Source organism: Tachypleus tridentatus, chromosome 13, assembly GCF_004210375.1.
Source record: "Tachypleus tridentatus isolate NWPU-2018 chromosome 13, ASM421037v1, whole genome shotgun sequence".
Lineage (NCBI taxonomy): Eukaryota > Metazoa > Arthropoda > Merostomata > Xiphosura > Limulidae > Tachypleus > Tachypleus tridentatus.
In genome coordinates, this window is record NC_134837.1 from 160,809,353 (window position 1) to 160,953,531 (window position 144,179).

Genomic DNA, 144,179 nt, shown 5'->3' on the forward strand with positions numbered 1-144,179 from the left:
TTCTATTAAAATTCTATTATATTTTTTCATTATCATGTAAAACGAGCAGAAAAGGTTAATCTTTGTACAAATAGCTTCATTAGATGGACTATGTCATTCCAATAAAAATTATTATAGGACATTTTATCATCATCACTATGACACTTCTTTAAATTATTGCCTATGAATTTTCTATTTTTAAAAATAAAATTTTTATATTGCAGATTTTTATTAACTGTTTTTATCTTGCTAATTTCAGTTCAACTACTGGTGTCTTTATTTCAGTAAACTATTTGGGTAAACGAGTCAACTGTTTAGTTCCTAGACTTTTTAAATTGTGGTAAAATATGAAGCGTATCAAAGTTCATAATTTATTATTATCTTGTTTGTTTTTAATTAAACACAATACTACACAATAGGCTATTTGTGTTCTACCCACCACGAGTATCGAAACTCGGATTTTAAAGTCATAAGTCTGCGGACATATAGTTGTGCAAATGGGGCGTTGATTATTATCTGAAACCTAGAAGTCATTTCTCTATATATTTAGATGTACGTTTTTATTATGAAATCTGTAGAATTTTTATAATATATACCATATTCAGAAAATATTTTTGATGATGAATTGTGTTGTTGTATCTAATTTTTGGATTTTTTTAAAATAGTAACCTGTAATAAAACTAGTTCTGAAACAGCCTTATTTTAGTTTAGTAATTAATGGGTTAAACCAAACAACGGACATGCAGGCATTAAACAACTGAAACTAAATGACATCATTTTCAATTGAAATTTAGCAACAATTTGATACCTAATAAGTAACACAAGCTGGTATTATTTTTAATTGTTGGTGGTAATAGAACGTCAGTGAATTTTATGTTCATTTTAAAGTTTTTCGTCAATTCTTATCACATAGTTAAATATTGTTATATTTAAATTCAATTTAATCTACATATATTGCACAATGATTTAGTCTCTGGTATCAGCTTAAACTTTATGGTACCGTAAAATGGTCAACAATAACAATAGAACTGTTTTATACGAAAACTAATTTGCTGAAATGGTTGGAGCAGTCTTTACACAACTCTAGAAGTAGTCAAGTTTCGTCTACAGCAAGTTTCTAATAATATGATTATCATCAGCATATACATAAATATCTTATTTAGATATAACTAAGTTGTTGTTACATATTTTCACGCATCTGTTATACATGAAAATAGCTTCTTCCCGGTAAAAGAGATTGAAGACGGTCATATAGGTGTGGTATTCTAATCACACCTGAAAGGTAGTAACCGCAATTTGTAAGAGAATCGACCATGAAATAGCAACAGTACCTCATAAGCTGATTTATATCAGTGCCTGTGTCTACTCTTTGGAGTTGGGTAAACCTGTTTGAAGCGATGATACAGATGCTTAGGAAAACTTCTATGAGTTAAAAAGCTCTCTTTTCCTTGAATATATTTCTTGGTGTCGTTCGCAGAAGTACGTTATATAATTGTATGATATTGTACTAGAATATAAAAACCAGGTGTTATAATAAAGGGAGTTAATAATAGAACAGTTATTACTCAAGAATCGCTGCTATAACCTCCTAAATATGGCCTTTAGTTTACATGTTTAATTATAAGACATTAGGCTAAGCAATTGAAAAATTATATGTTGCTTTGAGTGTGGTTAAGGAGCAATAGGAAAAATAATTTTGTAGTATTGAGGTGAAAATCACTGACAATGTCACTTTTGAATAACAAAGTATCCTGTTTTGGCTCAATACTTCCACCGTTGTTTATAAATATCTTACTTTATGTTATTTGTCTTCCTACGGCTGTTTATGCTAACTCTAAAACTCTGAATAATACTTACTGGGACCTGCATTTCTGCAGATCCGTGACTTCTTTCTTGTAGATACCTTCGTACTTGAAAAACACAATTATAATATACGGTTTAAATAACTATTCATCACTACATTGGTTTATTCAGTTGGTTTAAAGTTTCCTGTAACTCAGTGGTAGACTTAACAGTTTATAAATATAAGTTCGAGGTTGTATATCTGTGGTGGACATAGTGCTTATAAATCAATATGAAGCTTTGAGTCTAAAAACATCGACTTTTGATTTAAATGTTTAATCAGCTTCATGAAACGTTTTTGTCAATATTTTGTGAATGTACGAATTTACCATACTTGAGTTTTATTGTGAAAGTGTTTTCAAGCAGTCTAGCATATAAAAGGAATGTGACTGACAAATATCCGTACTGTGAAAAACAAACAAACAAAACTCATGACTACTTCTTGTGTTGTAAAAAAGATAAAATACCGAAAAAAACAGAATACTTGAGAAAATAACATCTCGTACAAAACTAAGTTTCCAGAATCTTATATGCGAATTAGTCACATATCATTTGACGTTACAAAATCAAATCTCATAACATTATTATTTCCTGATAGTTAAACACCTTGATAAAATATACTGATAGAAAATATTTTTTCTTTCTTTCCTAAACACGAAGCTACACGATAGGCTATCTGTGCTCTAGATGGTCAACAACTGTGTTCAAAACAGAATATTTGAGCAAAACAAATATATCGTAGTTGAAAAAAATAAACCACGCTTATAATAAGACAAACTAACTCTACAACATACACTTAGTTTCTTCAAATGTGAAACGCAAGCCTAACCCTTCGTTGGGACAGAAGTAAATCCAGGCACTTACAACGCTAAAATCAGAAGTTAGATTTTCTTCGGTGAACACAGCAGATAACTCAAAGATGCTTTGTTATGAAGAAAAAACAAAACACGAGCACTAGGCTGAACTTTTGTGATGAAAGCTTTGATTTTTTTTCTATATGCTATTCTCAATTTTTACACTTTCTAATTTGAAATCCGGAATGTGCAAATAAAGTGGAATATTAAAAAAAATATTTAATCTTATCCCAAATGTTAGACCCTTTGGTTTCCAATACTTCGCCAGTTTTAAAGATATAAACTGCAACATTGCGTTGAATATTGTTTTAAAATAAATCATTAAAGAAGTTGGAAAGAAACAAAGAGCCTCCTTTTAGCTTAGCGGTAAACTTGGAAACTAATAATGCTAAAGCTCGGAATTAAATATCCGCGGTGGGCAAAACACAGATAGACCATTATGTAGCTTTGTGGTTAAAAACCAACAAGCTTTTTTTGAGCCAGTCATGTATAATATTTAACGTTAGGAAAGCCATTGTAAACAGATCTTTCCAATATTGCAGATTGACACTTTATATTATTGGCGCAAACAACATAAAGCTACCAAATGCCCACGCTAATGATGATTGAACGCTAAGACATTTAGATTCAAACACTCTGGGCACAAATGCTTAAACTCATTCAGTATTAGCAACACACTCCAGTTTCTGAGCTTTAACTCTAACTATTGTATTTTCATTCATGTGTTTTACCTAATTCACTAATTCAGTCAACCACTATATGCTCATTCAAAAGATGAAGTAACTCTACACAAACACGAATCATTACACATTAGATTCTAACGCCGGCAATAGTTCAATTCATAGATTATTATTTAGATATTACGACCAATTATTTTTAATTATTGCAAATTATTGTAAATATTATTTAGAATATTCTAGTAAGCTGTTACATAAGTAAAGCTTCAAGTTACTTATACGTAACAAGCCAAAGGTAACTATTATGTTGAGGCGTGATTCTTAGACATCTCAGATTAAGTTGCATTGCTCTTTTGGCGTAACACAAACAATATGTCATAATTTAGCGCACAGTTTAATCCTTATTTTTTCGAGAATGTGCATTTATAATAATGTGAAACTAAGTTTTAATAGTGCGTGTTTTTGATGCATAACTAGAACAGACATTGTGTAGAACCATAAAGAGAAAGCTTCACTAACAACCGTGAAAGGTATGTGCTAGACATTTTCAAGTTGAACAGAACTTTATGCAACACATGGCAGAAGTAGATAGATCAGAGACCAATAAAGTTAAAATACAGCTATTCCTAATTATATAGTCATCTTTAACAGACACGTTAGAAATCAATATTTTTCAGATATAACCACACATAATTATATGTACATTTCTAGTAGAGATCAATAACGTTCAGACACAGCCACCTCAAATTATAGACATCTGTAATAGACAGGTCAGTGATTAATAAGTTTCACATATATCCATCCTTAATTATATAAACATGCCTAATAAACAAGGCAGAGGTCAATAAAATTTAGATACAATCATCTCCAATAAGCAGGTCAGATATCAATAAGGTTTAAATATTGCCGTCTAAAGTAGGCAGGTCAGATATCAATAAGGTTTAGATATTGTCATCTTCAATAGGCAGCTCAAATATCAATAAGGTTTAGATATTGTCATCTCCAATAAGAAGGTCAGATATCAATAAGGTTTAGATATTGTCATCTTCAATAGGCAGGTCAGATATTAATAAGGTTTAGATATAGTCATCTCTAATAAGCAGGTCAGATATCAAGAAGATTTAGATATTGTCATCTCCAATAGACAAGTCAGATATCAACAAGGTTTAGATATTGCCGTCTCTAATTTAGATGGGGAAAACAATCGATCAGCAGTACCTGTTGCCTGTGTGGTTGATCTAAATTTAATAACAGGAGCTACTGTTATAGCTACAACACCTCAAAAGCTGAACGTGTAGAACATGTTGTATCATGCAACTGGTCGTATTTTGGACTTCCCGACCCACAACTTGGCATGCTAAACCTGGTCACGCCCGGCCACAACCCAACATTCAGTGTTTTTTAGTTATTTAATAACTTAATTTTTTCCATGCTAATTAAACATTGACAACATTTTCGTGATGAATATTTTTTAAATTAAAAAGGGATCATAAAAGACGTTAGTTTACGTTTTGCTTATGTTAAATTTATTTAACACTGGTTCTTAGACGTATAAGATAAAACTATTTCATTAAAATGTATTCAAACTTATAGGTCTAACAATTAATTAACCAAGGAAACATTTTATACCAAATGAATTACGATGTCTGGTAGAGGTACTTGTCTTTTGAACGCCATTATTGGTTAAAATAATAAAAAACGAAAATAAAATCTATGATGTACCAGTACACAAAAAATGAAATGCTAACGAACGAAATCAAAAAAATTTAAAAATAAAAAACAAATAATTTTAAAGTAATAAGATTCGTGATGATATATAACTTAGTTACCATCAGATCTTCCTAACATGTATGAAGATTAAAGCCTATAAAAATATGAAGACTTATGCGGAAAACTGTATATTTCTCAAAAACAGTACATCTTTATTTTCTGAATACACGTGATAATTAAAACAAAAAAAAAGGTTAAGGTTGAGTTTGCTCTGCCAATATTAAATACGTTTATTTGATCTTGCTTATGATTTCACTTTACTGCCAATATTAAATATGTTTATTTGTTCTTGCTTATGATTTCACACTGCTGCCAATATTAAATACGTTTATTTGATCTTGTTTATGATTTCACACTGCTGCCAATATTAAATATGTTTATTTGATCTTGCTTATGATTTCACACTACTGCCAATATTAAATATGTTTATTTGATCTTGCTTATGATTTCACTTTACTGCCAATATTAAATATGTTTATTTGATCTTGCTTATGATTTTACACTGCTGCCAATATTAAATATGTTTATTTGATCTTGCTTATGATTTCACACTGCTGCCAATATTAAATATGTTTATTTGATCTTGCTTATGATTTCACACTGCTTCCAATATTAAATATGTTTATTTGATCTTGCTTATGATTTCACATTACTGCCAATATTAAATATGTTTATTTGTTCTTGCTTATGATTTCACACTGCTGCCAATATTAAATATGTTTATTTGATCTTCCTTATGATTTCACACTGCTGCCAATATTAAATATGTTTATTTGATCTTGCTTATGATTTCACACTGCTTCCAATATTAAATATGTTTATTTGATCTTGCTTATGATTTCACATTACTGCCAATATTAAATATGTTTATTTGATCTTACTTATGATTTCACACTACTGCCAATATTAAATATGTTTATTTGATCTTGCTTATGATTTCACACTACTGCCAATATTAAATATGTTTATTTGATCTTGCTTATGATTTCACTTTACTGCCAATATTAGATATGTTTATTTGATCTTGCTTATGATTTCACTTTACTGCCAATATTAAATATGTTTATTTGATCTTGCTTATGACTTCACACTGCTGCCAATATTAAATATGTTTATTTGATCTTGCTTATGATTTTACACTGCTTCCAATATTAAATATGTTTATTTGATCTTGCTTATAATTTCACACTGCTGCCAATATTAAATATGTTTATTTGATCTTGCTTATGATTTCACACTGCTGCCAATATTAAATATGTTTATTTGATCTTGCTTATGATTTTACACTGCTGCCAATATTAAATATGTTTATTTGATCTTGCTTATGATTTCACACTGCTTCCAATATTAAATATGTTTATTTGATCTTGCTTATAATTTCACACTGCTGCCAATATTAAATATGTTTATTTGATCTTGCTTATGATTTCACACTGCTGCCAATATTAAATATGTTTATTTGATCTTGCTTATGATTTCACACTGCTGCCAATATTAAATATGTTCATTTGATCTTGCTTATGATTTCACACTGCCTTTTCATGCACTTCTTTCCCCTTCCTAGCTCAGCGATAAGACTAAAAGCTTTTTATGCAAAACATCAGATTTTAATATTAGCTGTGGGTAGAGCACAGATAAACCAATCTTTAGTTTTGTATTTAAACAATAAACGAAAAATTTCTTAAATACTGTGTTTTAATAACTGTTTATCAGAGTAACAATAGTGACCATTAACACCTAATTTTGACCTCTCCAGATACTTAATTATGCCTCGAATATAGAATTAAACCAAGTCTCATTTTCTCACAACCGCGAAGTTGTAAACACAAATTCTAACTTTATCAAATTTAAGAAGTACTTTCTGATAGACATAAAGATCTGATGGAGTTAAGGTATATGAATGGACATATATATTCTACTTAAGCGGCGTTTATATTTACAAAAAACTTTCCTGGGTCTACGTTTATCGCCTGTAAACTTATCGTACCTAGAACGATATTCAAATATTATTTTAAAACTATTTTTTTAATCCAGTATAGATTGTAGTATGCTTGTAGTTAAGCACACGGATATACATATGGTCTATCTGCGCTCTGTCTACCATGGTGTCGAAAACCAGTTTCTAACAGTGTAAGTTTGAAGACATACCGCTGTGCCACTGGAGGGTTTCAGGATAAATAATTGACTGTAGTGTTATTTACTTTCTCGTCACTGTTTATACGTCAGCCTCTTATATTAACGCACCTGCTTAACACAAATAAGTAGAAACTTCACTGGAACTAGTGACGTAAGAAATAATAGATAAAGCCGTGGTTTTGCATCCAATGACAAAAAAAAAAAAAAAACAGTCTTCCTAAACAATTAAAAATTACTTGAGAATAATTTGCAATCTGTAAATTAAGATATCAAAATAATAGTAATAGAAAAGACAATACCAAAACAACTTCTTTATCAAAAATTAATAGTTTTTGCAATTTAATAATATTTGCAGGTGATCAGTTTAGATGGCTCTCAACCTGAGAGTGTTTCAAGTTAAAATTAAATAGCTTACAGTATAAAACAAAGTAAGGTAAGTGCAAAGCAATTTAACACCTTGACACCAACTTTCTGAAAACACACACAGAAAGCTCCTGCCCATTCTGAAAATGATGCATGTTTTCTATTGCAGACTCAATAGGTGGTTGTTTATGTAAAATGGCGATAACTGAATGCTATATAAAAGCTATTTGAAATAAAATAACAGATCTAACGCTGTGAGACAGGTTTAGGTGTAAATAACAAGTAATAATAATGTTTATAATGAGTTGGACAAATTATTAGTTATGGAATACATCTTGTTAGTTTCGTTCAGTGCTAAGTTTATATATATATATATATATATATAAAGAGATTGCGCTATCTCCTGTTACACAGTTTCCTTCAAATATTTCATTTTACTTAACGGTACCAAATGATAGCAGTTATATGGGGGTTACCAGCGATGGACTGACATTCCTTTTAGATCACCGTATGTGTTTTACGGGTATTGGATGGATTTGGCTTACGAAGCTCCTACCACAGAGTAAGTTTACTCTTAAGCTTCAAAATATTGTAAATACCACATTGATAATATCGTAAAGCTACAAGAACAACATACAGTAGTACAAACATCACATTTTTAATTTTGTTTATGATATTGAACAGTTAGAAGAACAGTTTAAAGTAGTAGAAATATTACAATGATACTTTTGTTTTTGATATTGGAAAGATACAACAATAACTTAAAATAATACAAATATTACATCGATCTATATGTTTGTTACAACTGTCAGTAATAACAACAGTTTTCAGTAGTTTCGCGAACTTATCCTCAAAAAGAATGAAAGGCTTGTGATGTTTAGCTGTTTTAAATGAAGATGAATATTTGTTATTAAAAACACGTACAGTTTATATAATATTCTATAGAAAAATATTTACTTGAACTTTAGGTGTGCACCCTTTGTGGCACAATACAAACACCATTTCTTTTTACCATAACTCATGTTATCCTTTCACCAGATAATAACATCAACTTCTAAAACTGTAGCTTAAATTTATTCAAGCCTGGTGTGGCGAAGTGGGTAAAGGGGCGCAACTCCTAATCTGAGGGTCGCGAGTTCGAATCCCCGTCACACTAAATATGCTCGCTCTTTCAGCCATGGGGGCGTTATAATTTGTTGGTAAAAGAGTAGCCCAAGAGTTGGCGGTGGGTGGTGATGACTAGATATCTTCTCTCCAGTCTTACATTGCTAAAAGTTGGGAGGGCTAGTGAAAGTAACTTTCGTGCAGCTTTGTGCGAAATTTAGAAACAAATAAATTTATTTAATTCCTGCCATCTATCGAACATTTAATGCATTATTATAATTACAAAGCTGTTCTCAATTGGATCAGTTTGTTTTGAATTTAGCGCAGAAGCTATTGTTCTGCGCTAGCCGCTTCTAATTTAGTAGTGTAAAACTAGAGGGAAGGCAACTAGTTATCTTCAACGAACCGTTCTAATCACCTGGCCATGCCCGGCCATCTGAGTCGAAGGATGAGCAACTGTTAGAGATAAATGCTTTCTGAAGAATTCTTTAACAATCTACATGTACAGAAACGGGCATGGTATTTGTTCATATATCGCAATTAACGTATTTTAAGAAAAACTTAATATCTTAAAATGTGGTTTTAATATTTTATATTCTATTTTCACGTTAGGAGATAAAGTACAACTTAAAGACGTGATCATAAACATGACTTATGAAATAATAAATTAAAGAAATATTTTTAAGATCTGAGTTAGCTTTCATTATAATATCCTCATTATGGGCTTTAAAATATTTACTTATTTTAGTTTTTTAATTGAATAACAGAATATACGCTGGTAAGTAAGTTTATCAACTAAAGTCTGTTGTTTATGTTGAATACCTGCTGTATCTGATGATAATATAAAATTTAATATTAACCTGTTTAATGTAGTTGATGTTTAATTCGCCAGATGACAGCACAATACCTGAAAAATCGATATTGATCAATTGTTAGTGTAAATGTTACATTTATATTGTAAGTGTAACTGCAAATGAGGGCAGTTTCAAAACACAGATTTAAGCATGATAAATGTGAGTAAAGTATACAGAGTTTTTGCAGAAGTTTTGTAAACGTAAACAAGAATGAAAGCAAATTGCAGAAGGTTTTGTAACAAAGTCTCTTATGTTATTACCAAAATAATTTGAATACCATTTTCAAGGATATAATAATACTGTTTTACTCTAATTTGAAAGTTACTTGCTCTAGAGTCCAATAGACTATATTGTTTATGGGAATAAATTATTGGTATATTGTAAAGATATTTTGGTTCTATTCTACTACATCAGTGTTAGGCTTAAGCTTCGAAGCTCAGTGAAAACAAATATACCTCAAATGAAATCAAATGAGAGCAATTATGCTGTCCAGTGCAGTATGATACTTGTCAAGTATGTGAAAAAATGCATTCGTGTAGATATTTTTATGGTAACTATTATATTATAGACATGTAACTATTATTATTCTTTTCTTTTTTTGTATTAATCCCCCAGTACGTCAAACCAATGAATTAAGCCTACCAGGTTAAACTATTTTCAGCTAGTGTTCGTAAAATATTTTATGTTTCATCAAAAATAGTCTCAACCAACTTAAAAGGTCGTACAGTGTGTAAAAAGAGAACTAAATAAAACGTTTTATATTTCCAGCTCAATATTATATCATATCTTATGATGATCGGCGGTTTTCACTGCATTGTTCATTGTGTTGTTAAGATCATTCAAGGATATGAACTAAATTATAATCTGAAATTAAGCGCTCTGTTCTTTTACAAATTTGTTAATTTTTTATATGTTTACTCTCCAAACTGGAAAATACTTTGAAGTAAGGCAGAAAAACAAAATACTGGTATAAACTTTGAGTAATTGGTTGTTAGCAATCCCATGTGATGTTCTTCATGATATAGTGATGCAAAGTGAAGCCACAATATAACATTTTATGTAAAATTCTGTTCAGATATAACAAAATCTGTTATGATGGATTCACGCAATAAGAGTTATGTTGTTATGACTTTTTCTTCGTCTGTATAACATTTACTTGAGTGACGACAAAATATTCAGTAAAGTAAAACAGAAACAACGATAAACTTGAATCTGGATCAATATTATAATAGTTTTCTGTTTATCTTATCTATAGTTTCAAGATCTTGAAACGTACAAAGAAGTATTTGAATAATATTTGTACTACTCTCAGATCGATTTGCAGAAAAAAACATATGGCAATAAATGAAAAATTACTTGTTGTGAATACTCTGTGTTGTGTGTGTAAAATAATAATGAGAGTAACAACTCAATACTATTTATTATACATCTGAAGTAATGGCAACATTTATCAAATATTTCGAATAAATGTATAAACCTGAAAAAAAACATGTTCATTCATATAATAACTAAGTCTTCTCTAATGCAGAAGTTTTCTTGTCCATAAAGTTTTTAAATACAAATATCACAATAGGAGTTTGAAACAAATATTTTCATTACATTATATAGCCCGTTTCTTGATGAGTAGGTGGCTAGAGTGTATATAGACCATTTTGTAACTTCGTGTTTAAATCAACATCAGGTTACATATTGTGAGACCATCTTTAAAGCACTTTAAGGTGTTATACATGTGAATGTCTAACAAATCTAAGATTAATTTTGTTTTTCGTGTTAAGGAAACAATGTTCTTATTGATAGCATTTGTTGAATATAATTATACAATTCAGCTGCTACATCTCAATGAGTGTATTATAAACTCGAGAAATAAAACAAAACATGTGGAAACTATCTGTAGAAACATTTCTAACATTAGTCGAGTCCGACAGGGTAGACTTCAAAATTAGTTCTTTAATTGACAGTATGGTCAGGTGGTTAAGGCATTCGACTCGTAATATGAGGGTTGCGGTTTCGAATCTCCGTCACACCAAACATGTTCGTCCTTTCAGCCGTGGGTCCGTTATAAGGTGATGATTAATCCCACTATTAATTGGTAAAGGAGTAGCCCAAGAGTTGGCTGTGGGTGGTGGTGACTAACTGCTTTCCCTCTAGACTTACACTACAAAATTTGGGACGGCTCGTGTAGCTTTGCACGAAATTCAAACCAAACAAAACCAATTGACCACATAACTTGCGCATTTACTTTACACTTTAAACCTTACTACCATAAATTTATTAAGCTAGTACAGGCCTACATTAGTCAAAAACAATTCCTACAATTACTTGTAAGCAGCTGACAATTTACAATTGAGATGTAAACATCTAGTGATAAAATGAGGTTATGAATAAGAAAGTTTCCAGTACGAAGAATTCAAACTTACTCTTGTAAGGATGTTCTATGTTAAAATAAATTTTCTGTTTGAAACTTTGTAGAATGGACTACAACTGCCTGTTGTGGAGACACAAGTGTGAAGGACGACGTTTTGAAAGTTTTCCACCTTTCGTCTTCAGGTCATAGTTGCCGTCCGTTTTACAAAGTTTCATCATAAATACTCTGCCTAAACAATCTATCAAAGAATGTCTTTTGTTTATCAATGCTCTATGGCAAAGACGAAATTCAATATGAAACTTTTTCAGATTTGATCCACTATTACATACAGAGAGAAAAATTAGAAATTATTGGAGTTATCTTGTAATTTTTCGTATGAAGGATGTAATGCACAGCAAAAACCAAAAGTTTGTTTGTTTTAAATTTCGCGCAAAGTTGTACTAGAGCTATCTGAGCTGGCCGTCCCTGATTTAGCAGTATAAGACTAGAGGTTTGTTTGTTTTGTTTTTGAATTTCGCACAAAGCTACTCGAGGGCTATCTGTACTAGCCGTCCCTAATTTAGCAGTGTAAGACTAGAGGAAAGGCAGCTAATAATCATCACCTACCACCATTTCTTGGGGTACTCTTTTACCAACGAATAGCGGGACTGACCGTCACATTGTAACGCGTCCACGGCTGAAAGGGTATGTTTGGTGAGACGGGTATTCGAACCCGTATCCCTCAGATTACGAGTCCAGTGCCTTAACCATCTGGCCATGCCAGTGCATAAACATATAGAACCGATGTTTTGAATAAAAGGTGAATTTTCAAATTATTAGATTATCGGTTCGTCTTTCCTTAAAATAACAGCAAAATATCGAAAATTGTAAGACATATACATTAGTGTGCAAAGCTTTTTTTGTGTTATTTATTTAAACTGTTCAGTAGAGAGGACTTTTGAGAATGTGTCGTTTCACATCTGGTTTATTGCAATTGGAAGAAAAAGTTTAAGTACTAAGAAAAGTCAAATGTTCTGTTGACTCAGAGAGGAGTAACATTTCGTGTTGAGGACAATACTTTCGATTAACGTGGAAATATTTCGCATAAGGAATACTTCAATATGATTAACCAATGTTTTCTTTTTTCGTGATATCTCTGGGCCTCTTTACTAGATTAGACGTTGGGATATCAATGTGATAAATATCAAACGTGGTGACCTTAAAACCGACTAGTCTAAAATATTGAACATTATTTATTTCATGTAGCTCAGCTTCAATGTCTTGAAATTAGTTGAAAAATGACAAGGGCTTGTAAATAATCACGAAAATATTGTTTTTTTTTCAGTAATTCTTGCTTTTCATGAAATAATAAGTTTAATTTACTAGCTAAAATATACATATACACACGTGTATATATATTTATATATAATCATAATTTTACAAATATACAAGTTTTGTGGACCGTCTGAAATATTTTGTTAGTGTTTACCGTAATATTTTCCATGATTTGTAATTTATATCATGGTAGAATAATATTGGTTTCATTATTTTATGAAATTAATCTTACCCCGGCGGGGCAACAATAAGCCTTCGGATTTACAACGTTAAAATTAGTGATTCGATTCCCCTCGGTTCTATACGATGCTATACTGTTCTGAACAACTGTTTTTTTTTAGTCGTTATTAAACTTACCAACTTCATACGATGCAAGTTATTTCTAGCATAGCTTTCACAGATTCTTCGAACCGTATATGAAGTTCATACATAATTTATTAGTGAAGAGCACGAAATGCCAGGGTTTCCTTATATTATATTTTCCAATTTAAGGAAATGGTTAAAGTTCATTATGTTTCCACGAACATTGTCTGGCATCATAAATGTCTCAATGTTTTTATAAGTTGTTGGCTGATGAGTTGTTTCAACACGTCTTAGCTTCTTTCTCTCAGGCCTGTCTCAGCCGCGTAGTTAGAGCACTCGCCTCGTAATCTAAGGTTCGCGGGTTCGAATCTTTCAGTCTTTGGGTGTTAACAAGTGTTGTGCTACCCCACTCGCTATTGGCGGTGGGTGGTGATGACTAGCGGCCATCCATCTAGCTTTACATTGCTAGATTAGGGACGGTTAGCATAAATAGCCCTCGTGTAGTTTTGAGCAAAATTCACAACAAAGCAAGACATTCCTATCCTATGTCAAGCAATATATTTTTTACCTAACTGATAATTGGTGTCGTACAACTAAGAAGATCGACTTGAAAGAAAAGAATGTGTTTTATGAAATGGACATTGTGACTGTTAATGGATATTTTATGTGTTTAAAGGTGATTTCTCATCTAAATTTACTCAACATAAACCGACGGCTACTGGTAATCCTAAGAAGCGAGAATTTTTTAAATATTTTATTGATTATTTAAGAAATCATTGAAACAGAAACTGAAGACGCGATTCTTGGAATATGGTAGTGTTAAGTATTCTTCATCATTCCCTTGCCCTGAAGGGCGAAGGTTTTAATAATTGATTTACAAACCAGTCTTTTTGTCTCCAAGTCTAATCCTTAACGAAGACAATGGAGAAAAAAAAAGTATTGGCATTGCTTGTAAACGAGCTGTAAAAATAAATAAATTTTAAGTGTTTCAATGCATCTGATTGTTGTAATACTCATGTGTTTTATCATATCTGAGAAAACTACTTTTATAATAAGACATATGATTATATTACCATGTTATATACTTATTAGATTCTATATTTATCGACTATTAAAGTCAAAACATCATCCTCATTCTTGTGAAAGCGACTGTTAGGTAGTTGTTTTATCAGTATTTGAAAGGAGAATGGAAACATTAAAGCGCATTACAATACAAACACACACACAGGCACAGAAATATACATATATACAAGAAAAATAGTCAATCTTTCCTCTAAACAGTTATATTTTCGAATTGTTAAAACATGCATTACTTGCTTTCCGTAATGACCATGATAACAACTTTAGGTTTTTTCATTAACTCTTCTGCAATACTTTCTTTAATTTAGCTTGAGTTTTCATTATCAAAACTAGCATCTAATGACATGGAATGAAGTTTTACTTAAAAAAAAAGTTCATAATTTCTTCCGATCAAATGCTAGTATTTATCATGATAAATAAAGTTTTCTAAACCTGATAAAAAATGGCTACTTTATGTCAACACAGCTTGGCCATTCATATAGTTAACAGTCTACCTCAGCTGAACAAAGCCAGTGAACACTTTAAAAACCATCTAACAGTGTAACGCAATAATTTCCTTCCACTACCCCTCACCGAACTTTCTAACTAGTAGAATTAGCAGTGAATTTCTAACACACATAACATTCTGTGCTCTCTTGTTTAGCCATTATCTCGTCTTAAGTACTGTAAGACAAACACTGTAAATATAGTAAATCAGTTCACAGAATACTATGTTCGTTACTAATTAAGAAAAAAACTTTGACTATTTTTAGGACATAAACTAAACCAGTATATTAAGATTACAGACTAACACGGACATAATAGTTTTGCCTGATAAATGGACACGAAAAATCCAGGTCATATTCATAAATATTAATATAATTAAATAACACATAAACGAAATAATATTTATTAAACATGTTTTAGGTTTTAGGTTTAATAAAGGTTTAGTGACGACTAGCGCAGATAGCCCTCTTGTAGCTTTACACGAAATTCGAAACAAACCAAATCTACCACGTAAGGATATTTTGTAAATGGTAAGAAAAATGAAACTGCTACTTAGATGAACTTTACAAACCATTTGTCACCATTGTAGCAGAATGCGTTTGGGTCATTTAGAGAACCACTTGTTATTATAGCGATGAATGAATAACATTCAGTACAAAAAAAACATTATGTCAAAGTGCATACACAAACAAGTAAAAAAATGTCACTAGATTTCAATAAAATTAATTTACGTATGTAAAAGTACATATAACGATTTGTGAAAAATCTATACGTGATGAAGAAAAATAGATATAATTTTCGTATTCAGCTTACAGGAATTACTCTAGAACATGTAAACATTTCAAGAAAATAAAACTATCGCAAGCCTGTGTGGTTGTTTTAAAACAAAAGTTATATAAATAATTTTTATTAAAATTATTTCTATAAATATCTCATTTTAAATAACTTAAATAAAATTAGTTATGATTACAATTCACTTGCTTATTCTGTTTCACACCATAACTGTTATTATTTTAAAAAATGTTAAATATATATTTGTTTGTTTGAAGGAAAGCACAAAGTAATACAATAGGCTATCTGTGTTCTGTCCACAAGTGGTATCAAATTCCGGATTCTAGCGTTATAAATCCACAGACATTCTGCTGTGCCACTGGGATAGGGGCGGAAGTATATTTATATAGATACGTGTGTGCGTGTGTGTGTGCATCACCTACAGTAACATTATGTCTGTAGTATCCAGCCAACTTGACGAACCCCACTATTGGAGGAGCAGTCTCGTCGGTACTAGATATGGCTGATATATTATGACATATTCTCCTTTGCGTGAACTCAATTAAATAATTCAAATTATATTCACCACGCAAACCCAACATTGACAATTTTGACATCGGATAAATCATGAAAAACTCACAAAAAATTTAAAAAATGTCTATGTCACTGCTTGTAACCTGTATGAAGGCATCTTTGTACCAAATCCCATGTGTGTTAGTTGATATATATATGAATAGTTGACGAAAATCACAAATCGCACTTTTATTTGTCAGGGTAAAAAAATATTATGCTCTGTGTAGCATATATCTCAAAGGGATTTGATCAACACGTGAGTACAATATTTGAAATACCAAATGCACTCTATTTTTCTTCTTTCTACCAGTGACATTAGAAACGTGCAGCTAATCACCTTTCATTTTGTTGCGACACTAGAAAGTTATGGCTGCAAAGACTTCCCGCCAGACCATCACAGGAGATTCAGTTGCTAGGATACGGCCTCATGGATCGCCAAGATTTTCTTCGCGCATGCGTTACCAGCCTTGAGACGAACCAAGCAGGTACTGTAATTGTATACTGAATTGAACTCTAGACTGACGATTGTAAGTCGCAGCTTCAAAGTTTATCGAAAAATTTTGAAATGATAAACAAATATTACGAAGATTAGGTCAATAATTGATCATTAAACCTGAAATTCGACGTATCCAAAATATTCAAGACATTAGAATAATGCGTTATCCCATAGAAGCTGTTCTGTACTGGTTTCCTCTGTTATAAGTTTTGCAGCCACTCCCAAGCAACTGATTCTGAGATAAATACCGAAAATTAAGGAGTTAAAATAATACAAAGCTTCAGGTAGGAAGTTTACTTCTGATCTTTTGTAAAAGTCTCAGTTATTAGTTGCTGACATGCAACTTGTTTCATGACTTAAAATCATATTTAACAGTTACACAAACTTATGAATATGTGCCAAACTAATTTATCAGAAAAAAATTATTTTGAAACTCTCGCTCTGAAGCTACTGTTCTATTTCATTAATTTACTAAAAATACGGTATATTAGAATTATGTACAGGTATACTTAATTATATTTATGTTTAAAAATACACGTTTGACTTATCCGTTTTCATTGTACGTATTTTTATGCTCGTATGCCACGTGTGATAAAACATTATTAATATGCTTCAAGGTGATGGAAATGGAGTAGAACTGTGGCTCCTCTAAAGTCGATCTTAAACTCTTCTCTAACAAAAATAATTGCTTATTTTTAATCATTGTTTGGCAGCTGCTGTTTTTATAGTTAGTTGTATTAGAATAATATAAATATTATTTTAATGGAATTCAATTTAGTTAAGCTACATAATAATGTCCCTTAAATTAGTGTTTTTATGTCAAAATTATGAAGTCCCTCGCCCCTCTAAAGTTAAAGACAAATCCCGAAATTATATCAAGAATACTTCAGATATTTTGACGATTTATATCTTTTACACACGTGTTTATTTCTAATTCGTTATTTTAACTAAATAATTTAATGTTTAATTATCATTTAATAATTTTATCTGTCTCGTCTCATTAGATTTTACAAATGATTGCTGAAACATTTAAAGTACGAGATATAATTTTATTATCTGATAACGGAGATCCTATAAATTTTAAATTATGTTGTGCGCTTATAATGAAGAGAGTGTTCTGTACACGACATACCCTACTCTATGTTGGTATTTTATGACAGGAAGGATGTACTCGAGAAGTTCTGGTGTTCGAAAGGAAGGTTTTAGTTTCGATATTCTCTTCTTTATATTTTAGTTGCATCACAAAAAAGATGTTTTTGTATGATATGTTCGGGTCTCGATGATGTTAAAAGACAAAAACAATTAACTGTTTACGGTAAACATTAGTTTATCTTGTCGTTTTGTGACACTAAGGATGCATTATACGTGAAATAACATAACTATTGTTACTCGGAAAACACGTCATGTAGAGCTTATTCGCTATTGGAAACCTTGCTTAGAACCTGTATTTATCGATTATTTTCCCTTACGCTCGGAAATCTTGCTTTCCAGGTCTACTTTCACTAATGAAACGTAGCAAACATTACGAACTTCTATCACTAAAATAGTTAAACCTCCTTGAGGCTCTGAGTTGAAGGTTGTATCAAGTGTTGTACTGATTATTATCTTTATCCCCTTTACTTGTGGAGGGATAGCTCAGATTATTCAACTAAATGATATCTTTACTATCATAAAATGTCATCAGAACTTTACAGTATTATACAGTGTTTCCTTCTATAAAAACATCTTTCTGTAATGACTGAGTCATAAGTTGTGGAAATGTCTGTAAAGATCATAACATAAAGTGTACATTTCTTGTTCTTCTGTCTTCTCCTCCATTCTGTTACATAATAACTCAAACATCATAACAATGGTGTCAACCAGTTTCAGTGAGATGTTATAGTTTCAAACGGAGTATAAATAATATTAATTTGTAGTAATTGTTTTAAAAAATCATAATTATAGTGTAAACGATGTTGTTACCACCCCTTATAGTTAGCTTGCTTACAAACATTTGTTGTTTCCTATAAAGACTTGTGTACAGGATGAAACAAGAATTACCGGCCAGTAGTAGATAAATAAAAAAATATTGTAATTGTAACCTTATTGTATTTATAACTTGGTTTAAGTACAACCTTCACTACGTTTATTAAAACACTGCATCATAAAATAAGCAAAGAAAAACTTTACAGAAAAAGATAAATAAATAAGGTATCACTGATATCAATCTTTCAAAAATAATGCAAACAAGATAGGAAGTATAGCATTTGTTATAATCGATAATTAATAGCACAAACAAGACTTAATATACACATAACCATTCAATGTTCAAACACAATTGAGCTTAATTTATTCCAATTTTGTCTGTTAACATTTTACTACACTGTGTGCCTGTGTTGTTATTTCGGAGTGATGTAAAAGCCATCCTTACTATTTTCCTTGCAAGTTTTTGAAGGAATGATATTAGTCATCTCTGCATTTACTTCCTTTTATGAAAAGCTGTTCTTTACTTGTACAGTAGAAGCAATATGGAACAACAAACAGCTAGATATAAGGTAACAACATATTTGACTCATACTGTTATAAGCTATAGGAATGGTTTACGCAATATCGTTAAATGGTATTAATATGGTTCATCATTTGTTTCTGAGACAATTGTTCTGTTTATTAAGCAGAATTATCGAAAACGACAGAATAGTTTTAAAACAAAAACATTTAAAAATTGATTTCAAAAATCTTATGGAATGAAGAAGTTGTTCTATCGAACAAATTCAAAGTAAAACTTATATTACTGCATTGTCGGTCAGTTTGTAATTTTAAAATGTATACAGCATTGATAAAATATATATATATATTAGTTCAAACGTTTAACCAAAACAAAGTATATAACCATAATATTAGATATTGAAAACTACTAATGAACTTAAATAACTCAGCAAGCTTATAAGGTTACAAATTGTTTCGATGCGTTCAATGACAAGAAAACAAATACATTGTGTGGATTTGCACTTAACAGTAAAAACAAATAAACAATACCTCTGTCATTAACTTCAGAAACTGTCCATCCTAATATATTTCTCTACCATTATAACTCCGAAAGAGATATATCTTCTTTTATCTTTAATTTCAATACAGATTCACTTTGCTACACCCCCAATCATATTATAAGACTCACCATCTATTATTCCAACACTCCATTTCCTTCAAACTGCTCCTATCTAGAGTTTCCGTGACGATGTCTTAAATACTCTCTACAAGAATATTGCGACAAACGTGTATGAAAGAAAAAAATCAAAGTTTATCAATTCCATAACTGTTTTTTAACATGTTAGAAACATATTTAGTTAACGTTTGTCATGGAAACTAATCATCATAAATTAATTACAAGCATTATTTGCATAACTAATCAAACTTTCAGAAATCAATGATGAATCAAAGATATGCTGGAAAATAAATCTAAAAATAATATAGTTTAAAGTATTAGCCGCTTTATCACTACTTGTGATACAAACTACTTGGTTTTTTTTTTCTTTTCTGGACTTTACCGAATTATAGAAACTTGGAGTACATTGTGTGCATGTACTAATACATTAATTCATTCCATTGCTGCACATAGAGCATTAAAGTACTTTTGTAAAACAAAATAATTTTAAGCAATTCGGCAAAAATCGATTAGCGTCTCATATAAAACAGTCAATTAAAACTGTACAATTTACAGCACGTGTGGTAAGATTCCTTCTGTTAAGAAAGGTAGGTACCTGCAGTGAAAGAACAACAGAATAGTGAAGTTACTTTGTGTAACTAATTTAACCGATATCTGGAGGCATGTTAGTAATTAATTATTTAAAATTAGTAAAAGATATAACTGTTTAATCACACATAATCTCACTTCTAAAATTACCGTTTATCTTCTGTGGGGAGTTTTGAGAAAGCAAAAAAGAAAACCAGGATACTTGAAGTACCAACTAAAACCAGAGTACTTGAAGTACCAAGTAAAATCAGGATACTTGAAGTACCAACTAAAACCAGGATACTTGAAGTACCAAGTAAAATGTACCTTGACCAGAGTTGACACTCTCTTTCTTTCATTTTAATGGAGTGTTTGGAGTTTATTTTCTTTCTGTAGAGTGTTGGATTGAGACCTAATAGAGATAAAATAAACTTCAAAAACTCATGTTAATTATAAAGTATCTACAGATATTTTAATTCCAGTTTGTTTGATTTTATAATGGTCACATACAAGCCATCACCAAAAACGCTCACCCTTACAGCTATGCTGGCATTATAATGTGAGGTTTAATCTCGCTATACGATGATAAAGAGTAAATAGTCCAATGGATAGGTGGTGTTGACTAACTAACTACCTTTCTTTTTGTCTATCGCTTCTCAGTTATCGATGGTCGGCGCTGTTAGCCTTCGAGTAGCTTTGAGCGAAATTCAATAAACAAACAACCAACATACGTGAGGGAAAAACACAATGTCATTAATGTATAGATCAATAAACAGATAAGACTATTAAAAACACCTGATTGTACCCTCTAAATTACAATAATGTAATACATCGTCTAACTTTAAAACAATTAAGTAAAGCACTTACGTTTCATTCTTCGAGGAGCGAACATGGTCTTGTGACAAGCATCCATAGAATATATGTAAATCTGAGGATTATATATTGAAGAGTTAGTGGAATTTGTTCAATTATTAGCGTTATTTCTAACATGTAATTTTAAGTAAAGAGGATAAAACTGAACTATTACTCCTTTGTTTAAGCTTATCGTGAACGAATTGTAAAGACACTTAACTGGACAGTTAGACGGTATTTCTTATTGAATTTCTTACGAAGCTACTTGTTTATTATATTGAAGTAATAAACTAAAGAAAATGCAGCTAGTCATTATCCTCCATCACTAACTCTTGGGCTACTCTTTTACCAAAGAATAGTGGGAGTGACCGTCCCATTTTAACGCTCCCATGGCTGAAAGGGCGAGCATGTTTGGTGTAGCGGGAATTCGAACCCGCGATCCTCGGGTTACGAGTCGAATGCCCTACCCACCTGGCCATGATAGGATAGTAAATGAAAGAACTGCATGTTCTTTTTCTATATGTGAATAGGATTTTGATGTATGAATGATTATATGAATTTTCCTAAAACAAAATCAAAATTAAAAATCACTTGAAAATTGATTTAAAATCGTAGTTTGAATTGTTTATAATTAGATACAACACTGCTTGTGAAAATGTAAAAAATCTTGATAAACACTGAAATGAGAACGTACTTCGTATTTTAATTGACTAAAGAATCTTTAACATTCATGAACTTTGCTTAGCTCTAGTTATTTTTATGGGATGTATCACTGTGTGGAATGTTTATACAGCTTTGAGAAATAAAATGTTTTTTAATCGATATTAGTCGAACTATAGTGATAGGATAAACACATTTCTCGCTTGAATCATGCACTCTTGAACCCAAGTGTTAAGGAAATGAAGATTATTGATTCTGCAGCTGTTACAAAAATCAGAATGTACATGTTTAAAAAATAAATTCCAAGCAAAGGAACTAACTAGTGTTGCTCAACGGTGAATCAAATGAGTCTATCCATCTAAAACAATCAATCTTTTATTATAATTGTATTTAAATTGTTTGAAGTTTTCCAATAATATAAGGTTATATTGAAATAATTAATTCTTCATTCCAGGCTATTTAACGGAAACTATACGATTGTTAATTTATTTTGAAATTAATTAGAAATATTTGTGGACTTGATTTTATCGATTGCAGTGAAAGTTTCCATTTGATATACATTAAAACAAAATTATCAACCGTCATCAGCGCAAAATTATCAGCCGTACGAAACATAATTTACTCTTTACTGTTCAGAACAAAACAAAATAGCTACATAATTTCATAACACTGATAACTCAACTCCAGTTCCCCGCTGGTACAAGTATTAGTCTACGGATACACAACGCTAAAATCAGGGATTCGATTCTCCTCTGTGGATTCAGCAGATAGCCCAATGTGGCTTTGCTAAAGGAAAACATACACACACAAACTCGACACTATTTAGAAACGAGCGATAAGTAAGAAAAATAATGGTTGTTGCACCTACTATGCTGAAAAAGTATCGAAAAGGTTTTTTTTACGTAATTAGTTAGACATCAAAAATAAAATTTATAGTGAATTTACAAACTAAAATCGGACCACAATGTCATAGATGCCTCCAGGTGAACTTAATCCTAGGACAATGAAGAAAATTGAAAGAAATCAACACATACACATCTACGTTTCGCATACAACAAGTCACTAAAATGTTGATAGAAACTGTAAGAAAAGTTTAGTTAATATTAGGACAAAATAATGAGCTGACAAAGATTGTCTGAATTATAGTCAGAGTTACATAAAGTAAAATCATAACTGTAAATTCAGTTGATTTTGTTATACTGGTTATCGTTTAGTTGTTTTTGTAGTACTGGTTGTCTGTGTAGTAATGGTTGTAGTTTAATTGTCTGTGTACTACTGCTTATGGATTAGTTGTCTGTGTGATAATGGTTACGGTTTTAATTGTTTGCGTTGTACTAGTTAAGGTTTGTTGTCTTTGTAGCACTAGTTATTCTTTTGTCTGTGTAGTACTGATTATCGTTTAGCGTGTTTGGTTTATGACAAAACAATTATTTCTGTTTGACTCCCTATATTTGAACTGACAACCAGGGGCTACTGGTACTATTACAAACAGATGATGAGGTTAAATGTGGCTCGAATGACACTTTCAGAGCTGAAGTAAAGACATTTTTTGTGGCACCGGCTATCTATCCTGGGTTTATGTTTTTAGTTCTGATTTTCAAAGTAATGTTAGAGGTTTTATATAATTTATGACAACAATAGTCTCTTTTCAATCTCACTAATACATACGTGAGAGTAAGGGTGATGAATTATTGTTTGTAAAAAAAGAATACTACATTTATTGTTAACTTCACACGATATATACAATACATACATCTGAATGAATAGAATGAAAATGCGTCATTGACAACTGTATGATATTTGGGATAAGTTTCAAGTGATTTGATCCAAATTATCACAAACTTTACATAATGAGTTATACGCAATATAATATTTTATATCATATCAAATTATTAAAATTCATGAAAAGAATCTAAAACTTATTAAACGAAATTAATAATTAAATGAATAAGCATTTCAGTTATTTCAGAAATTAGCTTTTGATTAATCTGGACTTAATTTTAAATTATCAAATACATTACATAAGTAATTAATTACAAAATAATAAATTGCATCATTTATAGACCATCCTATGTGCTAATGTTATTAATATGTGTACGTAATTACCATCATAATAAATATTATGTGGTTTGCTTGTTTTTTTTTTTAATTTCGCGCAGATCTACACGAGGGCTATCTGCGCTAGCCGTCCCTAATTTAGCAGCGTAAAACTAGAGGGAAGGCAGCTTGCCATCACCACCCACCGCCAACACTTGGGTAACTCTTTTACCAACGAATAGTGGGATTGATCGTCACATTATATTGCCTCTACGCCTAAAAGGGCGAGCATGTTTGATGTGATGGGGATTCAAGCCGGCGACCCTCGGATTACGAGTCGAGCGCCTTAACTATCTGGTCATGCCGGACCAATTATCTGGTAATAACGTTTTTAAAAAATGCCATTATTAATTTTTGTTTGTTTTGAATTTCGCGCTAAGCTGCACGAGGGATATCAACGATAGCTGTCCATAATTTAGTAGTGTAAGACTAGTGGAGAGGCAACTAGTCAACACCACTCACCGCCAACTCTTGGGCTTCTCCTTTACCAAAGACTAGAGGGATTGACAGTCACATTATAGCGCCCCTACGTTTTGGTGTGAAGGGAATTCGAACCCGTGACCCTCAAATTACGAGTCGAATGCTTTAACCACTTGGTCATGCCGGGCATATTAATATTTTATAAATTGTAAGTAAATATTCGTTATTTCACTTTAACATATGTTAATATAAATTTTAGTTATATTTGCTCGAAACTTTAGTGTATTGAATTGTACATGTACGATACAGTTTATTTGCTCAGAGTCACACTAATTTGAATTACTTGAATAAGGAAGCACGTTGTGCTAATATTATAACAGTTATGCATACTGTTTCTAGCCAATGTTCTCTTGAAACTTATAGTTTATTCCATCATCAATAAAGCTATTTCTTATGCTTATAGATCATTGTTTTCCTACACACCAAGGTAAGTGATGTTGATACCAAGATAAGTGATGTATTACTTTGACCTATATTTGATAAGTCATTAAATATCTTACTATAACAATAACAGATGATCATTGAGTTATGTAAAAATGTGTTTTTGTACATTCTTTTGAGAACAGTAAGAATTTAGGCACACCTTTTATTTTTTCAGAAAATCATTTATTATTCCATTTGAACCTCCTCACTACAGCTGACGGCAACTCATTTTCAAATCAATAACAAACTGTTTTAACTTGGAATATTTTCCAGAATTTAACATTTAACCTGTTGTCACTTTCATCCCAGAATGAGTGTTGTAATGTAACTGTTAAAAATTGACGAAACATCAAAGAACATTATTAACATATAGAAACGTTCATGAGTTTAACAATTTCAAATAACTTTAAATTAAAATAGCTGTATATTAACCATATACATCGTGTCTATTTGATACATAGCTTTTCGAAAAACAAATTAAAATTCATTTGATAGAGAAAGTAAAAATGATTGAATATTTGAAAATTGTATGTTATCAATAAATCAATAACTGTATTAGTATCTTTAGAATAAAATCTGAAAATTATGTTTCTAAGGTGTTTTTTTATGTTTAAAAGTGTCGTTTGTTTGTCTCTTTGTGTTTAAGTAGAATGTTACACGATGGGCTGTTCGTGTTGTTCCCATCACGAGTTTCGAAACACGATTTTAACCGTTGAAAGTTCTCATACTTGCCTCTGAGATGTTTGAAGGCAGAGGTGTAGTTACAAATCATTTAACGATTAATTAATTAGTTGAAAAACTATTAAAATATTGAAAGTTAAGGTGTCCATAACAATATATCTTTATTAAAATTATACTATTGTAATTGCAAATTTACGGAAGACATATTCAGAGATTAAAATACGATACGATTATAGGCTACAGAAATACATGTAGTTAGCCCACTAGCACCTTTTAACGAAGTAGATGCCTCTTCAAACAGCGTGCGAGTAATTGTATGTAAAGCATAGTAACAGGTTTTTCAAGGGTGTAACTTACTTTAATTACACGTTTATTGTGATTTTTTTAAAAATCTAGACGTAATAAATCAGTGGCGGGTATTATTTAGGATATCAAATGTATTCGTATATCCTGAAATTACATGTAACAGAGGTTATTGTTGTTGTTTTTGAATTAAGCACAAAGTTACATAATTGGCTATCTGTGCTCTGCCCACCACGGATATCAAAACTCGGTTTTAACGTTGTAAGTCCGCAGACATACCGCTGAACCACTGGGAGGCTTGCAATAGAGAAACGGATGTTTGTAATACATGTCATCACACCCGATGGGGTTTGTAAAGTAAGATGTTGTACAGCTGCTGCTGACGTCCTATTGTTTCCGTTTTGTTTCTCCAGATGAATCTTTACAATAGGTTCATTTTACACTAAAATGAACTTTGTTAAATTTCTTCTTCACACTTCTTCAAAGATAAACGTGAACCATCTATTTATGTTTAATTGAGAAGAATGTGATATATGTTACAGTTCGTTACAGGATATTTCATGTTTAATATTCACAAAAGACTCCATAAGAAATATTTACAGGAAAGTATATTAAATAATATATTGAACTCCCCATTTATAGAAACCGCATCTATTGGTTAAGATAACCATTATATTCCAGTATCAGAACTGAATAAAATAAAATAATTAGATAGATTTACTTATTGTATCAACAAGAGATGCTACTTTCGGACTGCGTGTTCTATTCAAAAGAAGAAGAGTGAAATAGGTAGATATATTAACCAAACATCTATGATTTTGTTCTACTATTAAAGACGATCTAAATGGACAACTGATGTTGCTAAATGGATCTCCCTTTGTAACAGTACTCCTTCATTTAAAGGGAATTAATGAACGGTGAAGGAAATGCGTGATGTATCTGAACACCTCTCGCTACTTTCACTGATTCCAGTTACATGAAAGCTATGTGCGTTAGTTGCTTATTAACAGAGACATTTAAAATTAGACAAAGTATATGTAACTCTCCTTTCATGTTACATTTAAGTGTGTTTTCTTACAGCAAAGCCACATGGAGTTATCTGCTGTGTCTACCAAGGGGAATCAAACCCCCTGATTTTAGCATTGTAAATCTGAAGACTTACCGCTGTCCCGGCTATATTTTCCTATATACACTTTTCAGAGACAACAATGAGAGTAATTATGTAAAACTAGAATAGAAATATTTCACTCTTAACCTTATTTATGTACAAAATCTAGCTTTCCATTAATGTACAAAGTGTTTTTCTTCTATCTATGCCTTAAAAGAGCAGAACTTTGAAGGGATGCCGTCATTTAAAAGTTTTGAAATAATTACACTGACTGTTAGGTTAAACACTTACCTATTAGTGACTCCCACAGTAAGATAAAATTTTGCACTACGTTTTCAGACTTCCTGAAGAGAAGACATTTATACATATATACTAAGAATAGAGTAACAGTTAAATCTGTTCTATAGAACTTAATTCTTGTATACTGCCTTTTCATAACCTCTATAGATACAAAACAGATTATGCTGGTATTCTAAACCACCTTAAATAGAAAATATGAATACCAGACTGAAGTTACACTGATACTTGTTTCAATGGAAAAACGCCTTATGCGATTTTCTGTATCTGTCTGTTTTCGAACGTATTTATAAAGCTTTTAAAGAGTTATCCACATTGACTGTTCCAAATTTTGAACTGATATACCAGTAGGAAAGCAGTTAGTAAACAGCAAAAACCCGGAACTCTTGGGCTACTATCGTCTGTTAGAATAGCGGAATTTTACGTTTACCTTGTAAAGCACTAATGGCCTCAAACTACAAAGTGCAAATGCTTTTGTTTTTGACCACGGAAATGGGACGCAAACGTTGATTTCGTGGATCCACATTCCCACACGCTAAGTATTCAGCGACGGTCGGCTTTAAACATATAAAGGAATGGAATCACTTCAAAGAGTAAAAATCCGTGTACATACTTCTGTCGCTGTTTGTTGTTCAGAGTAAAGTTACGAAATGGTTTATCTATTGTGTCCACCGTGGAGAATCGATCCCTGGATTTTAAAATTATATGTTCTCAAACTTACCAGTTGGTTTGTTTTGTTTGTTTTTGAATCTCACAAAAAGTTACATGAGGGCTATCTGCGCTAGCCGTCCCTAATTTTCCAGTGTGAAACTAAAGAGAAGGAAGCTAGTCATTAACACACACCGCCAACTCTTGGGCTACTCTTTTACCAACGAATAGTGGAATTGACCGTCACTTTATAACGCCTCCACGGATGAAATGGCGAGTATTTTTAGTGCGACGGAGATTCGAACCCGCGACCCTCGGATTACGAGTCGAACGCCTTAACCCACCTGGCTATGCAGGGCCTTACTAGTTGGGGAGAACTGTGTTTTCTAACAGTCTTAATCAGAAAATAATAAATGTTGAGGTTTTTTCATGATATAAGCTTTTATAAATCCGTTGAAATAACGGAAAGAGGAAGCGACTGATTTGATATTCATCTGGTAAGTGTAATATGCAACTACAAAAGAAAGTTTTTGGTGAGTTAGATAATGATGAATTGGATAGAATTTTAAACAATAATTGATTTATATAATTTAAAATTCCAACTCTACAAACAAACAAGATTAAGTTTCCAAATAGTTTGTTTGTTTTTGAATTTCGCACAAATCTACTCGAGGGCTATCTGTGCTAGCCGTCCCTAATTTAGCAGTGTAAGACTAGAGGGAAGGCAGCTAGTCATCACCACCCACCGCCAATTCTTAGGCTACTCTTTTACCAACGAATACTCTGATTGACCGTCACATTATAACTCTCCCACAGCTTAAAGAGCAAGAATGTTTGGCGCGATGGGGATACGAACCCGCGACCCTCAATTTACGAGTCGCACGCCTCAACACGCTTGGTCACGCCGGGCCATTCCAAATAGCACGGGTGAATAAGCTGTTTTAATATGACCATATTAACAAATTAATTATGAAAGTGTTTTGAGTAATTTATTCTTAACCTTAACTCTAGGTTATCTGTTATTCCTTTAAGTGCTGAAAGTTACAAATTATGCTAGTTCTCAAGTCGGCAAAATTGTTAAGTCGCTAGAAAATTAGCTTTCTGTGCAATACTAGTCGTTCTTTCACGAATCAATCTTCTTTGTCGTCTTTGGAATTGAAATGTTGGAGCTTTTATTCTTATACAAAACTAAAGAATTCTGTGAAAAGAGAAGAAAATGGAATGACCTATTAACTTGCCGAAATTAAATATAACATTTATTTCTCTTTGTACATCAAAGATCAACTAGATATTTATAATATTTATGTGAAATAATTTAACATTTACTAGATAATCAACGAAATGGATACTTAATTATATGGTACTTGGTGTAATCAGCGCTTGTTTAATGAATACTTAAGTAACTTGCCTAACTGACGGATTGTTTGACTTTTAAAACAAGAATAATTTTAATTGTACATTATACTGACCAAAAATTCTATACGAAACGAACCTTCGCTGATAAAAGAATATTCCACATGAATTATAATGCAATCAAATTTCTTTTCAAATGTGCATATTTTGAATCTGTTTATTTCTTTATTTGTCGTAATTTGTAATGCATACGTCGTGGCTTTAGAAATTTTAGTAATAAAGTAAAGAAAAGGATTTTATTCTGTGAGGAATAATAAAAAATAGTTTTATTTCTGCCAACTTTTCAATGTCGCAGCTTCATCACGGTTAAACATTGGCATAAATAAAATTTATTTATTGCATTATTATCTGGAGTCTTTTTTTTGTAATTTTATTGTCAAAATGTTTTTAATCTGTTATTCAGCAGACGACTTACAGTATAAACTTGTAAAATATATCTACGTATTGACTACACCTTTCTAATATTTTATCCTGCCGTCATGTTTATCAACCAAACATGTTTAATACTGACCCAAGATTTTGCAGTTACAACTTATTATTTAACATTCGTAATTATTACAGAATAACTTCACAATTACACGTAAGACTGCTAATATTGTAATTATTTATAACGGATAATTTAATACAAATTGGTTGTTTGTTTGACGTTAAGAACAAAGTTACAATGGTATATTGCTCTGCCCGCCAATGGTATACAAATCTGGTTTCTAGGGTTGTAAATCGGCAGACCGATGTGCCACTGATTAGCTTTAATACTAGTACTATAAGTACCTCTTTAAATAAGTTACATTAATTGATGATTCAATTAAAAGAAATAATTTAAACTTAGAACACATAATGATTCGAAAGAATAGCAAATTGTCTTATTAACTGAAAACAAATTATAATAAGGTATTAGAAAAACTATCAATGTGGAAATTGATAAAACAAAGTTGTAATAAAATGTTTTAACATCTTCATTTAACAACAGGGATAACAATGATCATCTTTTTGTTTCAAAGTCTACTTATTAAAATATAATAAACAATTTAATTCAAATATATACATACTTTTATAATAATCTTCAGTAGGATAGTTTTAAATGTGTAACATATTAAAACAACCAGATATTTGGGTTAAATGCTCCTCACAAAATTATTGTCACAATAAGAACTCTAAATCTCTTTACGTCTAGCATCTTCTAAATTCTGTGTAAGGTTTTAAAATTTTAATAAAAAAAACGAAGTCTGAACATGTTTTCATGATAGGTGAATGTAACATATTACAAAACTGAAGAGCCTGAGAAAATGTTTTTATCATTTCGGCCTTAGTGATTATTTCTAACGTGTTATTTATGCAGCTTATATTAAATAAAGGAAATATTAACTCACTTTTTACAAAGTTTTTCAAATACTTTTTTTTTCAGTTTTGAGCTAATTACTTGCAGATAATTTACAACTAATTTGCGCTTTGCAAGATATCAGAAAATAACATAACAAAAACCACATCATTTAAAACCATTATGAGGAATTTAAATTAATTCCAAAAAAATCTTACACTAAAATATATTTGTTTTATAATGTCATTAAAACAGTTTTGAATCTAAATTCGTTCAGATATAATGATATACAATACTAAATACTCTACGTGTTGTCAAACTTGCTTAATATAAGACTATAACGCTTCTAGTCATTAGCTTTCATTAGAAGTTCTCCGATGGCTTGGGGAAGGGAATTTTGCATAAAAAAATAAAATATAAAGCACTACTGAATTAGGACTATTACTAGTACAGTGGTAAGTCTACGGATTTACAATGCTAAAATTAGGGGTCCGATTCCTCTCTGTGGGCTTAGTAAATAGAGCGATGTGGCTTTGCTATAAGAAAACACAAACACACACACACTGTTATGATTAAAACAAACAAGACCGCAGTGGTGCTGCCATTGTAGTTTAAGTAAAGTTTATAAATTAACGACATAAAGTAAAGTCACTGAAATCAACGAACATTTCTTTGTAAACGTCTTTCTAAGTTAACAAAATAATTTAGTTATTTGTTTTGTGGTCTTACAACATATAGATCTGAAACGTTCATCCTCACGCTTAGAAGAAGGATTGAGAAAGTAATCATGACAAGAATGCTATTGAAGGTATCTAGTAAACATATCATGTTAGTCCATTCTCTTTCCCTAAAACACAAGTTTAATGAAACGTTTGATTCAGTTACATGTAAGACAAAGCTGTTGATCAAAGGTTTCTTGGTTTATCTTTGGTATTCGAACCAAGCTACATGAAGACCTCAAACATAGAGCGCAGAGGACAAACTAGTCAACAGTACCTACTGCTAACTTTGAGCCGCTGTGATCGTATTGTGAGATACGACCATTAATCTTAGAACGCATCTATGGCCCTAAATAGTATAGCGCGATTTTGCAACAACGGGACGCGAGCCACAAACTTTTGGGTTGACGCTAACTACTTGACATCTGACTCAGTCAATAATATATGTTGTTTGGTAACATGCAGATATAAGATGTTACCGGAATTGTATTATACATAAATATTTAAGGTAAAATATGTATCTGCTCACATGTTTTGAACATTTTATGCTATATGTAATTGAAACACTAGATCCGTTTGAAAACAGATATGGTTAATTATGTAATAATACCTTTGACTTATTACATTTCAAAAGTAAAATATTTCCAGTAAAATATAATTATATCATTTTGCCTCATTGATGAGTCATTTTAACTACACCCTTATGTACGCATATCGGTAAGATATTGTATTATTTCAGGGTGATCAATGAAAACTACCATGTAATTCTAACAATATATATGTAGCTACGTGAAAGAGATTGATTTGTCTGGAAGTTCACGCAAAGCTAGACAAGAGCATTGTTAGCCTTCTCTTTAAAGTAAGTCATCACCCCCACTGCCAACTCTTGGATTACTGTTTTACCAACAAATAGTAGTATTGACCGTCACAAGGGCGATCATGTGAGGTTCGATAGGGATTCAAATCCGAGACCCTCAGATTGCAACTTGAGTGTCCTAACTTCTTGCCCATACTTGAAGTAAATAAAAAAGGACTGGTTTAAAAGTGAAATGGATTTTTCATCAACGTATAATATAAAATATTGTTTCAAAACATCTCATTTGTAAAATGTTTGGGTTTCTCCATAAACATGGTATTTTTTTACTGTGTAGCGTAACATTTTTCTTTGTTATTTGTTTATAGAACCAATAAGTCAGGATATGTTTCACTGAATTGAATACTTTGTCATATCTTAGTCAAAATTGACGGTAGTGTTATAATATCCATATGCTTTGGGCCTCTAATTTGATATAATATTCTTCTAAGATAACAGTTAATACTATTTGTAATGTAAAACATTTTACAAATACTCTGAAAAATCAATTTATTTTATAATAAAATACAATAACCTTCCTCAGATAATGGGTTATTCTTGTGTGTTTTTTTATAGCAAAGTAACATCGCGCTATTTGCTGAGCCCACCAAGTGGAATCGAAACCCTGATTTTAGCATTATAAATGCGTAGACTTATTGCTTTAACAGTTAGGGACAGGCTAATTTTAAAGGTAAAGATAATCATTACCTTACACTAATAATATCATATTTCACTAGTTCAAATACAGCCATTAGACGATTATTAATATGGCACTTTTTAAATTACATATTAAATGAAATTATAAACATATAATTCAGTAAAAAATAATCAGAATTTGATATTTTTAACTAATTATAAACAACCATAGAAGAATATTAATAAATTTTTAACAAGTTTTCTATATCTTAGATTAAAAGAAAATTATTATCCCTGTAAATAGGTTGGGAATGCTTTAATGGTTAGTGTGCTAGGATTTGTGGCCTGTTGCTGGATAAACCTTTTTTTAATTTGGTGTCTGGTGTGCGGTATTTGATCAAACAAGAATAGTCCAAGAGTGTGCAGTAGGTATTGAGTGGCTTCCTTCCCTCTCGTCGGCCCGGCACTCGAATCGTTATCTAAGGATCGCGAGTTAAAATCCCCGTCACATCAAACATGCTAGTCCTTTCACCCATGGGGGCGTTATAATGTGTTGGTCAATCCCATTATTCGTTGGTAAAAGAGTAGCCCAAGAGTTGGCAGTGGGTGGTGATGACTAGTTGCCTTCCCTCTATTCTTACACTGCTAAATTATGGACGGCTGGAACAAAATGTCCTCGAGTGGCTTTGGTCGAAATTCAAAACAAACCAAACTCTCTAGTCTATTTGTTTTTTATACCATAGCTATTCTACAAAAGCAAAATGTAGCTGTAAAAAAGTTACGTAAACATAAATTTATTTATTATTGCATTGTCAGCGTAAATAATTTTTATGATTCTCACACATACCACACAGTAGTTAAAAAAACACAAACACTTGAAAAACCAGTATTCTTATATTTTCTCATTTATTTTATATATATCAGTTAGTGCCATTCATTAAGAATGCCGTAAATGTATATAGAGAAAAACTGTCCTTTATTATCAATTGAATTTTGAAGACTCCTAGCCATATCGATCGTATTTTCGGTATTGATTTCTTGCACAAAGCAAGAGAAATTGGCCAACAGAGAGAGCGAGCCTGCTTTCTTCAATCATGACAAAACTTTGAAGAATTAGTGGAAAGGATTGTTGGTCTCGTTTCATCTGGAATTTCGCTTACAAACATTCTTAGACAGTAAATATGATGCCGCATTCTTGTAACTATTACAAACTTTATTTGGCAGTAAACCTTTAAGCTGCATTTTTGTAACAATCTGAAAGTTTCACAGAAAATATCCTTAAGTTTCGATTTTCTTTTACGCTTACAAATTTTCTTAAGTAGAAACTTTTAAGCTACACTATTTTAATAATTACAAAATGTCTCATCCTTGTAACAATTAGAAATTTCACATCCTGATTCTTTTAATCAAAAACGTGTTCTTTAAACATAAAGGAATAATGCTTTTCAAGTGCTTTAAAATTATATTTTTATTCAAAATGATGGAAAAACATTTGAGTAACTAGTAAAGTCAAATACGACACTCACAAGCAGGAATTTTCAATACCGTATTATAACATTCTTCTTCGGTAAATACCATATTTACTGAAATGCATTTAGGAAAATGAAGCTTTCTGATATGAAGTAACGTTTAGTGTGAAAACGTGGTTTATTTTCTTCTCTTTAATGATTTTTTCTTATTAAATATAACACCGTGTTTGTCACCAAATAAAATATTTTCAGTTAACTGACTTTCACTTGCTGGTAAGTCCCATTATAATATTGATTATTCTGTAAGAAATATGGGCAGCTATACATCTGAGCCTGATAGCCCAACGCACATGGTATTTTATCAAATACGTATTCAAGCTCTCTCTCTCTCTCGTTTTAAAAACAACTTAGTTCGTTATTGTAATGCCTATCTTAAATATTCAAAACAACAATTTTTTTTTCAAAAAGCTTTATTGAATGAACTCAAAGATACTCAGCCAGTTCTTAGATATTTTCATTATAATTAGTACCCCTTTGGTACAGCGGTAAGTCTTTGGATTTACAATGCTAAAATCATGGGTTCGATTCTCCTCGGTAGACACAGCAGATACCTCAATGTGGCTTTGCTATAAGGAAACATACATTATAATTAACCCTGGTGGTGAGTTAAAATTCTATGATAGATATTACATTCTTATTTGAAGTACTGATGTAAGGTAAAAGCCATTTCTGTATGTATCTGAAGATCATTCTTGTCCAACAACTTCTAGAGCGTTATATAAAGGAACACGAAAAAGTAAGTGTTGTTATGAAGGCATAGAAAGTTATAGGTTATTTAAACAGATGTTTTCTGGCCTAATTGAGGATTAAGAACTAACAAGGAATGGTTGTATGTTTGTATAAAATGTGTTTATATGCAAAAGTGTAAAACATAACATACGAGTATCGTTAATTCAAAGTTTGTTTGTTTTGGAATTTCGCACAAAGCAACTCGAGGGCTATCTCTGCTAGCCGTCCCTAGTTTAGCAGCGTAAGACTAGAGGGAAGGCAGCTAGTCATCACCACCCACCGCCAACTCTTGGGCTACTCTTTTACCAACGAATAGTGGGATTGACCGTCACATTATAACGCCCACACGGCTGGGAGGGTGAGCATGTTTGGCGCGACTCGGGCGCGAACCCGCGACCCTCAGATTACAAAGCGCACGCCTTAACGCGTTAGGCCATGCCAGACCGTAATTCAAAGTAAATAAGATACTTTAAAACATGAATTTAATATACCATACAATGGGTTTGATAATAGGTTAAATAGTTTTGAAAATATACTCTCAATGGTGATACATGAAATAAATTGTGAATATTGAGTCGATTGAATTTCCTTTTCCCTGCAACATAACAACTATTGGTCCACATACCGGGTAAACATACTTAAGGGTTTGTGAATTTATGAAATAAAACTTTTGTTATAGCAGTGATATCGTAGTGTAAATGTGTAACATTTGTGTAAAACCTAATTTTGGCTACAAAGAATATCCGGCGATCTTTCAGCATGAGAACTTAAATTCCTGGAAATATCTAATTAAAATTCTAATTTGAATCATGTATTAAATTTGCGTATTTTATAGAAACAAGGACTGAGACAATTAAGATTATACACGTGTTGTTCACTTTTGTTGTATTTTTTATTTTGTTTCAGGATAATATTATTTATTATCAGAATTTTAATATATTCAGATTTATATATATATATATGTGTGTGGAAGTGTGATTTGTTTTATTGGTATAAAATAATCATTAATGTAAATATCTATTTTATCTTATTATTTTCCTAAGCGAGTAGTCTTATTATGAAGTTTTTATAAAATGATTTACTTATTGGTTTTTGTATTTATTTCAAATCACACAAACTTATATGAAATAAAAAACCTGTTATGAATTTCACAGAGTATGAAACTAAAGTAAATATCCCCCTTTAAATGTTACAAGTTATAAAAAAAACTCTTGGTAAATATTTTAAGCCATGAAAATAGCTTTATTTCAATGTATACTAAATGAGTTTATTAAATTATGAAAAATAACTTTCTTATTGTGTGAAACTGTTCATAAAGAAAGTACGATATGATAATTGTAGCAGGTAATAAAATTAAAAGACAAAACAATTAATCTTCTAAGCTAACTAACAATAAGTGTGTATTGCGTGTTTTCTTATAGCAAAGCTACATGGGGCTATCTGTTGAGCACACCGAGGGGAATCGAACCCCCGATTTTAGCGTTGTAAATCCGTAGACATACCGCTCTACTAGTGTGGGGTTACTAACAATAAAAATGCAATGTTCATCACAAGGTACAGCAAAGCTCTGGTTTTATATACCATTTTAATTTATACTTTTGCTCTTCTTATAAGAATAAGACTAGTTCTTGACTTACTGATTGGTTATATTATAGGTTTATTAGCCCCATATGAATTTTCTATGAATAGTTTTACACATTATGTTCTTTCAAAATATTTCAACACCTGTCACACTAACCAGCCCATCAGTCTGATGTGAATAAAAAGAAATGAGTCATTCCGGAAAGGTTTGTGTTGTTTTGACTGGACAAAAAGAAGATGTTTGACACTGCCATAACCTGACCCTATACCATGAGACACAACACGGAATAGTTAACTTTTAAAGTAACACGATGTACCTATAAAACATGGTTGAACTGATATAGATGTGGTTCTCAATGTGATGGTTTAATTGTATCGATTAAGAAAAATCGTAGGTTCAGGAGAGATGATGGAAGAACTTATTTGAAGATATCTCAATCGATTTGATATGCCAGCTAAATCGGAGAATCGTCGACAATTCATTGCAATGACAACGAGAAAACAAAAAACAGAAAAAAAAAACTAGACAGTGTAATATCGTTATCTTCCAAAGGGAAATTAAAATAATTTAGTGAAACACACAACATAGTGAAGCTCAAAGATTCAGTATTTAAGTTGAAAAAGATGCGCGATCTATTACAAGGTAATTTCCCCAACGATTCTCAAGTTACAAATATTATTTCTTCAATAACCAGTAAATAAAAGAAAGTTGGTATAATGCTCAGTATGGTACTACCATAGTGTAAGCTACATAGATTTTATCTTGTCATATTTTTATTAATATACTTGTTTTTACCTGCTGATTGAGTGTGTGTGTGTTTTTCTTATAGCAAAGCCACATCGGGTTATCTCCTGAGCCCACCGAAAGGAATCAAACGCCTGATTTTAGCGATGTAAATCCGTAGACTTACTGCTGTACTAGCGGGGTGCAACTACTGATTGAACAAAAAAGTGAACGCTTTCATTACACAGGCCTGGGAACTTAAACTTCATAAAAATTGTTTTAGTTTTAAGCACTGATTTTCCACAATTCAGCTACGCATATTTCTAAAATAGTATTAATTAAGGAGTTCTTACAAACTAGATAAAAAATTCTTACATAAATCAAAATTTATCACGATATAACATAATTTGTTTGGGTCATTTACACAATCTCTTGTTGGTGTAGCGACGAATAAACAGTATTGAGAATAAAAAAACATCATGCTAAAGTGCACGTACAAAAAAAATACTGTTGCAAAATTACACGTTAGGCGGCCTGTTAATCGTTTATATTCTAGCGGTGTGTTTCTCGTTGGTACTATAAAGATCGATAAGACTCGCACGTGCGCGATTTTTCTAGAAAAAAATTGTAGCCAGTGATTGTAGCCATTTTAAGCATAGACTGGATTTCAATTAAAATGATTCACTTATGTAAAAGTATATATGACGGTTTGTGAAAAATCTGCACATAATGGGAAAAAAAATGAATATTATGTTCGAATTCAGCGTACAAGAATTACTATAGAACATCAAAACATTTAAAACCAATGAAACCATTGTAGGCCTATATTATTTACGCACAGTGAAGAATAAATAAAATATCAAACATTAAATGAATACAATTAAGATCTTTAACTGACTGTATCAAATGAAAGATATTCGCTGAAACATAAGCCTATGATGTAGAAGTGGCTGTTTTTATTCAAAATTTACTAATTTAATTATAGGTTATTAAAGCCTAATTCATACTGTCACCCATGAGTACTACGCTATCCAGCTTTTTGTTGTTTTTCTTTTATATTCAAGGGAAATTATACAGCACTTAGGCCTAAAATTTTAAATCAGAACAACTTTATAATTTTCATTCTATTTCAAATCAATTAGGATATAAAATTGAGAAAAACGAGGACAATTGTTCATTTCACAAATATTTTATTTTATATACTATATGTTTTCGCCAGTAAAGGCAACATTATATTCATAGTTGTAATAAACGAAATATCTTTAAAGCGTACAATTGTTTTTGTTTTTCTTATTTTTGAAATTGTGGAGTTTCGCCAAATTCCGACGGATTCAAGTATTCAATATTTAACCAGAATAAGATTTATATGCAGACACTATAGTGTCATCTATTGATATTGTTATTAGATTCTGACTGAAAACTAGCCAATAAGTAAAAGAAAACCTTTCTAAACTGAGCTCAAAACGCAAATTAACTTGGGTTTCCGTGTTGTATGCACACATGCCTATAGATATATATATATTTATAGTGTGCATATGTGTGTAAAGAAATAATAAATACTATACAGCTTTTGTTTGTTTTTTGTTTTTGAATTTTGCGCAAAGCTACAAGAGGGCTATCTCCGCCACCCGTCCCTCATTTAACAGCGTAAGACTAGAGGGAAGGCAGCTAGTCATCACCAACCAGAGCCATCTCTTGGGCTACTCTTTTACCAGCTAATAGTAGGATTGATGGTCACATTATAACTCCCCCACGGCTGAAAGGGCGAGCATGTTTGGTGCGACGGGGATTCATGTTGGTAAATTTATTATTTGTATTAATAATTTCCTGAAATATGTTTCGAAACCAATTATGTACTTATTAATATTTCTTTCTATTTTTTATGTAAATTCTATTGGTTTTGTAGATCGGAAGGACATAAAAATTACTTCTGTCAATACTTTTATTTATGTAAGCCATTTTTTCACTCTTAATTATTTCTTTATAAAAATGACACCTACATTTTGTAAAACAGTAAAACTATTTAGTGATGTCTAGAAAACCCACTTTTAGATATATATGCAAAAACGGCTTGTTTGGGTTGAGAAAATATTTTACATAGAAGAGCAAACAACATTTCGATTTTTTATGCAAAATATTTTCTCAACCCAAACGAGCCGTTTGTGCATATATAGTAAAACTATTTGTAGATAAAATCTGACGTAGAATTGTTTTTTTCAGATAGCAGCGTTTTCCATGTTATATTGACAAGACAAGTTTGCAGAAAAACGAATTTCTTAATGTATTTACAATAAATGAATTCTGAACTCTCTGACTACCTTAGCTTGTTAGAAATGAATAAACATGAAATACAAATATAAACTTACAAATAACAATATCAATTAACCCAAACGTAGTGAAAGTGTACTTTACTTAAATAGTCAACTTCACTGAAGAGTTAGTTCTTAGGTTAAATCATTCTCTCTTGAGTTGTCTCAAGGCTATGTGTAGTGAATACATCTCACGTTACTTATTTAACATGTTAATATCAGATTTACCTAGAATGACTAGCACTATTCACGCGACTGGTTATTCAAAGTTGAACTATACGAGGCCACCTGTTTAAAAACGACTACTTTTCAATTTCACACACTGCAAAGGATCTCGCAGCTATCTTTGCTGTGGGAAGATAAAAGTTATTCATCTAGGTAAATTACATACAACAACAGATAGTTACAGTAAAAGTAATTTATCAGCCTACTTGAACAGTATGTTTTGTGGAAATTGTTCAAGTCTGCACACATAACAAATTATAAAAAAACATATTCTATATAAATACAAGGAGTTAGAAAAGATATGACTTGCTTGTATTCCATACTTTTCTTCTCATTTTTATTTCAGTCTTGTTCTTAAGTTAACTTTAAATCTCGTGAAAGTTAGAAACAAATAACTTTATTTTACTCTTGCAAAATACTTATACTTAACACAAACAACCCAACGCTTAGATGATTATAATGCTAGAACAACATGCACGAAACAAATAAGGCCTAATAATAAAAGCTATATAACAATGTAGTAACGTGTAATAAAAGTAAAATGCTTACACACATATAATTAATTTGAACTCACTTAGACGAAAACAGTGTCAAAATCAGTAAGAAAAATATTTAATGACAGAACACACCAGACAACACCCTTCATAAACACACATTAAACACAAAACCAAACCAAGTTAAATATAGATACATTAGCATAATAAAAAAGGAAATTCTACAAAATAACATGTTAAATATGTATGACAGTATTCAATGTTATACACATAGGAAAACGCAGTACAGATTACAAGTCAGATATTTTCAAGATCAACATCTATATACAACACAAATAAAAGTAACCTTAGAAACATGAACTGAGAAACAGGAAATCACAAGTAAATGGTAAAAAGAAATAAAATAATGAATTACATGTATTTACAATTTTCTCTTTGGTAACCTAAGGTAAGAGCTTTTATTTTACCTCAGACCCAACAGTACATCATCAAGTACTTCTATAGATCATCTGCTTGGGTATATTGTCTGCTGGATGTTCTTCTTGAAGTTTCTCAATGTCTGGATTAACTCAGCATGTAGATTTCACATCTCATCTTCTAACTATCCAAACATCTCCTCAACTGGGAATTCTGTTGGAATGGGGAAGGGCAAAACCTCTGTTTCCGTTAAGTGGTTTGTTTCTGGCAATGCCTTTTTATCAAAGGGGATATAGTTTAGTATTGTTGGGGCAATGGTGGTCTTAGATAAGGTAGTGGTGAACTGTAAACATGTATCTGCAACAAACCACACAGGGCTGTTTTAGTGGTTGTGTGCCTTGTATGTAGAGGAACCCACTTTTACTGTTGAGACCCTAGCCAATAGTATCGTAATTGTTGCTGGCTGTTAAATCACTAGTTCCAATTCTTAATCAACCTCTGGAATACTTTAGCTCCAGAAAGGTCTTTTACTTGTTTTAGATATGAAGTAGTTCCCTTAAATGATGTTTGGTAGTAGTGCACCTTTTAACAACACACTTTATAGGATGGACCTGACATCCTTTTAGTGGATTAGCCATCTCATCCTTCACCTGTGCTGGAATTATCTATGGATTGTAGAGTGGAGGCTAAACTGGTTGAAGATTTATCTGCGGCAGTGGGGTCTACCTACTCTCAGTGACATTAACGTGGTGACATCAGGTGTGGTTGTTAGAAGCTACCCGACATCAGGATATATGATAGTCAATGAATCGCTTTCATCCATGAACTTTGTTGATTCAAGAATTAGGCTGGCCCTGGACATCTTGGGAATAGCTGCAAGTTTCATGTCACTTAGAAGTGTACACGTTATATCATTATTCTACTTTATGGTGCACTAACTAAGATATCAAATGGTCGTTTATACCGCATATTGCTGATTTAACTTCAACTAGCATAAGAATAGAGAAAATAAGAGACAAAATATAAAGTTTTATTAAAACCGTTTAATATTAATTTTATTTGGACTAAATTAGTAAATACTATATAAAATCTTAAAAACGCCTTCAGTAAAAATATTTTAGTAAACAAATTCTGGTTTCGAAAATATAGAACGAACTTTAAATGTTTATGAAATGCTTGCCAAATTTAATGAAGATAAACTTGTTACATTTAGAGCTGTAATACGTACAACTTCATGGCTGTACTATGGTTATGAAGCAATTCAAAAAACCAAACCTGATTTCAGAAAGCTAAATAGTCAAAGTCAGGATTAGTCAAAAATCAGCAAGGGGTGTAGATTGTAAAATTTTGTATAAATCCAGTCATAAGTTTCAGATAGAGTCTAATATAATATAATCATCATCTTTGTTAAGTGACATTTCTATAGGCTTTGGATGTTCTTATGTCTTATGTTACCTGCCGAATGTGTATTTCTATCACCAGTGAATGGTTTGGTCCGTCAACAATTAAGAGAAATTAGAGTTGAAACTTCGGAAGCTGGTTCCTAAACACATGAGTTGATCCAGATGAGTGGACTCTAATCCATAACTTCTGAACGTGAGAATCTGTAAACACATAATCTTTCTCTTGGGACTTCATCCAAATTCAAGTTTAGTACCAATCAAGCAAAACAACAAGTTTCATTGCCTAAGTGTTGTTTTGTTGTTTTCTGCCTTCAGTAGTAGAGTCACAGATTATATTTTTATGAATTTTTAACTGCATCTTGTATTGAAAAAATATTTTAAAAATAGGTAATAAAACTGTGTGTCTATAAAATATTTCAATATGCATCATTGAAAATATTCCATCATAACAAAATAGAAATATGAATACGTCAAGTTTGCATTTGATATGATATTCAAGTAAATTCTTGTGAATTTCATCTACTTGTCGTAATTTTCACCATGATGAATATTCGAATTCAATCCAATCAAAATATGTTGCTCTACTCTTACAAAACTGTTTTTTTTTTCTCACTTTTTGACATGAATTTCCTTGTCACTCTTATTTTTTCACAAAAATATTTCCACCTGCCTAACATTTTGGTGTCAAAACTGAAACATCATCTCATTGGTATGCAAGGAAATAAAACGTGTGCTGTGTCCTCCAGTAATACCCTCCAGGTCAGTAATCATAGTTAACAAAATATCACAAAGTCTCAACATTCAGATTAAAGTATATTTCCATTCACGTGTCGTTTCACCGTAATGTTCCTTGTCTAAATTATCCATTTTTGTTATAGAATACCCAATAATAACTTTTTGTAACGTTCATATACGAGAATAAAACTCACGTATTTATTTATACATGTAAGTTGCTAATATATTACCTTCACACATTATCACATGCACTAGCAGCTTATAACAGACGGTCCCTAGCTCCCAAGCATATTACTTTAATAGTCATTTTGGTTTTCAGTCACATAAAATAATCATTAGCAGAATTTAAATAAACTGAGGCTTTTCGTTTTCAATTCTCATGGAGTAGAATTACAATTTATGCTGTTACTACAGAGGTTAACATACTTTCAGAGGAAACATGTTATGTGAAGAAGTTAAATACGTATTTAACTATGCGAAGGATAATCTAGCAAGAATCTTTTGGTAGGCTACATAGAATTGTTACTATTCAACTTCATCAGAGTGGTGATTTTTCTTAAAACAATGGATAATGTTTTGACTCAGTAACTCACTGAGTAGCTTAGGAATCAAGGGTGTCACTGCTCATTAATTCACTAATGTTTAAATCCATGTGACTATTCTAGCTTATGGTAGTCATCCAAAACACTTGACTGAATATGGCTCGTGCCCTTTGAAGATTTTTTTTCTGATAATGATCGTTATGAGTTTTATTCCTAGTCAATCAACGATCTACCAGTATTTTATTGGATATATTTCTTAGCTGATAACTTATTGAGATATTCATATAATGTTGCATAATATTGCTTCTAATGACGCTCAAACACTCGGATGACTCATGTTTAAAACAACTCTCTCCAAGTCGAAAACAGGAGAGAAGTGGAAGGTTTAGGAGGTGGATACTGCTAGTAGTTAAGATTTGAAAAAGAAAAGCAGATTTGGCTGTCAAAGGCTTCCACCAAAAAGAAATAAAACTTGGTGGTTGGAGAGATCGGGCAAGAAAAGGATGCTAAACATGTTCAACGGACAACTCAGCAAAGACAACGAAGTCAATTTAGTATGTGTGTAGAGGCCTTGTAATCTCTATTATGAAATGACATATGGTATGTGACACTCCTATAACTGAGCTTTACGGTCTGGCCCATCTACAATCAGTTTCAAATTTGGTGAAATGAAGTCTATTGTTCAAGTATTATTGGTCTTGAAAAATAATTAAGTGCTCAAAAATTAGCATCAGCAGCGAACACCATTTAGTCTACAGCCAACAGAAAAAGACAACTTTTAAAGAACCAGTTCACTCTATCAGAGAAGGCATCAGATCGAGTGCCTTGAGGAGAACCCAGACGTTGATAACAAATGAATACTCGATATTGCAACTGGTTATAAATAGTAATTTTTGGAAATATGAGAGAACATTGAGAAGTAGCTGTTAAAAATTGGACAAAAACCCAATTTGATTCTCTCCTCTGACAACAGCAGGACAATAATAATAACCGAGCTGACAGCGCCCTATGCTTAAATAATGAGAGATTGCCATGAGTACAAACTGTCAAGATATGAGAAACTCATGAAGGAAATCCAGGGTCAGGGTTATGGCACGCGACTATTGAGTGGTGAAGTTTGAATAATAGGGTTAGCCAGTGCATGTGTCTATAGCTTACAGAAACAGCATGGCTTTCACTTCAGAAGATATCAAAGACTTAAAGAATTGATAAAGACAGTAAATAAGGTGTCATGTTGAATATGGACAAAGATTAATGCAAATTAAATAATAAATTATAAGGAATAAGAGTTTTCTATATTCCATTGATTAAAAGCATGGGCAGAAGAGAAGTAGCTCATGGAATCACAATATATATCCTATTATAGGAAAAAAATCATCAATTGTATAAGTGTAAAAAAATAAGTAACCATATGTATCTAATGAAAGCCTTGTTCCACCTGCGGAAGTGAATTAATTATGTCCATGACTATTTCTTGAAATGGAGAAATCACACTGCAATTTACACTGTTTAAATGATTTTTTTTCTGTGAGTGACATAAGTCCTACAGTTGTGAAACCAATGTTGAACCTCTTGACTCAAATGTGGCCAGAGGATTCGTCATTAAATGTTATCAGAAGTGTGAGTGGAACCTTCGTGTCTTCCATTGTTTGTGTTATGTAAAGGCTGGAGAATATCATGTCTCAGAGCTACGGGACCATTAGCTGCAGCAAGACCGAGAACCAGAGCTTAGTAGTTGATAACAATGGTAAAACACATAATCCTTCAGAGTTGCTTATACAGCTGCTCCAGATTATGTGTATCCATGGTATTTTTCTCAGTCACTTTCTGTTTTTTAGTTGGTCTTGCCACAGTCTTTAAATTACTGATTATGCCATCAATCCAATTTTGGAGTTTCCTACTCTATGACTTAACATCATTATAACAAAAAATGTTTTCAGCTTCCAAATTGTGTTAAGAGTAGGAAATTCAATAAATGGACAGGTTCTCATTACGTAGTGCTAAACCCAATGAGATCTTCATATTGTGAATGATGATTATATATGATTAAACCCCACTCATGCAGTGTTGTTATTCAGTGCACAAACATCAATCCCAGACTTGTAATGTTTATCAGCTATTTTAGAAATTCATAGTTTACCCTAGCAATCAATTTGTTATCAAACAAATAATGTAAATTATGTTTCACAAAGGCAAGTGTTAGTAGTTTTATGTCATCGTACACTATCTTTATTCAAAACCATGAAAGTGGGATAAGCATACATAATTACTCACTCTAATCTGTCCTTCATAAATTATTCCACTGCTCTGACTACACTATCACTAACATTAGTATCTAACACAATTGTAGAGTATTGTACTGGGGCTTCTGTTAAAGCATAATTTAGGAACGTGAGTAATTAGTAAATGCAATGTGCGGAAAATTTGAAGAAATTGTCACAAGTTATTGACACATGTATATTAACTAGGAGATAATTTAAGGCTCATGGTATTAAACTAGTGGTAATAAAATTTCAATAAGATACAATAATTACACTATGAAAATTGTTTTATATATAGGTACGTCCATTTGAGAATATTCGAGTATATTATAAAAACTTGAAACAAACAAAGAAAATAATTAAAATTAAAAATTTTCTCTATTATAGAAACCCTCAGCTAATGCTTATATACTAAAACATGACTCGTTTCGAAAAGTTAACACTATATTTTCTAATTACTCTTCCATTTCCATATTCAATTATTATATCGTCTTCAGAATATGATTAACATTCCTCTCTCATATATTTATTTGCTGTTTAATATTTTTGTTAATTTTCAATTATCATTGTTTGTTTGTTTGTGTTTTTGAATTTCTCCCAAAGCAACTCAAGGGCTATCTGCGCTAGTCGTCCCTAATTTAGCAGTGTAAGACTAGAGGGAAGTCAGCTAGTCATCACCACCCACCCCCAACTCTTGGGCTACTCTTTTACCAACTAATAGTGGAATTGACCGTCATTATATAACGCCCCCACGGCTAAAATGGCGAGCATATTTGGTGCCACCGAGACTTTTAGTTCTGACAGCTTCAGTTATTTTTGTTATATATTGCAAGCTGTTAAAGATAACCTCACCTAGTGTACAGTACTAAGAACATCAGCCTGCCTTTGCTGTGTGTTATACGCTATCAAGTTTTAAATATAGCTTTGGAACTTCATTTTCTCATTATTATATGTATATTATATTGTTAAAAATAAATCAATTTGACTAAATTAAAATAGCCCTAGTTTGTCTTTGTTATATTTTTAAAAGTGTCTTGTAGTGTGAAACCTTTAGTATTTATGTCTACTATATGTATTGTAAACTTCTGAACATAACTTCTAGGACTGACAACTTCAGTTTGTGTTTTTCTTCTACAGGTTTTTGAAGGTGACTTATAATTCTAGTAACTGCAGTTTGTGTGTCTGTGTTAAATGTATTATAAGTCACCGAACGTTCTGAAAACTTTAATTTGTGTACCTCTGCTATGTTTATTATAGATCACTGAAAGTAGCTTGCAGTTCTGAGAACTTGAGTTTACGTGTTATATATTATTCGTTGCAGAAAATAACTTGCAGTTCTGACATCGTCAAATAGTCTGTGCTCTATATTATAAACCACAGGAGATAACTTGTATTTTTAACAAGTTCATCTAGTGTGTGTGTCCACCGAGGGGAATCGCACTCCTGATTTTACCGTTGTAAATCCGTGGGCTTACCTCTGTACCAGCAGAGGGCCAAGTTCATCTAATCTTTGTTATTCATTATATCAGAAAACTTAGTTTTAAGATAAAATTATTCTAAAAAAGCAGTAAACAAATGCGACACGATGTTTTATAATATGTGCAGAGTAGTCGAAAAACAGTACATGTCATAATATTAATAATTAGTGATTGAGGTTTATATCAAATGACGCGCGCCAACAGTGGCACATCGGCGTGTCTGCGGACTCACATCGCTATAAAAAGGTTTTGATACCCGTAGTAGGCAGAGCACCGATAGCCCGTTGTGGAGCTTTGTGCTTAATTACAAACGAAATCAGATGGTGTATCCATAACTTTGTTTGTTGTTATGCACAAAGCTAGACAATGGACTACTTGTACTATGCCGACTACAAGTATCAAAAACTCAGACATACCATAGAACTATCGCGCTGGGCACTTCCACAAGTATTGTTAAATGAAAATTACAATTGAGTAGATAAAAAAAAATATTAAGCTCATGTAATGTATATCCGACTAGGGTATATATAATACTAAGCTGTGTATAAAATTCTATTTTAATAATAATTAAAGCTCTATATTATTGAAAAACTCAATAAGTTGGTTTTATTCATTGAGCTCCATATTGTTGAAAAACTCAATAAGTTGGTTCTATTCATTGAGCTCCATACTCTTGAAAAACTTAATAAGTTGGTTCAATTCATTGAATGTCCAAATGTATTGACCGTAGTTCCTGTAACTTTAATGAAAATAATAATCATTAGGCACTGTATAATTTATAATATGGGTACATTAGTTAGCTCTTGTACCGCAGTATGGAAAATATAGTTTCTCGAATAATTATTTAATATTCATAACGGATTCTTATTGACACGTTACTTTGTCTGTAGAAGAAAAAAGCAGTTTTTATGTATCACGCACTTTTGTATTCGTATGTATTTTAATAATATAATCAGAATTCGTGATGCTATTTTGGCATATTCAGTTACAAAAATCATTAAATTTAATGGAAAATAGAACTTTGAAACATCACTGATACAAATGAATCTTTACCTATATTGGTTTGTTTGTTTTATTCTTAGAAATAAGATTTCTCTTTACATTATTCGTCTCTGGTGAAATTAAAACAAACCTCGTGTATAGGACGCTTGATTTGTAATTTTTGGTTCTCGAGTTCGACTCTGCTCACCGAACATGTTCGCTCTTTCAGTTTCGGCGTACGTTATATTGCGACGGTTAATCACACTTTTCGTTTGTAAAGAGTAACCCAAGAGTTAAAAGTGGATGATGTTTACTAGCTGCCTTCCTTTAATGTATCGCTTCAAAGTTAAAGATGGCTAGTGCAAAAATCTTTCGAGTAGTTTTGTACGAAATTAAACAAAAATACAGAAACAAATAATTGTTAAAGAAGGCCTGGCATGGACAGATGATTAAGGAGCTCGACTTGTAATCCGAGGGTCGCAGGCTCGAATCCCCGTCACACCAAACATGTTCGCCCTTTCAGCCGTGAGAGAGTTATAACGGTACGGTCAATCCTACTATTAGTTGGTAGAAGAGTAACCTAAGAGTTGGCAGTGGGTGGTGATGATTAACTGCCTTCCCTCAAGCCTTACACTGCTAAATTAGGGACAGCTAGTGCAGATAGTTATCATGTAGGTTTGCGCGAAATTAAAAAAAAAGCAAACCAAAGAAACAAAAAATTGTTAAAATATAACTCTAGAAAGAAACATTGTCAGAAAAGGTTAAACTCTTGAACTAGCTTTCATAAGATAGCAATCTTTAAAAATTGTTTTTATTAGATATATATCAGTTGTTTTACTTTTAAATATCAGATATGTCTTATATGTCTGCCTCCAGTACTTATATCTTATCGTTGCAAGGTAAATGGATAAAATGGCTCTCTTTCTCCTACAAAATTCGAAAACAATTGTCAAGGAGCTATCACTAATGGACTCTACAATAAATAAGACAATGTCGAGAATTCTTCGCTCTTTAACCCTGCTCTTCAATGACACAGTGTCTGCGGACTTTCAATGCTAGAAACCGAATTTCGATACCCGTGATGGGCAGAGCACAGATAACCCATCGTGTAGCTTTCTTCTTAATTTCTAACAGCTTTAATGAAATTGTGAAAACAAAATATGTTGGCGTTAAATATGATTAAAAATAGCTGAGAACTTTACTGTTTTAACTTAAAGGAAAGCCACATTGGGCGATCTGTTGTGCTCACCGCAGATAATCGAATCACAGAGTGTAAGTCCGGAAACCTACCACTGTTCTGATGGTGGAAGCGAGTTCTCGGTCACAGCTAATTAAAAAAAAAGAAATAATAAGATTCATAAATACTAGCATTACATTATTAACTACACGTGACTGATTGTTATACAACGATCATACATTTTCTTGCTATTATGTGTAACGCATCACAGTGTTCCATCACGTAACAAAACATATATAAACGAAATAAGCATATCTCGTATAATAAACAGAAGAAAGATTTTGAAAGTTAATTATTTTATTTTTACGAGTCGAACGCCTTAACTCACCTGTATACTCGGTTCTATTTGATTACTTACCAGGATCTCTATCGGCTTTCTCTCATAATTAGATTATTCTCCAGTAGGACTGGAGTAAATTAATTTATGAGACATGGGGCGAGATCAAATATATCAATGGAAGGAGTTTGACATGCTGAGTCTAAAACTATAATTAAAGCTCAAATCAGTCAATAGATGACAGAGCTAAGGGATAAAAGTTTTCACTAGAAAAACCCAACAAAGTCGAAACATTTTATGAGCCATTGTTTCGTGGCAAAAGAAATACAACCATTTCTGAATACCGCCAAATATTTTAAAAAATAATAATGTTCGTCTTAACAGAAAAAAGCACAAAATACAAATTCGACGTTAAAATATAACTAAACAACAGAAGTTCTAAATGATTTCTTGAAACTATAAATAGCGTGTCTTATGGCAAAATATTTTGCAAAACAATCTGGTTATTTTCTTCGCAGTGTACATAAAGGACAAGCACAGCCGTCCCTAATTTTGCAGTGAACGACTAGAGGGAAGGCAGCTAGTCATCACCACCCACTGCCAACTCTTGGGCTACTCTTTTACCAACGAATAGTGGGATTGACCGTAACATTATAATGCCCCCACGGCTAAAAGGGTAAGCATGTTTGGGTAGACGGAGATGTGAACCCGCGACCCTCAGATTACGAGTCGCACGCCTTAACCCACCTGGCCATGCCGGGCCTTTCAGTAAAGCTATCAACAAAATTAGATAAGAATGTTGTACTATTCCTTAGGCGTGGTCTAGTTTTTAGTTTGTTGGGATTTATATCGAAGGATCAATGTGGGCTTTTTTATGTTACTTAACACGTTCCGTAGCTTCAGTATGGCTGCGTTATAAGCATGACAGACAGTCAAGTTATTCATTACAAAGTCGGGAAAAACTCTTGTGTTGAAGGATACTACTTGCCACTTGTCAAAGTTCAACTAGACGTTTTAAAAGTCTACAAAAATTCATCAGGTAGTTTTGTAATGCCGATTATTATTAGTTATGGTTCGTTTTATTGTAACTTTTATTACCATTGCTGAGTTACTGTTGATAATGTCTAAAGTTTAGTTGTTTAACATGATTATGATATTTAAAAAGCCAGCAGAAGACTGATCACCTTTCTGTGGTACTTTGTAGAAATATGCTTTCTGTTAAAATGCTGTTCAAATCTGAGATTATATTTTAGAATCGCGGTATAAATTCGTGATAAAACACAGAAGATCATTCTTAAAGTTTCTCTCAAGAAGACAGAAATAGATACGTATCGAATACATTTCCTGAAAATTTGTTTTTGTTTGTTTTTTAAATTTCGCGCAGATCTACTCGAGGGCTATCTGCGTTAGCCATCTCTAATTTAGCAGTGTGAGACTAGAGGGAAGGCAGCTAGTCATCACCACCAATCCCCAACTTTTGGGCTACTCTTTTTACCAACGAATAGTGGGGATGACCATCACATAATAACGCCACCACGGCTGAAAGAGCTTGCATGTTTGGTGCGACCAAACTAAAGTTCTAATTTTCGGGTAAATGCAATGAGCTGTAAAAAAATAACAACATTTACAATAAAACGGTCTAACATCATGGCATTTTTAGTTATATTTCAAATTTAAGGGCTTAGTGACGATATTTTTTATTTATTATTATGCCTCTCGATTCCATGAAGGAACATAGGGCCGCAATCGCTTGCGGATTCATTATCAGGCTGTTTTTTTAAGTGAGCAGATTGTTAGTCTACTGCACAACCCCCAACCAGGAGGAGACACCTGAGCCGTCCCTAATTTTGCAGTGTAAGACTAGAGGAAAGGATTAGTGACGATAATTAGATGCCAATTCAGTACTCAAAGACAAACGGAAGACCAAAAAGTTGCCGTTTCAATCTTATATACATTTGTATATCATTATGAAAAGTGAATGTTTTCATTAAATATAAGTTCAAAAGGAAGGATGCATTACGATAATTGGTTTATTAATGGCTAATAGCTTTTAAGCCTGGTTTTGATTTTGCTTTTGGACAAAGTTGAAATAGAAATTATTTATGTATATACAAAAATGATGAATAAATATATATTGTTCTGTTAAAAGTTACTGAATACGTTTTGAACATATGATAAAGTCCACTAAAACACGTCAAAAAATTAAAAAGGCCAAAATATTGTAACTTTCGTTAATTTAAGAGATAAAATCAAAGTCCTGTGAAAGTACGAAAAAATCGATATTTGAAACTTCCGCAAATTAGTGTAACGAATTTAGTATTATATATTTATTTAAATCTAGACATTTGTGTAAGTTGAATCTATATTTAGAAATGTTTGTAAAATAGACCCTTAAATGTTTATTGCGAAATTCCCACATATTCATTAAATTTGCAGATTCTCGAGTCTAAGAAACAACAATACATGTTTTAAGAAAGTATTAGCGTATCTTCAAATATTAGTGCCAAATGAAATTTCAAAAACCTCTACCAAAGTTATAAATCAACAAGCAAAGAGAGAGTGGATTGTTGTTGGTTTGTTAAAGTTAGTATACTATAAACCTCGGAAGCTATAATTGTGATAGACGATCTGGAAACTACAGATATTGGACCAAGAAAAGTTATAGATTTCGAACATTACGAACCGTTTAACTTCAGTTAATTAATTTCGAATGTTAATATTTCTACGAAGACATCACAAATCTTCGTTGATGAAAAATTTTGTGTAAAAAAGCTAGCTACCTCCCCGTTAAGTGAACGCTACTGATATCAACTCAGAATTAATTCGTTGATCGTGAACTGTGTGTAAAATATTTCGTTCCAGACCAGATAGAAGACTCGATATTGTTTGTAAGTTTGTCAAACTTTTGTATATAAAACATTATTTATAATAACTGTTATAATAAATTGTATTATTGCCTGTACATTAAAATATATTTGTGTTAAGGAAGAAACTTTTGTGCATCAATCTTGTTGGGAAACATCATAAACTTGATATATATCGACATTTAATTATTTTATAAATCAAAATTAGAATTTACTAAAGTTCAGACTATTTGAAATCTTAATATGTAACATAAAAATTTGGGAACTCGTTCTAGATAAATTGTGATACGTAGCATTAGTTTTACAAAACTTGCTTTTTAATAGACAACCAACAGAATCGAGGACTTGATGGTTTAAAAACTAAAAACCATTATTGAAGCAGCACAATAAATTCTCGCACTCTGAATTTTGGAACAGTTATGAAAGTCCTCTTTGAACAAAATTCACGGTAACATTACTGAATCAATTATAACTACATGTAAACAAGTACAATCTGTGCTGATATAAAGAGACCTGAAATAAGTTTCAAAGACAGTAGCAGAGTGCTTTGTTGAATTACATCAAGACACTATATGGCTAAGAGCTTGACTTATGATTGCTTTAAAATAACAGCAAGAAGAGTCAGTGCATAACATCTTTGTAACCATATGTAGAGATTACTTTATGTTGGTATACCACATCTGTAACCTACGTTTCTCAAGAGTAATTTATAGAAATTTTAAAGGACAATAACTTGAACCTAGAAATGAACTTAATAATTTAAACACTTATTCAGGCCCAATGCGTTAAATCTTACTAAGACAGTGACATCTAGAAATACTTCCTGTCATTACTCTTGAAGATACATTTGGAAAAAAGAGCATAAAACGCACTATTTCTTCTCTGTTGGAAAGCGAAATAAATTACAGTTAAAAATTACTTGAATTTGCATTTAAATATAATAAAAATTCGGTGTTGGCTATGATTTTCTTTCGCACTAATTGTTTAAAGTATGGCTTTGATCAATTTCTCATTGAACTGGAATACAAAATTAAAAATTAAATTAAGATATAAAGAGTTTTGAGTAATTTGCAATACAAAAATCAATAAATAATCACATCATTATAAACATTTTCTTCCACCTATTTTACGTCCCATGAACCACGTATGGGTAGATTTGTTCATTTTAACTGAATTATATCAATCGATTAATATTTATTATATTTCACCATACATAGTTTGCTGATCTGCAGTTCTAAGTTACGTTTTGTGCTATATTATAAAAATATTGTCTGGAAAAAAAATTTAAATGAAAACAGCAATAGAAAAAACAAGGTTTTACACAGTTTTTATCTTGAATGCACTAATTTAAATGCTCAATAAATAACTGAATAATTCATGTTTTTAGACCCTACGATGTGCTTGGGAAAATTTCTTGGTCAAAAATGTTTATAGTTACACAGTTACAAAATTACTAACGATATATGTAAAGTATTTTTAATAGCAGGTTTAATATTTTAGAGTATCATATAAACAAGGAATACAGGTTTACTTTTCACATGTCTTTAGACCCAACTATAACTACCTTTTCTGTAAGTAGAAGCTTATTTTAAAATATGTTGCTGGTGTTTTTTTCTCTCTTCAAAGAAAACAATTCTCTTTCACTTAAATATCTAGCACCAGATAGTTATGTGTAATAAAGAACTTACAGGTGGATAAAAGCTAAAGCATACAGGTTTTGGAATTTTTATATCATAATACGTCATTAAGTTGCTTATCTATTATATTATTTTAATAAACTAAGTTAACAGTTTGTATACATTTATATATACATTCGTCAAGAGGTCTTCAGTGTTCCATAAAAAAACGCATTTTAAGAATATCTCTCACTTAAATCCTCCACATCTTTTTTCTCTTCCTCAATTGGAGTGTTTGGAATTAAACACAAAGCTACATAACAGGCTATATACGTTCTGCCCACCACTGGTATCGAAACCCAGTTTCTCTAGGTGTGAGTCCACAAACATACCGCTCTGCCAGTGGGGGCCTTCAGGGTGAAACTAAAATTTACTAATGTTTTTGGTTCATCAACTGATGCTCCTGTTCAAAATTTTATTTTAGTTTCTACGTGTTTTTTTTACATAAATTTAATTTTTTAATTATCTCAGAGGGTGAAATTCAACTTTACATTTATGCTCTTTTTTCCATTTGGTCTACGTTCGGCTTGTCTTATTCGCAATAGGTATACTTTTTAATTGGCGGTGGGTAGTGATGACTAGCTGCCTTTCCTCTAGTCTTACACTGCTAAATTAGGAACGGCTAGCGCAGATAACCCTCGAGTAGTTTTGCGCGAATTTCAAAACAAACAGTAAATGAAGTACTTCAACAAATCAAGCACATTTTGATGGAATAAAGTCTCATTTTACATGAACACTTTGGAATTATAAGTCAATAATGAATTTCAGTTTTTCATTTTTTTTTAAACTCTTCTTTATATTTAATAAGTCTAATATGTATTTTCTTCTATTTTAAACTAGTAAACATTCAAGATGATTTCTGCTATGCCAGCTGTTGCCCTCCGGCGAGAAAGGAAAAAAGAGAAATCTATTAGTTCTCATGGTAGCGTAGCCTCTTTGTCTCGAGGACGTGGATTTGCGAAGCGTTCTCGCACCCAGAGCATCAGTACCATATCGAGTTTGGGAGAAAATCATCTCGACGTGAGGTACCGGAAATCACGAGCTAATCTATTTAAAATGGACGAACAAAAACTGAGGTTACTTATATACTTAGGGACCGTCCTGCTAGTAGCAGGGCTGGTCCTTGTTTTTCTAGGAGTAGGTGCTGGAGTAAACACAGCCCAAACGATAGGCCTTGTGTTCATTGGATTCGGCGCTCTGCTCTGTTTTGTGAAGGTATTTGTTTCAGAGCAACAGGCCACACTAATAAAGCGGCCCAAGATAGCAAGCGTCTCTAAAGATTCCTTGTGTATCATGACGGCGACTTCCACCAACACCACTTCTCCTGGGGATCAGTCAACAGATTTCGCATCACTTCCAATACAAAGATCTCCATTGTCGCCAACAGAGGAGAGCGGCATCGCCACGCAGAGCAACCAAAGCAGAAGTTTGACTCCGACATGTCTCAACAGTATTCCTGAAACCCAGGTCTTACTTGTAGATGAGGAAAAGAGCGACAAGTTCTAAAATATTAAGAAGCAGTTAAAAAACCAACAACAAACAACATATTAATATAAATTATATGCAAAACACTTAAAAATAAAATATTTTGGAGCGTTACAAAAGCTTTCATTCTCTAACTTGGCTGATTGTTGGCTTAGCGAAATGTTTGAAGTACAAAGGTGAAGTCTTTCATAGTGTGATACTGTATGATTGGACAAAATCTTTCTTCTCTAAAAACGATGAAACTTGGCATGGCCAGAATTAACGTTTATGGAAATAATTGATTATTGACGTTTAATGACAATTGGGAAATAACAGTATTCCTCTACTTGTGAAATCCTTCTGTTTATTGCAGAAGATCATTTTATAAGGATTTATCTGGTAGTTTAGAGTACAATAAAACATTGTTAATTTTTCAATCAATATTAATTTTACCACGATTTTGAGAGCAATAATTACTTCGGAATATTATTCTTCAATGCTAATTTAAACTTGTGTTGTTGTTTGTTTGTTTTTCTGCTCATTCCAAATAAGTAGTTTTATAATTACTTATGTATGAATTGAATCGCTATTTTTGTGGTTTGCGAAGTTTATCATCCTTTCTTACAATTGTAATTTGTAAACGTAGAATAAATAATGAAAATGATTGACATCTCTTTAATTTTTTGAATCTCTTAAGAGTTAGAAACTGTGTCATGTGATGTAAATATTCGTTGTCTTCAAATATCTATCAATTTAAATAGCCTTTGAGTTTCAAAGCATTATTATATTTCAAACATTAACCATTTTCTTCAACTTAGAACTTATCAACAACTGCCACGAAAATATCAGATTCCAGTTTCACTGTTCTAATTTAACTATCTGTCTTAGAATATGCTTTAGCTTCATTTACTGTCTGTGAGGAAAACGTAGGATATTTAAATCTCAAGTCCCAGATACTTTTGCTGAATTTTTAGGAAGCTTTAGAGAATGTTATATATAACATTCATACTTTATGTATATCATTCACTTTGAAACTAATGGGACGCGTCAAATGTCGATATTTACTCTCTGATTACTAACACTTGTGCATCCGTGTTTTTAAAGTTCCAAATATTACAGGGTTTAAGGTAGCTTTAAAGTTAGCGTTTTGGGCCACGTAACGAAGGTCTGAGGCTCAAATGTGTTATAATGCTTATCATACTCTGAACGCTCAATTGTGAGCACGCTATAAACGTAAGAACCACTGTAGTTACGCGGTTCAAAGAGACTGAAAAAAGCATAGTGGAGCGGGTACTGCTGGCTAGTTTCTTTCGCCTCGGCCCTACCGTCCCAAATAAAGGACGTCTACGTCTAAATCATTGGGATATCTGACCTGAGAATTTAATCTGAAATATATAGAGTGTCGTTCAGGATTAAAATTATGGTTCTATTCCAAGTCTCACTTTTAGAATGTTACCTTCAAATTTTCTTTTATAGAACTTCATCTAAATTATTTAGATTCAATAAATTAGGTACGTGTTTTTTTATAGTAAAGTCACATCGGGCTATCTGCTGAGTCCACCGACGGGAATCGAAACCCTGATCTTAACCTTGTAAATTCGTAGACTTACCGCTGTACCAGCGGAGGAGTATCTAGATTCAAAGGTAGATAAAAGAACACGAAAATAACATTTTGTAGGAAATTAAAATAAAAAAATAAAACGTAAAACAAACAATTAGATACAGTTATAATTCCGTAATTAGAAGTATAAGTGTAAACTTATCTTAAAATATACAATAATTCTAAGTGACACTTTAAGCGACAAATGTTAATATAGAAGCATTATATTAATCTTCAAAGTGATTCAAGTTTATTGTCACGAAACAAAGAAAACCTGTGCTTTGGAATTTGATTAAATATATTTTAAGTAAAATATTTAACTACATTTCAATATTTTCTAATTATTTTATAAAGCGATACAAATAAAGGATGCTAGCAAAACATAATGCTTTGTTTGAAAAAATCCCTGGTGAGTTACCAATAAGTCTTTGGATTTACAACGCTAAAATTAGGGGATTGATTCCCATAAGTGGGCACTACAGATAGTTCGATGTAGCTTTGTCATAAGAAAACACAGACTGGTTTGAAGTAAAATATTTACATAGCTGGAACATACTGCTTTGTCAAACCACTCAGTATTAGAAATATAGTTAAAATCACTATATCCAGATTTCGTTAGGAACATTGTCAAACGGATGCACTTTAGGATTAACTATTGTAAGGAATTCAGTAACTATTTTATCGTATTTGACTCTAGATACAATAATGATTCTCGTTTAGTAACTTAACTTTTATATTATTCCGCGAAAAATCTTCTAGTGGTATATTTCGTAATAGATAAACCTCGTTTGATAAAGAAACATAATAGTTTTACTAACATATTAAAATTTCTGACTGATATAGTGGGATGCCCAGAATGTTTCAAACTTTTATTCTATTTGTTGAGATTAACCTTTCTGTGGAACTTATAAAACTGTCTTTGTTTTACTATTTTAAAAGCTCCATTGGCTTTGATACTCCACTCTACTGGTACTGGTTTACGGATTTACAACGTTAAGATCAGCAGTTTGATTCCACTCGGTGGACTCATCAGATAGCCCGAGATAGCTTTGCTAAATGAAAAACTCACTCGCTTGCCTTTGGTACTATTATATTATGTTTTCTCAAATGTATGCTCGGGCATTTGGCCCAGTAAGAATGAAAACATTTCTGTTTCAAATTCTGTTAGAAAACTTATGGATACATATATTATTATGCGAGAAAATAAACAAAAATTCTTTATCTTCAAGCTTATGTTGAAATATGTATGGTAATTGGGAATTTTATTTGGATAAAAAATTGCTTGTAACAAAATGCCGATTCATGAAAAAGTAAATTTTAGCATCCCTGTTATGAAAATACTAATATAATAAGTGAAAGTTCATTGGAAACGATAACCCTTTTGTTTCTAATAATATAGTGAGTAACTTCGTGAAAGCTTATCTCACAGAAAACTGCTGTATCTGACAACAAAAAAACTTTACACAAACGTATTTAATTACTTTTATCCCAAAATTTAAATCCAGTTGTGGACAAAGAAATTGGGTTTACGGTGCAAAACCAGATAAATGTCATGTTACACACTACATGCAGAATGAAGTATACGTAATATCTCATTGGTGACCATTAACAAACAATGAGAAAGAAGAATGATCATATTTATTTTATTCATCTTACAAAACAATGAGAGATTTTTAATCATGCTAATTTTACCTCAGATGCACACTGTAATGTTGTTGGTCTGTAACTGAAAGAGTGAACTAAAATTTTGAAGTTATTTTTTAATTTTTCTTATATTGTTTTAACACTTTCTATCACTGTTTTTCACGTCATTGCTTTCTTTAAACCAGATCTTATGATGACTTATGAGGATAATATAAACTCTCACTATTTTTTAATTATACCTATGTATCTACGTTTATTTGATTTTGGAACACTTAACAGAAAACTTGAGCATATAACTTGATACATCATAGGTAAGCCCCTTATTTTCTCACATTGTACACGTATATATGCTTGTTTGTTTGGATTATTTTAAAGAACCGTGAATGAGGCCCAAAAGAAGATTGTTGATTCTCTTAGGTACAATAAACACGTTTACTTTAAAATTGGCATTATCAAAAAATGAACCTTACCAAGCAATATTATAAAATATACTGAAAATTTCAAAACACTAGCTTCTATTGGGATTCTACTTTCGGGTCTCATGAATTTACATAAAAACAACAACATATCTATGTCTGGAACCATTGAAATGAATAAACACGTTTAGATTTTTGTATGTTTGACATTGAAAAACTCAAGGTAGTGATTCAGAGAGTTTGAAAGATTTCAGGATTGAGTGTATTGATTTACCAGAAAATTGGTAAGAACATGAAAATATTTGTTAAAAACAAGTTGCTCGGTTGTGTATGAATATATGTTACTTTCTTTGAGATTTCAAACATAGTTTACTAATGTCTTATAATATAGATTATTGAAAGCACCTTATCATACATTCTCATGACATGGTATCATTTCATGGACCTTTATAAACCTCAACTGTTCACATACTGTGACATAGACTATGTAAATTACCTGCTACTGCTACAGCAATTATTGTATATCACCTGAGGATAATACAATTGTTATTAATCATGTCACAAACAACATCAGGTAATACCTCATCGTGTATCATTCATTCAGTATGCTCTGTAGATATATAGATATATATTGTAATATGTACTGTTGCACAGTATTTAGTCATTTATGTTAGGTATTACTTAATATATATAAACAATTTAACTCTCTTTCTATGTATATGTATATATATATATATATTCTGTCATACGCACTGTTGTAAATTATTTAACCTTTTATTTTTATTAAGCATTGTCTGATCTTTCCAAATCACTTAAGATTCTTTAAAGATATAGATATTATCATATGCACTATTGTACATTATTGAACCTTGTATTTTCGTAGTACACACTGGGCATTAGCTACATGTGTGCTCTTATAAGAATAAATGAAAAATAATATCCCTGTATAGGAATGTAAACTAATACAACTGTTCATTAAGAGTAAATAGTTGGCTTGGCTTAACTCGATAATAAAGTGCAAAGCTTTATGTGAACTTTTCGACCGAGATATAATAATTTACATATAAGCCAATTTTAGTTTCTGTTTGTACTGATGCTCAAATCAAAAATAAAGTTCTTGTTTTTCTTAATGAAAATATATTATGGAATTTATGTATTTGCTGTTTTTATCACATGAATTTTAAAAGAAAGAAACAAAAAAGCAAAAGAAAGAAAAATGAAAACAAAAAATAATAAATGGAAAGGAAATACTAAAGTGAAAGCACATGCGTAAGAACAAAAGTAAGAACTTATCAGATACGAATGTGAAAAAACATTAACGTTAGTTAATACTTTATAGCAGCATATATATTATCGTTATTAACCCAATTTATAAAGTCTGTTATTCTATATTACCTGACTACAAAGTTCCCTAGGCGCAGGCATATGAGGTGTATTCTAGTGACTGCAGAAATAGCACCACATAACAATACAACGTCTGTCAGTCTTAACGCCTGTTCGCAAAACCTCAAAAGTAGAGAAATAATTATATTAATAGGGTAAAATAAAAAAAAACAATGTAAGAAGTCAAGAGAGTGAAGTAATGGGGCTCCAGCCCACAATGTTCTATATTATATCGCGTTCAAAATCTGCAGACAGTTATGGGAAGGTTACTAGTCACAGAAGAATATAAAAGGCAAAAATACACAAAAAGTCCTATCATGAGGGTGAGGGTGAGTAAGAAAACCTTACTATCTGAGCTTGGGTCTCCAGTTTCGATTGGAATAGTAAAATATCAAATGAATAAGGTAATAAGGTAAAACATATAGTAGAATGAAATTCATGAAAAGTTGTCTAAATTGGTATAACACCCATCAGGAGTATTGAAACCCCATTTTTTATTCTTATAAAACTTCAGACTTACCGCGGTAGTCCTAGGTGGTCAACTTTAAACCGAGAAATGAACATTTAAAGTCAAATTCAAGAAACTATCTTAGGAAGATACAATAAACTTTAAATCAACAAACAGTTACTCTCACCCTTTATTTAAAATAGTGGTTCAGCTCTGGCAACTTTCACCTGTTGTTTTGTATTGGTTTTTCTTGCACGTGATGATGAAAAATGATTATTCAAAACATATTTTATATATTTTTAACTATTTTCACGTTTTTAGCGATTTTAAACAACTGGATGAGTACTTATTTTAAAAGGTGTATAGAAAACATTAGATAATGGGAAAACAATACCTCTAGAAACATACTACATCTAACTATTTTAGGTGAAACTTTGGATTTCTTACAATCGACAAAATGATTTATTCAACTTCTTGTGGCCACATTCGTAAATTTCAACCCAAACAGTTTTGGCGCCATCTATCCACGAAGAATAAAATAAGTAAAATCGTCAATCACAATATCCTTGTTTCTCGCGGTTAATTAATATAGTTTGAGTATGAAACAGTTACACAAAAGTAACGTACACTGGCTATCGAAATAGTTTTTTCTGTTTCATCTACGAACGTCCCTGTAAACTGACATAAAACGAAGTGAGTTTTTATAACTAGTGTAAACGCCGTCAAAACTTATGGGAAACTACTTGAAACCAAAACTATTCTGCATGAAAGTAGCAATACACAAAAGGAATAAATAAAATAATACATAAAATGTTAATTTCCAAGGAGCGTGCTACATCTTGCTCTTGAATTAACTACATATATCACTAAGCAAACGTGTCTTTGGATAAAAAATTAAAATATACGATGACGATCATATAAATAGATACACACTTTTCATTTTACTAAGTTGTTCTCTTTACTACAGATTATTGGTATCTTCAGTCCTTTTTAATAAAGACTTCTTCATAAATGGTGCCCGACATGGCCAGGTGGGTTAAGGCGTTCGACTCGTAATCTGAAGGTCGCGGGTTCTAATCTCCGTCACACTAAAGATGCTTTTCCTTTCAGCCGTAGTGGCGTTATAAAGTTACGGTCAATCCCACTATTCATTGATAAAAGAGTAGCCCAAGAGTTGGCGGTGGGTGGTGATGACTAGCTTCCTAACCCTGTAGTACTACACTACAAAATTAGGGACGGCTAGCGCAGATAGCCCTTGAGTAGCTTTGCGCGAAATTAAAAAACAAACCAACTTCTTCATAATAATTTTCAGTCATAGATTTGCGATAATTTATTACTTTTTTTTTTTTTACAGGGCTTGACAGGGTGCGAATGTATTTCTGTGTCTCCGATACCGGGAGTTTTCCTGGCTTTCCTATTCCGATCCAACCTAGCTTGACGTCATAATGATGTGGATAATGTGGATGTCACACACAAACGCCATGTATGATCTGGTTTTGAGAGCTTTCTCCTTTTCATTCTTTTATATAGCAAAAAAAAGTTTCAAAATTTCAAAGTTATTTACAGGTGTTTATGATAACGGTTAAATTCAACTGAAATGGAAATTGACAATTAAAAGAAGAAGTGTTACAGAAAAGAAAAAAAGGATCTGGACTCGTGAAACTTGTCGAATTTGGAGAAATTGAGTGTAACTGACCGAAACTTGTTTTAATACATATAAATGATGGAGTTCATAACATACATGTTTGAAATGTGTGAAAAAAAACAATACAAACGGAGATTATCTGAGATTGGAAGTGATATATTATAAAAGCTGTGTATCGCCGTGTTTACAAGAAACGTTTTAGTTGTTCGAAAAGTATTAACAATAAAATCATGTTTATAAAGTGTTAAGTTTGAAGGCTTATAACACCGAAATCTGGGTTTAGAAACCCGAGACAAGTGTGATACTAGTTTAACCAAGTGGGTAAGAATTGTATTATTAATTTCTTTTTCTGTTGTGTTACTAATATTTCTTTATTAATTTGACCTTTTAAACTCTGTATCACGGTAAAATACTCTGTTATAGGGAATGTTTATTGTCTTGCTCCAGTTTTTTATTTTTTTGTCACTTGTAAAGTAGTGTTTGATTAACTTTTTTGTGTTAGGGCACAGTTGATAAAACAGTCACATAATAGAAGTGAGGAGCTGCCCAAATAAGAAAAAAAATATTGAGAGGAAAAACGTGTCACACATACTTTAAACACTGTTCCATCGACAATACAACTACTGGTAAATAAAACTACAAAACATAATGAGAACATATACGTTATTTTATTTTATATAATATCCATTAGTATACAATATCAATCCATGCAAAAACCCTTCAGTAATCATTTGTGATTTAAACTTATAGGTTCCTATTATACTGTAAATGATTCTCTTAATGTGTGATAAAAATTGAATCTTACGTATAATTATGTCTGTACATAATAATACATACGGTATAGTATAATACCACATGTAATATGATATAAAGTAATAAATTAACTATACAAATTTAAATTATAAAAAGAAATATATCAAGCATATCAAAGCATTATATTTGAAATGACGAATTATACCTTCTTGCTATTTCAAAACAACTATAAAACTAACGTTTGGATGTGGCGCTACTTATTAAAATATATTTCAGTTACTTAAAATGTGTCACTACCATTTTGATTTTCAAAATCGCTTGTGTCTAAATGAAGCTACGAATACGGCACCAAAAGCTGTTGTTATTTATAGTTAAACCTATGAAACCATTCTTGTCAAACTGTGTATCCTTTAAGATTATATATATATCATTTAGGTTTAGTTTATTTTGAATATTTGCATAAAACTACCAAAGGACTAATTGCATTAGCCGTCCCTAATTTTGAATGTTAAGCTTGAGGGAAAGCAGCTGCCAAAAACATCTATCGTGAATTTTTGGACAACTTTAATGGAGTAGTGGAATTTGACAGCAACTCTTACAACTCTGTCTTAAGGAGCACAGCTTGAGAAGAACACTTTTGCAGCAACATAACACGAACCATGAACATAAGATTTACTGACTGGTAGGCTAACCCCTAGGCCACTCCCGTCTCTTATGGTTCATTATCTTACATTTTTTTTAAAGGTTTATGAAAACCAGTTCACTGGTGATGCAGGGTGGGCGTTTCACAGATAGTCAAACCTTTTGTGTAGCATTGAACTTAACAACAAATAAATAGAAACATCAAATTTCTATATATATGAAGATAATAACTATAATAATATCTCGTATTAAGACTATTATTGACAACCAATAGTCAAGAAAAGTAATATGGAAATTTCTGTTACTTATGAGAATAAACAGAAAACTTACACAGTTTCATTCTTCTTGCTGTCATAATTATACGGTAAGGGAAAAAGTGCTTGTCTTTTACTTTATTTGTTATGAATATGTTTCTCGTTCATAATATTCATGAAAATCTGAATATCTATTCTATCAGAAATCATATGCTTGAACCCAGAGTAATACTTTTCTAAAACATAAATTATAAGCATATATCTTAATAAAAACTTCATGAAAATGTTGCAGAAGTAAACCGATTTTACAATTCATATATGTTTAGTCGTTCTGAAAAAAATTGTATTTGTTTACACAAAGTTACACACTTTGTATATAGATATATATACGTTATTTATGTTCTTACAATGTGACACATTGCAACTTAGTTATAAAATAGTCTAACTAGCACAGAGAATAAAATATTAATCATCTTGGAGTCTGGAAAGAAAAGTCACTGCTAACGAAAAGTTAATCAACATTTCTTGAATTTAGTAAGTATAAATACATTGTTATAAATTCAAAGAATTGTTTACTAAGGTAAAAAGAAGTTTATAGAACGTAAAAAAAACGCATACATCTGTATTGTTTTTAAGTTTTAGTTTCATCCTCATTTAGTGCGATATATACAAACCCAAAAACATTAAAACAATTTTGTTGCAATTTACAAAAGTGGTTTAAACTCATTGAAGATAGCTATCTCCGTCTATACGTATATAGGTCAAGTAATTCTAATTAACCTAAATGTTAGTTCTTTTCCCACTGACACAGCATGAACAGTTTAATACAGATAGTACACTTTCATATATTTCTGACACAGAACCTATGCAGCTCATGATCTGTAACAGAAATAGTTATATACATTTAGTATATGAGACAAAAACTAATAGGAAATAAACACATACATTAGGCCTAATTTTTCTCTGAACTATCCAAAGCCTTTCTGGATATACAATTACTAGCAATTTATGCTGTATCGTTACAGGAAGGGAAGAAACAGTATTGTATAGTATTTTAAAGAAATAACAGATAAATACTTTATTTAAAACCTGTCGGTTTCTGCCTTCCTGAAATCAACAGCATAAATATTTTAGGGTAACCAGCTGGTTTAGTCAAATAAAGTTCACAATGATCACACTGTGCAAGGATTGCAAGTAACTTTAGTTACTTCTAAAATACTCAAAAAGAACACATTACAAAGCATGCATCATATTTGATAGAGGTGAAGATTCATGTTTAGTATGAAATTAGTCGTTTTTACTTAAAATTATTTTGAGGCCAGGATGGTGAGAGGAAGGTTACGTCCTGTGAGAGAGACCAGCCGTGTACTGCTCTTCTATCATATATTCTCAGAGGTAGCGAATCTGCAGTAAACTCCCCTGTAGCTCCGATATCATTGCCAGATGAGCACACGGGTGGAGAATGTCTGTCCCAGTACTGGGATCGAATAAAACCACGAACAGATCGCCTACATATACAATATACTTCAAATGAAAACACATTTAAGTCTAAAAGTCAAAATAATGATAAGAATTGTTGAGCACTTTTTTTTGCTTAAGACCAACAATAGATTAGGAAGCTGCTTACAATAATCTCAACAATGTATTTATTGTTATATAACTAGTAACAAATATTATTCGAGAAGCTTTAAAGTTTGTTTTACATTATGCTTTTATTAACATTTTCAAAAACGTTAGGATGGTCTTCTCTAATTCCATTTTGAGCAGGTGACTTAAAGATTTTATGCCTTTGAATTCCCACGTACGACATGTTTTAAAATCTAAAGCAAAAATGTTGTATATTGGTCAGATCTATTAATTAAAAAGTGCCAAAAAATTTGCCATGTTTAAAATAAAATAACATGCATAAATTTAGAAACAATATTTCAATACAGTTATACAAAAATCAACAGAATAATGGAAAAATAACGTACTTGCAATATTTTGGATCTGGCACATCAATAATTTTAACACTTGAGCATCCAGCATCAGTCATGATATAAATAGCATACCAAAGTGTTGAGGGTTGAACACCTAACATCTTATAGCTACAGAAAACATGATTTATTAATAACCTGGGTTAGAATTTAAAATAAAAGAATTCTGATATTACAATAGCACGTTACTATTATGGTAGTTTCAAGAATAATAAGAAGACTAAGGTTCAGTAAATATTATTTTAAAACAGGTATCGCCATGTTCACAACACTTTGTCAACTTGATGATACTTGTTTATCTTTTAAAAGCTTGGCAATAATCGTCTAAAAATAAAGAACTTAGATAAAGATTAATATATTCTTATCAAAAGTAAACCATGATATGATAAGAGTAAGACTTGCTGTAAGACACAGCTTATATTCATAACCTAAACGTTTTTTTACCATTTCTAACAACGAAATCTGATGTTATATTTTGGTTTTTACTGCTATATTCTAAAGGACTCACGGACATGCCACTTTATTACGACATCCAATCGCACTTGTCAAACACCTGAATTATTTGTTTATTCACGATAAACTTGTTATGATATTACTTAAGCCCTATAAATATGGTGAAGTGATCATAACATGGTTTATCTACAATATAAATGGCAGAAGAAAGGCGTGTGTGTACGTATGTGTTTTCTTATAGTAAAGCCACAAAATCAGGTTATCCGAGGGGAATCGAACCCTTGATTTTAGAGTTATAAATCCGTAGGCTTACCGTTGTCCCAATGGGAGATTCAAAAAAAGGATTTATCAACATATGTATGATAATGGGTGCTCGTCAAGTAATAGTGTCTTAAATATAGACTTTTTCTTTGGGTGGTCGTTCAAAGAAATGTGTCATGAAAGCCTCTCCACTGTGACAATCGAAATGAATTACGTATGCATCTAGAGGGATTGACGCTGGAGACAGACTGACAAAAGCCAGATAGATTTTCAAAGTGCACCACACGTCAAATAATGTTCCATTAATTGATTCCGTCAACATTCGACTATTTATAACTGTGTACGTTGCAAACTTTCTTACATGACAGGTGACAATCTTTTGAAAACCACTTAGCAGATATAAAAAAGGGATAATGACTTCAATTTGTGTTTACAACATAAACTATAGTCAACAAAAGATTGGAAACATGTATTGTGATATCATGGTTTAATTTTCACGTTCTTCTTACTTACATAATAATATAAATATGGATTAATAAGAACGTAAGGAATTTGACCACCTTATGATGTTCTCATGTTCAAAATTCTAGAAATAGTGTAATGATGTGGGAAATGTTCTCGGGGCCCGATTTGGGGTTTTAATTCTTTTAGAAGAAATAATAAGGTTCTTAATGTACCTAGTTATGTCAACTCTGCAGTGATGAATTTTCACGCTGATGGACTATAATGGTACAAATTATTGGTCTCGAAATCTCTAAAGTTTCCTCAAACAGTACGACTTGAATGATATACTTTTAAACATACAACCGCCTGATTTCAGTATGAACAAGCATCTTTATAATGAAATTGAACCTCAAATTTACCACTATAATCCTCTGTTGACATTTATGGATCATTTACAGATCTTGCTTATTCCTGGATGAAAAATGGAGCAAGCGACCATTTACCATTTTATAGATCTATACCACTTCGAGTTCCAAGTTATTATCACGGTTCAATCCGATGTTAGCTGGCGTTTAATACGAAAGTCTATTTTAAGATTACAAGAAAGCATCATTCCAATTCCTCCTAGAGTTTATATTTCTTACTCTTTAAAAGGGTTTAAAACACTTTTAATTATTTGACCGTCATTTAAGACACCTTTAGACATTACTTGAGAAACATAATTAGTATTTCTCTTTCTGTGTAATTATAATATTGACAATCGATTAGTTTTAGATAAAGGAGATTGCATTCAAGTTGTATGAAAATGAAGTTGCTCTTCTAGCTTATGAAAAGTTGCTTCTTTAATATAACAAGCATCTAAAATTATAAGAATTCTACTATTTTATCTTTTGAGTTCTAAAGGAAAACTTGGAGAAAAGCAAAACATTTTTAGTTAGAACCTCTGAGATAGTAACTGATCATACTGCTCAGAATTTAGTTGTCAATACATCAAAATACATCCACTCTTTTGTTTTTTTATAGTTCTTATAAGATTACTTGATGGCTATCTACGCTAACTGTACCTAGTTTATTAGTGACAGACTATAAGAAAGGCAACTAGTTAACACCACCTACCGCCAACTATTGAGCTACTCTTTTACCAACAGAAATGGGATTGATTTTCATTTGTTATCGTTCTGTAATGGATTTACTGTTATATATTTCTTTTAATATCGATGTTTGTTTCAGTTAAATATATTTTTCTACATGTATGTAGCTTATACTGTTAAATCTGTATTGTGAAATTCCCGCCTATTCACTAAAATTGTACAAGCTTCTCGATTGTAAGAATCAATAATGCACCATTAGCGTATGTAAATACTAATGATTGCCAGTATTTTTGCCTTAGCTGAAATTTCTAGAAAATGTTTTCTCAAGCTTATAAAAGGCAACCAATGCAACGCGAGAAAACTATTGGAAGATGTAACTATAATTAACATTTATGAATCGCGAAATTATATCACAAACCGTTTAACTTTATCAAATTAACTTCGGATGTCAGTATTTCTACGAAGACATTACATAAGTTCAGTTGTAAAAAACTCTATGTGAAGAGCTATCTATCACCCCATTAAGTGAATTGTACCTCATTCAACTCATAGTTAATTCGTTCGACGTAAACCGTTGGTAAAATATTCAGTTCTAGACCAGATAGACGATTAAATATGGTTTGTAAATTTGTAAAGTTTTTGTATATAAATCATAATTTTTAACAACTTTTATTATAAATTATGTTATTCTTTCTATATTAAAAATATATATTTGTGTTAATAAAGAAAACTGTGTGTATCAATTTGTGTGTTGACAAACATCATAAAATTGATACTTCTCTGCATTCATTTAACGTCAAAATCCAAATTATAATTCATCTCAGTTTCAGACTATTTGAACTTGTAATACGTGACATAATAAACTGGAGGATTGTCTGAGATAAATTATAATACGTAACAGGTTTCACGGCTGAAAGCTACCTGCAGGTCAAGTCTGAATCTCGTTACCAGACAATACCAGTCTTAACAAGTGTATTACTAAAGATAGCTATAGTAACAACTCACCCTACAACTGCTGCTGCTTCTCTCATGGCTATTAAAGCTCGGTGCTCACTATGCCTATCTAGAAAATATAATGTGACGTTCTTGTTGTATCTAGAAAGATGTTTCAATCTCGTCCGCGTAGTATGCAAGTCACTCCCAGCACCTCTTATGTCGTGCACGAAAACATTCTGGCTCGTCAATCCACCAGTAAGTATTTTCTTGAATGTTTTCAGTAGGCGCCTTAAGCTACAAAAATAAAAATAACAACAAAAAGAATATGTTGAGAAACGTTAACGTCTATCTATCTAAAACAAGTGGCCATTCGAGAATTTTAAAACCAACAACTGTACACAAATCATATTGTTTGTTTGTTTTGAATTTCGCGCAAAGCTACTTGAGGGTTATCTGCGCTAGCCGTCCCTAATTTAACAGTGTAAGACTAGAAGGAAGGCAACTAGTCATCACCACCCACCCTCAACTCTTGGGCTACTACTCTTTTACCAACGAATAGTGGGATTGACCGTCACATTATAACGCCCCGACGGCTGAAATGGCAAGCATATTTGGTGCGAATGGGATTCGAACCCGCAACCTTCGGATTACGAGTCGAACGCCTTAACACACTTGGCCATGTCGGGCCCCACAAATCATAATTTCAAACAAACGTCCTATTATATAAGGTAGGTATTGTTAACAATTGTATGTAAAACGTATTTGTTAGGTGTTGTTGTATTTGATTTGATTTTTATATGTGATTATACTGTATATGGAAGTTACCTTTCATTATCTAGAAGTCTGGCAGTTGTTTTCTTCCCTACATCATCTTCTAGTTGCCTTACAGAAGATAAACCTAACCGAAACACACAGTCTGATTGGTCTATTGTATCACCTTTTTTCGATCCTAGAAGTAGACCTGTAAACATACAAATTACCATAAAACAAGATGAAGAACGTTTTGGAGAATTGTAGAATGCCCTGTTATTTTTATTCCTGTAAAATCAAATGATTTGAATCAAAATAGAGGAAACTTTTGTGCTAACTGAGCTTAGGCTTAAGTTATCATACTTAACATCTGACCAAAGAATAAAATACAAATACTGGGGGAAGAAAAAGACAGTAAGTACTATGAACACTTCTCTAAAGACACTTTTATAGTATATCTGAAACATTGCTTTCTAATGGCTATCGTAATACATAGATTTGAATTATTGCATATATGATTTAAAATATATCTCCATCCATTGAGGCTACAAGTGACAATTTAACGTATCATTAGGGTCAATAATCAAATATGCCAAGCTGAATGTTGTGAGATTAAATTTTGTAATAGATGAAAGTGTTTTTTGTAGATAGTTTAATAGATAGGAACAACAAAGTAATATATATATACATATATATTCGGTCTTTAATTTTGATCAAAATAACTTCATTGAAATGAATCACAATAAATGTTAATTAGAACGACCAGAACTTCTGAAAATCTGTTACTTTTACTTTTATATTATAATCTAACTTTTTATTACATTTCTAAGGTTACAACTACATATAAAACTTTAATATCACATTGATAACATTTTTGCATCTCAAAATGTAAAAATGTATGTAAAATTAAATTACGAAAGAGACTGTTTGGCAAAAGTAATTTTTCGAAGTTTTATTACTATTGTTGAGTTGTTATTCGACTACGTTGTACATGTAAGCGATGAGTAAAAACTGTTGCTAACTTTCCAAAAATTATAACATTTCATACCTTTTTAGAAGTCGTCAGGAGTTGGAGTTACCAATATGAATACCTTAATTCTCACCTTTAAAAACTTTATGTGTCAGATATGGTAGTAGAAAATATTTTCTTTCCCTGAACTCTTTCAGTGTTTCATTTCTGTATGTTCCGATTCCGTATTTTGAAATTATGAAAAATCTCTCAAGAATATAATTATCCAACTGATTTACGATTACAGTTATTGTTGTAATTTGAGAATCAGCAGTATCCACAAAAGGTAAATGGCATGGTATCTCATACCCAGACCCTATATCTTTAAGCACAGTTTTACAGATTACTTCTATTAATTTCTTAAAGTTAATCTTTAAAAACCTATTAATTTTTCACAATTTATGTTAATACTACAGAACATGATTTTGTTTTTGAAAATTAAAATGCATACCCGATGTTCCAACTAAGGAACACGTCCGACACTTCAACTCCATTGCTTTTACCTCTCCATTGTAGTCACGATAGCCTGTAGGCCCCCTGAAACTCTGAACTCCTGAGAAGTAATAATACGAATTAATATTTTCAGCGCAAATTTAGTTTTATATATAAATTTATTTAAAGCTTTCCAACTAATAACATATTGTTTTCCTTAATAACAAACCTAAAAGATCCCTCCGAGCGACCAGTCGGGGATGAATCTTCTTAGAATCTCCATATTGTTTAGACAGGTCACGTATTTTTATCTTGCTTACACTAAAATAGCTTGGAAAGTAATCAGATTTGGATGTATCTTCTGATGCTTTAGAAATGTCGCTTAAACCAAAAATCAAGTGAATCAGAAATCCACTGGTTGTGAGGACCAAAAGGCATTTAGCATATGAAAACATCTGTTCGTTTGTTAACTGGAAAGAAGCAACATAAAAATAATTAAATATAAGCAGGTAAGAAATCATTAAGAATTCCTAATCGCATAATGTACCAAGTGATTAAAATACAGTTAAAGTAAACAGTTGTGGTCAGTCAAAATAACCTCACACGTTAAATATGATAATTAAGGTAAACTGTACAACTCCAACATTTACGTTTAATGTTTAAAAACCAAAAAAATGATCCAAACCAGTTGCATAATTTTTATCATAAAATAGAATCCATATGAAAAGTTGGAATAAAGCATATGGATCTGCAAGAATTGATTTGAGACGTTTCACGATTTTATTATTATTATTTTATGGATAAAGTGGTCGTAACAGATTTTCTATCTCCCCTTAGTTAACAATTATTACTTTCCTGTCCATGGCTGTTCACGTTTTCATATGACTCTGTCAACATATCTGGACTGTAGATAAATGTGCTTTGCTTCGACCGTTTGACATTTTTATTAGCACCAACAGAAGTTCCTTTCTAGCCTCTTTTACAACTTATTTTGTTTGCAATGATATCCTGCCATCTGTTGCTCTATAATGTGACAGTTAATCTGAGAATAGCCCGAAAGTTGGCTGTTGATGGTGATGACTAAGTGCCTTCCCTTCAGTATATCACTGTATATAAACTTTGAATTTGAGTATTCTGATACCTGTCCTCAGAAATATGTGTAATTTTTACAGAAAGTCTGCTGGTTCTCTTTGCTTTTCTCAATTATTTCAGGCTTCAAGAAGTTCTGTATTTACTGTATCACAATATTGCACCTCAGGATGATCTTAGGAACGTTTAGTAGAATTCGTACAGAATTAGGAAAGATATTGTATCTCCTCAGCTATTTTCCGTTTTTGAGTTGGCGAATACCTTTGGATTTTCCACAAGACAGTGCATATTCTTTAAAATTTGTAAAAGAGTTGAGAAAATATGAAATGTGTATAAGGAAGCGGAATGACATAAGTTCTCTGGTTAACTTTCAAATTCAGAGTTAAACATTGCCGAAATTACTAGATTTAATATTAAAACAGACACATACAAATTTAGTGAAAATTAAAACTATATTCTGTCATATTATAACAGACCTGTAATCACCTAGACTTGTTTATGTTCTTGTGAATAAAAACAGACGACTTTTCGCTATTACATCAGAATTACACTACAGTTACTGGCAAATGGCCAAGCGCCCTAGATCGTCACGGACTAATTAGGGCTAATCTCGTATTTATCCTGTTCCCAGCACTTGCCGAAGCACATTTTGCTTAATCTTGCGACATTAAATACTGTTTTATGTAGAGTTCAATGAGCGCTAAATAAGTTAAAGAAAAACGCACGAACACAAGAAAACAAAAATGTTCTGATTGAAAATCAGCATATACGTTAAATTACAAAGTATGTTGACAGCGTTTACGCTAAATATTACCGAAATAACATTAAGATATAGGGAATAGGAACACTATAGACTCGGTATGATAGTTTGGGCGCTGTATTCGCAATCTGCGAATTCAAGTCCCCATCGTTCTTCCAGCCGCGGTGGTGTTATAAAGCTATAGTGAATCAAGATTGTTTTTTTGCTTTTTAATTTCGCGCAAAGCAACACCATGGCTATCTGGGTTAGCCGTCCCTAATTTAGTAGTGTAAGACTAGAGGGAAGGCAGCTAGCCGTGACCACCCACCGCCAACTTTTGGGCTACTATTTTGCCAACGAATAGTAGGATTAACCGCACATTATAACGCCCCCACGGCTGAAAGGGCGAGCATGTTTGGTGCAACGGGGATTTGAACCCATGACCCTCAGATTACGAGGTGAACCCCTTAACACACCTGACCATGTCTGGTCTGTGAATCAAGAATTAATGGTTATTGGTGAAATTATACCCAATTCTAAATTTTCAATAATTTGTTTTAATTATTAAATAATAAAATTCAGTTTTCTATTTATAAACATTCTTATTCTATTTATTATCTTTCCTGATATCGTGCTTCAGGAAATTGAAAAAAAAATCATATATTAGAGAGTGAATACAAATGTTATTTACAAGTCTCATGTTAAAACGCTTCATATTTCTTATAATAAAGATAATTTTCTACGAAGATTAATAATTTCTTGCTTGTTTATGAGGGAAAACAAAAGCTGATTGCTCTGTTTGTTGGAATTAAACCTCAAAATTTAGCATTATAGGCCCTCAAGCTTCCCACTGACTCTTCAGATGACCAGAAGTAAAGGAAATGGTCATTACAATATTCCCTTTGGTTTTTAACTGTTAATCTATTTTTCCAACCTAGGCAGACATCGAAACTTGTCGCAGTAAATGAAAGTAAATAATGAAAAATGTAAAATCTCAGACTGACAAAGATTAACTCCAGTTTTAACAGTTGTTTAAAATGTATGGGTTTATATTATCGTCCTGTTTCCCTGGACTCGCATCATTTGTTTCTAAATTGAGAGAGTAGGTTTGTTTAGCCCTGAAAATTAAATCTGAAGAATTATTTAAGCAGATAATAATATGATTTTTAAGTCACGTGGTGACATAAACTTTCTTCTCTGAGAGCACAAGTGTTTAAAATGTTACAAGCACATTTCTATAACAGCTTTGTTAAGGACTTGGTGAATATATGTAATTAGTAAAAATCTCACATACCTTTACTTTCTAAAAACCAATTAAGTTTAGACAGAAAAATTCCTCACCTTCCTATACATTGTTGTTTAGGGTTACTTACAGCTTGTTTTTATTAGACTTTTCACGGTTTTTTGAATGTATATTAGTCAAAAGCGCCTAAAAACAAAACAGAGAAAACATCCATCAAGTGCAGATTGGCCAATCACAGTAATATATTAAACTCGAAGTAACCACTTACGTTACACATTCGAACTTCTATTTTTTTTATTTGTGGTGTCATCATTTTATAAGGCCTATTTCCTAACCAATGAGAATTTCATATATTGTTATGCTACCAGTAATAAAATAATTATTTGTGTTGAAAATTCATTTATATGTAGTATATCAAAAACAGTGATCGTTGTGAAAGAAACGTAACCACAGTTTCTTTTGTAAATAATGTAATGGGTTCATGAAAAGTACGAACATGCAAAATTATGAAAATAACGATCAAAATAACTTTTGAAGAATTACAAAGAGGGTTCATGTTTATATCAAAGACATCATGAGAAATAATTTGGCCTTATAGTGGCAAAACGGTAAATCTGAAAGCTTACAATGCTAAAATCCGGGTTTTGATACCTGGAATGGGCACAACACAGATAACCCATTATTTAGCTTTGTTCTTATAAATCTCACATAAACAAACAGTAGTAAGTTCTTTAAAGATAATGACTTTTATTATTTTATAAATTCTAAACACCACACAACAAAAGACTTCAGAATTATTAGGGTTTATTTTCCTAAAATATTAGAAAATAACAAATGTATATACCTGAGCTTTTACACTTGACCTCACTTATAAATAAAGAAATAACAATTAGATCAAACTGAACAGCGTGTCGATATGAAGCCATATTTAGGTTTTTAATCCTGCTACCTCATTTCTCCATTATTTATCTTTTGCAGTTTTTCTCTGATGTGCCTTAGTGATTAACGTAACAGTACAGAATTACTAAATCAAAACAGTTCAAAGTCTACATCTGCAGGAAAACATATCAAAACAACTTTTGTATACAAACATAGAAGCTTTCAACAGTGACTTGCTATAACCTTGCGCAACACTGTTTTCTTATCTCGGCTCTTTCTTGGTATGGAATTCTTGGCTTGTTTCCAAGCTTCTGTCAAACTTTTTTTTATATTTCTTTACAATAATCCCAAGAATATCTTTCACATAAACATGGGATATTGAAAGATAGCGCAAAGCATCATCATATTTTTTCTACTCGTGGTATATTGATACTATAATGAAAAAACAAAAGAAACTGGTATTGTTACATGTTTTAAATGATGTAATTTTGGAAATCATTACGCGATCCAATCAGTTTCTGAACCAATCAGTCATATTTTAAATACCACTAATAAAGAAACACGGGACTAGTGTAAGTACAATGTTAATATCTAACATGAGGAAAAAGATTATTATAATATTTGATTCTGTATAAATAAACATTAATAAAGGCACTAATTTTTTTCCCCAAAAGTACTTTATCCATGACGCGAATGAAATCATTTGAATATTATCATTATTAATCATATTAGATTGGAATTGGCCTACAAAATGTTCAGCAAAAAAAAAAGATCGAAGTTGTATGTAATTCAAATATTTTGTCATGGTACTATAAGTTGCTTTAGTTCACTTGACTACACATTTCATCCTGAGGGTTGAACCACAGCTGTAAGACGTGACAAAAATTAGAATTTCGTTTCATGTGGTTTAAATGTCAAATAAATTAGGTTTAAGGAAAGAAGAAAATGCGTATTCTATCCAATGCTAGATTTAGTTCATATTTTAATATATTTAATTCTTTACAATATAGCATTTTGTATCTAAAGGTACATCACTAGGTATCTTTTATATTAATACAATATTTGCTTTTAAAGAAATATAGTAAGAATTTAGTTTTTTACTGATATTAGCTCTGAGTAAATAATAGTAAATTGTACCTTGGATATCACTGTCATTTTATGATCTTGTTTATGAAAACGTAAGCTTTATTATATTATATAAAAGATACTTTCATCTGTTTTCCAAATTTTGCAGACTGATGAAGAGCGCCTTTTAAATAACGAAAGTCTTATAATTTACAACAGATAGTTGTTTTTATTTAACGTACATGGAAATGATTGAAGCAAATGTTTGTTATTTTTTGCGTTTTTTTTATATATTTGAAGGTTAGTGCCTCCATTCGCAATATGTGACGTCATTCCATCACAAAATACACTCACTTTTTCAGCAGTCAGAGTATTATACTGTCACTGTCAGTTCCATATTTCGTTGGATGAAAGTAGTCCAAGAGTTGACGGCAGGTGGTGTTGTCTTCTATCACTACTAAGTTTAAATTAGGGACGGCTATTGCAGAGCGGCCTCGAGTACACTGTCGTGAAATTTGACAAACAAATATATATACACACTTATGGATTTCTAGATTAATATGTTTCCTTTCAAAAATGCTTGAGTGAAATAAACTGTTATGTTTCTGCTTTAGCTCATGAACATAGCAGAATAAAGTAGTTTAACATTACCCCATATAGTTTAACTTTATACATATGTTTTTAAATTGAATTTACATTTCCCTTAGCGCCTAACTGGGAAATTTGAGAGTAAAATTTCGGTGAATAAGCTTACTACAGACTTGTACCTCTAAGCCGCGGTTCTCTATTCCCGACGATAAACAGAGTGCACGTAGTCCATTATACAGCTTTAGCACTAAGAAAACAACAAGAATATCACATTAAAGAAATGCTGTAATATAAATAATGCTGTGTATTTATATTTTACTGTGTTTATGAGATATCACCTACTGTTTGAGTTAAAGCAAAATTTTGGTCTTTTTTCCTTCAAGTGTTTTTGGATGAATTTCACACATGTTTCTTTGTTACATCAACCTAAGTCCTTAGGCATTTATCCTATAATAATTATTATTTACAAATATCTATAAAAGGAAACAAATGATACATGGAAATAAAATGTAGATTACGATATTGTTAATATTGTACACATTATGAAATATATTATGTTGGATTGATAAACGTATAATATTCAATGACTACAACTTGTGAAAGAGAGCTGCGAACAGTAGACACCAGATGACACTACCTTTCTGAGTTGAGATATATGAAATGATCTCTGAGAATGACAGTGATCAGTTGAAGAAGAGGAGATATTTTATACTCTTATTAATTTATTATTTGTTCTCATTCGCTTCTTAAGTGGCATGATTTGAATAATAAATATATATTTGCAACTAAAAAGAAGTAGTACCAGATAAAAAAAAAACGATGAGTTGAAAAACTTGGACTAATTGGTAGCCTATCCGGGACTACTTTCTCCTTCCTACTCTTATGGAAAGAAGGCGGCCATAGAATAACAGAGGGTCTGATCTGGAAAAGCTTGTTATCACGTTGCTTACTCTAAGTCGACTGACCAGCCTTGAATACAGCACTGTAGTCCATATAGGAGACATACACAGCAGTAACAGCACCAGAACAGATGTGCTTAGGTATAGTGTCAGCGAGCTCATTCTCGAAGATACTGACGTGGCCAGGTATCCAGAAAACTGGGATAGAAATGGATGATAAAGATAAATGGGACACTGTGTTATGAATATCAACGAAAACTGGATAAGAACTGAGGTGAAGCGATTCTAGAGCCGGTAGAGAGCTGAGCAAACTGGTATACATAATTTTTTACCACGTCGTTTTTCTCTATTAGAAGAATACCTATTGACCACCATGAATCCTGTCTTGGGCTGAGTTAGCAGGTCTCTATCAGTGGACAAAGATTTCAACGATTCAGTGCATGAACGAATAATCGTTCTGCATCTGGGGACCGAAGAAATAGATGGGTATGAGCAGACATCAGAAAATGGAAACAAAAGAAGTGAATCCAGAAAGCCACTGGAAGGATTGATGAGGTCAGAGGTGGATTGCAGCAGCATATGTCTATGCTGTAGTGGATAGCAGTCATCTCCGAGCTTCTGGGAAGGAAATATTGTTCATCATTTTTAAACATTGGACCTGTTTCTTCTCTACTCACTTAGGGCCGGAACAAAAGTAAGAGAGGTGTGAACCATTACAGTTAATACAGTTCGAGTTCCTATTCATAAACATCGTGGCCTTTGACACTAAAATGAGCACACGTCAAAGAACCACGACAAGACGTTTTTTAATAACTGAACCACTGACACTGGAAGCATCAGAGAGGGTTGTGAATGCATGGGTATACCTCAAAGTTCAGATAACCTGCCTTGACAGTGGCAAATGGACGTGTGGTGTAAACGTCAAATAAGAGCATTGGCAGGTAGTATTATTCCATCCTTACGAGTAGAGATAAAATAAAATGCAGAAGCACCTTGATTATAGAAACCAGCGAGGATCTTCGACTCGGAAATGTTCTTTAAATCCTTCTCAACAATAACTCCTCTTGAGGATCTCAAACTTGCACGAAGAGTAGCCTCGATAGGTATATTCCCAATGGTCTTTAATTCAGGTGGAGTTTGGTGTGTTATGGTGTTGATTTTTCCATCAAAATGTCTCTAGAATGCAACTCTTTTACTGAGTTGGGAAGCCAGCAAGTCCTTCTAATTTCATTTGAATAAAAAGGAGACATTTACTCTAAAGATTTCTCAGATAAGGAATGCAGAATAATAAATCGAGGTACAGAATTTGACTATGATAGTGACTGTGCTACAAAGTTGTCCATTCGTGGTCGTTTTCCAATTAACTGTTTTTCACTTTTATTTATTACGGATACTCCCATCCATGAAAAATGTATTGCTGCAGTGTCCTTATTTGGCATTGTAGTGCATTTCTTCGTAGAGCTACATGGTGGGTGAGGTCAGTGAGCACTATGCCCAAACACCAGCTTCAGACATAATGTCCATAACACCCGTTGAAAAAGTCAAATAATGATACTCAGTTAACCCTAAACCAAGATAACTAGCTGATTGACTATGGAGGTCACCCCAAGGTAGCCTATCGACAGTGGCTGTCTGAGTTGGACCCCTCAACCATCAAGATCCTCTCTTCCCCTTCACGGATCGTCCTGCACGTCAAACTCGTGGACGGGTGTTTAGATCTCAGACTAGGTAAGAGGAAAGTACAGAATCTTCTCTGAGAGTTCCCTTGCGACGTACTGGAAGCCACGTGTAGGGGATAGCTATGAGAACTATATTCTCTTATCTATTTTATCCAATATACAATCACATCATTAGCTCAGATATGCCAATGCAATGGCAAAATAGTACAGTGAAGAGCTATAATAACACAAAATAATGAAATTTCAATTCCATAAAGCAATTCAAGTACATTATTTGCTTAGTACATTTATAAAATATGAACGATAAGGCAAAAGAAACTAATTGAAATTACATCAAAATGAAGGGATATATAAAATTTCTTCCATGTTCCATGTCCTAACGTTCGTCATCATCTTCAAATTTCACCTCTGGAGCTTAGGATGCCTGGCAGTTAATTATTCAGCAATAACGTGCACACACTTTCCACGTCATGCAATGTTTACCACAGTTGATGCGGTAATGCATGATACTTTAGTGTTAGTGGCTATATTGAGTCATATTGAGTCTATATTGAGAATGATAAGAATACTTATCATTCTAGGCTGTCAGAGTAGGTAGCCGAACTCTTGAATGTTCACACACGGCAATTCTGTGATTCAAGTTATTAGCCTCGCTTTATCCTGTCCTTCAAGATGCAGTTTTTAGTCCATTCTTGTTTAATATCACAGTAGGTATAAAAACCTTGTGAAGTTGAGCTCGCCTTCCTCTTATTTCAGTCCATGTAGATATATATGTGGATTTTTCTCCTTTCCTAGTAAACTCGTAGAGAATGGTGTCTTGAAACTATATGTGTCATGTCACCTTGTTAAATAGGCTTTCACATTAAATTATTTTATAACATAGACTTCGGCAAGTTGGAAAACCACCGACCTCCATAACTGCCAATTTTACCATGGGAAGTCTAAATTATTTAACTCACACAGTTAATTCTACTAACCTGTCAATGTTATCAGTGCCTATAAAAGACCCCCAGTTCACGCTATCTTCGTCATTGTGTCCAGTATGATCACTTTCGATTCCTAGTTGTTTCAGACTTTACACCAGTTTCTGTTCTTTCACGTTGCCAATTTACTATCACTACACTCTGACCAACAGTCATGTGACAACATCGACGACAACGCTATTTTTATTTTTAAACTGTTATTATTGAATACGACTTATCCTCTTATTCCTTAGTTTTTGTCACTCATTCTCGACAGTAGTTAAGCTAATTTTATTAAATTACCAAGCAGTTGCGTAATTCGATTTTTCATATGTATTTCACTAACCTCTTCAATTTCTATTAGTCCATACTATTTTCACATTAAGCTCTGAAATTATCTATATTCTAATTTAAATTTAATGACCCACAGTTGTTCAATTCAGCTAATTCAACAACCTCATAGTATGACAGATTTTTGCAGATTTTTCTGACTTCTTTTTCTTTTTTACTGCACTAAATGTAAATTATTACGTGAAACAGATACCAACATAATTAGGTATTAGTAAGAATCCAGTTATAGTTAGAGTTTTATATACTAAACATTTGTTAGACCAGAGGAGATGTAAATTGAAACCTACATACAGTTTGCATGTGGAAGCTACAACAACGATTGTGCAGCGGCCATCATCTTTATTAACTACTTCAGAATGCTTCAATATACATAATGCAATATGAAAAAAAGCATATCACATCTAATGCATACACAGCAGAAATTACACAACTATGCTTGATCAAGAAAGAATGTGTACATGTCAAATATAAATCAAGATGCATTCCATGTGGTGTTGAGAATCAACTGTCTACGTTATTTATAGAGTGACACCAAACCAGGAAATAAAAAGCAAAGAAAAACCTTATTTAAACTTCATTTGGGGCTGAACACAACTTCCATAAAGGGAATTTTCAAGAAAATCATAGACTTTGAACGAAACGTTGATCTAAATGGGACGAGTAGTAATACATTAAAATATTCTGACAATTTACCGTATTCGATCCTAACCAATTATTGAGTTAGTTTTATTACCGATAATTACGACGAGTTAATAAAATTAATCCAATAAAGTACAGGCCTACTTGGGATTTGGATGTGTATACTATTTGGAAAATCATAAGAATACTGAAGTAATTCATGTAAAACTTCATGTTTGTTTGGGCTAAAAGTCAGTCTTCTGCAATAAGAAGTAATTGGTCGTGCTGTGAGTTTGTGAACTGAAACATTTACAGTTTCTGTTTCTTCTATGAAAAACCCAAATAATCTGCTGGTTGAAGCAGAGTGATGCTGCTTAATCCAACTATGTCTGAGCCTATAACAACATTGAAGATATGTAACATTTCACGCTAAAGCTTCGTATAAGAAAACATGACTGTCTCTTTCACACTCGTATAATGCTGTTGGAAATTGAATGTACAGTGTTTGATATTAAAGACTTAACGAAAGCAATGTCTGGGTAGTTTTAAATCAACGTGTTAACTGGTAACTTACTAATAATATTAAGTAATTTAATGAATATTATGGAAAACTTAATTGAAGTATAGTTACTTACTCGTATTGAATAATTTAATAATGTTAACAGTGAATCAATACAAAATACCTTCCTTAATCTTAGTGTAACCGAGTATCTTAATTACAATGTTGTTTGTGTCCCTATGGACAAAACAGGTGGAAATGCTAACACGCTTAGTAACTGATCTGCTAGTGAGGGAACACCGGTCTCCTTTCCTTCAATCACAAACATCGAGAGATAATTCAACCTATAATATAGACCTGTAGAACATTCATTCGTTTACGTCGCTGCAGTCAATCCACCTCCCTTGCTTGTTAAGAAGTTTGACAGTAAGTTGAATTTTAATATCTTGGAGTTTCTTCAAAGTTGAGAGAGACATTTCTTTGTGTATCGAGTACCTCCGAATAAATGGGTGATGGAACTTGAGGCCTAATGTTTGAAATGAAGGTAACTAGAATGGTGGAAGGATTCCGGATCTGAAATTGCTTTTAAACACTGATGATAATTTAAATAATTATTAACTAATTTGTATTCAGTGGTGTTAGATAATATCGAACTAGCTAAAACATACTTTACTGGAAAGTACCACCTAATAAATAGAAGTTAGTGAAACGTTTATTTGGAAAACTGTGAAAACTTGTAAACTAAGAAACTTACACTAAATAAATAGAAAATATGAAGTGTGCTATATTAAAATTTCATTTCTGTTTGCGAAAATACTCGGGACATCACTTTCTTATATCTATTTCTTATGTGCTTAACCTTACGAAACAACAGAAGCTTCGCCATAAAATTTTACCAATGAACTTTTAATAGCAAAGTGATCAAAACCAAGTACCATAATAGATTACTGTGATACTTTACTTGTAATAAAATAGAGTACTTATCTATGCGTTATTTTAAGAAAATAAAAAGATATAAACAAGAAACAATAAATGGAAGGCAATTGTCAAAAACGAAAGCATGGATCAAAGGAGGTATTTTGAGTCCCGAAAAATAAAACCCTCCATTAACTATTTAACAACTAAAACAGATCCGATACAACTAGCAATAAAAATTAACGGTATGAAAGTAGTAGGTGCTACATATATAAACTTGCCGGGATTATACAATACTGAATAAAAAATATGTGAAAACAAATCAACAGAAATAATCCAATACTTCAACTAAAAACTTGGAGTAAAGATTAAATGTGTCTTGCTGATCGAAAGACGAACTGTCAACTGTAAAATATATTAGTAACAAAAACATTATGGGCCAATGTTTCGTTGTTGTCAACAATTTGGCTTTTTCTTTATTAAACTAGACTTCATTCAGCAAAACGAAGCAACCTTTAACCTCTTCACAAATGTTTTTGAATTAAATGTACCATTTGCTAGACCTGACTCTCAGACTGAAATGATTCTACCTAAAGAAATACAGTGTCCACGCTTAAATAGTAAAGACTGTGAACAATTATAGCAATAACTTTAACAATACACCTGGCCTGAGATACTTGTCTGAACATAGAAAAATCAATGTTTAGTAAACTTCAGTGTTATTCTCTCACTAAATTTGTAATTTAGTACTACATGATCAATTGGGTGAAACGCTTCATGATGTGTTAAATGAACTTTCCAATTCTTGGAATTCTCCGGTAGTTATTGTAAAGAAGCCTAATTATTTTAGGTTTTGTTTGAACTACAAGAACTTAAGTCAAGTCTAAGAATCTGACCACTATCCATTGCCTTCATATAAGTGATATTTTGAATTTTTTCATCAAGAGCAACTTGTATCAGTGTGCTATCAAAACTGCTAACAGACTTTCTCAATCTAAAGTGATGCCTTTTTGTCTTCAAAATACACCTATTACCTTTCAAAGATTAACGTTTAAGGCTTTAGCAAGAGCAACTGGATGTTTCAAAGCTTATATTGATGATATTATAATGTTGTCACTCACATTTGAATAACGCTTAAAATATCTTTAATTGGATTTCTAGAAGCTACGTACAGCTAATCTTACTGTAAAAGTTTCTAAAAGTAAATTTTGTCCATCAGAAGTATCATATTTAGGATGTAAACTCTCTTCTCAGGAAATAGACAAAAATGATAACAAATTGGAAAATGCTACAGGCTTCCCACCTCCAAGAGTTAAGCACATTTTTGAGTATGTGTTTCTAGTACAAGTAGTTAATTCCAGACAATTGCTGGATCTTTGTATCAGTTATGAAGGAAGCACATCAGGTGGAAATGTAACTCCTCATGTGAGGATGCATTTCAGAAATTTTATCAGGTTTTATGTGAATCCGCTATCTTGTAACTTTTAAGAAAAAGTGAACACTATTTGTTTTTCTACTAATGCTTCAAATGTTGTATTAGGAGCAGTTATATGTCAGAAGGGTGTCATGGTATATGTCAATATAGAAGTTAACTCTTTAGATAGAATCTATATTACTACAGAGTTATAATATCTAGCCATTGCCTGGGCTAATGAAAAATTTAAAATATACGTATACCAAGACGAACTTACGGTTATAAATGTCCATGGTGCCAGTCTAGACATCCTGTCGACCTCCAGGAGAAACTCCAGAATTGAGCGTCAGTAAGCTATCACCTAGACTTCTTGCAATTGTCAATATTAACTTTGGAAGACAACTGGCTACTGAACGCGCTAAAGATGCTCAATGTAAGCATATATACTTTTATTTTAAAACTGGAATATTACCAAATGATATTACCTACAAAGAAATAACTGCGAAGATGATTATAAAAACTATTTAATAATGAATACTTGTGTATATATGGTCTGCCACAGACTCTTGTATCTGATAATGGCCCACAGTTTGTGTCTGATTTGATTGATGCAACTTGTAAAACTATTGCAATTAAATGCATCTTTACAACTTCATATCATCTTTAGCCTTATATTATTGAAAAAGTAATTTGAAATATTGTTAGAATAATATCTGTTTATACTGAAAAAAAATCAAACTTGGAAAAATCATTTATATGCTATTTCTCTGGACATTAAAGTTTCTATTCATGAATCAACAGGTTACAACCAGCCAAACTTCACTTGGAACGTGAGATCTTCCTTCGTGGAACCGACTGATAAAATACCCAACAGCGCCTCAAATCACAGATCAACGAACAGAAGAAATGCAAAATATCATACAAGAGGAAATATGCAACGTTGAAAAGGCTCAGAAGTAACATCAACAAGCCAACAACCACAGGAGACGCTTAAGCACGTTGTAAGTAGATTGTAGTTAAAAGGTGATCATAGATTTAGAATCATGAAAGACACATCCTTTAACTTCTGCAGTAAATAATTTTCTTCCAAAATTTTCTCCGAGAAGAAAGAGGCCTTCCAATACTAGAAAGTGTGTTACTTCAATAGTGTATGAATTAAAAGATCTTTAATCTGGTGCGAGTATAGGCTGATTTAATATTTCTAACATAAATATATATATATTTCTTCACTAACAATTATCTCGACAGTCGTTTCAGTCTCCCACCCCCACTCCAAAAACAATTTCTTTTGGTGTGTTCACTTCTCATCCTTCAACAGATCCTTTCAATGACTTACCTCTATCTATAGCTTTCGGTCCTAGTTGATGATTCAAAAATCTGAATTGTATTTTCCTTATAAAGTATCTATACTTAAACTGTAAAGGATTCATTAAGTCAGTTGTACATGTATATAAGTGCCAACGTTTGTTTCTGTATAGTTGTATTTTTTTATTCTCGAAATTTGTAGAACTTTCTTGAGTGTAAAAATCGACAATGCTTGTTTGACGAAAACACGATAGAACATTGTCGAAATTTCTTGAAACTCGCGTGATTCCTATAAACAGCGACAAGCCGAAAGACGGAAGAGGAGATTATTATTGGACAGCTATAGTCAGTGTGCTATTGGTCTCGGAAGCTATAACTGAGATTAACATCTATTATTCGGAAACTGCATAATTTGACTAGGAGCATTTATAGATTTCGAACATTACAAATCGCTCAACTTCAGTGAATTACTTCGGTGGTTAGTAGTTCTACGGGGACATTACATATTGTGGTAAAAGGTTATCGGTACTTTAAGCTTAGCTAGATGTCAAAAGAAGTATACAAGTGTATCTACAAAGAATTAATTTGTTCGTCATGGACCTGAATCATCGATAAATTATTTAGTTCTAGACCGGATATAAGACTTATTATCGTTTGTAAGCTGTAAAATTCTTGTATATAAACTATAAGTTGTAATAACTATTAGTAATAACCGCCATTATAAATTGTTTTGTTTTTATGTTTATGCGTTAAAATATATTTGTCTTAAAAAAAGGAAATTGGTTGTATCAGTCTTGTTGGTGAATACCATAAACTTGATACATGTTAACAATTAATTAGCTTCTAAATTAAAACTTCCGGTTGTTTGAGATAGCAATACGTAACGTACATAACGTAATAAATCAAAAATTCTCCCGATTTAAATAATAATACATAGCAAAGTATAAAGAAGGAGTAAAATTAAGGATATGGATATGGGGATATTTTATACCAAGTGATTACTGTTATCAGTTCAAGAGGGAAGACACGTGATATACTATTGGGTTGAGGAATAAATCGTGAGCGTTTTTTCAAGTTAAAAAAATATATTCATAAATGAAACGCTTTCGCAAAATATTTTATGTCATTTGGTAGATAAATTTTTGCTCTAATAGATGGTGTGTTTGATTTTTATATGTCTTTAATTTTTGCTTTCATTTTCAGCTCATTAAATGGAATGTCAAGTGGACAAAATCAAGCATTTTCGACACCATCTGCTTTTCGCATTTAATTTCTTGCAATTTCGTTTACAACAATCCATACTATATACCTAGGTATTACATGAAATAAAGTATCATAATAAATGTTTTGGGTGTAATGTGTTCATGCATTGAAGTATTGTATAGTCTTGCATGTAATGCTTGAATGAAATTATTTAAAAACGCTCACGAATTATTCCTCAACCTGATATATTCTATTTTTCTTATTATGGTTGTGTTTATCGTTTATTTATTATTTCCTTCCATCGTTTACTTTGTCCATGAATTTTAGTTGGATTAAAACGCTAACTTACCGTTTAGCTAATCATTTGTATTTTGAGTAATCTTCCACTGGGACAGCGGTAAGTCTACGGATTTACAACTCTAAAATCAGGGGTTTGGTTTCCCTTGGTAGACACATCAGATAGCCTGATATAGCTTTGCTAGAAGAAAAACAAACACATTCACACACTATTTTGAGTAAATATGTATGTATGATGACGTAAATATCCCAGTAATGTAGCAGAAAAATATGTAAATTTATGATCACATAAAGCTGTACTTTTGTGATCAACTCAATGAATAAATACCCTGTTAGAAGCTTCACCAAAAGAGTGTCACAAAACAGATAGTGAATTATTTATGTTTATTTTCTGTATTGTTATTAATATTTAAAGGTATTTTTGGAATACTGCATTAGTTTTTTTTCTGGTTTTTCCCAGATTCTACTTCTTGAAATAATATTGATATTTATGATATGTCTTTTGTTAATATTAGTGCCAAGTCTTGGCCGGGTACTTGTTTATTAGCTGAGTTATGGTAAGTGTTGATTTTATTTCTAAGTGTTGTTGTTTTTGAATTCTAATTGTAGGGGCGAGTCCATTTTGTACCGTTACAACTGGTGAGTTCGAATCCTGGTCATCAAACATGATGATCGTTTCATCCGTGGGAACATTATAATGTTGCAGTCAATCCCATTGTTCGTTGAAACAGAGTAGCTTAAGAGATGGCGGTATGAGGACGGGCCCTCAGTAGCACAATAGTATGTCTGCAGACTTACCTGTAATGGTAGAGCACAGATAGCTCATTGTTCAGCTTTGTACTTAACTACAAACAACATAAAAAAGCTGTTTATTGGTGGTGTTGACTAATTGCCTTTTCTCTACTATATCACTGCTAATTTAGAGACGGCTTGCACAGATAACACTCGAGTAGCTTTGTGCAAAATTCAAAGTAAACATTTTGTTCACGTCTACATTATTTATTATAAGGCACTAGAATATTGTTAAATATAACTTTCTAAGATGCAAAATGAGTGAACTCGCTTAAAAACAGCAGCATTTCATAGCACAATGATACGATGAAACCTTCAGATAGTTAGCATACATGTATTCCTGCCTTCTGGTAGCTAAGAGGTAAGTAGGTGATGATATAGTGATAAAAATAGGATTTAGATACCCGTTGTAGGCACACACGGATGACTTATTGAGTAGTTTGAGCTTGAAAGCAAAAAATAATTAGTTAAATTATATCCAAACAAATCATTGGGTGAAACACCCGAACCACCAATAACTTTATTCAATGGGATATATTTTTGTACCATGTTTCTGGTTTCACTACACGTCATAGCATTAAAAATATTAGGAACATAGATGGGTTTATGAGTTGTCTAGAAATCAATTTAGAAACTTTAAATAGACATTTCAGATAAAATATATAGATGTGTTTTAAGGTTTTTCATAAACTATTCACATATGAGGCAAGGTAAAAACATTTATTTTTATATATAAGCATACAGTACAACGACAAAAAGATCTCCTGTGAAATATGTCCTGAAAAGGCAATTAAAATGCCAGTAATATTTTTATTCTTTTATGTTGATTTAGATGTTAGCCAGTGGGACAGCAGTAAGTTTACAGATTTACAACGCTAAAATCTGGGTTTCGATTTCCCACGGTAAATACAGCATATAACCAAAGTTTTTAGATATTTCACTAATGTGTTTGTTTTCCTTTTCTATGAAAACTACACAACTGTGAAAAACAATCGTGGTAAATAGAAATTCAGAAAAATGTAACAGCTACTTGCTTTAAAACTAAATAAGGTCATATCTTGGTGTAACATAATAAATATTAATTTGTTATTAAATATTATGGATCACAGATACATGCAATTAGTGACATGAACGTTCTTCATTTCTCCTTAAACTTATTTGAAAAAGAGTAGATACAAAATCTGCGTTGTTTCATGTGATAATAAACACTGTAAGGCGTTTGTAAATAATTGGAATATTGTCACACTTCAATCTAACCTTAATTTAACAAAATAAAGTTTGTACGCCTTCAATATATTATCATCAGTTTCATAATTTTCTCATTGTTCTAATTTGTTACGTCAAGTCATAGTCAGCCAATCAGTGATTCGAACAATATACGATCTCCAGAGTTCGTTTTCAATTAAATTTTTAACAACGAAACGGTTAAATTATAATTTATCACCATCTAAAGTTTTCACAGTTTACTTTACTTTGATTTACGTAAGAATATCTCAGCAAGAAACACGATAAACGATAAACAGTGTCCAATACCCAAGATAACAAAAACTGAAACTGTTTCGTTAATGTTGATAGGAACTAAGTCTTGCTTGTTTATCCCATCTGTTAATCGACAGCTGGAGTTAGTTACGGTCCAAAACTTATCTCTCCATCTCTCTGTTATGCCCATGGCGTTCAACCAAAATATACTAGAGGAAATAAAAAAAGTGAGGTTTGGTCATTCGTTTCTCTTTACCATTAATTGTATTGAAAATGTTTACAGTTTCTTATTTTATGGTATATTTTCCGTTTTATATTCCCTTCTCAAATAGTAAGTACTTTGTTATATTATGTTTTAACAAATATTTCCTTACTTAGGTATAAAATCTTAAAAAAATATAAATTATTATAAAACTTCATTTCCGAGAATTTTGTTCAGTGTTTATCTTTAGTTTTCAAGTTCAATCCTCGAGACGTTCTAGTTCTATTCTGTTGAGAAGTTTTATTTTTATATTCTACTTTTACCAGAAATGGAATCTTGGAGATTTTTTGTATATTTTTCAAGTTAATGATCGTAATCATCATAAATATCTAAAGCGCCTGATTTGGTGACTGTACAAGAACTGATAGGATAGTCTGAAAATTTAAAATTATGTCTTTTTTTCTGGAACAATTATAGCTTCTCAGTGGCATATGATTATGACAAGTTAATCAATGCAAAATTGTCAGCACATAGGTTTATTAATAGTAATGACGCAAGAAAAGGTTTATAATAAATTTTCTCAGCATGACATCAATAAAGATCTATATAGCATAGCAACAAGTTTGCTGGAAAAATTATGTCAAACTCCAAGATGTATATGTTTCATAGAAAAGTGTGATCCTTTTTCTAAATGTTTCCTGTACAAAATATCAATTGATAAGGCTCAGATACAAGAATTTTAAGAACATTTAAATAAATAAAAATTCCAATTAAAGACTAAAGTGAAAAGAATATATAATATATTACAGAGCCAGATCTGCTATATCCTGTACCGACGAAGCCTTTTGTCCAATACTAAGGCTATTCAGATCAGCTATAGTACGAAAAACATAATAATGGTTCTGATGCTAATTGTATCATTAAGCTGCTTCAATGATAACTGTTTTGGTGTGAAGTTATAAAACTTGAGTGATTGTTATTTTTATCAGTTTTATTTAAATCACTACACATCCGAATTGGGATAAGGAATGTTACAGTTTTCTGAAGGCCTTCGTATAGTTACTTTTATGACATTATTGTAGATAAATTGGTACATAATATGCTTTATTATATCATAAACTATGATCTTATATTTTGTTTATTACACTAATCATAATTACTGTTATTCCTTTGGATTCGGCTTACTTCATATTCTGCTACTGTCCATAGACAATCATGATTTTGGTAGTGTCACATTTCTAGATGTTGACAATCTAGACTGACACTTCCACAGTCAATACATGATAAACTTGTGGAGCAGAGACACTATCCTTTACTACCTTAAAATTACATGAATATTTTTTTATTAATAATTCTTCAAAATATTTAATATTTTTCATAATAGGTCAGTTAAGTAATAGGATTGGGAAGTTTAACCATTGAAAATACAGGACAATATTTCCTAAGTTAACGTGACAAATGATATTAATTTTTCAAACTGTGCGAATATTGATAAATTTCTTACTATTTATTAAATATTTTTCTAAACGGGCTATCGTACTGAAAGGCTATGGCCCAGTTAGAAGGAAAAAGTTCCTCTTTGGCGATGTAGAAATCACACACAGTGCTGGATCCATCAGAAAGCTGTCGCATCTTATAATCCATCATGGCTTCCTCATTAATCCAGGCCACAGAGCCATTCCTCACAAGCTTCATAATGCTGCCATCATCGAGACTCAAAACACCGTACTGAATATTAGTTTCCCAGAGTGTTCTAAAATACTCGGACCTCTAAATAAATTGATGAAAAGAAAAGAAAACTTTTGAAACAAGGTAGTTTCAAATTTCGTGAAAATTTTTCTTTAGGTTGTTTATGGGTTTTTCTTAAAACTTGTGGCTTATGATTCCTTTTTTAAATAAGTTACCAGTGCGTAGTAAAATACTTAATTCAATTTTTTGACTTCTTACTCAAAAGTAAACTTAGTTATGGCAATCGAAATCAAAATAGAACTAAATTAATTATCTGAATATACAATAAAACTCAGAAGACGCACAATAAAGTACATTACTTAACCCTCTTTTTTAAAGATAATTATTGGCATAGTATATGCTAGCGAACAGGAGCTGTAACTGTGTTGTCATCCGTAATTTTTATTAAAATGAAAACGATTTCAGTACTGTAAATATATTAAAATACTGAACAAACTTACAAATATTCTTCAACCGTTTTTATAAGCTTAAAGTATTGTTCCAGTGAGTTAAATGTCCACTGCAGAAAGGAGAAATAACCAACAAAGTCTCATAGTTTATTTAACGTGAAGTTAATCAGGTTTTGCAGCAATAAGATGACTACATGTAACATACGAAGAAAATTATTTGGGAACAGCTCAAAATTGAGCTGTTGTATGTGGTATTTGAGATTTACAAACCTTAAAGTAACTATGAGCCAAAGATCCATTTGATACAACTAGTTGAAATGAAGGATACTTTGAGGTGAAGCCTTCTAAAGTATTCACTGGACTTTCAGTTTTCTTAAGACTTAAAGTAGACGTTAGATTTCCACTGTAGACAGAGCTGAAAATAACCATAGTAAACCACCAAGCGGCCATTACTATTCTTGAACTCGCTGTTTCCGGCAACCAAGCACATCCTTGAGAGAATTAAACATAATACATTTTACAAAATGAAATTAAAGTACACGCATATATATATCCTAATTCTGTCCTGTTCGTATACTTTTCGTCTCTTTTCTGTTGAGTATCAGAGAAGGTGTTTAATAATAATAATAATTATCGTCTCTGTTCTGTTGAGTATCAGAGTAAGTGTTTAATAATAATAATAATTATCGTCTCTGTTCTGTTGAGTTTCAGAGTAGGTGTTTAATAATAATAATAATTTTCGTCTCTGTTCTGTTGAGTTTCAGAGTAGGTGTTTAATAATAATAATAATTTTCGTCTCTGTTCTGTTGAGTTTCAGAGTAGGTATTTAAAAAAAATAATAATTATCGTCTCTGTTCTGTTGAGTTTTAGAGTAGATGTTTAATAATAATAATTATTATCGTCTCTGTTCTGTTGAGTATCAAATTAGGTGTTTAATAATAATAATTATTATCCTCTCTGTTCTGTTGAGTATCAGAGTAAGTGTTTAATAATAATAATATATGAGACTGATTTAATCTTCTTCCATCTGGCAACTCTGCTTAGATCTATGACGTAATATTTTTTGTCTACAAGTTAAATTTTAGAAAGAGCTTGTTGTGAAGGACACAATATTTTCTATTTTTTTTATAACTGGGGAGTTACATATTGATAACGTTATTTCATATGATAACTTACATTTGCTACATGAACGATTAAGGAATATTGTACTTTGTTACTTAAAAATAAGTCACATACATATGCATTTACTGCTAATAACAAAATTTTGAATTTGCATAAAATAGTACAATAATTAATAAATTGAATAGAGCTAACTTTCGACAAAAATGATCTTTTAAAGTAACATTATGCGAGAAATGTCAGATTAGGTCTATTTAATGTTGGAAAAACGGCTCGGCATAACACTCGACTCGTAATCCGAGGGTCGCGGGGTTGAATCCCCTTCACACCAAACATGCTCACCCTTTCAGTCGTGGGGACGTTATAATGTCACGGTTAATCCCACTATTCGTTGGTAAAAGAGTAGGCCGAGAGTTGGCGGTGGGTGGTGATGACTAGCTGCCGTCCCTCTAGTCTTACACTGCAAAATTAGGGACAGGTAGCGCAGATAGCCCTCATGTAGCTTTGCGTGAAATTCAAAACAAACAAACCTTGAATAACAAGTTGTCGATACGAGTTTTCCAAACATTGTTCTACAAGTTCTACTACAGATGATGTTTCATTTTCTGATATATTGCTATACACAAAGGTGAAGAGAAACATGACAATTCCCAAAACTAACATGGCAAAAACTAACGTGATCCAGAGCTGAAAAAATAAAAATTATGGTTAACGACACATAGAAATAAAATATTTTGTGAAATCACAATAAAAGACACAAAGTAAGAAACTTAATACTATAAAAACTGTTATTTTCATCAAATAACTAATTTCAGGAACCACAAGAACCTCTTTTTAACATTTTAATATATTGTATACATCCATATAAATACACACTTTTCCACTGATCTCCCTTTTTTGTTTGCTATAATTTATATTTTTTCCCGAGGTAAACAAAATGTCAGTGCAAATGCTAGCCTGTTTTCTCGTATATTCAAATTAGGTACATTAACGGTGATCGTGAATTTAATTTTAACCAAGCAAAATTAAACTTTGTTTCACGATTTGGCCCGGCATGGCCAAGCGTGTTAAGTCGTGCGACTCGTAATCTGAGGATCGCGGGTTCGCATCCTCGTCGCACCAAAAATGCTCGCACTTTCAGCCGTGGGGGCGTTATAATGTACGGTCAATCCCACTATTCGTTGGTAAAAGAGTAGCCCCAGAGTTGGCCGTGGGTGGTGGTGGCTAGCTGCCTTCCCTCTAGTCTTAAACTGCTAAATTAGGGACGACTAGCACAAATAGCTCTCGAGTAGCTTTGTGCGAAATTCAAAAACAAACAAGTTTCACGATTTTAATAATTACCTAAGTTTGCATTAAAAAAGTAAAATGTTTAGTCTTTTTTTGATAAGAAACATATTATTACAGGTTTCTTGTGCAAGATAGGGATAATGCATAACAGAAATAGAGATTGCTGTTATATATATCATCAACACATGATCCATTTAATCAACCTTGTACGCCCTTCCTCAAAGCAGTGCCAATTCTTATGACTAATTCTTCCTGTTTTAATACTTTTGATAATTTTACACTCTTAACTGTTTACTGTATCAGAATTTTATATTACATGCAATTATTTCTGTCTTCTTTTGGCTATTTCTTCAGCTTATCCAAAGTCACTATGTACAATTAAATATATGTAAAACTAACCATTACTGAGTAAGGTTCAAAAAGAATCCAGGCACGACTTAGAAAACTAGGCGATTTGTAAATGAATTTTGTGGTTTCGTAGAAAACAGGGTACGTGAAATCAACCACTTGAGCTCGTTCTACATCCCAAGAAAGATCCGCTACTGCCATGTCTGCCACCTAAAATGTTACGTATTTTATTATCTATAGTAAGTATTGGAGAGTTGAATAACGCATCAGTTTTCAGAAGAAATTATTATTAGTACTTTTAGATTAATAGTTACACTGATAATTACTAATCTCTAACAATTTATCATAACATCCTTATTTAGAGTTATTAACTACACACACAGGCTATCATAGCTGCAAACTTCAGTAAAATAGTATTTTAGAACAAAAGAAATGGTTTTCTAACCCTTTTGATGTTAAATGTTCTTAGAATAATCATTGAATAAAGTAAGTTTGAAAGATTCTGTGCTACACTATATAATAAATTGTGTTTTCAATGTTGATTTATATTTTATTATTACATATATAAGTTAGTAAGTAAACAGATAAAATCATTTAAAACGTTCTTAGTAGAAGGAATGAACATATTATATATACATATTATTATTTATAAATAACATATCACTGTGCATTGATGTAGAAAAGTAAAGAAACAGTGCTGTAATACTTAAGTTCACACTGCTTTCGTAGTTCTCTCAAGGAATCCGGCATGGCCAAGCGTGTTTAGGCGTTCGACTTAACTTCCTGGTCGCACCAAACATACTCGCTCTCCCATGATGGTGCGACGGGGATTCGAACTAACGACACTCAGATTAACCCACCTGGCCATGCTGGGCCCCGAAAAGAACTAGCAGTGTCCAAAACTTGATTTATCTTTTTAGATTACAAGTGTTTTTAGACATAAAAATGCAGGTTTGTTTTATCTTTTTCTTTCAGGTATTCGTGCAAAGTTACACAAGGGTTATATGAAATGATTGACTATAGAGAAAAGACAGCTAATTAACAAAGCATGTTTATATTAATTTTTATTTTTTTAAACAAATATTATTATTTTCTTTTATTATCTTCAGATTAACAAGCCCGGCATAGCCAAGCATGTTAAGGCATGCGACTCGTAATCTGAGGGTCGCGAGTTCGCATCCTCGTCGCGCCAAACATGCTCACCCTTTCAGTCGTGGGGGCATTATAAATTACGATCAATCCCACTATTCGTTGGTAAAAGAGTAGCCCAAGAGTTGACGGTGGGTGGTGATGACTAGCTGCCTTCCCTCTAGTCTTACACTGCTAAATTAGGGACGGCTAGCACAGATAACCCTCGAGTAGCTTTGCGTGAACTTAAAAAAAAAAACAATCAGATTAACAGCCCCCAAATGATAAATCTGAGAGTTTATTGCGCTAAAATGTGTTACCAGTGTTCTTGGTTGACAGAACACAGATATCCGATTGTATAGCTTTGTGTTTAACAGCAACAACAGAATTTAATAATGTTAGCACGTTAGAGGATTAATATTTATTCAACATTTTTCCCGTTGGTTTTGTTACATTTTATTTTTTCTTGTTTATCTTTACACTGATACCTATCTCTTTCATTTCAACAGCGACAAATCTCTACGCCCGTCATTCCACATTCTATATTCGCGAGCCCTTCGTTATTTCTGAGGTGAGATAACAATATACGTTTTATCTGTTCAAAACATTTGGCTTAAAATGATAGGAAAAGTGTGCAAACAGATTTTTAGTACCACATGTACGTATTCATGTCTGATTAAACAAAATGCCTTTTTTATTGTTCCATATAACACAAGCTATTACAGAACAATGTGACTAGTGACTGACCCACAAGCTGTTTAACCTACTTTTCTTTCATTCCATTCTTTCATCGCCATCAACAAATTTTGTTCTCGCCGGATTATCAGAACTTTTCTCATGAAAAATATAATGTTTTGAACTTGTCCTGTTTGTTTGTTTTTATTTTCGAATTTTGATACAAAATTGCGTGATCGTTATATGCGTTTAGCCGTCTGTAGCTTGGAACTGATAGGCAGTGCAGGTACTCAATAAAACTCGCAGCCAAGCCTTGTGCTATTGTTGTCTGTCCGAATACTGGGGATAGAAATACACCTTTATTGAAATTAATTGAAACAAGACGGAAAATTACGATTTTTCAATTTTTTTGCGTTTTATTTCTGAGAATTTAAAAACTACTCACAAATTAATACATGATATGACAGCCTTTATTTTTCAGAAGATCATTAATACGCTTTGGCATCGAGTCCACGAATTGACTGCAATCTTTACTAATTTTTAGATTGTGGTACCACACTTCAACTATGGCCTCAATTAGCTTATCTTTCGTAGTACAGTCTTTTCCACGAAGTCTTTCTTTACAAATAGTCCAAAGATTTTCAATAGGATTTAAGACCGGAAAGTTTCCAGGCCAGTCCAGCACTTTTATTCGTGTTGTAGTCATAAAATTATTCACAAGTTTCGAAGTGTGGCATGGAGCCAGATCTTGCTGAAAAATGCCAGGTCCATCTAGAAATCTCTTTTTCAATTCTGGAACGACTCTTCTCTGCAAAACTTCGATGTACTGTGGTCTTCGCATCATACCTTCTACGATATGTAAGCCTCCGACGCCATAGTAGCTGAAAAAGCCCCAAAACATCTTCTTTAAGGGATGTCTTACGAACTGATTGATGTGAGATTCTCGAAGTTTCTCACCTGGAGATCTGCGAACATGCAGACTTCTTTGACCCTGTACGAAGAAATGAGTCTCGTCACTAAATAACACCTTCTTCCATTGTTCTTGCGTCCAGTTCTTGTATTTCAGATCCCATTGATACCGTTTTTTCTTCATTGACTTGGTAAAAAGTTGTTTTTTGATTGGTCGCCTTCCCCCCCTTCCAACGCAATTTTGAATGACGTAATATTTCTCAAAGTTTCGTCATATATCCCAAAAATAGATCGACCGTACTGCAAAACATAGCTAATGACGCCGTCTGTGCGAATAAATGACTATTAAAGGAAATCAGCGGGTCCAGCGAGCCTACACTGGCCGCCATGCTGAAAATATTGTAAAATGACCATTTGTTTCAAACAATTTGCACAAGGGTGTACGCAATTATAGCACTAACGTGGCTCTAAATTATGAGGTACTTTTCAGCGGTGATGGAAGGCGAATCATGAATCATCAGGTTCACGGTGCAGACACGCCACTCGATTCGCCACGTTCCGCCTAAACTTGTCCGTTAGAGTACAATCAATTTTCGTTTGTACACTAATAAAACTTATATCACGTTTAACATGCAAAATTTTTCTCGGAAAAAAATCGGAGTTTCTTGTATTACCAGAAATCCTTAATGAAAGTTAAGATTTTCAAATCCTTTTCTTTGTAAACATGCATTTGTTTTCTGTTATTCCATTATCAATTATAGAAAGATACAGCCTGTCAAGATACATAAAAACTACGGTTACCTCAATCATCAACTTCCACAGTCCTGTATCATTTTCTTTATTTTCACTTCTTTAACATAAGTTGTTGATGTAACTACGTGTAATAAAAGGTAGTTATGCAACAGTAAAAGCAGAAAATATGTACCGAATCAGTACTTACCCCTCTTGTTAGTTCTCCAATCAATCCATTCCAAGAACCATTTTCTGATTTTATACCGTAATGTTTCTCCTTGGGGTCCTGAACAGAATAGCTATGACATTTAAAAAATACTTATCGTTACACTTGTTATTTATTTTTTATTATAAGACGTTCTTTTTAACTGTTCTTTAAGCTTTATTATTATACTATTATTTTATAAATACCTCCAAAGTTTTTAAAATAATGGTTTACAATGACAGCTATCGTTTGGCAAGTGAAGCTAGTTTTTAACTTTTTATTTGAGAAAAAAGTGAAATAATATAACTACATGAAAATGATATATATTTATTTTAAGATAGGCATCTCGTCAAACAGTAGGTTGATCAGTAAATTCATAAATACCTGAAATTCAGAATTTCAGCTAAGGCGTTAACCACTGTAAACATGTACCCAGACCACTGAGTGCTGTTACCTTGAGGCTTTTGTCGTACGGGGTACCCCTTAAATGATAAAAAAAAACAGCAACAACGTAATTTTCAGACATCTTACCTCATGCAAGTGATGATTTTCTAGTTAAACTAAATAGCGTGTATTAGTTTTCAATTCTGTTACTAGCAATATAACAAAATGTATTAGATGTTAAATTGCTGAATTTTCCATCGCACGTTTTATATAAATGCCATTCTTGAAACGATTAAACCATATTATCTGGGAAATTAGCGAACACGAACTCTCTATAGAAATATAAATAAAGGATGACTCAATCTACTCAAACGGGAAAATTATTTTTAGTAATTGATAAAGGTATTTGATATGTTGAAGAGTTCAAATTTAACCAGTTTATAAATGTGACTTACCCCTACATACATACATATACAAGTCTGTGTTCTTTGACTAAAATTATATGGACGATACAACAAAGTAAAAGGTGAGATAATGTCGCCCCTTAGATAAAGTGGCCATCCCCAGTATATCAACAGTTATGACATATTGACAATGGTTTACGTGACCATATGCGTAAACATAATGGTGGACTTCAGTTAATTTTGTTTTACAACAAATTTGATCTATTGCAAGCGCAGTAAATATTTTATGCTTACAACAAAATATTTCACAGAATTTCACCTGTTTGGTTTCAAACAATGATTAACTATAGTCAGCTGAATATGCCGTGAAAGAAACACATTTCAAGTTTATTGGATTTTTAGGATGAACGGTTGTGGGTAAAGCGGTTTCCCCATCGTCCTGCTGTTTCCTGCTGAGACTGTTTAAATAATTATTTAAGTGATTGAATTACATTTGCTAAATACAAAATATATAATGTAACCTGTACTTGTAATGAGTTAGATATGGACCATCCTATCCATTCTTGGAGGTCTGTTTTATACTTCAACTAATATAAGCATTTCTTCAATATATAAAAAAAGGTTTAGTTGAACTATTATCTGCTGACAAGTGTTTTAGACCTAAGATTTGTAGTTAAGAAATAAAAAAACACAAAAATAGATTAACCGAAACATTTAATTTGGAAATTGTTTCAATTAAATGTACAAATAATACTTTGTACAAGCTAGTAACATATTGTTTATAGTCCCGTAAGCAATTGTTTTTACATACATTTGTACTTATGTTATTTTCAAATCATATTTAAACCTTCTAATTAGTATTACAATCTTTTCCCAGTGGTGCAGCGGGTATTTCTGTGAAGTTATAACACTAGGAACCGGCTATCGATACCTCTGGTGGGCAGAGCACAGATAGCCTATTGGGTAACTTAGGGGTTGCCTTCAAACAAGCAAGTATTAAAAGTATTAAATGCTGAGAAAATTACCTCTGATATTACTTTTTAAAAATAAATAAAATAACTCAACAACTTTTAAAACAATCCTCAAATGACTGAAGATAATTAGTTATGTCTCTTCAATTATTTCAAAATAAATTTAAAAAAAAGTTTGATCTTACACCCAGTGAAGTTACTCTTAAAGTTCTATTTTGGAGCTTTATGAAAGGTGGAAAAAACAGATCATGTGGTCCTTTGATCCCCAGATTCTTGAACCAAGTTCCTTTTTGGTGGAAAATTATGTTTCCATCTCCAGGTGAGTATGATGACCATATTTTAAATGTAGTGTTCTAAGAGGGATTAAGAAACAAACCCTGAGTATATAACCCGTTATAACTTGAACTTATAAGATTAACTTGAAATTAAAAGTGCAATCAATATTCTATACATTCGGATCACATCTATTTTACAAAGAGAAATTCAAAAATGAAGCACCTATTTCATGTCTATTCTGGTATTTCTATTCATTAACTAATGTATACATTATAGGAAGCAAGCAGACTTTCGTAACAGTGCTATAGCAATAGATAAATACTATTATAGATTGTGTTGCTGTCTATATTATCATCAGTTCCGTTAAATTTTCATTTATAAATATTCAGAGTCAAAGAGTTATTGTATTTTAAGTTAAATTACCTTCGACTTTATAAAGGAAACGTAGAGTAGAGGGCGCTAGAAAAAGTGAAAACGTTTGAAATCTGAACTCTTGAAGATTTCAGAATATTTTAGTTAATTATGTTTAAAGAAGAAATTAATATTACTATTTATAGTATGTTGTGTTACTTATTACTTAGAATATAAGTTGATGTAATAAGTTTTGCAAACAACAGTATTAATATTAAAGTGTTAAATTAAAACTTTGTGATGTAAATTAAAAAAATTAGAGTCGGCTTTGTAAATGTAACGTGACCATAGATACAGTTTAGTTTATACATAAGTCATAAAACAGGCTAAATATACTTTATTACTGTATAAATATCACTTACAGATTGGTTATCTGTCACTTATTATTTTAAAGATAAATGTAACTGTCAGTGAGAAGATAAGTTATTGATAAATTGATCTAACTTGTGTTGCCAATAGGCTACTTCAATACTTATATGTAGTGTTAATTACTTACTTCCACGCTATAATACTAAAGAGTAATGTAAGTGCTAGGCGGTGTCATGGTTTGTAATTTGATAGGTGAAAAGAGTGACATTTATTTGGAATATTGGGAATGCCGTGAACATTTCAGGAAGCTAGTAGTGAAAATGAGTAATTTGTATGTAGGCTTGGAGATCAATCTTAGGCCATACTGAATAGAATAGAAGTAATATATTAAATAGAAGGGTAAAGTGTTGAAAATGACAGCAGAATTCCACAAAAACTTAAGCTTTTGCATCCATGTGATATAAATGCCAATAATCGATAATGGCTTTTATGGCGTTAGAAATACTAATAATAGGGCCAGATATATTGGATTTAATAGTAATAAGAAAATTCTGTTAGGTAACAGATTTCGTGTAAATGAAAAACTAGGGGAAGGAAAGAAATCAAAAGGTGCAGATAGCGTGAGAAATGAAAAACATAGGGATGTTATAGGTGCATATTTAGTAGGGTACATAAATAGGGTAGTATCTGGAGTAATAATTAGATGATGCTATCCAGGTGCATGTATGGAAGATATAATATATGGATTAACGATTGCAATAAAGGATGCCAGCAGTGGTGATGTCTTTATAATGCACATATGTGTTTGTGATGTAAAGAAGAGTACATCAGGGGAACTTACTGTTAAAATAAAATCATAAGTAGATTATTAGGGCTGAATGGTAGGTTTAAGTTAACATATAAGAACGAACACATGGATGGTTGGATTTGGAAGATCAGTTCCATGGGAAAAGGGAGCTCTTTGGAATAGATAGCTTACATTTTTAAATAGAACATGAACTGTCTAGTTTGCAATGATTTTTAACTATTAATTCAGTTTTAAGGACAACTTTAAACTGAGTCTAAATAGGAGGAATGTCGGAACAATGAAAAAGATATTAAAGAAATATATAGTGCAGAAACGAAGTACAGAAGTAGGTTTAATGATAGATTAACTTGTTACTATTGTAATGCTTGAAGCATAAAATATAAAGCAGAGGACTTTAAATCACCATTTGAATTGGAGGATTTTAATATAAGTGAAATAACTGAAATGCAAAGACATTTAATGGCTATAGGTTATAAGTTATTTAAAAAGAATAGAAAAATAAAAATAGGGGAATGAGTAGCTTTATATGTAAAATCAGATGTCCACCTTGTTCAGAATATCAAGGTTAATAACAACGAGGTTGAAACTATTTGTATTTCTCTTAGTGGTTATAAAAGTAGAAGGCTTTTAGACGAAATTATTGATAAACTCTACAACGAGACAATGAATTAAGCTGTAGAGAATTTTAATTTCAGGCATACAGATTGGGACACGATAATGTCACATTGTGAGGAAAACCGATTTTTAGAAATTGTTCAGAACGATTATCTTGACCATTCTGTTAAGGAGCTCACTAGTAACAATACTATTTTAAATTTATTGCTTCCTTTTAATGTAGATATTAATAAGAATGAGGAACGTCTGGGTTCAAGTGATCAGTGTCCAATTAAATCCGATGTTTGGTTGCATACTGAAATAAGAAATAACAATATCTTTGTTTCGAATTTCCAAAAAGCAAATGTTTTAGAGATGAGATAAGAATATATGCTACAAATTGGGCTACTGAATTAGTTAGCGATACTATTAAATGTGGAAACATTTGAATAATAAAGTATTAAATATTCAATATAAGTATATTATTTATAAAAAAACGAGTGGTTGCAAATAAAAACCTAAGATGACATACGAAAGGTATAAAGGATAAAATTAAAGAATTTCATCTTAAATTTACCTTTAAGATGGACGACTAATATGAGATCAAGAAAGTTAATTAAGTAGGTAATCAAAAACTAAGTGAAAAAAGGTTGAATGCAAGTGTGTATATTATAATAGTTAGGATTTCTTCAAATGCGTTTAAGTTGAGCAAAAATTTGGGTTGATAATATGATGTTTGAGTGATGACATAGGGATGTTTTATGTCTGATGATTATGAGATGGCTGGGTTATAAAATTCTACCTTTTCTTCAATATTTTCTAATAAAGATTCATGCAATATTCTTCATCCTGAACAGTTGATAGATGGAAACAAGATGATAATGTTCATTCTGAGCTTGTTGAAACAAAAAAGGGAAGTTTAAAGAATGATGAATATCCTGAGCCAGGTTATATGTAAGTTACTTACTAATTTTTTTTAAAGATCTTGAAGAGTGAGCAAGCACCAAAAGATTAAAAGTTGGCTAAAGATACTCATCTTTTTTAATGAATAGGATAAAAATTACACCAGTTATTCTTACATCAGAAGTGGGAAAAAAATTGAAATTTGGTAAATGATGCTTATCTTTAATGATTAGCATGGGTTTACTAGGAGAAAATCTTGCTTGACTAGTTTTCAACATTCTTTAAAAGAGGTTACTTCTTATGTAAACGGGAGCACTGGTGTGAATTTAGTTCATCTGTATTTTCAAAAAAACTTTTGACAAAGTGCAGTATAAAAAGCTTATTAAAATAGTATAATCTTCGGCATGGGGAGTATGTTGGATAAGTGAATAGAAAACCGACCAGGTGAAAGAAAAGCAGAGTCTTGTTAAAAATGGGACTTAAAAAATTGGATTAACGTTACAGTTGAATTAGATAAAGGCGCTGAATAGACCTTTGTTCGTTTTCATTTACATCAATGACATAGATAAAGACAGAGTTAAACTGATTCTTACTATACCTCATTTATTTGAGAAAACAAAATATGAATCCACGTTTTGGCTTTGTTTTTAATTAATTAAAGTAACGTGTATGTAAATTTCTTGTAATTTTCCTATAAAATACTGTACTAAAAGATAACTTATAAAATAAAAAATACGTTATTATTTTCTAATTACTCTTCTATATTTAAAGACATATCATATCTTACTGTTTCACAGTTTTCTTGACTACCCTGCAAGCTCTTATGGGGTTCATTAGAGCATTCATTTTGCATTTCTGTAGAGGTTTTTACCAGAAGCATTACCTTGTCTCCCTCAGTTAGATATGTTTTGTAATTTGCTACGTCACTTATCATTGTCCCACACGAGAGAACCCAAGGATTGCGAGGACCAAAGAGATCTAAATTCTGCAATGATACAGTTTTTTTAATACAAAATCAATTTTACTCATAAGTGATAAGAAACATACAATATTGTTTCAAACTCGTGTTTAGAATCTCATGCAAGTACATGAGTGTATCTCTAACTGTATATGTTTCAATAGCGATACAAACATATGACAAAATATACCATTTCAAGTACATTGTTATAGCGTCTTACATATATTATTTGCACGTTATTATTTACGTTATTATTTAGTATCGATTTAATTTTACTCAACAGTTTGTTTTTATTATTAATCTGGTGAAGTTTTAAAGGTATTTTCTCTGCTACATTTATAGGCATCATTAAACATTGAAGGTTTTAAGAGACATGCCATGAATTTGGGGTATTATAAATTTATTTTTATTAGTTGCAGAAAAATGTGAAAAAAATCATCTGAACAAGCGGAGTTTTAACTTGGTGTTACATTGTATATTTTCACATAGAATATATATAAATATTGTTGTACTATCTTATGTCCATGTAATTACTTCTCAAGGTTTGAATGAATCTTCACCAAATTTGTTATGGAGGCTCATTGGGTCTATGGGGAGATACATACAAATTTTCAGTTTTGTATTATGCGTTTCTATGGGACTTTATTGCGTATTTCACGATGATGATAGATCTTTAAAAGTTTTGGTATGGAAATTTATTGGGTCCATGGTGAGATACATGGAAAGCTGCGTTTTCGCTTTATTTCCAGTTTTTATGAGCGTTTTTGCGTTGCTTTTTTCACAATTGCATATAACGGAAGCAAGTTTTTATGTCCTACTATAGCTTTTAATTAATTATGAAATTACATAACTGACTTACAGTAGACGGATACTTCTGAACCATACAATAAATCTTTTTCTTTCGTTAATTTTTCTCTTGTATTTGTTGCCAGACATTCCCAAACATGTCCCATAGTATTTCAATAAATCAAATTAAAATTGATACCACTTACTATAAATACATAATGTATGTATTAGTATAATAATATGTATTTTGCAAACAATTGTTTACATTTATTCGGCACAAAGACAAGAATTATCGAAGAATATATTATACGACTCTGGTATATGCCATATATTACCTGAATGCGCTTCATGAAAACTTTCAGCTCTTTTTCATTTCTTGCAAGAAAAACGTAACCTTGATAGTTTTGGAGCATGCCTTGGTTTCGTGGCCATTTGAAGTTTGGTACATAACTCAGGTTAATTATGGTCGCCTTGATACGTTGATGAAACAGGTTTTCGATTAAAAGACTTGTTCCTGTGACGATGAATAAAACTGAGACACCTTAATAAATTAAGAAATACCCTGATCTCTTATTGTTACTTAAGGATAGTTCATCAATAAGTATGATTTCTCATCGAAGCGCCGTCGTCTTATAATATGTATGATATTAATTTATATTGCAACTTCTTGAGGAAAGAATGAGTTTTTACCACACTGATATACGTATTGTAATTTTTGTTGTTGCAGCAAGCTTTCCACTTACTGTTCATTAAGCATGATGAGTAAAACGGATCAAAAGCCAGCTTGAATAAAACTATTTATAATACACATATGAATGTGGCAAATATTATTTTAATAATTTTCTTATAAAATGTGATTATCTAGTAGTTAATATGTTCAACTTTCAGTTTATTTATGATGATGAGAAGCTCACTTGAAGTAAAAAGGTATTAAATTTAAGAACAGAACAACGTTTTGACTTCTTAGGTCATCTTCAAGTTAACAGAGAGAGTTTGCAACTAATGGTTGCTAGGCACATGTCTTAAGGACAAGAGTGTAAACAGGTACGAAATATAAAGGGGGCTTTGCAGTCAGATGCTTGGTTTGTTTCTTTAATTTCGCGCAAAGCTACATGAAGGTTATTTCCGCTAGCTGTCTATAATTTAGCAGTGTAAGACTAGAGAAAAGGTAGCTAGTCATCACCACCCACCGCCAACTCCTGGGTTACGCTTTTGCCAACGAATAATGGGATTGACCTGACAATATAATGCCCCTACGGCTGAAAGGACAAACGTATTTGTCCTTAATCTCCTGGCCATGTCGCGCCCAGATGTTAAGTTATTAATTGATACAGGTATAAAAGTGTTCATTTATATTGGTATAATTTTGGTTTGAGTTCTTGTATAAGTAATACTTATTTGGTTTTGAATTTTTTTAATTTACTTATTTATTATTTTTGTGTTTTCTATGATTATTTGCAGTGTTCAAACATGTGCGAAAGTGTTACTGTGCTCTTTGAATCTGGATTCTATTTCTCTGCTTGTTTCTCCGATGCAGAAGTTGTAGCAGTTGTATTTTAGAAATAATGTTGATGTTATATTTCTCAGTGTAATTTTTGCATAGTATGGATTTTAGTTGTGTACTTAGTTTTTGATTGAACTTAACATTTACTGGAATCTTATGTTTTGTTGTAAGTTTTCCAAATATTGGTTAGTTTAGCACTAACATTAGGAACATATGGTATGCAACAATGAAAGGTTTTATAGTTGGCTGTATCATTAAATTTATTATTGTTTGTTTGCTGTTGATTGTGTTCTTGGTCTAGTAGTGTGTCTGTATAATTTTTTCAACGGTTTTTGAAGGAAATTTGCTGATGTTGATGAAGTGTTGTTTTATTTGGTTGATTTTATCATTACTTTTATGAGGTGCTCACAGTTTTGTGGCTTTGTTTATTTGGTTTCTTAATATGTTGAGTTTTGTTTTGTTACAAGTGCTGAGTTTCAGAGAATGTGTAGTCTAGTATTTGCGACTTTTCTGTGAATTTCTGTTTTAAATTGTTTATCGGTTCTTATGATCTTGAGGTTGAGAAATGTTATTTGATTAGTTTTGTTGTGTTCATAGGTGAACTTAATATTGGGTTGTATAGAGTTAACGAAGTTGAAAAACTAATTGTGTGTTCTGTAGATGTGAATCCAGAAAGTTTATCGTCAACATGTCTGTACCAGTATAATGGTGGGTGTAAGGCTGAATTCAATTTGTGTCAGAAAAATTTTAGCTAGAATTGGTGACACAGAATTGTCCATACTTAAGGTATTTATTTATAAGTAGTTTTGGTCAGTTAACATGAAGTTAGTTTTGATAATTTAACATGAAGTTAGTTTTGGTGGTAATGAATCGTATGAGAATTGCTAATTGGTTGCTGGAGATGAGTATTAATGGGTTTGGGTCTTGGATATAAATTTCTAAAACTATCTTACAGGCTTTGGCAGTTGAGACTTTTGTGAAGAGGGAGATTATGTCGAAATTGGCCATTAAGGCTGTAGGGTTAAATTGATCAAGAAACTTCCTATGCGATGTATTTAACAAGGCTGTAGTTGAAGGATTCATAGGTCAATAACCTTCGCACATTTTTGGACACTGCAAATCAAATAAACATAACATAACTAATAAAACACCTAGATACTAAGTAGGGAAACAAATACAAACAAAAGAAAAATAAAAAAGCCCTTCTTATACCACAATTAAAACCAAAATTAAACCAATATAAAGGAATACCTTTATACCTATATTAATTAATAACACTATATAACACAAATTTTGTTCCTGGATAGTATGTGTTATGTTGTAAAAGTACAGAAAATGGCCATTATTCCCTTCAAACTTTGCTTTTGTGACCTAGATAATGACATTTAGAAATTAACCTATTTTCTATGTAAAAATGGGCATATTTGCACATTTTCATTTACATAAGGTCTGATTTAAACAACAAATTGATCAAAATTTACATGTATTTATACTAAAGTTATACAAAAATGAACAAAAATGATTAGAAGTGAGTAGTTTTTTTTAGATTAGTGACTGTAATGTAAATTACTTAGAGGTATCAGCCCCGAAATATAGTCTTCCATCATGTTTTCGTTATAAGTTGCTTGGTCGCGGCGTTCAAAGTCCAGTATATCTTGATGGAAGCGCTCGCCTTGCTCTTTTAGCATGCTCCTATGTTATCCTTGAATTTATCAAGATGAGCGTCAAGCACATGAACTTTCAGGGACATCCTGCAGCCCAGTTTGCCGTAGTTCTTCACCAGAGTCTCAATCAGTTCCACATAATTTTCGGCCTTGTGATTGCCCAAGAAGCCCCGAACCACTGCGACAAAGCTGCCTCACGCTTTTTTCCTTCCTACTGAGCTTTTTGGGGAATTCTGTGCACTTCAGGATCTTCTTTATTTGTGGTCCAATGAAGATACCAGCTTTGACATTTGCTTCAGACAGCTTAGGAAATAAGTCTCAAAGGTACTTGAAGGCTGCAGACTCCTTATCAAGAGCTGTGAAAAAGTGTTTCATAAGACCCAATTTTATGTGCAATGGTGGGAACAACACCTTCTGTAGGTCCACTAGTGGCTCTCACATGACATTGTGCCTCCCCACAGAGAACTCGGTCCGTTGTGACTAGTGCTTCCTGTTGTAGTGCACTGCGGATTCCCCGCTGTTCCAAAGGCAAAGATAACAGGAAAACTTGGTAAAGCCTCCTTTGAGACCCATCAGGAATCCCACCATTTGAAATCTCCAATAATCTCCCAGCCATACTCATCATACTTCAAGGCTTCTAGCAAGGTCTTGACGCTGTTGTATTCCTCTTTGAGGTACACCGAATGAGTCAGGGGAAGAGGCGGATACTTATTCTCATTATGGAGCAGCACAGCTTTGAGGCTTCTGGAAGCTTCTGGAGAATGCTTGCAGGTTCTTGATGCCATCTCTGATAAAACCAGATAGCGCTATGTGTTCACTTAGGCAGTTAGAATTCCCCGAAGTGGTGGGTGGTGAGCCTCTGTATATATATTACTATGGAAAGGTCGAGAAAATTCTAAAAGGTTCTTGAAAATTCACGTCAGTTTTACAACATTCTAGAAAGTTCTTGAAATTCTTGTAAGTTCGAGAAAATTTTCTATCAACTACTCAGCACTGAATCTATCTGAAATGTTCTGGGAAATGGGTAAATTTGAAAATTTCATTATCCAGGTCATAAAAGCAAAGTTTGAAGAGAAAAATTGGTATTTTCCATTTACTTTAGGCATAAGCAAGTGGGAAATAGCACTTTCTGCCCAGGAACAAGAAAAAGTAAAAATTTTGTTACATTGTGTAATCTAACAATTGACTGCAATGCCTCCTACAATTTCGTATCCCTTCACACTCTTGGTTTTTAAGACATGTGCCCAGCAACGGTCAGTTTCAAACTCTCTTTATTAATCTGAAGATGATCTAAGAAGGTCGAAACGTTATTCACTGCTTTAACTGAAGTTTTAGTACTCATATCAGCCGTCTTTAGAATACAATTAAACTTCAGTTTAGTTACCCTTATAATTTTCCATCTATTGCTTCCACATCTCGAAGCCTAAGGTGCTTGTATTAAAGTTTTTTTATTGATATTATTCAATATTGCTCTTCTACATTAAACTTTTTAACGCTTTGGAAGACTGGTGAAACAAAACTTATTATTTATCGTTATTCACTAGTTCAGTTAGATTTTTCTACACTTCATAGACAATCTGGCCAATGCTTTAAGTTGATTTTCATTTTTTGTTCTCTTTTGTCTTTCATGTTGCTATGTTCTCGTCAGTGTCTAATTAGTTCTCTGAATCAGAATTATTTTTAAACTAAAACTCTTTCCTTACATTCAGGAAATTTGGCAAAGTATATTTTTATTTGACGTTTTTTTTAGTAGTATTATTTCCCAAAGTAATTAATTTCTAGTGCATCTGTATGAAAAGCCAATGATACAAAACGTCCTTACTCTTAACCTAGAAAAACAAACTTATATAGATAGGGTAACAAAAATTTAATAAACGTAAAATATTTAAGGATGTATGATATCTTGCTGAACGTCAAGATGATTTGATGTTTTCAGTTACTGCTTCATTTATAGAGTCACTTCTAAACTCCAAAGTTTGATTAAGCTGAGAAAACTTGTCATTTATGCTTCGTCGGTGGAGGTTTGTTTAGGTTTCAAGCAGTACTTTAAAAATATAACACCATATTTTTCTGTCAGTAGCATTCATACACTCTGTCAGTAGTATTCATACACACGGTAGTGCATAATGTTTTATATCTAGATGAGTTATTTCTTCGGATTTTGTGATTGTCATCATTTTATGAACTTTTATCTCTCGATATTTGTTATGTGTATATTTGACAGATGGAGAGATTTGAATAAGTTAGACAATGTGTCACAAATGAACGCAGCATTTTTTATTAACATACACACATCAACTGAATTGAATACTGGTATGTACTCATAATGATGGATATATATATTGATGGCTGTTTCGAGATATAGAAATTGGATCACAGTGAAATACGAGAACATGTGAGGCAAAAAATAGTGAAAATCTCAGTAAGAATTAGCTTTGTTTGGAAATATTACATTTCTCAGCTCTACTAGGACTTCGATGAATCAGGCTATTAAATATATACACCCCCAACTATCACAGCGGTAAGTATACGCATTTACAACGTTAAAATTAGGGGTTCGATTTTCCTCGGTGGGCCCAGCAGATTGCTCGATGTGGCTTTGCTATAAGAAAAACACACACACAAACATTAAATATGTTTTGTTCTTTATAAAAGTAAAGTTCTATTAATAATATATTTATTCCGAAATTACGCTGAGTTAAAAATATCACTAGAGGTTATATTTTTTGTAGCATTATAATGTGTTCTGTGCTTTGTACTTTGCTGCTCGTAGTGGCTATTGCTTATATATGTTTTTTTTTATTTTAATATCGACGGTGGTTAAAGTACATATATCCAATTCTATAGCTTTGCGCTTAACAATAAGAAACCGCCCGGCATGGCCAGGTAGTTAGGGTGCTCGACTTCTAACATGAGGGTTGCTGGTTCGAACCATTTTCACAGTGTAAGGAATATTATTATGTGACGGTCAGTCGCACTATTCTCTGATAAAAGAGTAGTCCAAGAGTTGGCGGTGGGTGGATATGACTAGCTGCCTTCCCTTTAGACTTACACTGTAAAATTAGTGACGGCTCGCGCAGATAATTTTTTGTAGGATTGCAAGGAATTCAGAACAAAGAACAATAAAAAACGAATACACTCCGTGTGTTGGCATGGCAATTAAAATACTTGACTCACAATTTACGAGTAGTAGGCTCGAATCTCGTCACCGAATGTCCTTGTTCCTTTATCTTTAGAAGCGTTTTAAAGTTACCGCTGATCTTAGTATAATGGATACATCGAGAGTTGATAGTGTATGATATTGACTAAATGCTTTCCCCCAACTCTTGCAGGATTACAATGTTTAATTGTAAAAAAAAAAAACACATATAAACCAACTCTTTAAAATTAGTAAGGGTAGCATATATGATCCTCGAATGGTTTTGCGCAAAACTCAACAAACAAACAAAAGTTATTTTTCGTACACTTCTGAATGATTGATTCTTTGGACCTATGCACAAAGCTATACAATGGGCCATCTTTGCTCTGCCCACAATGAGTATTGAAACTCAGCTTCTAGCGGTATCTGTCCGCAGACATACTGGTATTATCTTTATACACCTTTAAATAATAAAATTTACTGCTTTTCTGCTATCACTATAATTAGACCTGCATGACATCAAAAGAATATTCAATACTTTTGTTCAAGTTCTAATGGATTTGCAGTTATATGTTAGATTGATTAACTGATATATTTTGCTGTTAACGTATATTGATAAGAAAATGTCACATAATCATTGGTTTAAAGAAATTCGTTTGCGTAGAATTATCGACCGTCTATTCATTCGACGATAACTTTTAATTATGGTTCCCAAGGTGTAAAATAACTCGAGGAAAAATACCTCAAGTTTCTAGCGTTATCGACAGGTGTCAACTAGTGAAAAACTGTGTGACAAGTTCTTTTCTACAAAACAATAGTACTGAAAATATAAAGAATAAGATAAATATAAGTTTTAGTTGTTGAACTTCTTTACTCAAACATGAAAATACAACACTAAAAATTGTTTACAACGGTGAAAAAGTAGAAATAAAACCATTCTGTATGAGAACAGTCCATCATGTGGAAAATTATGCATTCAAATGCGTTTATTACAATTTTCACGTAAGAAGTTTGTATTGTGTTTGGAAGTTGTGAAATACGACGCTATATGTAGTCTTGCGAATGAGATCTTCATGTTTATATTCCACTTCAACTCATTATTTGTATCCTGAAAGACTACATCAGTATTACGTCCCTTTTATATAAATGTGACAATATTTTTTTATTTTTTCTGATCCTTAATCCTAAGGGCTTTGTAGTAGCACATTTTGTTTCATTTTACTTTGAAAACAAATTCTCAAGTAACCCGACAGCAGTGTATTAAAATCAGAGAATAGAGGCATTAAAAGAGAGAAAACGACAAACGTGAAATGATCTAACATAATAGAAAATATTATAGGAAGTGAAAAACAAGGAAGATGTTGTGTACTTCTTACATTCCTTTTACAAGGCCCGGCATGGCCAAGCGTGTTAAGGTGTTCGACTCGTAATCTGAGGGTCGCGGGTTCGAATCCCGATTACACCAACATGCTCGCCCTTTCAGCCGTGGGGGTTATAATGTGACGGTCAATCCCACTATTTGTTGGTAAAAAAGTAGCCCAAGAGTTGGCGGTGGGTGGTGATGACTAGCTGCCTTCCCTCTAGTCTTACACTGCTAAATTAGGGACGGCTAGCGCAGATAGCTCTCGAGTAGTTTGCGCGAAATTCAAATAAAAAAAACAATCCTTTTACAATTCCATTACCATACACCTATATATAATAAACATTTTCCGTGTAATATGGGGACTTTGTGAACAGTGTGATTAGGCTTTGGTTAAATGCTTTAAGCAAGTTTTTTAACATATTTTTAACAAAACATAAACTTTGAAAGGCAATTTTCTCTTAATTTCTTAACAAAGTGGGATGAGGGAATATTGCATTTTTTTTCAGTCTTTTTGAAAATTACATATAAAGGAATTACAATGGTATTACGTTTCGTAACAGTGTCCACAAAAGAGAATCGATAATATGTGAAATATATGAAATGAGTTCAGTTGAAGGTACATTATGTGGAAATTACAGATTATTTAATTTCAGTACATACCTCTTGCATTAACTTAATATTTTAGAAACTCACATAAACAAGACAATAAAAAAAACGTAAAATAATTTTAATAACAACGAAACAAACTTTAATACGCTTGTAGATGTGTCTTAATCTCAGTGATGTAAATGGTTGTTTTGTTTATTCGCTTTCCAATTGATGTTCATCATTACATCTTCAATTTTTCCATAGGTAATTTTATGAATAGAAGAATAACGCTTTAACTGCGTGAAATACCAAGTAAATCAAATTTGGCGAAATAAATGAGATTACACTGAATAAAACATATTACCGTTATATCTGTTGTCATAACAGGGTCTATCTATACCCAATAGCTAAATGATCAGGAATTTCATATTGAAAATGAAGAGTTGTTAAGTTCTTTTTATTAAAAGTAGATAACAGATGTATTCACTCTCTAACTTTTCTCGACTAAATTAGTGATGGAGAAAACTTTCTGAAAGTGTATTGTATACACTGATAATTTACTGTTATTGCTCAAATACGTTAAATCCTGGTAGTTATAATAATCTTCGGCGATTTTTCTTGATATTTTTTTACGATTTAGAAAACACTTACATTTATCATCTTTAAGTACATGCGTTTTCTTAATGATGAAATTGTATTGCCCCCCCCCAAAGCGTAGGGTATGTTTGTAGACTTACATCGTTAAAAAATAGATTTCCCCGTGGATTAAGACTGAAGCATGAATTTAGACTTAGTTTCAATTCTTTGGTTCCTTCAACTAATATTCTGAAACCAACCATGATCTATCTCCATTTCAAAACGCCCCTCCTAGTGGTACAGTGGTATGTATGCGGACAAACATAGCTAAAAACCAGGTTTCGATACCCGTGGTGGGCAGAGGACGGATAATCCTTTGTCCGTCTTTGTGCTTAACTACAAACAAACAAATTGAATTATATTAGTTTTCAAGGGTTTAAAAAGAACGCATTGCAGCCGTATAATGTTCTGAAATAGAAGTGTTTACGACCTTGTTAGCCATATTATATTAATGTTTTATGGTATTGTGTGTTTTACCACAATTTGTTGACACAGCACAAAGGTAGTACAAAACCAGACAATATAACAAAATTTACACGTGTTATGTTAATTTGTCTTGGAAATAATTCAACATAAATGAAGTGGAATATAATTATATATTCGTTTGTTTGAAGTTAAGCACAAAGCTCTCTGTGGTCTGCCACCATAGGTGTCTAAACTAGATTTCTAGCTTTGTACGTCTGCAGACATGCCGCTGTGCTACTGGGGGTCAATTATATATTTATTTGTTAGAAAAAGGAATATAAATGTTTCAGAACAAAGACAAAGATAAAACTAAGTTATAAACAATTGAAAAAATTATGAGTTATCTTGTTTAAATGTTGCTTTAAAGTTGTCTGTACAAAGAACTACAAGTATACTTAGAAGTAAAGGATGCAGTTTTGTATCATTGAACTGTATCTCAAACCAAATAGAAACTACAGGAGAAAAGTACATATGTTTTAAAAGCTTTATCTACTCACTGAATATTGTTTCATCACAATGTATGACTATTTATAATCTGTTAACAATTAGTATTCTCTACTTTCAAATTTGTAACTTTTAATTTAATACATTTCTGTTGATTCTCGTTTGATTTAAGGCTCTTGTTTGGAGAATGGGATTTATGTAATGAACTGATCATCTAAACCTATCCAGACTGTCCGTTAACTGGTATCCACCTGACGTGGCGCTAACACACGTCAGTTACAGGTGGATTTCAGGCATCATATCATAGCATTTAACCCCAGTTATCTTTAGACACTTCGAATAAAGTAGCAAAGATACGGCAACCATAAGACCATTAGACAGACTTTGTTAAAGTGTGCAACTAAGAAGATTTCCGATATTCATGTAAGTAGTGGATTCTGTGAAGATAAGTTGACTGAGAAGATTTCCGATATTCATGTAAGTAGTGGATTCTGTGAAGATAAGTTGACTGAGAAAATTTCCGATATTCATGTAAATAGTGGATTCTGTGAAGATAAGTTGACTGAGAAGATTTCCGATATTCATGTAAGTAGTGGATTCTGTGACGATAAGTTGACTGAGAAGATTTCCGATACTTATGTAAGTAGTGGATTCTGTGACGATATATTGCGGGAAACGTTATTCCTGAAGAACCCTTCAACTTTGGTACCTGGATTCATAAAGGTAGCAACGGATAACACGAGATTAAGATGAAAACAAAAACAAGAAATGTATAGGATTTATATATCTAAACTTCGTATACCAGTATATGAAAAGATTCAAGGGTTAATTGAGACTAGGCAGATTGGAACAGAGACTCCTATAGAAAAACGTTGTAAACTTATGTATTAAGCAGGAAAGGAATATGACAGAGTATAGGTATGTCAGTAGAATAGAAATTAAAAAATGTGAAATGCTTCTGACCTGTTTTAGACAAATTAGTGTTAGTTACCTTTTGAGACAAAACCTTCTGATTTACCCATTATTTAAATTTATGCACCATTCTATGACAGCGAAGAATAGACAATTGAAAGTTTTCAGCAAGATATTGTGGAAGTTAATCTTAAATTAATGCATAGTAGGTAAAGGTGTACTGTGGTTGGACTATACAGTCTTGGATAAAGAAAACAGAATAAGACAATTTTGTGAGAATAAAGATGACTTAGAAACATGCAACACTTGGTTTAAGTAGCTCTTTGAAATTTTATAAACTAAAGATATAAGTGTTGACAAAATAATTTTTGGTTAGATTTTTATGTAAAAAACTACGCAGCTCTGCCTCGTTTCGCTCTGCAGTGTTGAGTAAAACATCGAGGTACAGACGTTATTCATGTATGCGTTATGCATACAACACCAATGTCAGTGGCATTAGTATCCAATATCAAGGAACACATTTTGTTTGTCTATGGACACATTTCCTCCTAAACAAGTCGGCCGATCTAAACCAAATCTTTTTCAACCTTTTCCACATACTGAAAAATAAAAATATTTTATAAAGTAACCCGTTTACTGTTTTTGCAGAACCTATTGTAAATAGTTGAGTTTGAATAAAGCACACACTACGAGTCAAGGGTTATAAATAAAAGTTTCATCATTTTGACATTTTTACCACAACAACTTATCTAGCTAAATTGTGGAAAATAAAGATATTGCTGCAGTTTAAGCTTGCAGCTCTTTTCTGATTCAGTCCATTTAACTTTCACTTTATACTAGGGTTAGGATAACTGCTTAAGTCTGAATTAAAGATGTATTTTAAAATCAAAATACCTTTTGAGATATTTTAACTTCTTGATGTACAATACAGTTTTTAGTAACATTTAAAATTATTAAATGCAACAAATTTAGACAATGGAAATCTTGATTATGTCTCTACTGTAAAATGGATTGCTTTGAAAAGGAAGTGACGTCAAGTACACCTTCTTACGTTTTTATTCATTTCCCTCGTCAAGCAACAATTTTCTTAAATCAACACTTCATTTTTTGCTCATTTTTAGTACATTTGTGCGTTTTCAAGAGGAAACTGTTAGGGCAAGGCATTTAAAGAACATTACAAGAGTTTCAAAAAGAAAGCTTAATATGGACTAAAAGTTCACTTTACTGAATCTGTAGAGCTTTCTCTAAGAGCAAAGTTAGGTTTACAATTTGGCTCTGAAATAAGTAATCCAATTGCACATTTAATTAAGTTTAACGAAGTGTTACATTTCTATTATAAAAAAGAAAAACATCATAAATAATGATTATAATTTTCTCCGTATTTATATAAGACATCGCAAAATATTAAGGAACCAAACACTTAATAAAATATTATAAAATACACTTCATAACGTCATTCCAAAAATCGATTTATCAATATTTATATTTTGCGTGCTCTGTTATGATTATGCATGGCTGTTCTAGTTGAATTTTACATATGTTACACATCCTACAAAATCAATAACCCCATTTCGTCTTTAGACTTTGTTATTTGTTGGTTTCCTGTTTTGGTAACTAGTTCAACTTCAATGTTTCTATAATTCTTTGACAATGTTTCTCACAAGTGCGGTGGCAAAATATTTTTGACAAAAGCACAGCCAATGGGAACTAACTACTCGAATCGAAAAAAAACAAAACACTATAAGTGACAACTCATTTTGATACGGTCAACTTAGTACATGTCTTAAAAGGGCATGCATAAGATATCAAGTAATGTTTTTAAATACTATATTGACTGTACAATATTGTAAGAGATTAGCTACGCCACGTAACGACAGCTACCTTAAAAATCTAGTTGTTAGGAGTCGTCAGTTTTTACCACTCTGGGCCCAAAATAGACTTCAATCAGAAACTGAGATAAATATCAGTCCCACAACTGACCACACGTCTAGACTTCTATTAAAATCAACAGAATTGTTAATAATGTCAATAGATGCCTTTAATGTTTACAGAGAAGTCTATTTTTTTATACCAATGATTTAATTTATGAGCTTATGTTCAGAAACCCAGAGATGAAAATAGCAAATTAGTAGGAATTTGTATAAACATTTGTTTGTGATTTCAAGAGGCAATTTTTTAGTACAACGGTACACTGACGTGGAACTAGATCCAACTGAATGAACATTTCATGATACAGTTACCACAAAGTTTGTATCGATATAAGTTAATTCCTGACATCATGCTACTAGAATTACGATGGATTACCTTGAATAAAAATATGAAAAAGAACATAAAGAATATGAATAAGTTAGAAGACTTCTAGAACATTTTGTACGCTCTATACATGAATGCCTTAACATATATCACAACGTCAGAGAGACTGGTATTACATTGATTAAAGAATAAAACAATTTAACTCATATCAACCAAACAATCAGTCATCACTTGTCACCTGTGGTTCTCCAACTTTCTCTATTCCTATCTTTCTTCTCCAGTCTTCTCAGTTCAGTGTTTTAATTTATAATTTACTTTGCCTCCTATTGGTTCAGTCTTAAGTCTGAAGGCTTACAACATTAAAAGCTAAGTTTCGATATACTGTGCATGTTTGTGCTTAACAAGAAACAATGAAACTAGTCTATTTTCTAACGTAATCGAGCCAAGTGATTCTATGACAGTGTGTTGTTTTTATATTTCCGAAGTAAGCGCAGCTGGTATTTCCCACACATATCTTGCAGTTCTATTTTATCTTTGCGTATTCGAATATTTCCTCATTAGTTTTTCTTTCTATATAGCTAATCTACCTTCATTCATCAATAGCAATACATAGTTAAAATGCTTTTCAATTGCCGTTTATGTTTCATTACTCAGAGTCTACATTTCCGTTTCCCGTGGATTAAGACTGAAGCATATATTTAGACTTAGTTTCAATTCTTTGGTTCCTTCAACTAATATTCTGAAACCAACCATGATCTTTCTCCCTTTCAAAACGCTCCCTCCCCAGTGGTACAGTGGTATGTCTGCGGACAAACACCGCTAAAAACCGGGTTTCGATACTCTTGGTGGGCAGAGCACAGACAACCCTTTGTTTTGCTTTGTACTTTATTACAAACAAACCCTTTCTAAACAATTTTGTCTTCTAATAATTCTTTCCAAGTCTTTTGTCTAAATCTGTTGGGAACTGTTTCAGGAATACTTATAAGGTGAGAGTGAATACGGATAAAACAGGTATTTCAAAATCTGTTGACAATGCCCGTTTTTTATGAATTGAGTGAAATAGTTCAGTGATATATTTGACAATAATAAGGGATATGATATAGAAACTCATTCAAAGGAAATATTATGCGAGTATAGTAAAAAATGTTATGACACCGATATTGAGGGACCACACGTGGTATATAAAGATACTATTTAAAAAAATTAAAACATATATATTTCTGTATTTTAACGTTCTGTGATACTGTGCTAAGAATACACATTGTTATTCGTGTATTGTTAACCAAAATTGATAATAAACGTGTTGCTAACTTCGCTTGCATTAACATAGTGTTTGAGTTACTAATGTCAAGTAATCCATAATATAAATATTCTGATTAAATATATTTATCTTCCAAATTGAAATCTAAATATTTGATATATATATATATATATCTACATCTATACGATTTCAATCATACGCTTTAATGTATAGAAAGTGTAGAACTATTTCAGTTGTTTGGCCACACGTGTTCAGTTTAATAACGTGACTTTAAAGAGGATAGTATAAGATAGATTTGCAAAACATATACTTCCGAAATTACCAACAGGGAGAATCGCTTCTCTTGTAAAATGTAACTTTAGTAAATAAAACTCTTCGTTAAGTGGATACTTTTCTGATATGTATAAATATATATATCTTTTAGTTGCATTTGTAGTAAAGTCAAAATTGTCATTCAAGAAAACCGTTTCCTTGTCGATTCCGTAAACTTTCAATGTTTTTCTCTACATCGCTGGAAAATGTCAATTATTTACTCGTTTTTGAACAAAAGTTTGACACCGTAAGTTGTATTGCATTATGTCTGATTGTTCGAACTTATTACGACTTTTATAACTTAATGATTTGATTCATAGATGTGGATAAATCAAATCAAGCATGCTTTAAGATACACACTTGTGAAAGACATTCATTCTAGATAACATCTTATAGTGGTTTAAGAATGAATATAACTCTTAATATTAGCCTTTTATTTTATAGGGTAAGTTACTAAACACTAGAATGATTAGTTGATCACATCGATCGATAATGATTTCATACACACTGTAACTTTCTTACTAGCTTTTTTTCCGTCTCTCTTTCTTTTATTTCTCTTTCTCTCTCTTAGTACATACACAGACACACACAGATATAAATATACGTTGAGTATTGTGATTGCAACATGTGAGATAGATATGAGGAACTAGACCTTTTATATTACACATTATAATGTCTGACATAAGTAACTTAAATACTATGTTTGAGAAAGCAAGAGTATATAGTACATATAAGGTGGATTTAAGGTGAATATATATATATACATAATATTTAACCTCACATATATGTAAATATATATATTTATGATGACATCATTAATATATATGTGTGTTTATGAGGATGAATATGCATATGAACAATGTTGGTTAATAAAATATGATTTATAGAACATATTATTGTGTTAATAGTAAGTAATTATTTCCGAATGTTCACTTTTTTTTTGCTCAGCATAAACGTATTTAAGTCGTTTCCGAGCTATAAATATAAATATGAGTCAGTAAAATAAATTTTGTATGTGTTTGAAAGTGTAGGATACGTATAAAATCTAGAAGGATAATGAGCAATAATATACTGGAAATATCTTTTCCATTGGAAATTAGTTAATTAGAGTTTTCATTTAATTGTATTTTTCGTCCGCAATTCACGTTTAGAAATAAACAACAAGCATGTAATATTGTTTTAAAACAGACTAAAATATTAAATAGAGAAATAATATTAGAATATTTGAAAACCTTTTATGCTGCTCATAAGAAGCAGCTTAAAGTTTTGGAGTTATACCCTATCTAAACTGCCCCTTTCTGATTCAATAAAACTTTATGGTGTATTGAAAACAGTATCAAGTAACGCTAACATTAAAGAAGCGACTACCTACCTTTCGTGGGAGCGTTGACAATCAACACATCTGTCCAGTTTTGATGACGTAATACTGAATAAATGACATCACTCAGCTCTGTAATAGATTACCCACTTATGTATCACTATTTTATTGAAAAAGGTTAGTTCTTACACTAAAATATCTTAGGTATAAAATGTACTATTTGATGCTTATGTCGTTGAAGAAACAGCGACAATTGTTAATCCAATACAGTATTAACTAAGCTGTTGAAAAAAAAACAACTCTTAAATAGCTTATTCAGTTTCAGAGTATTATAAGGAACGAAGTAATGCACAGAAATAAAAAATAAATGTTTATGATTAATGAGAATTTTAGTATACATTGAGTTTATTGGTTTGTTTGTTGTAAAGCATAATGTTATATAATGGAGTATCTGTGCTGTACCCATCACAAATATGAAAACCCACTTTTTACCGCTAAAAGTCCCCAAACATACTGCTGTGTCACTGGGTAGAATTTTATATTGAGAAATTGTGACTATTCCAGACACTTTGCTATACCTCGAATACAGAATCATACCGAGGTAGTTAGTATGACTTATTTTCACACAACTGTGAAATTGTTGATGCTAACTTTTCAAATTTAAGATGTACTTTCTGATAGAAATAAATATCTGGTGGATTTAAAGTGTAGGAATGTACATATATATTTTACTTAAGCAGTATTCATATTCACAAATAACTTTCCCATATCTTTGTTTGTGTATGTTTTCTTATAGCAAAGCCGCATCGGGCTATCTTCTGAGTCCACTTGGTGTCTACGTTTGTCAACCGTAAACGAATCATGTCTACAACGATATTCTACAATTATTTTAAAACTATTTTTTAAAAAATTCAGTATAGATTGTTGTGTGTTTGTAGCTAAGCATAAGGATATACAATTGGCTATCTGTGCTCTGTCTACCACAGTGTCGAAAACCGGTTTTTACCGTTATAAGTCCATATACTTGCTGCTGTGTCACTGGAGTGCATTATACATAGGAATATTAAAACGAAATATTGCTATTACGAACTAAGGAAGGCTTATTGTTTTCATACAATGGTTTAATATTTAACATTATTTTACTCACAAGTAATAATGTTTCATTGTCTTAAATAAAACAGTACAATACTTGCGACTGCTAGTAATATGTTTTTTCACTTTTATAATTTAAATATAATTTAGTCATGATGTAAAGAATATATGAACATTTTGATAATATTCTCTATCTATCAAATTATTTTCAGCTATAACTATGTCAAAAATTAAAGAACATTAATATTACCTGAATTTTCATTTTGATAACGATACCCACTTATCAAAGTGAGATACACCAGTAGAGAAAATAAACAGGAAACCACATTCTTCTTCTTTGGGTAAGTCATGTTTATGTATGACATGAAGGCTTAACACAGGAAGATTATACAACCATTAACGCCGTAGAGAGGTTACTTGCAGAATAAACCCCCAGTAATAATACAGTATGCGCAAAGTACTACTTCTTGAACTAAATGGTTACTCTCTCTGATTGGAGGATTTTATGATGGCCACGCCCAACATATGAATGATTTAAAATCTTGAAGATTATCTTATTTTCCACAAGTGCAGGTAAGCTAATTAATTACTTGTAAACTTTTTCGTAATTAGTGTTTATTATTAAAGAAGTCTATGAATACAAGTTGACATTTTCTCTGAGCACTAGGAAAAAATTCCAAGAAATATTTTGGAAAAAATTAACTTAATCTCTTTTTTATTCTTCAATTTTGTAATACACACAAATAACTTTGTTATTTAATTAAAATAATTCACTTTTTATGAACTTATACTTATGAATTTTTAAGGTTAACATCCGAAGTTTGAATCCTTGCGATGGGCAGAATGCAGATAGCTCATTGTGTAGCTGTGCAATGAGGAAAATAAGAACAACCACAAATTACTACTAATAACACGTATTTTAAAACTATAGTTTTGTCATTCCTATTTACCTCTGGTGCCTACTGTTAAAAATTATGAAACAGTGTTGTCTTTGTCAGACAGTAGTGGAACAACAATACATATCTTATGACACTGAAATAATTAACTAGATAATATAAAAGATGACAGATAGTACATGTTACAATCAAGGAAAATTTTTGTTTGTTAAGTACAAAGCAACCAAAAAAAGATATTGTTTCTTAAGTATAAAGAACATAGTAAGAATGGTTTGTTCAGTTTGCTCGTGAAGAAGAAAGATTCACCTTTCAAAAGCGCTCGGGTTTTTATTCACTTTTATCATGAGTTCTTGAATATATGTGTTTTTCTAATATAATGAAGATACTGAATTGGGCGTGGAAAGTTTGAAGGCTATTGATACTCAAGATATTGATTTAACTTTAAAAATATTATTTTAAATTAATGATCTGAAACAGAATAAACGAAGAGGCAATTTAGAGATATATGAAATAATACAACAAAATAATTATTGAAGAAGTGAAAGATATTCTACGCAGAATGGCTCAAAACTTAAGCCATTAATCTGTAACAGATTGTTTAAAGTTGAAACATTAATGGCTCATAGAATAACTATCCATAACAATAAAAAGATAGCACTTATCGTTGTTAAATTCAAAAGTGTTTTGGATAAAGAGAAATACTCGAAAGATAAGAAGAATGTGGTTAAACAGAATCAAATCCAACAGAATATGCGACAGGGCGGAGTCCATATAAAAGAAATTCTAACATTTGCTAATAAAGAATTGTTTTATAAGGCAAGAACATTACGAAAAGAGAAACTGCATAAATTTTATTTGGACGAAAAAATGGTAATGGTGTTTATAAGAAAATCACAAACTAAGAATGTAATAAAATTGAAATTTGTTCCTAATATTAAAAATTCATAATTTAACCTGTTTTAATTTATATATGTTAATTTTAGAAACAGTGAATGTACTGACGTAAATTGTAAAAAATAGAAACTACAAATGATGTTATAAAGAAGTCAAAATATATTTAAGGTGATATTTTTAATTGGATACGTATTAATGTTAATAATATTTACAATAGGTGTGACTATTTGTTACAGTTGCTGATATAGTTTTAATGTTATTAGATATATCAGTAATCGCAGAAAGCATATTTAAACGAGAATAAAACTCAAACTTATAATTTGGAAGGTTATTAAAAATTATGAATGTAGAAGTAAGAAAGCAAGAGGAAGAATTTAAATTTTTGATAAAAACATTTTTGTATAGAATTAGTAAAATTAAAATTGGAAGATGAAGAAATATTATAATTTAGTGTTGAGTTAAGTTATTGTAAATTTTAATGACTTCCAGTTTACATATTACAATTCTGATCTTTAAATTTAAAATTTGAAAAAAAATTGAATTGATTAAAATACTGTATATCTTAGTGATATAAACATCAGTATTAATGAAAAATAACGAAAATAGTAATGTAACTAATGACTATCAACATTTGTTACATTTTAATGTATTTAAAAAATATAAAAGTTAACACAATATCAGAACAGAGAAGTGGAAAACTGATTATGCAAATCCTGTGTATACGAAACTTAAAGGTATAAAAGGAAAAAGTTATGCGATAAAGGAAAGTCATCAGATCATAAGATGTTTTTGGATAACTTAAAAAGCAGTAGAACAAGCTGTGAAAAAGAGCATAGTTAGAACAAAAATGACGAACTTTATCTAAATATTACATTAACAGATGAAATTATAAGAATCAGTTATTTGATGTAAATATTCTTTATAAATACCTAACAAATTGAATACTATTGTGATTTAAATTTAAAAAGTACTAAAATTATATGTATAATACTCAACATCAGAAAATAAGTATTAAGATATTCGAAATTACAATAATGGAACAAGTTAAAATATCATATATTATACACCAACACCCTAGGGACCAATGAAATGTAAATTGTACAGGTAAACAGATATAGAGATTCTGTAGTACAGTAATTAAAGAGTATTACACAGATAAGCTCACTAAGATCTGTGAAACATTCTTTATTTTCATTTGTTTATTTTTTATTGATATATACAAATTGTATGTAACAAAAATAAGTTTAACATAAATAAATATATATATATATATGCGTGTATTTGTATTACACACCTTTCTATTTCCAGACTTTACTTTCAAAGTTATTGACCCTATAATGTACCAGTTTTAAGAGCGAAATATTTGGGGTAAGTCTTTAGACTGTCAGATGATTTGAATCTACGTCAAGCCAACTATGTTCAGTTAGATAGGCGAGCGAGCACATGACCTCAGACAAAAGTTATCTTTTAACGTCTTTTACAGAAGTAAGTTTGTTTATACCTGTATTGTACTGTTTAAATATATGTGTTTTGTTAGAAGTCATTCCACGTTTTACCTAAACCGCTAATCCACCAAGAAACAAGATATCTGAAAAAGTTTCTTTAGAAAACTAGATATAATATTTCTACAATAGTAACCGTTAAACACAGATCCTTTAATCTCTAGACAAACAGGTATATCTATTAAGTTACAAAGATTGCAGGTCGAATAAAAGTTTTAGAATATATTAATGAAAGAAGTGAAAGCTATAGAACAAAAAATATACAAATTATGTCATACGAGTCATATATGATTTGTTTGTTTGTTTTGGAATTTCCACAAACCTACTCGAGGGCTATCTGTGCTAGCCGTCCCTCATTTAGCAGTGTAAGACTGTAGGGAAGGCAGCTAGTCATCACCACCCACCGCCAACTCTTGGGCTACTATTGTGCCAACGAATAGTGGAATTGACCGTAACATTATAACGCCCACACGGCTGGGAGGGCGAGCATGTTTAGCGCGACGCGGGCGCGAACCCGCGACCCATCGCATTACGAGTCGACGCCTTACGCGCTAGGCCATGCCAGGCCCCAGTCATATATGAAAGAAAAACCTATAACACTAATGAATTGATGAAGTCATGGGTAATGGTAAAAGTGTATAAGGTAAGTTATTAGCTTCGATCAGAAAATGGATAAATTAGGGTAATATCTATGATAAAATTAACGTATGTAATAATATTGTAATATTGGGTTGAGGAATAATTCGTGAGCGTTTTTTCAAGTTAAAAAAATATTCATAAATGAAACGCTTTCGCAAAATATTTCATGTCATTTGGTAGATAATTTTTTGCTCTAATAGATGGTGTGTTTGATTTTCATATGTCTTTAATTTTTGCTTTCATTTTCAGCTCATTAAATGGAATGTCAAGTGGACAAAATCGAGCATTTTCGACACCATCTGCTTTTCGCATTTAATTTCTTGCAATTTCGTTTAAAACAATGCATACTGTATACCTAGGTATTACATGAAATAAAGTATCATAATAAATATTTTGGGTGTAATGTGTTCATGCATTGAAGTATTGTATAGTCTTGCATGTAATGCTTGAATGAAATTATTTAAAAACGCTCACGAATTATTCCTCAACCTAATAGTTGTCTCATTACGATAATGGTTTCACTTATAACTTTTTAAGACGTTTAATCAAATCAAGGCATTGATGGCATAATCGCACATTGAGACACCCTACAACAAGCTCATCATCCTATAAAATTATCAGTTTATAGAAATACCATTTGCCTAAAGAAACTAAGCAATACTATCCCTTATAGAAACACCATCGGCCTTTGTGTACACTTAAACATACAAATGAAAGATATAAAGATATATTGTCACGAGTTAAAATCTTTATGTAATCCTGTGAAAGTATAGGAACACTATCCACATATACAGACTAAACTATCTTTGTGAATCACACACAATACACCTAGTAAGACCATCCGCTTGTAGAACCTTAGTAACAGTTATTGAACTATTATGTAACCTCTCCTTAAAACAACAACATCCTCTGGTGCCACTTCGTTACCCTAGTAATGCAACCTCTAATACCAGAGATGTAACAGAAGGATAAATTACCATACCTCATACATATAAAGGCAAATGACTACAAAGAAAGGATTCTAAAAACATAATTGACAGCGAAAATAGAGAACCAGAACTTACTTTTTAACTTTAAACCAAATAATTACTCTACTGGACCACTAGAATTCACCACTTCAAATTATACTAAATAAATACGAATTTTACATATATTTTTGTTCCTCTGGCGTGTTGCTCAACTCATTAAAAGACGAACCGCGAATCACAGTTTCATTTAATGTTAATATCTCACAACATGATAGCCTGAGTCTGCGCATCTGTTCTATGAAAATTCATCTTCCTCCATTCTTTAATCAACTAATAGCTGTGTTTGCCTTTCCACAGCTGAGCATGAGATACCACTCAAGACCCCATCAATGAAAGTACGTTTCACGTCTACTAGTTTTCTTGGCAATGGTTTGGACAGCATGTTCAACAACTTTACCTTATTAAGTATAAAAAAATAGTAAACAATAATACCAAAGCATTAATGCTGTTTATATATTAATATTTTTTACCTGTATAACGGTTTACATATTTATTGTACGATATTACCACCTAAGGACTCATCGTGTCCATGAAATAAATCAGTATTACATTCAAGAAATGGTCTAATCAACAACAATAATGTGTTTTGATGCAAAATATAAAGTTAACAATATCAACCAAAGGTCACAGGCTTTATATTTTGTGATCGTTATATAAGATGAAGGTTGAGGGATACATCACACTTTTTCAACCAACTGTCAGGGATAATAATGTCATAAATAACAAAAAGAAATAATGACATAAAACAGTATATTTTTCTCTGTGATTATTCGTCTCATTGTCAAACGTAACTCTCATTCTTCCGTTTTATTCACTGTTATTTATTAATAATTCTACTTGTAACACTTCATCAAGTCTAAGACAGGTGTCTTTCCAAGTTAGCTGTATAGGGAAAATAATGGATGTACTACTACGTACAATAAATATTTGATATCTCATCTGTTAAATGGGCCCGGCATGGCCAGGTGGTTAAGGTACTCGACTCATAATCTAAGGGTCATGAGTTGGAATCCCCGTCGCACCAAACATGCTCACCCTTTCAACCGTGGGGGCGTTATAATCAATCCGACTATTCATTAGCAAAAGAGTAGCCCAAGAGTTGGCGGTGGGTAGTGGTGACTAGCTGCGTTGTTTCTAGATCTGCACTCCTAAATTAGGGATGGCTAGCGCAAATAGCCCTCGTGCAACTTTGCTCGAAATTTAAAAAACAAACATCTGTTAAATACTAACAGATGGCGTTGGCTATCTTATTTTTTTAATAATTTCATTTTAATCTTTTTTTATAATACTTTGTTACATTGAGGAGTAATATGAGAAAATTACCACTGATAAACCACACTGGAAGGAAAGGTGACAATTATGCTTTAAACTATAGTCAATCAGGTAAAGATCTTGAAATTTTAATCAAACTAAGCGAGAAAAAATGACTTATTAATATAGAATTTATTTGTCACTGTTATTATTTGATTTTGAAATATACCTTAAAAGTATTGTCTTTTCTCTTCCTCCCAACGACATAGTGGTATATCTGCGGACTTACAACGCTATAAATTAGGTTTAGATACCCTTGGTGGGCAGATCACACAGATGACTCATTGTGTAGATTTGTGCTTAATTAGAAAGAGACGTGAATTTCCCTATTTTCTAACATCAATGATATATCAAATTAGATTATATTAAATTAGTAATTTGTCATTTCTTGTCTAACGTCATTTTTCGATAAAGTCGTCAAGAATATAGCGTGAATAGTATGTTATGATAAAATCTGATGTTTGTCTCACATTGCACATCAAATACATTTCTTCACTTTGAGTATTGGTCTCCAGTGGCTACGTCTGAGAGCTTACAGTGCTATAAAGTTTGTTTCCATACCCATGGTGAATACAACACATAAAACCAATTATATAACTTCACGGCAAACCAACAAAGTCTGAAACCTCTTAACAAATAATATTTGTATTGTACTCGGCAGTCCCAACAAATATAATCTCATAAAACAAATATAAAAATATGACTGATATAATAAATGAGGTGGTATCTGTTATTAATTTTGACAGAAACAGCCTGTGTGTTAAATAAATAAACAAAATAACTGGCATGTGTCACTACATGTTAACATCACAATGAATTTATTAGATAACACCAGGCATTATATATCACTTACACGACCAACTTTTTGTTTATTTTGAATTTTTCACAAAGCTACAAGAGGGCTATCTGCGTTAGCCGTCCTTAATTTAGCAGTGTAAGACCGGAGGAAAGGTAGATTGTCAACGCCAACTCATGGGATACTCTTTTATAAACGAATAGAGGAAGTGACCGTCACATTATAACGCCTACACGGCTGAAATGGCAAGTATGATTGGTCCGACGTGGATTCAAACCCGCGACCCTCAGATTACGAGTCGAACGCCTTAACACACCTGATTACGCCAGACCTGACCAATCTGATAGCTAGTTGTTAGAAATATATTGCTGGCTAAAATCTTAAGACCAATTAACATAAAGAAAAAAATATGCATTTTGCGTTGTTAGACTCAACCACTTATTTGAGTAGAGCTCGAAAATAAGAAAAGAGAAAATAAAAATAAAAACGTTTTTAGCATTTAATAGGAAAAATGTGAACACTGTGAAATTAATCTAAATACTAGCTGGTCAAAAGTTTAAGACCATACCAAAAGAAGTCCTAAACAGGATAGGAAATGTCCAACGAGAGCTCTCACTAGTGAGTTGCACGGCCGTCATTGCGAATAACTTCAAACATTCGCTTTGGTATAGTCGATACAAGCATTTGCAAGAGACTGGCTGGAATGTTATTCCAAGTGGTGAAGATGGCTTCACGAAGATCATGCACTGTTTGGAATTGACGACCATTTCTATAGACTTTCCTTGCCATCCATTCCCAAACATTTTCAATGGAATTCAGTTCGGGCGAACACGCTGGATGGTCAAAAAGAATCACGTTATTCGCCATGAAAAAAGTCCTTTGTCCTGCGGGCATTGTGGAACGTTGTCCTTCTGAAAACATCCAGTCATTTCCACACAAACGAGGGCCTTCAGTCAATATGGATACTCTCTCCAACATACTAATGTAGCCAGCTGCTGTTTGACGCCCCTGTATAACCTTAAGCTCCATTGTTCCATGGAAGAAGAAAACACCCCAGATCATGATGGAACCTCCTCCACTGTGTCGTGTAGAAAATGTCTCCTGTGGGATATCCTTATCTGCCAGTAAAGTTGAAAGCCATCTGGACCATCCAGGTTCAATTTTTTCTCATCAGAGAACAAAATCTTCTTTCACTTTTCTATCTCCTATGTTTGGTGCTTCTCAGCAAAGTTTGACCAATCTGTTTCGTGGTGTGGAAGGAAGCGTGGCCTTTGAAGAAGTTTATGGTTTTAAAACCTTTCTCTCGTAGATGCCGTCTTATTGTTCTTGAGCTGCATTCTGTGTCCGTAAGGGCCTTAATCTGGTTCGACGATCGACTGGTGTCTTGCCGGACAACTCATCGAATCCTCCTGCTCAACGCCGGCGAAATTTTCTTGGGCCAACCACTTGAAATTCTCTCTCCGTATTCCTCAGGATCATTTAAGAAATTTGCAACAGCAGTTTTACTATGCCCAATCTCATCAACGATGGCACGTTGAGAGAGACCTTGCTTTTGCAGCTCGACAATTCTGCCACATTTAAACTCTGTTAACTTTTTAGTCTTTGCCATGTTTTTACCCAATGCTTGAACACAAATACCTAAATTTCGTTACGTGTTTACTGATTAACGCTTCGTTTCAGTATGATCTTAAACTTTTGACCAGCTAGTATACTATCTTCATTACCTCAACTAGACTATTAATAGGAGATACTAACTGTCTTTCAGAACCAATGAAGTTACCAGGAATCACCAATAAAATGTTCACCAGACCAGTTTTCCAAAATAGAATATATTGGGCTCTGTCAGGTAGATTTCTGTTTAAAGGACGTACTTAGATTGATAAATAAAATATAACTGTGCTCAAAACTTCAATACTGAGCTGGTAAGCCAACTTGGGAGTTAGTGAAGGAACTTAACTGGAAAGTTTATTTTTTGACTGCAACAATTGAAATTGAGTATTTGACACAACAATAATACTGGATAATGACAAATGCCTATGCATTGAATTTAAAATGGATTATTCAGTAAATTAACTAATATGCATATTAACTGACTGCTTCGATTCTTTTGTCGGTAAATAAGGAATCTAAAGTGAGAGGAAATCAATGTTGCATTGATTTCGGTCTAATAAATATTTAACTAAAATTTACTAGATAATTGTTTCATTAAGAAAAACACTGGTTTGATAACTTATAATTTCAACTAAATCTGAACTAAGGAGAGTTATAAATAGAATAAAATAAAATTTATAGGAGTTTCTGCACACTTTATTTAGGGTTTATTTAGGTAAAAATTATGTGCATTTTACTTTATTTATTACATTTAATCAAAGTCTAAAAAGTTTTATTTACACAAATTTAAAGTAAATTTTAAAACAACTTTGACGTGGATATAGCAATTCATACATCAAAATATTACCAGTAATGATACCCAGTTCTGTAATTCAAAGTTAGAAACAAAATGTTCATTTTAGTTAGTTAGTTATCACCATTAGATTCCATCTAGGAACACAGGGCCGCAATCGCTTGCGGATTCTTCAACAAGTATTTAAGTGAGTAGGTTGTTAGCCAAAGCCTTTCGCGCTTGGCCATGCCAGGCCAAAACGTTCATTAGATGTTTTCAATTCTGCAAAAAAGCTAGAAATTTTATTTTAAAGAGACTAATATATTATATGCAACACAGTACTCATTTGTATGTTTATTTCAAACATCATAAAGCACACATTTCGTGTATAATGCTACTTACTTTAAAGTAAGAATAACTTAAAAGCAATTTTGAAAATAAATATTCACTACCCTTACTAGATGGCAGCACAATTCAGCCAACCAGCTTATAAAGCTGAGAGAATATTATAATGACAAAAATGTGGCCATGTATTAAAAACAAATAAAAATAGAATTATGCGGTTCGACATCGAGCGTATCGCCTGAATAAATTATTCTCTTTTGTATTTGACTCCAGAAATGACCTGAGATCTTTCAGAATTTCTTTGAGTTTTAGTGGATTTAGGTATAGAATAGGTGTAACCAATACTTCCGGTTGTGCAACTATTCATTTGAATGACCATGAAATAGGAATAGACGTTATACAAAACAATTGAACGTAATATAGCGTTAAGAAGTACAAGTTACTTATAATAAGCTCGCATACTTAAAATCATATTTCCTAGGAGACCTGAATTTTACCAAAATAAAAAGAAACTCGTAAGAATTATTCAAGAGTATATTTTCAGACTCATTTTTATCTTCCTTCCAGTTCAAAACACATAGTTTATTTTTTTGGACAAGGTAGTGAATCTGTATCCAAAATATTTCGATTGAACATTTATTTAAGATAACTTATAGGTGTTTCTTAACTTTTAAAGCAAAAATACTACCTTTGAAGTGGGCGTGCATGATCATGTTTACAGTTCGCATTCAAGGTGATGATCTAGCAAACAAACGTGCATTCCACTCTTGGTGTGAGGGGCCCGGCATGGCCAGGTGGTTGAGGCGTTCGACTCGTAATCCAAGAGTTGCGGGTTCGAATCCCGGTCGCACCAAACATGCTCGCCCATTCAGCCGTGGGGGCGTTATATGTGCGGTTAATCCCACTATTCGTTGGTAAAAGAGTAGCCCAAGAGTTGACGGTGAGTGGTGATGACTAGCCGCCTTCCCTCTAGTTTTACACTGCTAAATTAGGGACGGCTAGCACAGATAGCCCTCGAGTAGCTTTGCGCGAAATTCGAAAACAAACAAACAAACAAACTTGGCGTGAGTCTGAATTTTATGAAGAGTTAGAGCCTGCTAACGAGACTGTCACATTAACAGAAGAGGGTGAGAAGAACGGGAACAAAACCGATATGTTTATGTCTTCAGAACCTTACCTTGAAACAAATAAACTTATACTTATGTTTTTAAAAACAACTAGTTAAATCATATCAAAATAATTTATTTATGTTTAGAAGAGTTTATATTGTGATTGTGGTAAATATAAGAGTATTGAAAAATATTTGACACTTTGTAATTAGTTTATACATTGCTCTTAATAGAAACTAACAAACTGTTATTTGGAGTTAAATTATTTACACCAAAGATATACAAAGTAATTGTTTATTGTTGTTATCAAATGTAATAATACGCTTATCTGTGTATATCACTATCACAAACACTAACAAAGCAAAAATATCATTCTGTTCGTTTTAAAATATAAAATATTATACTGTTACCATTATAATTAATAAAAATATTCAATTAGCAACATTTAAATAACAAATATCAGAAAGTTTGAATAAATACTTAACTAACTGTTACTTCTAACTAAAATACACTTTGAAACGCTGAAGCGATACACGCAAATATTTAGAAATAAAAGAATGAATGATAGAAAATTTATTAACACCTGCCGCATGAGTCCAAGATATCTTAAACAATTTGACATACGTCAACTGATCACTACATTGACAGTAAATCAAACAAACAAATAATAATAAAAATAACAGGCACAATAATATCTTGAAGAAGGAGGACTGGAATTGTATATATAATAAATCATTAGTTTAATTATGTTGTGAGACTATCGGTACAGTAAAGCCGCAATGTTGAAGTTCAGAGATGCACGATACATTACAAGAAAACACTCTTACAGATTCTCAACTTAAAAATGCAATTTCTGTAATAAAGAGTAAACATAAGAAGGATGGTATATTTACCGCTGTGGTACGATTATAAAGTAGTCTCTACCGAATTCAACATGTCGTATTTTCATTAGTTTTTGTTTTGTTGTAGAGGGTGTGTGTGTTTCATATAGCAAAGCCACATCGGGCTAACTGCTTAGCCCATTGAGAGGAATCGAACCCCTGATTTTAGCGTTATTAGTCCTTCAACTTACCGCTGTACTAGCGGGGGACCTGTTGTAGAAGGTGAGCTGAGCTTCATTCCTCGGATCTGTCGAAATAGCCCTAAATCAGCAATTTCAGAATAATGTTTTCTGTTAACAGTTGTTAAAATTTTTACTTTTGCTCTTGAATTTATAAATCGAAATTATTTAAACTCTACAAGAATGTCAAAAAAGAATAATATTTTCAAGAACAAATTACAAAAGGCATAAATATTTTTGGTCTCTCAAGAACAAATCCTCACCATACGAGATTGTTAGATAACTGTATACAAAACTAAATATTAGTTCTATATGTATCAGTTTTGTGCTCAAAAACAAGGTAGCAAAACTCTGTGAGCCATGTTCAAAACCTTTATACGTTAATTCACCAACATTAAGAAGAATTAAATATAAAACACAAAACAAATATATATTATGAGAGATACAAACTTAAATTTATTATAATAACATATGGGATCTTTTAGTAATTAATAAATAGAAATAACATTTGTTACAAAATCGTGTTTAAATATAGATATACTCATAAAAACCTGAACGTATATTAATTAAAATTATTTAACCATTAACATACTGCCCTAATGCAAAAACAGTACGATTTTAAAACAAAGATAGGCGAAAGTTGTGTCTTCATAAAGTATTATTATTAAATATGTTCTTCCAAGTAGCTAAATAATTTATCGTGAAAAGAAAAAATAACATTGCACTTTCTCAATTTCAAGTTTGCAAATTTCATTTGTTTGAAAAATAACTTGATCCATTATTGGGAAAGAATTAAATAATTAGCGAAGATAAAATTTGTCATGTTATATTTATCAAAACTTATTAAAACTGTTGGTCGTCAGATACTGATTTTTTCAGGCTTTATAAAGACTGTATACTTTAAAGCAGGTTCTGTGACTCATTGGCGACATATTTCAACAATAAATTGACACCACACAATCCACTTGTTTTAAAACAATACTTATTCAAAATAAGTCAAACGCAAAAACAAAAGTTTTTTTCGTTATTGTTTACTGTAGTTGAATCTAGAGCTTTAAATAGTTATCTTTTGCATCAAAATATGTCTATACAGAAGAATTATCTCTTCTCTCTTCTGTTGTATACAATACAATCAGAAATAAATTAAATTAAGTGACTCCATATCACTGATTCTTAACCTTGTTGGAGGTACTGAGTCCCGGAAGTATCGTACTTGCATTCACTGAACCCTTCGTAATTGGAAAAATAAAATATGAATTTTTCCAATTCAAAACATAACTGGATATTTTATTAGTGCACAAAATGAACCATGCATTAGTTGCACATAATATCACTGTGTTTAAAGAACAAAACCAACAAAACATGAATTTCACACAAAACATAAACATAATCACTCAATGAATATTTACTGCAAATCAATGTGACTTTTGCTGTTTCCTTTCAGATACAAGTTCAGAAATGCGCGGCTTCACCTTGGCAAGTGCCACTCTCGTATCATTTTCGCAACAAAGTTTGTTCCTTTTCTTCGTTTTTATATCTACCATCCTCGAAAAGGATTGCTCGCAAAGATACATTGTAACAAACGGTATGAGTATCTCAAGGGCTTTCTTTGCAATAAGAGGGTACGCTACGATTTGGTGACACCAAAACGTTGAGAGCGTTGTTGTTTTGAAAAGTTGCTGTTGAACATGGCTCTGCTGAAGTTCAATAATTTCTTCGAGGTATTCATCATTGACATCTGCTGTCGCAACACTAGACGTGAACGGCTGTCTTACTCATGCTGGATATGACTCTCTGGTGGGGAAGTATCCGTCGAGAGACTTTGCAAGCTTATCTAAGTGCATGGCAATTGCTTTCTTCAGTTCCCCGAATACAGAAATGTCTTTGATTCCAGACACATCTTTGATCTTACTTACACAGTCGTCCAGCAGGGAAAAGTTTGTGAAGTTATCATTCTCTGTTCGTCGTTTCCATAACGGTAGTTTTTTTTAAAGTCTTCAGGTTTTCTTCCGCTTCGATGATGTTGACTCCACCGCCCTGCATCTGTTAATTGAGATGATTAAGAGCATTGAAGATATCGGCCATATACGTCAAAATGAACTCAGATTTTTCGAAGCAATCTACATGACAATGTTGGTGCTTTTGCAAAAACAGGGCTAATTCCACACGCATGGCAAAAACACGATTCAGCACCTTTCCCCGAGATAACCACCGAACGTTAGAATGGTACTGAAGTACCTCGAATTCAGAGCCCATTTCATTACACAGCTCTTTGAAGATGCGGTGCTTCAGGCCACTATTTCACACAAAAGTCACACATTCCACTACAATTTTTAATACTTCTGCCAGTTTTGAAGCCAAGGTTTTGTTGCAGAACACAGTGCGTTACAATGATGTGTGGTGCATCGTCTTTCACCAGCGCACCAAAACCAGAGTTTCGTCCCAGCATGACTGGAGCTCCGTCCGAACAAACTGCAGAAACCATATCACACGAAAGATCGTTGTCTCTGAAGAAGTCATCCACAAGTTTCTTCACGTCGGCTGCCTTAGTTGTTGCTGTAAGAGGCTTACAAAATAAAAAAAAAATCTTCTGTTATCTAGTCGTTCTTCACATAGCGCACGAATACAACAAGATGGCTTAGGTTGGAAACGTCGGTGGTCTCGTCGAGTTGAAGGCTGAATTTTGCTGGACTTAAAATCAAATCTGCAACTACTTGAGCCAATATGCCATCGCTCATGTAATTTATTCTGCTGATGATGGTGTCATTTGAAAGAGGAATTTGGGATAACGTACTTTCAGCTGCTTTTCCCAGCATGATATTCGCCATCTTCAACGCAGCTGGTTTTACGAGTGCTTCACCAATGGTGTGTGGTTTGCACTGCTATGCGATCAAGTATGCAACTTTGTACGATGGTGCGAGGATCAGTTTGTTGATGGGTACAAAGCCGAGAACAAGCAAAGTAGCCTTTTCATCAAACCTGGCTCTCTTTACCTTGAATTCAGCAAGCGTTGTGTTCTTGTATTTCCCATCTCCATGCAGCTTTAGGGAGTGTTCTCTTAGTTATGCCGGTGTTAGACTAGAATTGCTCAACTTGGCATTGCAAATCATGCATTGAGGATGCTGACTCCCATCATTTTCCGTTAACACTTGAATCCATATTGTACGTATTCGTCCGACCACTTTCTGTTTTTGCTCGACATAGTTAGTATGAAGGGATTGAAAGATTATGAAAAAAATCACAAATGACGCACGATTACTACAGTCACAAGTCGACTGTTAAGCGCACAAAGTGCCCTACAGCACAGATATTAAGACCAAGCGATGTGACGTGATCAGCCGCAGCCAATGATAGACAAGTGGAGCAAGACGTCACGAATCATACGAGTGGGGTGAACGGAACGGACACACACACAGTATTTATGTCTTGACCTCCGCCAAACCCCTGAGACTGACTCACCGAACCCCTGGGGTTTGATTGAACCTAGGTTAAGAACCACTGCTCTATGGGTTACTGTTGTTACATTTAAAAGGTTACGTGAAGAACGCTCGCGACAAGAACAAAAGAACATCAAATACATTACAACACTCATGAGGACACAAAATATAGATGTTGAGAACACTTTATATCAATTGAATACGAAAAGAAATTGAAAAAATCTAGAATTATCTACACAGACAGATTTTGGAAAAGAAGAAAAATTGAAGAATCTTTTTATATTAACATCATAAAACTTCCACTAAACAGAGATTTCGGAATAGAGGTGAGTAACTATGGCTATCATTGTTTGAATCTACGTGAAGTCTCTCCTCCAATCAGAAATAAAGATGAATCAACCAATCATAGAATCCTCTTAATAATTTAGTAAAATACTATAGAAATCACCGATATCATTGGCCTGAAGATAAGAGGCGAAAGACTTTTGAAACGTCGTCCTTTACACTTGTGTTTCAACAATAGGTAGTTAATGTCCTTTCAATTAAACTGCATCATTATAATAACTGTGTGTGTGTTTGTTTTTCTTTTAGCAAAGCCACAAAGGCTATCTGCTCAGCCCACCGAGGGGAATCGAACCCCTGATTTTAGCGTTGTAAAGCCGGAGACATACCGCTGTACTAGCGGGGGCTATAATAACTGAAAATAAGAACATAACAAGTCAATTTTTATTTACTGATATATTACAAACATGTAATATTAATACTACTACTTTAACAAAAAAATCATTAAGAGGCTTGAGTATAATAAAATGATGTCCAATTTGCAAATCAATATATCACGTGGTAACTACAGTTGATATAAAATTGCAATGCAACATAATGTATCAGAACTATACTTTTTCTTCTTTGGCATAGCTTTTAATAGTAATGTTATGCCACAAAAATGTGTCACTTTTTGGGAAAGATATGGAATGGATTATCCAACAAGGAATCTTTATACACACCTAATAATAAAGTTTTTTTCAAATCAGGATTTTAGCCTTTCAGCGACAACCCTAGAAACCAGGTTTCGATACACGTGGTGGGCAGACCACAGATAGCCCATTGTGTAGCTTTGTCCTAAATTCCAAACAAACAGTCGGGTATTTAGAACTTCCAAGGTGGTGATATCATTTCTACTTATCTGAATTGGAAAACAAAGGATCAGTTTAGTATATAATGACAATACAGAAATAGATTAAGTCATTCCTTTCCTTAACAAATGAAGTGCAGCGTCTTGTAACAGACAAGAATCCATAAGCACAAAGATTAGTGGAAATAACAATCAATTGGTTGTAGACACAGTCACAACATAATTAAGAAGGATATAAATCTGAAAAATATACAAATGACGTGTACATAAGATGTTTCCACAGCATATTCAATCAACTGTCACATACTTAAAGGAGTTGGAAGTCATGCTGCAGGACTATTATCAAGATTCACGGTTGTCAGATAGAGCATGACTTGATGTGGCGACAGGAATCGTAATAACTTAGCGAAACTACAAAATAGTTTTAACATAATATATTCATCCTCTGTAAATAAAAGTATTGTTGAGGATTATAGTATCGAGAAACTAGGTTTTTAATCTATGTTGTGCCCTCACAGCTTCTTTACTAACTGTAAGCCAGGTCAATTTTATCCTAACTATGCAGTTTTCAATAAAAAAAAATTATTTTAAAATAACGATTGCATGAGCATTAGTCATATGTTAAAATGAAAAGTGAATATAATTTCTGGGAAATTTGTTGATGCTTAAAGTAATCATAACTTTAATTCTAATTTTCTAGTAAACTGCATAAAAGATAAAAGTATTCAATAAAACTGTCTTAAGCAATAGCACCAGAAAGAGCGTTAACAAATGAAACGTGTTAAAATAATAGGTTATGCGTTATAATTTCTCTCGGACAAGCTTCCAATTTGTTATATTATACGTTACGATTTCAATAGCCTGAAACTGAGTTAAATTATTGTAATAAAGATTAAAAAGTTAACTGAATATTGATATGTATCGAATTTATGATATTTGCTAACGAGATTGCTATACACAGTTTTCTTTCTTAACACGAGTATATTTTAATGTAGAAACAATAATAACTATTCATAATAACGGTTATTACACATAATTATTACAAATAATGATTTATATACAAAAGTTTTATAAACTTACAAACAGTATTGAGTCTTCTATCCGATCCGGAACTTTCTTGATATCTTATAGAGTGTTTACGACGAGAGAATTCATTTCGAGTTTATCACAGTTATTACTTTCGAAATTTAGAGTATACAAACTGTAGCAAGCGATAATATAAATTGTCTCTCAGCGTGTTGTTTTATAAACGTTAAGGCGAGGTTCTAGAAATTTTAGTTGGTTCAACTGCTTTTGTAAAACGTATATTATTGATTCTTACACTCGAGAATATTCTCCAAATTTAGGGAATACATGGGAATTTTGCAACACACATTTAACAATCTACATTACATGCATTTCAATATTTATATTTAACTAGAACAAATACTGATATTAAAATAAATGTATAATAGTAAATCCATTACAACTCCCTGCTAAGAAAATTAAAAATTGACATTAGATAGATATTATATGTACATTGTGAAAAATAGATTAAATATTATACATCAAATACAACTTCAACAATCATGACAACATAAAACACAATCAATAGCAATGACAGAAATAACTTCATTTGGTTAAAAAATGTCAACAGGTTATAGTTAGTGTAGATGACAATAGGTTGCAAATATGCTCGCCCTTTCAGCCGTGGGTGCATTATAATGTGACGATCAATCCCAATATTCATTGGTAAAAGAGTAGCCCAAGAGTTGGCGTTGGGTGGTGATGACTAGCTGCCTTCCCTCTAGTCTTACACTGCTAAATTAGGGACGGCTACTGCAGAGAGCCCTTGTGTAGTTTTGCGCGAAATTAAAAAAAAAACAAACAGTTTCAGTGTAAGGATTAATGAAAAATATACATGAATGGATCACTTTTACTGACTGCTACTTCTGCAAAATTTCTAGGATTAACTTATGATACCAAATTAACGTGGATACAGTTGGATAGCCCTCGAGTAGCTTTGCGCGAAATTCCAAAAACAAAAAAAACAAACAAACCTAATAGAAATTCACTAGTGCCACAATCGCTAGCAGTAAGAGCTAGTGTGAAGGTCTTATCAAAAAATGGATTCACGAGATATGGATGTTGTTTCATAGGAGAAGCATTACCTATATCTATATCATGAATAGCGATGTTGGTTTGCTTAAGAATGTCCAGAAATATCCACTTATATTCAGTCAGTAAACTAACAAGTTGATTTTTCTCTTCAGGAGGCAAGTAAACAACTTTTGAATCAAAATTGGACAGAATGTGAAGAATTCTCAAGTTTGATATTTCATTAATCTCAAATATTTTCATATTTACGAGTGTCTGAGTCAAAGAGACTGCCATCAGTATCAGAAGAACACTCAACGGCTAAAATGTTTTCAGATGCATCTCAGGTGTGATAAGAGCTCAACATATTGATATTATACAGCTGTTTTTTTACAACATAGTTCGTATCATCGACTTTCCGAACAACCTCTCTGGAAACATGGTTCCCAGCTTTGAGCGGATGTCCCGTAATAGGTAACAATGCAAAACTCATGTCAGCAAGACGGAACTTCCGGTCATCAACGTTTTTAATTCAAGCTTGGGATTACTTCAGATTTTCTCGAACCTATATAAAAGCACCTAAGATACTGGACCGAAACTTGGAAACGTGATCCAGTGAGTGCATTCCTTTTGGGTTATCTTCCAGTCATTGTTCCTTCAGCATCTTCAGAGGATTACGCATTGAATGATCAAACACCAACTTATACGGACTAAATTGTAACGACTCCTGAACCGAATTATAAGAAGCAAATAAGAAAAAAAGTAATTCCTTTATATATAATAGTAAATCCGTCACAAATATAATATTCAAACAGTATTATAGAGCAAAATAAGACTAATTATAGCAAAATATGTCACAATACTAATCTATACGTAAAAGTATGAAGAGTGATAGTAAAGTGGTGTTTGTGTGTTTTCTTATAGCAAAGCCACATTGGGCTACCTGCTTAGCCCAACGAGAGGAATCGAACCCCTGATTTTAGCGTTTTAAATCCGCAGACGTACCGCTGTACTAGCGAAGGGCTATGTAGGAGAGTGGTATGGGATATAACTCAGAAATGTGCACAAGAGCACTAGACATCCAGTTAAAACAACTGATAACAAAATAAGGGACGTTAACAAAACCCAAAACTTGATAAGAAAAGATAACAGTAAAAAAGGTATTGTAGGATAAAAGAACTAGAAATCGCTGAAACATGTAATAAAAAAAAAAAAAAATGTAAAACTTAAAATTATAAAACTTATACATCAAAATCAGTTTCAGGAAATAACGAAATAATATTAAACAGAAAAATGATAATTTTTGCCGTTCAATAAAGCAACACAAATTAATATACGAAGTAATTCGGCTACCATAGTAAGGCAAAATCAACCAATCATTATTTTGGTGCCTTTTCTCTTACAAAGAACCCCCCAGTAAAACAACGGTATTTCTGTAGACTTACACCGCTAAAACCCAGACTTAGATACCTGTGGTAAACAGAGCACAGATAACTCCATGTGTAGCTTTGTGTTTATTCCAAACATATAAAAGAGATAATGTCATTGAACTTGTGTAGACAAGATAAAAAACAGTTTCCTGTTGTTCACTTACAATTCTTAATTTCTTAATGATGTAAACATAATAATAATTCTAAAAATGTACAAACTTAATAATTATTTGTTACCAAGTATGTGAACGCAGAATTAACTGCACTTTATATGTCGACATAGACGCGCATATGGCAACATGCTTCACAGCGTATTCCCGACCATTTATTGATACAATGCTTCCATGAGTATTCTATGGTCAGGTAGTTTTGCCACACTCTTTTCCTAAGGCAATATTCATATAGTGAAATTATTAAATGATATAGAGCAACGGTTCTCAAACGTTTTCGTCCGCAGACAACTTACTAGTTCTACCTCACCCGCTTCGCTTACTACCGAAAAAAAAAAAAAACTCATCAGATTTAATGACATCTATGGTGCTGTTTTTTATGTGATTTCATTTTCAGCTAACCATCACACTACACTTTGAGAGCCATTGACCTAGAGCCGAAAGAACGTAATATTTTGAAGTGAGCTTTTAATATTCATTTTTGGAGTGAAAAAAGTCCAGGAGTATAATTTTTAGGATTATAACCAGCTCCAAAATTATAAACTAAAACCAAACTAGAGAAACATCTTTATTCGCATAGCAAATGCTACAATTATGCTCTCTAGTGACACATGGATATATCTCTGGACTTACAATGCCACAAACTGGATTTCGATAAGTGGTGGGCAAAGCACAGACAGCCCGGTGTGTAGCCTTACGTTTATCTTCAACCAACGACAACTATGATTATGAAAGAGAACGTTTTGACCCTTAAACTTAATAAAAAGATAAAAAAACAGATATATCAGTTTGACAGAGGCCCAGATCTAAACTGTTCAAAAGCTTTCAGATACACCTCAAAATCAAAGGTTATTTTTATGAGAAAGATAGATGAAGAAACAGGAGTCATAGTTGTCCCAACTGGCCACAAACTTTTCAAATTTTTCCAAAATGTTTTGTGTTTTTGACACTTTTAAATGAGGGCCCTGGAAGCCTACGTTCATGTTAGAGTCCAAACCTTAGGAAAGTGTGTGTTCTAAGATTCACTCCATTGTTTTACGCAAACGTTTGCTGCTGAGTAGTATCAACCATAGAGAAATAGTTCTAAGGACAGCAAGAGATATTTAATAATATTCTTATAAAGTGCTAAACCTTATCATAAAATACCTATACAGTAGCTCTGTTTTCGCACTAAAAATATCCTCCATTTGTATTATCTGGATAAAGAGGAACACGAATTGCATAATATAT

The 144,179-nt window shown here is 32.3% G+C and overlaps 3 protein-coding genes and 1 long non-coding RNA gene across 10 annotated transcripts in view; 2 read left to right on the forward strand and 2 right to left on the reverse strand.

The window, feature by feature from the left end:
* Positions 1-676, forward strand: part of LOC143239549 (uncharacterized) — a 3,489-nt gene extending 2,813 nt beyond the window's left edge. The window contains exon 2 of the long non-coding RNA XR_013021234.1: positions 1-676. This exon is cut by the window's left edge and continues 1,690 nt beyond it. This is a non-coding gene — a long non-coding RNA (uncharacterized LOC143239549).
* A 7,353-nt stretch (positions 677-8,029) lies between these two features.
* On the forward strand, positions 8,030-63,046 carry LOC143239550 (uncharacterized). Of its 3 annotated transcripts, none has more exons than XM_076480724.1 (2): positions 8,030-8,183; positions 55,467-60,906. In XM_076480724.1, exon 2 carries the CDS (start codon positions 55,479-55,481, stop codon positions 56,130-56,132), a length of 654 nt encoding a protein of 217 aa, XP_076336839.1. In that variant the 5' UTR covers positions 8,030-8,183; positions 55,467-55,478; the 3' UTR covers positions 56,133-60,906. The 3 variants fall into 3 exon arrangements, 2 of the variants coding, with proteins under 2 accessions (XP_076336839.1, XP_076336838.1); XR_013021235.1 differs by lacking the exons at positions 8,030-8,183; positions 55,467-60,906 and adding exons at positions 16,975-17,251; positions 62,936-63,046; XM_076480723.1 differs by lacking the exon at positions 8,030-8,183 and adding an exon at positions 16,975-17,251.
* Positions 63,047-63,877: 831 nt separating this feature from the next.
* On the reverse strand, positions 63,878-75,536 carry LOC143239551 (alpha-N-acetylgalactosaminide alpha-2,6-sialyltransferase 5-like). Of its 5 annotated transcripts, none has more exons than XM_076480726.1 (7): positions 75,397-75,536; positions 72,457-72,697; positions 72,247-72,348; positions 70,862-70,997; positions 70,106-70,330; positions 66,849-66,962; positions 63,878-66,383 (listed from the first exon to the last, which is right to left on the reverse strand). In XM_076480726.1, exons 1-7 carry the CDS (start codon positions 75,406-75,408, stop codon positions 66,173-66,175), a joined length of 1,041 nt encoding a protein of 346 aa, XP_076336841.1. In that variant the 5' UTR covers positions 75,409-75,536; the 3' UTR covers positions 63,878-66,172. The 5 variants fall into 5 exon arrangements, with proteins under 5 accessions (XP_076336841.1, XP_076336843.1, XP_076336844.1 ...); XM_076480728.1 differs by having other exon boundaries at positions 75,350-75,463; XM_076480729.1 differs by lacking the exon at positions 75,397-75,536 and adding an exon at positions 73,793-74,586.
* A 13,947-nt stretch (positions 75,537-89,483) lies between these two features.
* Positions 89,484-123,182, reverse strand: LOC143239552 (putative glutamate receptor). Its single transcript, XM_076480731.1, has 12 exons — positions 122,992-123,182; positions 121,704-121,781; positions 106,126-106,304; positions 104,834-105,031; positions 100,931-101,098; positions 99,371-99,468; positions 98,990-99,080; positions 95,389-95,547; positions 94,233-94,389; positions 92,854-93,074; positions 91,950-92,215; positions 89,484-90,452 (listed from the first exon to the last, which is right to left on the reverse strand). Exons 1-12 carry the CDS (start codon positions 123,104-123,106, stop codon positions 90,233-90,235), a joined length of 1,950 nt encoding a protein of 649 aa, XP_076336846.1. The 5' UTR covers positions 123,107-123,182; the 3' UTR covers positions 89,484-90,232.
* Between the last annotated feature and the right edge of the window lie 20,997 nt (positions 123,183-144,179).

Excerpts from the sequence above, each read along its gene's own strand:
- LOC143239552 (XM_076480731.1), bottom strand. The coding sequence starts at position 123,106 with ATGTCATACATAAACATGACTTACCCAAAGAAGAAGAATGTGGTTTCC. Across the intron at positions 95,548-98,989 it reads TTGGAGAACTAACAAGAGGG|GTGGCAGACATGGCAGTAGC; the intron begins GTAAGTACTGAT and ends GTAACATTTTAG. Across the intron at positions 93,075-94,232 it reads TCGACAACTTGTTATTCAAG|GATGTGCTTGGTTGCCGGAA; the intron begins GTTTGTTTGTTT and ends AATTCTCTCAAG.
- LOC143239550 (XM_076480724.1), top strand. The coding sequence starts at position 55,479 with ATGATTTCTGCTATGCCAGCTGTTGCCCTCCGGCGAGAAAGGAAAAAA.
- LOC143239551 (XM_076480726.1), bottom strand. Across the intron at positions 72,349-72,456 it reads CGCTCGGAGGGATCTTTTAG|GAGTTCAGAGTTTCAGGGGG; the intron begins GTTTGTTATTAA and ends ATTACTTCTCAG. Across the intron at positions 70,998-72,246 it reads TTCCTTAGTTGGAACATCGG|GTCTACTTCTAGGATCGAAA; the intron begins GTATGCATTTTA and ends GTATGTTTACAG.